The sequence below is a fragment of the Leuciscus leuciscus genome, assembly GCF_965113295.1.
Source record: "Leuciscus leuciscus genome assembly, chromosome: 23".
Lineage (NCBI taxonomy): Eukaryota > Metazoa > Chordata > Actinopteri > Cypriniformes > Leuciscidae > Leuciscus > Leuciscus leuciscus.
In genome coordinates this window covers 7,363,877-7,508,055 of record NC_138747.1, presented here as the reverse complement: position 1 = coordinate 7,508,055, position 144,179 = coordinate 7,363,877, and the positions used below count along the sequence as shown (strand labels likewise).

At 37.8% G+C, this 144,179-nt stretch overlaps 6 protein-coding genes across 10 annotated transcripts; 2 read left to right on the top strand and 4 right to left on the bottom strand.

Annotated features, from left to right (window-relative positions):
- Positions 1 to 8,655: 8,655 nt before the first annotated feature.
- Positions 8,656 to 44,826, top strand: LOC309488062 (thrombospondin type-1 domain-containing protein 7B-like). Its single transcript, XM_082156054.1, has 26 exons — positions 8,656 to 9,475; positions 13,650 to 13,898; positions 14,262 to 14,428; positions 15,523 to 15,678; positions 16,078 to 16,278; positions 19,970 to 20,161; positions 22,548 to 22,788; positions 22,882 to 22,997; positions 23,114 to 23,246; positions 24,283 to 24,386; positions 26,551 to 26,742; positions 26,826 to 27,134; positions 27,237 to 27,415; positions 29,051 to 29,205; positions 29,707 to 29,860; positions 30,595 to 30,733; positions 31,952 to 32,067; positions 32,155 to 32,269; positions 32,894 to 33,039; positions 33,903 to 34,077; positions 34,323 to 34,496; positions 34,821 to 34,916; positions 35,073 to 35,155; positions 42,426 to 42,618; positions 43,345 to 43,432; positions 43,759 to 44,826. Exons 1-26 carry the CDS (start codon positions 8,784 to 8,786, stop codon positions 43,835 to 43,837), a joined length of 4,644 nt encoding a protein of 1,547 aa, XP_082012180.1. The 5' UTR covers positions 8,656 to 8,783; the 3' UTR covers positions 43,838 to 44,826.
- Positions 44,827 to 71,823: 26,997 nt separating this feature from the next.
- spoplb (speckle type BTB/POZ protein like b) lies at positions 71,824 to 82,651 on the top strand. 2 transcript variants are annotated; one of them, XM_082155493.1, is made up of 13 exons: positions 71,824 to 72,008; positions 74,252 to 74,367; positions 75,225 to 75,354; positions 76,034 to 76,158; positions 76,251 to 76,372; positions 77,122 to 77,273; positions 77,351 to 77,478; positions 77,564 to 77,741; positions 77,932 to 77,987; positions 79,428 to 79,550; positions 79,639 to 79,781; positions 80,387 to 80,440; positions 81,620 to 82,651. In XM_082155493.1, exons 4-13 carry the CDS (start codon positions 76,081 to 76,083, stop codon positions 81,762 to 81,764), a joined length of 1,179 nt encoding a protein of 392 aa, XP_082011619.1. In that variant the 5' UTR covers positions 71,824 to 72,008; positions 74,252 to 74,367; positions 75,225 to 75,354; positions 76,034 to 76,080; the 3' UTR covers positions 81,765 to 82,651. The 2 variants fall into 2 exon arrangements, with proteins under 2 accessions (XP_082011619.1, XP_082011620.1); XM_082155494.1 differs by having other exon boundaries at positions 76,011 to 76,158.
- Positions 82,519 to 89,570, bottom strand: nxph2b (neurexophilin 2b). 2 transcript variants are annotated; one of them, XM_082155503.1, is made up of 3 exons: positions 88,738 to 89,570; positions 88,100 to 88,221; positions 82,519 to 85,747 (listed from the first exon to the last, which is right to left on the bottom strand). In XM_082155503.1, exons 2-3 carry the CDS (start codon positions 88,148 to 88,150, stop codon positions 85,013 to 85,015), a joined length of 786 nt encoding a protein of 261 aa, XP_082011629.1. In that variant the 5' UTR covers positions 88,151 to 88,221; positions 88,738 to 89,570; the 3' UTR covers positions 82,519 to 85,012. The 2 variants fall into 2 exon arrangements, with proteins under 2 accessions (XP_082011629.1, XP_082011628.1); XM_082155502.1 differs by having other exon boundaries at positions 88,100 to 89,570.
- A 713-nt stretch (positions 89,571 to 90,283) lies between these two features.
- Positions 90,284 to 98,210, bottom strand: LOC309487691 (uncharacterized protein). Its single transcript, XM_082155475.1, has 6 exons — positions 98,192 to 98,210; positions 96,438 to 96,498; positions 95,219 to 96,311; positions 94,758 to 94,836; positions 92,252 to 92,365; positions 90,284 to 91,172 (listed from the first exon to the last, which is right to left on the bottom strand). Exons 3-6 carry the CDS (start codon positions 96,264 to 96,266, stop codon positions 90,488 to 90,490), a joined length of 1,926 nt encoding a protein of 641 aa, XP_082011601.1. The 5' UTR covers positions 96,267 to 96,311; positions 96,438 to 96,498; positions 98,192 to 98,210; the 3' UTR covers positions 90,284 to 90,487.
- An 898-nt stretch (positions 98,211 to 99,108) lies between these two features.
- phka2 (phosphorylase kinase, alpha 2 (liver)) lies at positions 99,109 to 113,980 on the bottom strand. Of its 3 annotated transcripts, none has more exons than XM_082155455.1 (31): positions 113,275 to 113,980; positions 112,343 to 112,501; positions 111,634 to 111,681; positions 111,306 to 111,474; positions 110,339 to 110,421; positions 110,174 to 110,254; positions 109,999 to 110,097; positions 109,601 to 109,747; positions 109,000 to 109,053; positions 108,788 to 108,910; positions 108,587 to 108,682; positions 108,189 to 108,296; positions 107,466 to 107,544; positions 106,611 to 106,745; positions 106,361 to 106,470; positions 106,107 to 106,251; positions 105,935 to 106,013; positions 105,699 to 105,838; positions 104,791 to 104,961; positions 104,610 to 104,710; positions 104,372 to 104,505; positions 104,105 to 104,261; positions 103,113 to 103,192; positions 102,940 to 103,018; positions 102,739 to 102,868; positions 102,562 to 102,663; positions 102,361 to 102,479; positions 102,075 to 102,098; positions 101,060 to 101,287; positions 100,565 to 100,765; positions 99,109 to 99,846 (listed from the first exon to the last, which is right to left on the bottom strand). In XM_082155455.1, exons 1-31 carry the CDS (start codon positions 113,350 to 113,352, stop codon positions 99,673 to 99,675), a joined length of 3,633 nt encoding a protein of 1,210 aa, XP_082011581.1. In that variant the 5' UTR covers positions 113,353 to 113,980; the 3' UTR covers positions 99,109 to 99,672. The 3 variants fall into 3 exon arrangements, with proteins under 3 accessions (XP_082011581.1, XP_082011579.1, XP_082011580.1); XM_082155453.1 differs by lacking the exon at positions 102,075 to 102,098 and adding an exon at positions 101,738 to 101,791 and having other exon boundaries at positions 113,275 to 113,979; XM_082155454.1 differs by lacking the exons at positions 102,075 to 102,098; positions 113,275 to 113,980 and adding an exon at positions 101,738 to 101,791 and having other exon boundaries at positions 111,306 to 111,545; positions 112,343 to 112,433.
- An 811-nt stretch (positions 113,981 to 114,791) lies between these two features.
- col6a2 (collagen, type VI, alpha 2) lies at positions 114,792 to 132,200 on the bottom strand (the record flags this gene model as incomplete). Its single annotated transcript, XM_082155456.1, is given in 29 exon segments — positions 114,792 to 116,338; positions 120,540 to 120,578; positions 120,683 to 121,138; positions 121,277 to 121,429; positions 121,507 to 121,552; positions 121,631 to 121,666; positions 121,798 to 121,860; positions 122,337 to 122,435; positions 122,604 to 122,654; positions 122,766 to 122,828; positions 123,032 to 123,094; positions 123,235 to 123,297; positions 123,460 to 123,522; positions 123,605 to 123,640; positions 123,736 to 123,789; positions 123,870 to 123,932; positions 124,018 to 124,080; positions 124,160 to 124,213; positions 124,361 to 124,405; positions 124,513 to 124,539; positions 124,646 to 124,672; positions 125,016 to 125,060; positions 125,184 to 125,237; positions 125,333 to 125,398; positions 125,883 to 125,903; positions 126,041 to 126,648; positions 128,446 to 128,541; positions 132,009 to 132,089; positions 132,092 to 132,200. Coding segments are annotated over 29 exon segments (3,237 nt in total). The 3' UTR covers positions 114,792 to 115,745.
- Positions 132,201 to 144,179: the final 11,979 nt, after the last annotated feature.

Sequence of the window (144,179 nt, the reverse complement as noted above, 5' to 3'; positions counted from 1 at the left end):
AGAGAGAGAGAGAGAGAGAGAGAGAGAGAGAGAGAGAGAGAGAGAGAGAGAGAGAGAGAGAGAGAGAGAGAGACTTTCACAAAATGAGATGATTCCTGTTAAATCAGAAGTCCTTGTTCTCTATACAGGAGTTCTAGTTCACAAAAGGCTGCCAAAAGGTTGAAATGATCTAAATACTGGGATGGATAATTGCATTATCTTGAAGAACCTTTAACATCCATGAAACCTTTTCATTGCACAAAGGTTCTTGAAAAAGGCTTCTTTCGATTTTTAAAATGTTCTTCAGACAAAGAAAAATATGGTTGTTTGAAGAACTGTTCACTGAAAGGACATTGGTGAAAAAAAAAAATGAAAAAAAGTAAGAGTGTACTTATAAAAAAATATATTTGGACACTTAAAATGAAATGAATATATTTATACATGCATATATACATTTCCTTATGTGAAATTTTTAAAAATTTGAATTTTTTTTTTTGTCCATACAAGAAAAATGAGAACAAGTATGATTACATTTTTTGTTGTACTTTCACTTTAAGCCATTCTTTTAAATGAGCAAAGAGGCTTGTTGGGATTTAAATGATAAAACTATGAAAGTATTTTGACGTTTTGGTTGTCAAATGTCAGAACATGTTCATTGTTAATGTGATGACGTACACCTGCGATTACTCTGCCAGGAAAAGCTGTGTAAACTTGAAGGTAAACCCACACAATGCATTCATATCACCTTGTGTCTAGCGTTTCACAGACAAGTAAACCAAAATACACTTCAACATCATTGATTTCCAGAGCAACATCCCAAGCCTTTTGCATTTAAGACATCAAAATCCAGCAATCCTCAGCTCAAACTCCAACTGAATCGTGACAGGCCAAAAACGGCTCCATTTTCTTTGCTAAAGTGTCTGTGATAGGCAGAAAAGCACTGTAATTGAATCTGTGACCATCAGCGAGTAATTAATCTGTCATGTGCCCTATTGTTTCACCCAGAATGAATCCAAAAGCTGTGCGAGTGTCAGACTAGAACATTTCTTTGCGCTGTTGAGAGGGAGGATGCTGCCCGTCTCCAGAGACTTCTGGGTCAGGGAATGTTTTGTGTTTTAGCAACACTAATGGTCCTGACACTTTCAGACATCAGAAATTCATTATTCGATTTATTTCGGCATAAACAAGGGTTGTGTTGTTGAGTCGTGCTGTGTAGCATATGTACCAGGGTACTTGTTTGTAGCAAGACACAGCCAGTCTCCAATATACTTGACTCTCTAATTAAGCTGTGAATGTGATTTGGTTTAACATTGCATACTCTTATTTATCTGTTTTGGGAGTAGCTTGTACAAACTGTATAGCATAGTGTCTTAGCATTTAAATATCCTAAAAATGTCTGTACTCGCATTAGTTATTGGTTTACGCATATTACTAAGAGATTTTTAACTCTTCCCCGCCATTGATGGAAATTTCCGTGTTTTCACTGTTATATGGTAGGGGGCGCTATTAGGCATCTTCTGAAAGAATACTGAATCTCCTGATCAAAACACAGGCAAATAAGAAGCAGAAACAAGCGATATAATGTGTAAGCAGATGCACAGCCTATGTAAAATAATGTGATCAACATTAAACAACATATAAATCAAAACTGCCTAATGTTACTGAATGAAATGTCGACCCAGGACGAGCTATAGGACTGTGAAGCTTTGGTGGTGTTGATGGACTTGATCTCCATCTATGTTTTGATCATCGTTCTGAATCCTATCCAGACATAGTCTTTGTCAACAACGCGATTTTCTCAGCTTTTTGCTCAAAATATTTTTCTTTTTTTGAAAGAATTGCATACTTTTATTTAGCAAGGATGCATTAAATTTATAAAAAGTGACAATAAAGATATATAATTATAAAGACATTTACAAAAGATTTCTATTAAAAAAAAAAACTCATTTTTTCTATTCAAAATACTATTCATTAAGGAATCCTGAAGGATCATGTGACACAGTTGGAGTGAAGGCTCCTAAAAATTCAGCTTTGCCATCACAGGAATAAATTAAATTTGAAAATACATACTATAATAGAAAATAGGTATTTGAAATTGTAACAATATTTCACATTAGCGTTTTAAATGTATTTTTGATCAAATAAATGCAACCTTGGTGAGCTTGAGACTTTTTCAAAATTTCTAAAACATAGACCTTATAGACTTATAGACCCCAAACGTTTGACTAGTAGTGTATTTAAAATATGAATGATGTTCTTATATGTGGCTGTTTGCATCTATACGATTCATTTGAAAGGTGCTCAGAGCCTTAGTGTCACGTAATGAGAGCGCTTAAGATCTTGATTTAAAATTAGCGCTAATCATTTCTAAGAATGAGTGCGATCTAGTTTAGTTGCAGTGCATGCATGCATGGTAAACAAAACTGTGTACTGACGCACTAAAGAACTTTCCACAGCTGTTAGCTTGATATTTTTTAGGCTGGTAAAGACTTGCCAGGGTCACAGGTTAGATTGCCAGGGAATGCTTGTGTAGATGTAAATGTTGTTAACGTTGTTTTAGGACAAGAAGTGATCTGCCAAATGCATAAAATGTTTTTAAAATGAGCTCTGTTTTCAACATGAGGTGAGGAGGTGGTAAAGCAAGCAGTATAGAGCGCTTGTTTGCACCCGCAGTCTCGCTGGCGGTCTTCATAATGGAAGAATCCCACCATAGAGGGAACTCTGGGAGGCTTGTGGGTGATTAAAGCTTTTGAAAGTCTGAATAGCGGAAAATAACCTGTCTCAGGTGTGTTTGAACCAAAGCCTCTGATTGTTGCTAATGAAATATTTTCAGCTGTGGAGGCCGATGGGTTTTGCCTGAGGTTAAACCTGTGGGAATGAAAACCAATTTCAATTTTCACTCAACATTTGCATTTTGCAAGTAAATAGAAATTGATCATGTGGATTCTACTAGATAACATATCCCAGTTCAATCTGCCTTTGTGCTGCCAAAATTGAGTAAAACCACTCACGATCTTACCGACAGTGACTTTGCTTCCGATGCCCTCGGAGTGACCTCATCCTGTCTCACAGCTTTAAGCTGCTCTGACACCATGGGACAGGGTCCTGCTTGTATCTCAGTTCTGTTTCTCTTCGCCTGCCTGCTGCGTTTCAGTGATGGCCACATGAGAGACGGAGGGAGAGAGGATCAACTCCCTGTGAGACATACAAGTCAGTTTGAAAGTTGGAAGGAGCTTGTCGCGGCTGTGAGGGTGATTGTGAGTCTGTGTCTGTGTGTGTTCTTGTATATATGGTTTATGGACACAAATGTGTATAATGACATGGGAATTAAAACGTAAACCACATATACGTGTGTGTTTTATAATTAAATCTTATCATTAAGATTTATTATATTTAGAAGTATTTAAAAAAAACTATCTATAATGCAATGCAGTTCATAGATTTTTTTTTTTTAGTGTGGCTTAAGTGTTCAAATACTATATAGGGCCGCTTTAATTACTCTGGGATTTTAATTATATTTATTTATTTATTTATTATAGTCATACTTCAAAAAATATCCTTTAATGAAGAATTATGTTCTCCACAGTTTAAAAGAATAGTTGTTAATATGTTAGCATAAAACATAAGGGGCCCTATCTTGCACCCAGCGCAATTGACCTGTCCCTCGACAGACGCACGTTAACTAAGACGGTTAACTAAGAAATACACTTGCGCTCCCGGGGGCGGTTCAGCGCAAAGAGGAGGCGTGTTCCGGCGCAAACGTTCCTTCATGCTATTTTGCACGTTTAGAAAACAATTGCGCCACTAACCGAAGAAATCTAGTTTAAAGTCAGTGGCGCGTTGCGCATGTTATTCATATGCTATTTTAAGGGTGCATGCTTGGCCATAATCAATGTAGCGTGTGCACAACGCGCATACACTTTGATTCTCTCACACAGAAGCAGCAGTTTTCATTTTTGCAAATCATACATTATTACGATAGATAGATAGATAGATAGATAGATAGATAGATAGATAGATAGATAGATAGATAGATAGATAGATAGATAGATAGATAGATAGATAGATAGATAGATAGATAGATAGATAGATAGATAGATAGATAGATAGATAGATAGATTATTATAAAAGCATACATCTAGCTTACACATTTACCCAAATTATCATACGCCTCTTTAACCGAAGTTAATTTGGGTGAGTTTCTCCATCCCCAATGTCACTTCTCTGTGTTTTACGGCCCTGACGAGAACGTCGGTCTCCTCGGCTGTGAACCGCTCCTGGCGCACGCCTGGCAAATCCGCCGTTATTATAGGAATCCGCTATAGAATAAGCGCGTCTGCTCTTAAAGGGAATGTGAGATGACGCCCTGATTGGTTTATTTCACGTTACGCCCAAACCACACCTATGAATAATGAAGCTACTTCAGACCAACCCATTTTAGATTTGCGTCGGGCGCCAGAGTCATTTATCCCGCCGGTATAATAGCAACAGCGCCCAAGACCCGCCCACAAAGTTACTTGCGTTTCGCGCTTGATACTTGCGTTTCAGACTGTTAAAATAGGGCCCATGGTCTTCATGTAAATGTACAGTAAACTCACGATTTTTTTTAAATGAAATCAATACTGTTATTCAGCCATTCTAAATCTTGCAAATTGATCAAAAGACAGTAAAGAAGTTCTTGCAGGCTGACATGTCCTTAACTCAATCTGCTTGCAATCACATCATTCTCTATAGGGCACAGCTGATTGGTTCCTGCTGTATCAGCAGCCAATGGACTTGTGTGCTCAACCTTCAAATACTTGGTTAGCATTTGCCTTAGCAGTGCAGGACACTTTCAGAAACCTTCCCCAGCTCCACCTGTCTAGATCTGCTACGGGTAATTCATGTATGCTATATTGTAAAGCAGCAGCAAGTCTTATTTGCTCACAGCAGCGCGTCATGTATGTATTGGCAGTAACAAGTCCTGTTCTGCAGAAGCAACAGCAGTGTAGCAGATCTATTCCGTTAAAACCAAATATATCAAAATTGTCATACCCATTACCATGGCAAACACCCTGAGAGTTGTCATGACAGAAATGCTGTTCTTTATTAAAAGAATCCTGATGAGACCAAATCAGCATATTAGAAGGATTTCTGAAGGATTTAATTGGATCAAAAATACAGTAAAAACTTTAATATTGTGAAATATTTTTGCAATATAAAATAACTGTTTTCTATTTGAATATGTTTAAAATAATGAATGCAAATATATTCAGCCTTGGTGAGCATAAGAGACTTCTTTCAAATATATTAAAATACCAACCTCCAAAACGTAATGACTGCAGCCAAATCGATATATAATTTTCATAAGGATATGAAAAAAAATCAATGGATATAATCAATGGCAATGGCAATAAATCAATGGCAACATGGTTCCCACTAAATTCCACTAGCAGAAAAGTGTTCCTCTCCAAAAATGTCAGTTCAGACAGAGAAAAGCATAACAACAAAAAATCTCTTTCCTAGTGGTTTTTCTCACATTGCTTCATTTCAAAGTGATTATTCCCACATCTAGTTTTTAATCAGCATGCCATCCATCAGAATCCTGATTAGCTGGGAGATCTCTGTAGGACAGGCCTCTGCGGTTAAAGTCTTACCTGAACTGCCTCTGAATAAATTGATATTTGACTAAGGCGGATGAACGCACGAGCAGTAATTAGCAAGCTGTGAAGACCTACTACAGTCTAATGATCAAATCCGGCTCTGACTTCAGTCCTCATACAGTAATGATGTCATCCCGTATGACTCGCTTTCTCTTTCCCATGGTTTTTGTCTGCTTCGTTGTGCATTAGGTGCATTTGAAGGATGGTAGGTCTCTTTGGTGACCTCACCGATGGCTTGATGAAGGGAACATGGCCTTTGACATCCCCTGAGGAATGATAGCAATGATGTCAGACTTTCTGCTGGAAGCATCTGTCCCCCTCTGCCTTTTTTGTCTCTCCTCTCTCTGTTCCTATCGCTTCTCTATTCTTTCTGTCCCCTTATTTTCTAATTGGGGATAATGGAAGCAATTTTAACAAATGCTGCAACTTTTGCTGCATTTCAGTTTAAACAATTATCACTATAAAGTTGTCGGGTTAAAATGAAGTTAAAATTAATGATCTACATCCAGGATATTAACATGGCTGTGAGGTCAGAACACTAAGTGTTACACTTAGACTTTTGCTTTAAATTGACAATATTACTAACCACTTATAGAATTACTTCTATTCTATTCTATTCTATTCTATTCTATTCTATTCTATTCTATTCTATTCTATTCTATTCTATTCTATTCTATTCTAATCTATTATATTCTATTCTGTTCAATTATATTATATTATATTATATTATATTATATTATATTATATTATATTATATTATATTATATTATATTATATTATATTACAGTGCCCTCCACAATTATTGAACCCCCTGGTAAATATGATCAAAATTGGCTGCAAAAAATAAATCTGCATCGATTATCCTTGTGATCTTTCATTCAAAAAATGTGCAAAATTCTAACCTTTCATTGAAGTAAAAGAATTGAAAGTGGGGGGAAATCACATTATGAAATAAATGTTTTTCTCCAAAACACGTTGGCCACAATTATTGAAACCCTTTTATTAAATAGTTTTTGCAATCTCCTTTTGCCAAGATGAGCTCTGAGTCTTCTCCTATAATGCCTGATGAGTTTGGAGAACACCTGACAAGAGATCAGAGACCATTCCTCCACACAGAATCTCTCCAGATCCTTCAGATTCCCAGATCCATGTTGGTGCTTCTCCTCTTCAGTTCACTCCACTCATCAGGTCAGGGGACTGGGACGGTCATGGCAGAAGCTTCATTTTGTGCTCCACAACAAATTTTTGTGTTGATTTTGATGTTTGTTTTGGATCGTTGTCCTGAAGGAAGATCCAACCACGGCCCATTATAAGATTTCTAGCAGAAAGCATCAGGTTTTGATTTTTTATCTGTTGATATTTGATAGAATCCACAATGCCATGTATCTGAACAAGAAGTCCAGGACCTCCAGCAGAAAAATATGCCCACAACATTAAAGATCCAATGGTATATTAAATTGTACACATGGGGTACTTTTTATCCTTGTGTTCACCAAACCCATCTAGTGTGTTTGCTGCCAAAAAGCTCTGTTTTAGTCTCATCTGACCACAGAACCCTGTGTTGTTTGAAGATCCAGTCGTGTCTGACAATTACATTTGCTGGAATTTGTTTTTGGATGAGCGAGGAGTTTTTTTTTTAAAGCCTCCCAAACAACATGTGGGGATGTAGGGGTTGTTTGATAAATTTTTTTTTAGGCTTTCTGACCCCCAAGACTCAACTAATCTCTGCAATTCTCCATCTGTGATCCTTGAAGAGTCTTTGGCCACTCAAACTTTCATACTCGCCATGCATTAAGACAGTATAGACACACGTCCTTTTCCTGGCAGATTCATAACATCTTTAGTTGGTTATAACTTCTTAATTATTGCCCTGATGGTCAAAATTGGGATTTTCAATTCTTTAGCTACTGTCTTACAGCCACTTTCTAGTTTGTGATGCTCAACAATCTTTTGCTACGCATCAGAACTATATTCTGTGGTTTTACTCATTGTGATGGATGATTAAGGGGATTTGGCCTTTGTGTTTCCTCATATTTAAACTCCTGTGAAACACGAAGTCATAGCTGGACAGTTTCATGTTCCTAGTCACCCTGGTGTACTAAAAAAGGTAAATATTAATGGGAATATACTTCAGAGATATTTTACTCGTAAAAAATTCTAGGGGTTTCAATAATTGTGGCCAACGTGTTTTGGAGAAAAACATTTATTTCATAATGTGATTTCCCCCCACTTTCAATTCTTTTACTTCAATGAAAAGTTAGAATTTTGCACATTTTTTTAATGAAAGATCACAAGGATAATCGATGCAGATTCATTTTTTACAGCCAATTTTGATCATATTTACCAGGGGGTTCAATAATTGTGGAGGGCACTGTATATTATAATGGGGCCAGACCAAGGCTTAATTTATTTGATAAAACTCAAATTTTGTAAAAAATTAAATGAAGAAAATTCATTAGTTTAAATAGAATTCAAAAGAATATTTATTTGAAATTGAAATCTTTTGTAGCATTATAAATGTCTTTACTGTCAATTTTGATCAATTTAATGCATCCATACTGAATAAAAGTATTAATTTCTTACTGACCCCAAACTTTTGAATGGTTATTATATTACATTATATTATATTATATTATATTATATTATATTATATTATATTATATTATATTATATTATATTATATTATATTATATTATATTATATTATATTGTCTTGCATTGTATTTTATTGTATTGCATATTTTATTGTATTGCATATTTTAATGGTTAAATTCTTTTAGCATATACGTATAGCCTATATATATACAGTAATCATTGTTCTGACAGTGCTATTCTAAAATAATTAAAGATGATTATCTGTCTGAAACCACATGTACCTGTACAGTATTTCTGTGCTAAAGTGAGATGAATTGACGCTCATCGCTGTGCCTGTTTCGGGCTTTAATAGACAGTGGTTACAATAGTAATATAAATCACTTCATATCCTGTGTGTGTCTCTCTCTTATTTCCTGTAGGTGTATGGGGTGTGTGTGTGGCCAATGATTGCGGCTCTGTCGGGCTCCAGAGTCGCTCTGTGTGGTGTGTCCATTCTGAAGGCTGGAGCACTCATCAGTCCAATTGCTTTCCATCTGACCGTCCACCGCACCAGCGAGTGTGTGTGAAGATGTGTGAATGGCAAAAGGATCTGTTTGAGTGGCGCTTGTCTCCTTGGGGTCCCTGCACCCCGAGTCCTTTCCTCCCAGCCAATCGATGTGTGACCGCTCAGCGTGGAGTACAAAAGCGAGATGTGGTGTGTGTGAAGCATACTAACAGCACCAAGGTGAGCCTGCATGTGTGTGAAGCGTTTTCTTCACCTCCAGAAAGAGAGCAGGCGTGTTTGTTACCCTGCCCGATCGACTGCGTCGTCTCCGCCTTCACCCACTGGTCCACCTGCAGTCGCACCTGCGGGTCGGCCCTCCAACAGCGCACCAGGCATGTGCTGGCAACACCCCTCTATGGAGGAGCAGACTGTCCCATCCTCACCCAGACACGTCCCTGTAACCATGACAACGCCCACCCTGCCCTCTGTCCCTCTGACCAACAGGAATACAGTTACAGTTTGTGGGTGGGGCCCTGGAGCCCTTGCAGACTTAAAGGGACGGCACTTATTGGAAAGACAACGGTGGACTTCAATTTTGGGCATGATGGGAAAAAAACAGTCAAGGCTGCATACACGATCAAACGCCACACCGAGAGTATTCCCCACCAAAATCATTATGATGATAATAGCCACAAAGTATCCTGGGAAATCACCATTGGCTATCAGACTCGGCAACTGCGCTGTACAAGGAGTGATGGGAAGAATGCCATGCTAAGGTGGGCGTCCTTTATATGAACTAATGAGTTACTGAGTGAATACGTTTATAAACCCATCAATCTATTCACCCGTTCATCTATTCACCCACCCCTTTACCCATCAATCAGTCTGTCCATCCATTCTCACAGTTTGATCAGTCAGTGCACACATCCGTTTATTGTTTTGTTTTGTGAAACTCAACCCAGACAGTGTAATCCAGAACCCACAGCTACTTACTGAAAAATGGCCCTAAAATATTGATTTCAGTTTATTTTATGTAAGAAGAAATAGACCGTGAATAGGAACTAGCACAGCTATGTAGGAAATTGGCCAATTATAAAGTTGAGCTTTTTACAAAAGTACTTGTCCAGAATAAAGAGAGAGTTGTGTGATAAAAGCTTTTAAAGAATGATTGTAGATGTAGTCAGAATTGACTGCGTTCACATTGATTCATTACTGATCTGACCATAAATAAATGATACAGGCCTATTAGCACACAGTTATGCAACAATGTTATGCAATATATTTACTTTTTTTTTATCTTTTTTTTTTATCACTCTCCACAGTGAGGATATTAGAGTCTGCTATATTAAGCTCTGCTATCCTCCTAGTGCAGATGGATTACCATTTTACCACGTGATACTGTTTACATCAGAGAACAGGCTTTTATTTATAAATGCATTTCTGGTTACACTGTCAAATAACAGAATCTAAATTTTACCTTCTGTTGTGGGCGATACAGAAAAGTGAGAAGCCTTTTCACCTTTTCTTTTTTTCAAATCAGGGAATCCCAATTTTATTTGCTGCAAATATTTTCAAGTTCTATTCTGATATCATCCATCCGAGAGCATTCTGAATCTTGATCCATTGACAAAATATCTACAGCTCAAGTGGAAAAAAAGAAAAGGTGATCTGACTGAACCAATGTGAAATATTTTATGTGGGAAAAGTTTTGTTTTAACATGAGCATATGAAAGTTTAAAAATGTGCATATAAATCTGAATCTAAATATCCCACCTGAGTTTGATGATTTATGTGTTTTAATTCTCATTACCAAGGGAAATTTTAACAGTGTTCAAAATATTTATTCAATGCCAATTCTACGGTTGAACAAGCACGCTTTGCAATCAACACTTTGCAAGCAATGTTTTGTTGTCTATGCTGTGCAGCAAGCATCAATATTGTTACCAACAATAAGATGCTAATGCCAATCTTTATTTGAACCACTCGCTTAGGCAATGCATAACAAATTAACATCATTTTATGTCTGTAGATTACAAGATTTCCCTAGCGGTTTGCAAACTTTTTTCTATTGGTATTAAGCCAGACTAAACTTTGGAATAAATTGAACACCCACGGACCACCCTATCGTTCTCTCTCTCTCTCTCTCGCAGGATTCATAGTTTGCTTTAGCTTGTTTTGTATGCCAATATATTCAGCAAGAATTATCAGCAACGTTAAAGCCTTGGAGAGTTCGAGAGACAGCTTGAAAAATGTTCTGTTTATGTTGCTACCTTTTTTTTGCAATGGTAGCCAGAGGCTAAATGCATGCCAACAGCTTCAGAACAGGCAGATGGAATATTTATTTTTTAAATAAGGCAATTAACAAACACGAAACGCTTTGAAACTACCTGAACAGTGTCCTTTTCGTAATTGTAATATTTATACAATTCAATTTTTATTTTATTTTACTATCATATATATATATATATATATATATATATATATATATATATATATATATATATATATATATATATATATATATATATATATATATATATATATATATATACACAGGGCTTGACATTAACACCTGCCAACCCTCCAAATGCGGGTGGATTTCAGCAGTGGTGTGTAACGCAGTCACTCTTACAAGCCACTTTGGCGGGTTAAATTTTACTATAATATATATATATATTTCAACTTATTTTCAAGTCTTTTAAAAAGGCATCTGAAATAATAAACTGAGTGCAGTGTAGTGTTGTCAAATATCAATTTTTCGATACATATTGATACTGAAATATCTGAAAAGCTTTCAATACTCATTTTTCCATAATATATCGCTGTGTTTTCTCGTTCTATCATCTCTCTGACAGCGAGTTGGCACACAAACCCGCCTCCACTCACTCACTCGTTTAATTTGCTCCGGGTGAATATTGTTGGTGTTACAGGGATTACATTTTGGAATGGGTTTGCACGTATTGTGCATAATTTTACTCATTCCTGCAGATTTTCTGCTCACACCCAAAGTCTGCATACATAAAGCCACCTCTCAGTACTAAATTGAGTTCTTTTTCACTCCTTGTTGTGCTTAAACAATCAAATACATAAAAAATAATGTCAAAATGCCAGTCTTGGCGAGTATTCACGTAAAAACAGTCAGCCATGGTTTAAGAGAATGTAAACAGTTGAGAAAGAAAACGCATGTGTAACAGTATAATGGATCCGTGTGTCAGGTCTTAAAGTGACATCAGCCTAATACACCTGCTGCCAAAAATATCTATATGGGAGTTTTTCCCCATGGTATCAATGTCAAAATTGTGGCCAGTTAAAATGCTGAGTGGCAAATAACTTTGGAAAACCACTAGCCACAGTGGCCGGTGAGCAAAAAAGTAAATGTCAAGCCCTATTTAAATATATATACAGTCGTGCTCAGAATTAATCATACCCCTGGTAAATATGATCAAAAATGGCTGTAAAAAAGAAATCTGCATAGTTTATCCTTTTGATCTTTCATTCAAAAAATTGACAAAAATCTAACCTTTCATTTAAGTAAAATAATTGAAAGTGGGGGGGAAATCACATTATGAAATAAATGTTTTTCTCCAAAACACGTTGGCCACAATTATTGGTACCCTTTTATTAAATACCTTTTTGCAATCTCCTTTTGCCAAGATAACTGCTCTGAGTCTTCTCCTATAATGCCTGATGAGTTTGGAGAACACCTGACAAGAGATCAGAGACAATTCCTCCATACAGAATCTCTCCAGATCCTTCAGATTCACAAGTTCATGTTGGTGCTTCTTCTGTTCAGTTCACTCCTCTCATCAGGTCAGGGAACTGGGACGGTCATGGCAGAAGATTCATTTTGTGCTCCCTAACACATTTTTGTGTTGATTTTGATGTTTGTTTCGGATCGTTGTCCTGATGGAAGATCCAACCACGGCCCATTATAAGATTTCTAGCAGAAGGCGTCAGGTTTTGATTTTTATCTGTTGATATTTGATAGAACCCACGATGCCATGTATCTGAATAAGAAGTCCAGGACCTCCAGCATAAAATATGCCCACAACATTAAAGATCCAATGGTATATTCAATTGTACACATGGGGTACTTTTTATCCTTGTGTGCACCAAACCCATCGGGTGGGTTTGCTGCCAAAAAGCTATTTTTTTTTGTTTCATCTGACCACAGAACCCAGTCCCGTTTGAAGATCCAATCATGTCTGACAACTGAATATGCTGGAGTTTGTTCTTGGATGAGCGAGGAGCATTTTTCTTGAAAACCTCCCGAACAACATGTGGGGATGTAGGGGTTGTTTTATTTTTTTTAGTTTTTTATAGGCTTTCTGACCCCAAGACTCAACTAATCTCTGCAATTCTCCATCTGTGATTATTGAAGAGTCTTTGGCCACTCAAACTATCCTCCTCACCGTCCATTAAGACAATATAGACACACGTCCTCTTCCTGGCAGATTCGTAACATCTTTAGTTGATTATAACTTAATTATTGCCCTGATGGTCAAAATGGGGATTTTCAATTCTTTAGCTATTTTATTACAGCCACTTTTTATTTTATGATGCTCAACAATCTTTTGCTGCACATCAGAACTATATTCTTTGGTTTTATTCATTGTGATGGATGATTAAGGGAATTTGGCCTTTGTGTTTCCTCATATTTAAACTCCTGTGAAACAAGAAGTCATAGCTGGACAATTTCATGTTTAGTCACCCTGGTGTGCTAAAAAAAAGGTAAATATTAATGGGAATATACTTCAGAGATATTTTATCCATAAAAAATTCTAGGGGTACCAATAATTGTGGCCAGTGTGTTTTGGAGAAAAACATTTATTTCATAATGTGATTTATTTTTCTACAGCCATTTTTGATCATATTTACCAGGAGTATGATTAATTCTGAGCACGACTGTATATAAAATATGACACGATGCAATTTCTCTCTCACCTCCAGCCTCTGCGACCATGACAACAGCCCGGTAAACTTTCGTTCATGTGTGATGCCCAGAGACTGTAAAGTGTCTGATTGGTCACGGTGGAGTCCATGTTCAAAGACGTGTCGGACATCTGACCAATCACCTGGCTTCAGAAGCAGGAGCCGCAGCCTGAAGAGAGCAGCCATTGGTGGAGGAGAGCCATGCCCCGCCCTGGAAGAAAAAGCAAACTGTAACATTCTGGAAGACACACTGCCTCTGTGCCCAAGGTGAAGAGACGGCATTGGCAGAATTGTGCATCCAAATCTTTTCAAATGTTTTGATTTTCTCTAAATACTTTAGTTCTTGAAGTCTGCAAGAAATTATAATTCACCCTATCTATTTCTCATCCGTTTCATCCACATAAATTCAAATCCACACCCTTCTTACAATTGACTTGATGTGCTTCCATCTAATCAACAACTGATGAATTTCTTTTTTTCTTTTTCAATAATCTGTTTCACTTGCGTACGTCATGATATGGAAGAAAATATATTTTGCTACTTCCGTTTCATTGCAGAAGACTAAACATATATGACTCTTTAATTTGACTTGAATTGTCTTGTATGTATTTTAATTGGCTGGAAATACAGGTATGAGTGGAGGGTGACCAATTGGAATCCATGCCAGGTGACCCCTCTTTTGAGTCAGCAGGACCATCGCCATAGCAATACCAGTGTCCTGTGCGGAGGTGGGATCCGGACCCGAGAGGCATATTGTGTTACCATAACCATCCATGACAGCACAGTACCATCCCAAAGTAAGAACACTGTTTTAGAAAAAGTCTAACTATGGATTAACAGCATAGAATTATGATTTATGAATTATTGTTTCAGACAACATTTAGTTTTTAGTACCATGGTACCATCACAGTATTAGTTCAATTACAATGCACAGAACATTTCTGCCTTAGAAGAGCTAGTCATTTATGAGATTCCATTTCAGTAAGGATGTTGCCCTAAAATACCTTTTTGTTTGGGATGAGATTGCTAATAAAAAAGATCAACTAACAGTACAATAAACAAATGTGAATGAGACTCTTGAATGAGAGTCTTTTTTAACATTAAAAGCATAAGCATTAAGTGGGGGTGGAGGGAATTTCTAGATTGCTTTCATTTTATTTAATCCTTTGTATGCTGTTGAGACTCAGGGCAGAGCACTAAGGGGGAGCTTTAGTTTCCTCTGTGTTTATATTTTTTGATTTAAATGGTAATCTGTTGCCACACAATGAGAAGGACGTATTTGAATTGCATTTATTTTTGTGCAAGCTTCTGTGAGATCTGCAAAAATGTTTTGAAAATACATAGAGTATTGGGTACAACGGGGCTTTTCACAACTCCCAAAGTGTATGGTTGCAGAAAAAATTTATATGTTTGTATTGAACATTGATGGAGCAACAGATTTTGTGTGAAAATAGATCATAAAAGTGGTTTATTTTGTTTAAAAATCTTGTCAATTAATGAGGTGGCGAGGGGGGCCTTTTACCCCACATACTTTTACGTATTATTCCGTTATTGAAAAATCATTAAGAATACCTTTGTCTCAAAGATTTTGCTACTCAAATCTATAAAATTTGTACAAATATCAAATATTAGATCAAATTAGCATTCAAATCAGAATCAACTTTGCGCTGCTGCCCACGATCGCATCAAGGATCAGCTAAATTTCCACGTGCACCTTGAAAAGCCGATGTTTTGGAAAGTCCTACGGCAAGTTTTTGTGCCATCTAGTGGTCTAGAGGAAAATAAAATCAAAGACGCCTTTTACCCCGGTGCACCTTTAGCCCCATTGTACCCTACATCAATGAACGTTTATGGTGAATCTGAAACTGTCTCACTGTTTTTTCATTATTAGTCAATCGGCCTGTTGGCAGGAACTTGTGCACTGGGCCTTTACCACCATTGGCTGAGTCTTGCTTCATTCCCTGTCAGAAACATTGTCCCCTCACGCCTTGGTCACCCTGGGGACCCTGTCTCCATGACAACTGTTTCGAACCCCAGGGGAAAAGAGGTGAGAGACAAAAACATCCCATAAAACCAGATCGCACACATTAGATTCACACTCCCTGTCCTTGGTTTCTCCTCTCAGTAATGTAAAAAGTGTAAGAATCTCAGAAGTGGGCGTATTTCTGACCCTAAGCTTCGGTGTCGCCCACTCATTGAGGCGACAGTGACAGGACAGCTGTATTCCTCTATTTTGTACGCTCACTTTAAAGTATTTTTTCCATTTTTTATTTATTCTCTCCTCTTCTTTAATGCGCATATATATTTGGACAAGATGTTTGGCTGTTACGCTCCTTAGTTTGCCAGAATGTGGGAACAGTATCTGCTAAAACGTTGGCAATGAGCATGTTTCTGTTTGAGTCATCACTGATGTTTTTTTTTTTTTCCTTGTTCCTAATTCTTTCAGGTTTCAGAATGAGAACTCGTTCTGTAATTACCGAGTCTTTGGTGGAGCCCGACAGTTGCCCTCACGTCAACGAAGCGATGATCTGCGATGACCCCTTCTGCTTCCAGTGGCGAGTGACATCACAGGGGCCCTGTGTTCCACGAAATGGCTCGTGTGGCCCAGGATCCCAAGAACAGACTCTGGAGTGTTTGTCTACCACAGGTATGAAGCTCACTTCCCTAATAGTTCACCTAAAACTGTTCTTCCAAACCTGTATGACTCACTTTCTTCCATAGAATCTTTTCTTTTACATTTAATGAAACTGAAAAAACAAACAAGCAAACATAGCATAAGCAGTCCGTACAAGTCATACCCTATATTTCAATTCATTCAAATATTGAATTAAATGTTGCCAGATTTTCTTTTGTAATCTATTGTAATGTTTTGTTCTGCAGCATTTTTTTCTGTATTTTTTTAGGCAAATAAATAAAAAATGACATCACTGATGACGTCCATCACTGATGAGTCTATTCTGGTGCAATGTGTCTTAAGATTTGAATGTAATCAAATGCAAATTAGAGGATTTTCAGGAAGGAGCAAAATAAATTTTTGTCTGTTCCTCAAAGCTATTTATGGCTTCAGAAAACTAGAAACATAGCACACAAGACATTTATTTATTTATTTTTTGGAGCCTGACATCTCCCATACCTACTGTGCACTACTGTTCAAAAGTTTGAGGAAAGTAGGATTTTCTTTTTTTTTTCTTTTTTTATATTGTTACTTTTACTAAGCACAGGTGCATTTAATTGATCAAAAGGGACAGTAAAGACATTTATAATATAGAAGAAAAAATAAATGCTGTTCTATTGAACTTAATATTAATAAAAGTATCATCCTGGATTCCACAAAAATATTTTTAACACTGATAATAATAAGAAATGATTCTTTAACAGCAAATCATCCAATTAGAATGATTTCTGAAGGATCATGTGACACTGAAGACTGGAGTAATGATGCTGAAAATTCACCTTTGCATCACATATAATTACATCTTAAAATATATTAAAATAGAAAACGCTTATTTGAATTGTGATAGTATTTCCCAATATCACAAATAAATGCAGCCTTGGTGAGCATACGAGACTTTTCCTAAAACATTGAAAAATCTTACGGACCACAAACTACTGAACAGTAGTGTATTCATTTTCATTGTATGGAAAACAGCAGCCAATTCTGCAAATGATCTCCTTCCATGGTGTAAAATCATCTTGAGTAAATGGATGAAGGTAATTAAATGATGGCTTTACAGAACTATCCCTTTAATTATCTTTCAATCTCATCCTTCTTCACCTTCATCCCTGTAATTACTTTCAACCTTCTGTTATCCCCATCCTCAAACTCTTCAGCGATTAGTTATTTTTACTCACATAAGCAAATGATCAGCTGTCTTTTAATCTCCTCTCATCTCTCCCCTCCTCCCAGCGGCTATGTGGCATATTTCTTATCTGTCTTCTGTGCTTCTCACTGAGATGAGTTTAAGATCAGAACAGACAGACAGATCTGTCACAGTGTTGCACTGCAGTTTTGACACACAAATGCACAGAGACACGAGTTTCAAAAAGCCTTAGGAGTCCTCTAAGGTCTTTTATTTTAATGTCACTCATCCATGTCGAGTGCCAGTGCATGTGTTGTCCATCAGCAAGTATATGAGCGGTCTTAAGGGGTTTACTGTGTGTGAAACATGTTTGTGGCTCGCCAAATGTCAGGCATTACTGGAAATAGTGGAGTTGGAATAATATATGCGACACACGTATGCATTAAACCTGACAGCGTTATCTTCCCAGCATGCACTTAGAATGTTCTACAAAATGCAAAGTGAAGCTGAAATACCAAAGCCATTAAAGTTGAAGTGCAGTTGACTTAAAGTGATAATGTATTCTTGCTGGAGATTTGAGTTGTAATCACATTACACTTGGTTTAAGTCACCTTATCTAACTTTCCCATAACAACACTACATTACATCCCAGGTGTTCAAAGAGTTTATAAAACGTAATCTAGATTTTTACATATTCCGTCATGGTGATAAAATACAATCCCATATGGAAAGAACTATATTTTCAGATGATAAAAAACATTTCAAATGCACCAAAAAATGGCCCAAAAATATATTGTTAATATAGATATTTACATACTGTATTGTAAATATATTTTAGCTACCTATTTACTCATATTTGGACCTTTATATATACTGTATATATATATATATATATTTTTTTTTTTTTCAAAATGCAAAATAATCCGAAATATATTTTTAATCTCAAAAATATATTTCCTTAAGCAGTGCTGTTTACAAGATAAATATACATTGGACAATATTTATATATATTTTGATTACACTATGGGTGGATGGTCACCAGGGTGTTGCTATGGTTTTTAGCATTGCTATATTTTTACTATGCAATTTTAAATGGTTTCTAGGTATTGGCCCTAGCAAAGAGCCTGTTGTTAAATAGATGCTTCTCTCTGTGAATTTGTTAATGTATGATGATGATGATGCACTATTTGGCCGAGTTTTTGCTCTGGACAAAGATGGTTCAATGGTTCATTTGCAAAAGTTATCACTCCAGTTTTAGTGATCTGACTGCAAATGTAATGTTTATGAAGTAGCGTGAATTCTGCTGTCTATCAACAGTCCTGCAGTTCTGATGCTATACTATAATGCACTTTTTAATGCTCTAGGTAGATAATCACTGTGGGAAATTGCTTCTTCCAACGGTACAAATGCGGGAAAATCTTGTGTCTGCTACCGTGAAAAGAAAATGAAATAAACCCCTATAACACAAAAGAAAAGATGATGATTACAGGGGTCATAAAAATACATTTTAAGAGCTGGGCTCTTTTTAAAAATGCTCCGTTTGTGCATTTATATCTTAGGCAACGAATATGATTCAGAGAGATGTATTTTTAGGGCCTAACATCAATTGAAGAAATGTTGCCCCCTCCTGCATTTGAGATGTAATGAAGAAATGAACTGTTTGTGCCTCAATATCTGATTCTCAGAGCAGAGTCTGTATAGGTTTATTGCTTGCCTTTAATCTTTGTTCTTTTATATCACAAACAAAGAGCATCTTCTACTAGTTGATTCTGTGCTTGTGTGTATGTGTCTATTGTTCATTCCAATTTCACAAAGAAAAAGTATATATTTTGTATATCTCCAACCCCCCTCCCCCCGTTTTAAACATAGACTATACTAATTATGGTCATAATTATGATTAAAGCAAGAAAAATTCTGAATTAAGTTTATATTAATAACCCTTAAGCAGAAAACTAACAACATTTAGTGAGGTTAATGATTAAAAAAAGTGCCAATGAGTATTGTTTTAATTTTAAAAAAAGTTGAGTATTTTCCAAACTGAACTGAGTGAAGTTTAGCATTGATATTTTACTTCAGCATTCATTAGCAGATAATGATTTTCAAGCATTCTGTTAATTAAAAATGTGCCTTAATGTTGCCCAATCATGGTCTTTGAGGAAAGAATAGAGCAATCAGGATGCTATTAAACATCTTATTTGCATATTATTCTACTTTAATTAAAGAAAAGTGGTTGTTAGGTGCGAGATAAGAGGAAACGGAGAAATTCCTGTGTTTAGAACAAACCATGATAATTATTTCAATGTTCTAATTTTGTTTCTCAGCAATGAATTTAATTACATATTTTCTTGTGTTGTATTGGAATAAGATGTTAATTGAATATGCATGTTTATTGAGAAAGAATGTGTGTTATTTAAGTAAAGTGAGAAAAGATAAGCATTATAGTTGATATAAAAAAAGAAAAAAAGAAAGAGAGAGAACAGGGACATTTCTGATCTGATGCATTTAATCAAACGTTCCGCCTTCATCTTTGCATTATAGGTGAGCCGGTAGATAGTAACCAATGCCCAGGAGATCCTCCTCCAGTCGGGCAGCTATGTGAGATGCCCTGTCCTGGGGACTGTGTGCTGGGACACTGGGGTTCCTGGACATCCTGTTCCCAATCCTGCTCCAGTAAACACCAAGAGGGGAAACAAAGTCGTTCACGTCTTGTTCTGGCTCTTCCTGGGAAGCGTGAGTTCAGTCAGATTAAACATTTGGAGTGTCTATTTACACTCAGAGCAAATTGCCCACCTTGTTGGCAGAGGCAATTTACACTACAAAATTACAACAGAAACCCATCTGATAACAGGATCAATGGTGTGGACCGTATGCATTCACACTACAAGCGATTCACTGCATGTCGCCAGTGGCTCGCGGTGACGTCGCTAGTGGGCGTTCCCACTGCTGGTTGCCTAGTAATGTTTTTGATTGACATTCACGGATGTTCCTCATGTCGTAGACCACGAATCAGTTTTCTTGCCCCTACAAACAAACATTTTTAGCCAGGTTAAAACCTGACCATTCTCAGTAGTAACTGAGTTATGGTCTGGCAAAGCTTCATTAATAACTCATTTCCAAAGGGGCGTCACCAACGGACGTCGCTCAAATGCCTCTGGGCGCAATTGGATAGACTTAAAACCAATCAGAGCGATCGTCATCGTGTAAAGCCATATGCTGCGTCCCAATTCGCCTAAGTTACACTATGCCATAAAAGTATGTACTCTTTTTGTGAAGAAAAGGTATTTACTTTTGAATGTGTAGCAAAAAAGTAGGCAAGCTTTGGGACATACTACTTCTTCATCTTTATCGGACGGATCTGTCGTGTGCATCCTGTCACATAAACTGCCCTGTCAATCATCTTGTCACAGTTAAAATCCTCTATTAAATCTAATTTAATTTCCTACCGTTTCGGAGAGAAATGTAGTAGCACATTCATCTGCCAGTGGGTCTCTCATGGAGACTGTCCTCATGTGTTTGCAATTTGAATATAATAATGCATTTAAAAGTTGGTGCGCTTCACCAACGGATGTCGGTCAAATGCCTCTGGGCGCAATTGGATAGACCTAAAACCAATCAGAGCGATCGTCATCGTGTAAAGCCCGCCCCAACGTTTCTGATTGGTGCATCGATTTGGATGGATTAGAAATCGGCTTGAATGGGCTCTTTGCCAGACTACTTGCAGAGCAAATCTAAATTTGCCGGAAGTTTGTCTGGGTTTTCCCAGGCTAAAGCATTTTGGAAGGAAAAGACTAAATATAAATGGAATCAGTACATAAAATATATACTAAATATGACCGAGAAAGTCAGCACGGCGAGTACACAAGGCATATCATAAATATAGGAACGTTTCTGACTGCTAAAATGAACTTCTCCTCCAACTTCGCACTCCACTGATCACACTCCTATTGGTTGTCGCTCTTTAAAGTCGCTCATCATTTGCGTAAATTTAAACATATCTCAACTTTATCACGTCACTGGACGTCAGCTCTCTATTGCAATGATTGGGATCGTGTTGGGGTAGGTGAGCTTTGGGGACAGGGACAAGTAATGTCCCAGTAATGCGGCATCTGCTTATGATTTAAATAAAAAGTGATTTTTATTGTTATAGTGACTATTTCTATTTGAGGCCTGATAGTTTTCATTAGCCTATGATAAAAATGATGTTATGGTTATGTGTCTTGTAAAATAAAATTGTGAGTGCACTAAAAGATATATGCATGATTCAAAAGGTATATGAAGACATGTTGGAAACGTAACATTTGTTAGAATTGTTGCAGAAAAGCTTAGTAGGCTAACAGCAGCTCTCGTATACTGGGCTTTATTAAAGTCCTTTTTGAGATTCTTTCAGTTTAATTATTCACAATGCCTCTTAAAAAAAAAAAACTCTAGACTCTGATTTATTCTGAGTACAAATCTCTAATCCCCATTTCAAAACGTTGTTTTGTCTTTGTCCTGTCATTCTCAGGCATGTTTCTTTTATGCTAGTCCCCACAAATCAGCTCTTTTTCATTAATTATACATTCTTTTATGACACACTCATTAAGGACATACCCTGCATTTGACCCCTAAAACACATGGTCCTTTGTCCTTAAGAGTGTGTGTGTGTGTGTGTGTGTGTGTGTGTGTGTGTGTGTGTGTGTGTGTGTGTGTGTGTGTGTGTGTGTGTGTGTGTGTGTGTGTGTGTGTGTGTGTGTGTGTGTGTGTGTGTGTGTGTGTGTGGTACAGGTATATACCCAATTTGTTATGGGGACAAAATGTACCCAAAAACCTTGTCCTTATTGTAAAATGTAAAAATGCAGAAAGTTTTCTGTGATGGGTAGGTTTAGGGGTAGGGTTAGTAGAATATACAGTTTGTACAGTATAAAAACCATTATGTCACCGTGTCTATGGAATGTCCCCATAAAAACCCAGCATGTGTGTGGTGGTCATGGGATCATGAAATTGATCTAAAGTGACAGTAACGGCTTTCACATTGATAACAAATTCCTATTTTTTTAAAAATGCTGTTCTTTTAAACTTTCTATTCATCAAAGAATCAAAATAAAAAAGCATCCTGAGCTATTTAGTTTGGTTGTAGATGGAAAGCCATGTCCTCCGGCTCCTGAGCTGGAGCAGTGGAGAGCCTGCAGCACGCACCCATGCACAGTGCACTACTGGGATACTTCACCTTGGCATCCCTGTGTGCCAAACACCATCACAGACGAGAGTGACGGTAACAGCACAGCCCAGATGGAGAATGATACCACCTGTGGTACAGGGGTACAGATGCGCCAAGTCACGTGCAGGAGGGCTGGGAACGGACACGTACTGCCAAAACGGTAATAAAATTCCACCCAGAAAAACTTTAATCCTAAAATCTGTGTAGACTTCTTTGACGATAACCTCTATCTCGTGTCTTGACTCTACTTCAGGTGTCCTGAATCCTCCCGTCCTGACACGATACGTTCTTGCCCGTTACCTTGCAAAACTGACTGCATCATCACACCTTTTAGTGAATGGAGCGCCTGTCCCTCTTCCTGTTTATCAGGTAAGCACATATTCCACCAACCCTAACAACATGTCCTAACTAGGCACAACTTGACAAGCTAAATGTTTGACCTTTATGTATTTTTTTCTCTACTGTGATCATCTTTGCTTCTTTAGTGAATGCTACTGTCCCAAACCAGTCTCGTCATAGGATTATTATCCAGAGACCTGCTAACGGAGGTCATGAGTGCCCGGACACTCTTTTTGAGGAGAGAGAATGTGATCCACCTCCTCTGTGCCCAACTTACAGGTAAAGAGAGAAATGGTTTCATCATTTAAATGGGAAAATTTGGACGCACTAAGCAAGTTAGCTAGCAGCCAGTTAATTTGAAATTTATAGAAACAAAATTAAATTAAATGAATTGAATTACTCAAATGCTGACCGGTTTAGTGATGATTTTTCAAAAGTCATTGACTAACGTTGGCGTTGGTGTGGTGTTTTTGAAAGAAGTCTCTTATGCTCACCAAGGCATCATTTATTTGATCAAACAAATAGTACAATCTGTAATACTGTGAAATATTAATACAATTTTAAATAACTGTTTTCTGTTTGTATATATATATATAGTCTTCAGTGTCACATGATCCTTCAGAAATCATTCTAATATGCTGATTTGGTGCTCAAGAAACATTTCTTATTATTATCAATGTTGAAAACAGTTGTGCTTCTTAATGTTTTTGTGGAAAATGTGATGCAGTTTATCCAGGATTCTTTGATGTACAGAAAGTTCAAAAGAACACAGTTTATTTGAAATAGATTTTGTTTACATTATAATGTCTTTACTGTCACTTTTGATCAATATAATGTGTCCTTTCGGAATAAAAGATCTCGATCTGCACAGTACTATAAAGCTACTTATAGATCACAAAGTACAAATCTCTCGCTTCTCACGTCCGTCATAATTAACTTGATATCAACTTGTATACATAAATACCATTGAAAGTACATACCATGAACTCGAAATATGATTTATTTTCCCGAAATTGTAAACTACAATTTTCCTGATTTAAACATTTCAGCATTCATAAAATTAGGAAAAACAATGAATATAAAATGAATAAATGTTAAGTTTTCCATCTACCTTTTAAAACAAGTTGAAAGCATTTTTTAAGACAACTACACAAATATAATAAAACCATGTGCAACATGTGGTGTTTCTCAATTAAAAGGTGGTAATGTGTATCCCTACTAAATGTGCCAACAAAATACAAAATGTTTATGAAATGTAATTGGATATTAGCCAGACACTGCAACATGTTTTCTGTGCACGGATGTTTCCTGGCAGATGGCAGACCCACCGCTGGCATCAGTGCGTTCTGGTACCTGATTCGGTGAGGCAGGCTGTGGGTGGGCCCGCAGAGGCATGCGGTGTTGGCCTCGAGACAAGAGGTAAGAGACAGATTAGGATCTCTGTATAATTTAAAGTTTTATTAAGGAAGTTCTGCAAAACCGGGGTTACTGTAGGACGATAACTTATCTTAGCTATTCAGAGGGACTTTTGGGCTGCCTGAAGGTTTCTTGCTGGCAATTTTCCTCACATCCCCATCTTATAGAAAGTTGTCAAAATGTCAGAGAGGACACACAGCGTGGTATGACATCTGACATCTGTGTCTCCGAGCCGTTTTAAAATGCCCTGCTGGTGCTTCATGTAAATTTAATGGCAAGTGCTGGCCTATCAAGACTCAGCCGGGTTCCTTTCAAAGTGCGGTTTGCAGTGTACAGGACCAAATCTGCCTGTCAGTTTTAGAAAATGAGACAGGGTATTTCTAAGAAAATGTTTTATTTCCTCAAGATGCACACACTGGGCTTCAGGAAACACGAGCAGAATGATTATCTATGTAAGTCATTTGTAAAATCGTTCTTTATTGATTTGTTGCATTCGATTCAGTGGAACAATTTACATAATAATGTGTTTAGAACGTGTGTTAAGCCCCAAAACGAATTTGTACACTTTTACAGGATTGAAAGTTTTGTCTTTTTTTTTTTATTCAACCATGTCATTCAAAACCTCTTCTTTCTTCTATGGAGACCGAAAAAATAAGTTTGAAGAATATTTTTGACTGTACACTGTCTGTACAAAACAACACTGGACCCCATTGACTTTCATTGCAAGGATGAAAAACAGAAATTTTTCTAAATATCTTCGCTTATGTTTCATGGAAGAAAGAAAGAGAGACCAAATGATGATAACATTTTCATTTTATCACATTAAATGGATGTATCATTACGTTTGACACAGATGACATTTGTGTTGCTGTAAATAAATGTTAAAAATAAATATAAAAAACTTAAACTTATTTTTGTTTTCATTTAGTTTAACTTGTACTTTTGACGTACTAAAATAACTAGAACTAAAACTGAAATAAAAATGTATAAAAACTACATGGACATTTTATTTTTTTTATGACAAAAGCACACAACATAATTGCTGAAACTTTAACAAATATTAAAATGGAAAATATAAAAATAGAAACTCAATTCAAAACATCAAAGTTCCCCTGTAGTCTATCATTTTATCCCTTTAAACTGTGATCTTTGATCATCAAAATTACATATTTAAATGTTTTTCTCTGTGAAAAGATTTTTTTCATACCTTAAAATAGCTTGAATGTAACTCTACACCCTTGCTCCATTTATTATACGTACCGGTAGATATATGGATATGCATATTAGTCCCCGCCTCCACTCACTCACTCCAGCTCAGAGATCCACTCTGTCAACTTTACTGTAGTAAACGATACACAATGGCAAGTGGAAATACCGGTTTAATTCAGCCATATATGTTTGAACCAGAAACTGATTCAGAAGAAGAAGTGGAAGAGTGAACGTATACAAGTCGATGCATCAGAATGGTAATCCGTTTTATGTATTGCTCTCTACGTGGGGCACATCACGGTTATTGATATGATTAGAATTTTGCTTGACTACGTTATCACACAGCTAATAATGTACACAAACGATGTTCCCGTTCGCCATCTCAGAGTCAGCCTTCTAAAAATCAGCATTCGTATAAACGCTTTATACAATTTAGAACGTCAGTGGAGAAAGGCATATAGTTCATCATAACAATGTAATAAACGTCATTTACATAATTCACTAACTACATTGCTAAATGTACCTGATTTTTCATATCAACAGAAAAATATACTGAAATAACCTGGCTTCTCTTGAGACTCCCCTGCTTCAGAGCAGTCATATAATGATATAAAGCCCGCCCACACATTGATGGGATTGGTTACATGTTAGAGAACAACGGCGATTTCAACCTATTTATTTTCACTGCAGTTTTAAGGAGAAAATACTCAGCATTGGTGTTTAACTGATGAATTTGCACATGGCATGGCTATTAAAAACACCACATAGACATATAAACAACATTAAAAACTTGATTTTCACTACAGGGGGAGTTTAATAAAAAGTTAAATAGTATCTGAATGATACTAAAATAATGCTGGTTTGACATACAGTAGTGTCCAACATATTTCATACTACTTTTGAACAAAATAAAAAAAAGTCTATGCCTTTCTCTTTTTCCTCTTTGTCATGTTTGCAGAGGTGTCGTGTGTTGGTGCAGATGATTCTCCTGCAGATATGACAGACTGCGTGAGGTGGGCAGGAGTGATGCCCGTCCCGGTGAGGGAGTGTCGAGTGCCATGTAGAGATGAATGTAGCTTCACCTCCTGGAGCAGATTCACCCAATGTCAAGGCTGTGGAAGCTGGCGCACTCGTACCCGATCTCTGATAGGTAAACTGACTGCATTCTGATTATCACAATGTTTTCTGAAAGCACACACACCATCCAAGCTCCCCTTCCGTCCAAACTCTCAGGTCGCAGTAAGAAGCGCTGGCGATGCCAACAGGAGGAGTTGTTTCCTCTCATGGAGAAAGAAGCTTGTCCTTGTTCTGAATTTCACACCAAGCCTCAGGGTCCCTGGTCTCCTTGTTTGCTCTCACCAGCAAAGAATATTGCTGGCCATCCTTTCATCCAAGGAGTTTCCCACCAAGGCCAAAAGACAGTCCAGGACTGGCGAGCTCAGAGGAAGAACAGCGAGTGTGGGCACGGGAAGCGCTACAGAGCTCTCGCCTGTCTCGATCACCTGGGAAAACTGGTGGATCCAAATTTCTGTAGCAGCCCTGGTGATGTGCTCTTCAATATACATATATATATATATATATTGTATTTCTCAATGTATATATAAATGTATTTCTAAGTAGTAAGTGCCATGCATGCTGTTATAGGTTATGAAGAAGAAGTGTGTCATGTGCCCTGTTTTACGGACTGTAAGCTGAGTGAATGGTCAAATTGGTCCGCCTGCAGCGCCTCCTGTGGTGGGGGTGTAAAAGTTCGCTCTCAGTGGCTACGAGAGAAGCCTTTCAATGGAGGTCGACCCTGCCCAAAACTCAATTACAAAAATCAGGTGAGAATAATTTTACACTTAGATAGTTGATCTGATAACTTTAAATATCCAGAGACATTTAGCGTTAGATTTACAATTGAGATTGACTGTAGAGCTGTTCAGTCTATTTAAAATAGCCTAAAAAAATCACATGCTGTACACATGCACACACGTGTATGCTTAAATTGTATGTGTTCATATATTCATGAGTAGTGTTTCTTCATCAGTGAGCGAAAGTCCCAGAGGACAAGGCAGTGTGTGTGTAAACCTACTGTGTAATGTATTATTCATCTGGCTTTGGGGGTCTTCCCCTGCCTGCCCACTTTCAGCTGTTTCTCAGCTACATAAGACAAGACTGGAGAGGATCAAGACCTCCAGGGACTGAACCTCTTATCCCCCCATCTTTTTGCTCGTTTTCCTTTTATTTCACTCTCTTTATTTTATTTTCCATCAGGGCAGGTCAAGCAACATTAAAGTTTCATGGATCTGAACTGGAGTCAGCAAGCATTTCCTTCAGCTCAGTTTCCTTCATATAAATGAACCACTAAATAAAGAATCTACGGTGGGGGCAAACATCTTCCAGTAAAAACTAATAGAAATTCTTTCCTTTTCTTTCCCTTTTTCAATTTCCTGTTTTCCTATTCCTCTTTCCTTTCCCTATTACTTTCCGCTTCCTCTTATTTTAATTTCCTTTTCTTTCTGCATTAATACTTTTTCCTTTTCCCATTCCTTTCATTTCCTTTTCCTTTCCGCATTTTTTTAATTTCCTTTCTTTTTTCTTTCTTTCCTTTGCTTTACGTTCACTTTTCACTTTTTTCAATTTCCCTTTCCTATTCCTATTTTATTTATTTTCCAATTTCCCTTTCCTTTCCTTTCCTTTCCTCTTTCTTCATATTCTTTTCTCTATGCATTTGTTCCATTTTCTTTTCATTTCCTTTTCTTTTCTGTTTCTTTCCACATTCATTTTAATAATTTAATTTTCCTTTTCCTTTCCTTTCCGCCATTTTTTTTACATTTCCTTTCTTTTTATTTCCTTTCTTTCCTTTTTCATTTCCTTTGCTTTGCTTTACTTTACTATTTTGGTACTTTCCTTTTTTCCTTTCTTCTTCCTTGCTCTTTCCTTTCCTCTCTCCATTCATTTCCTCTTCCTTTCTTTCATATCCTTTTCTTTATGCATTTGTTTCTTTTCATTTTCCAATTCCTTTTCCTTCCCCTTCCCTTTATTTCGTATTGCCTTTGTTTTCCTTTATTTTTATTTCCTTTCTTTACTTCTCATTTTCCTTTACTTTGCTCTACTTTTTTCCCCCTTCCCATTCCACTTTCCTATTCATATTTCCTTTCCCCTTTTTATATCCTCTTCCTTTATTTTCCCCTTCCTTTCCTCTTCCTTTCCCCCATCCATTCCTCTTTCTTTCTTGTGGTTTTGCTGCTGGTAATGTTCTGCTGATATGAATATCTACAAAGGCTCAGGTGAGTACCCTTGAGATTTGTGTGTGTGTATAATATTTTGTCAATAAAAGTGTGTGTGTGCCTGCCTGTATAAATATTAGCATGTTATCTTTTTTCTGTACATACTTTGTATACACAGAGATGTACAACACACACTTGTGTGCATGCTGCCATAACTAAAATCATAGCTATCTTGTCTGTGATCAGGTGTCTGAGGTACTTCCCTGTTACTCTGACTGCAGTCAGTATGTGTGGGAAGTGGAGTCCTGGTCCATGTGCATCATTACGCCACCAAACAATCTCACGAACACTGGATCGACACAGCCTTCCTGCGGAGAGGGTTTCCGGACCTGCAAAATACAGTGAGCTTATCACGCTTAGTCTTTTAATGAGCAAATTATCTCTTTAAAAGTTTCATTAAAAAGAAGTTGTGTCTCGTACTGAGAATGTCTTTTTAAAATGTCCCCATTCTGCCACAATACAGCAGGACAATATATTGTGTTTTACCTCTGTTGGACAATGATAAAACAGATCCTGTGTGCGTCACACAGCAAAATTGTCTCATAAGTCAGCGTTCAAAACCGACGAGAGGTCACAACAGTGCCAAACAGATTCATGAGGTCATAACAAAAGATAAGTGAGGTCGTAACTCTGCCCTTCAGACTTAAGTGAGGTCAGGAGGGGATGATGGGATGCTATGGGTAATGTTATAACTGAACAACAATGTTTTCTGGTTGTTCTGTATTTGTGCTCTCACCCTGACTGAGAGGTGCCACCACAACCCTAGACCACGTCTGAATTTTAGGCTCTTTATAGTTTCATTTAAATTATAAAAATAACTTTTGTTTGTCCCTGACTGAAAGCTGCTTGAAAAGGGGTGGAGAAAACCAGGATGAGGTTGTGGATGACTCACTGTGTGCCCAGGAGGAACAGCCAATCACAGCTGAGACCTGTATACTGCCGTGCCCCGCCCACTGTGTGACATCAGAGTGGAGCCAGTGGACCAAATGTACCGTGGTCAGTTTGACTAATGGATGAATAGATGGAGGGGTTGATAAATGGATAATAAAATGTAATTTCAATAAAATGTCAGGATGGAGGGAAGCTTGTCATGATGGGATGACTAAAATGAACATTTATTACTTTAGTAAATATATTCCAGTTGGATGATGGATGGTTGAAAGTTCCCACAATAAAAATAGGTTCATTAATAAGTATATAATAATTAATTTCAAAAAATGTCAAATGGTGAGTTGATTGGAATGTGCATGTTTAGCACTTGTTGATTACCACTGAAAAACATTGTGGCATGTCCCTACATTAGCAAAAACAAGCATTTACAGTAATGCATTTTAATGGACTTCTAGGGTGCAAGTTTATCGCACCTGAATAAACAATAAAATGCACATTGTTTTGAAGGTATAGCCACATGACTTTAACATTATGATTGTTGACATGACACACATGGGGTAAACTTGCTTACTAACTTGTTATATTGAATATATCATAAAGCCTGTCATTTTTATTAAACAGTTACAACCTTTTTTACTCCAACGCCAATGACCACAACAATATTAAAAGATTAAAATAAGTAACTACAATAATTACAATTAAGATTAAACTACTTACATTTTGGAGTCCCAGAAGGTTTTGGGGTGAGTTTAAATAAAAATATAGACTTCCATTGTAAATCTATCTATCTATCTATCTATCTATCTATCTATCTATCTATCTATCTATCTATCCTAAAGGATTGTAATGCCGGTGATTTGAGGTGGAGGAGTAGAACTGTTTTGAGGTGGCCAGAAGGAGATCATACCTGCCCTGATCTAAACCAGACTCAACCCTGTATCAATATGACCTGTCTCAAATACTCCTACGTTTACTCAGGTACTGTAACAAACGTTCACACCAGTGGCGAGGCCAGACATTTTAAAGTGAGTGGATCTTGGTGAAACAGGGTGGACCTCAGTGCTTACTCTCAAACTGAAGTACATCATTTTACAATACATGAGATAAAAATATAGATGCAAATTTTGACACCTAAAAAAATAGCAGAATAAAATATGCCTAAATTGCCTAAAAAATGTGATCTGTTGAGCATCATACATAACAGTTAGTCTCGTATATCGTTGAAAAGGTCTCAACTTACAGAATACATCAAGCATAATTGTTTCAGGTAGAGACCAATACCAAGTACATGTAAACAGTTTACACATGTGGCTTTTGGGCCGCGTTTTGGTTTGTAGCTTCACCAAACATTAGTAAACCATAGTAGAAAACATATATTTATTTAGAGCAGGTGTTCTCAATTCAAACGAGCCCATATACACAACATAACACGACACTAGATCTTGAGATAATTCTCATACATTGGCATTCCATACTGCTTTGCTAAAGCTATAGGACATCTGAGATCTGATTGCGTCGTGATGATGACGATGGTGATGTGTTTTCTAACGTCATTTTTTGACAACGTTCGGAAGATCAACGAATAGAAACTATTCAGACAGTATGCGATTTCGAACAGAGCTTGGATGTCAGTTATAGTGGATAGGGACGGCGAGTAAAGACCGATCGGAGACTGATATGCTGCGGAAGCTGTGGATTGATCACTTGGATTGATTGACAGAACTAGCATTTACCATTCTCTATAGAATAGAAGCACACAACTGGAAGATCAGCGCTCATCCACCAGGATCTTATTAATTCTTGCTTTATTCTTTACATGTTTACACATGCAATTAGTTCCTATGTTCATGTATTTGAGTGATTATTGTCATGTATGCAGGATTTTTCTTCTTTCCCACAAAAAAACGATTTGGTGTCTCATTTGGATGGCTGGTCATTTGGTGACCAGCCATCAATCTGAGAGGACCAGTGCCATCCTGTTCCTAATGTAGCCTCGCCACTGGTTCACACTATCACAATTTACAGATTGTCAGAAAATTGTTCTGTGAAGTGCAGGGAGTGAAGTGTGTGTGTGTGTGTGTGTGTGTGTGTGTGTGTGTGTGTGTGTGTGTGTGTGTGTGTGTGTGTGTGTGTGTGTGTGTGTGTGTGTGTGTCTGTGTGTGTGTGTGTGTGTGTGTGTGTGTGTGTGTGTTGAAGACTGGAGTAGCTGTCAGCTCAGTGAAAACGCAGTGTGTGGCCGGGGGATTAAGACTCGACTCCTGAACTGTGTCCGCAGCGATGGGAAGCTGGTGGAACTGAGCATGTGCAAAGAGGTGACTGTTCTTTTCTCAGTGGAATTTTTTCACAATAAATGCTCAATAGGAATCCAATGTTTTGAATGTTTTTGTTATCTTTTCTAGTTGGGTCCTTCACGTGGAAAACTCTCTGCCCCCTGTGAGGTGGGCTGCCCTGTTAATTGCCTGATTACAGAGTGGTCCACCTGGTCAGAATGTTCACACACCTGTGGAAGCCAAAGTACGATCTCCAATTTATATAATAATAATAATAATATTGTTAATATAATAATAATAATAATAAAAATAAAAAAAATATTTTTTGAAGAAAACAAAGTAGTGCTTTCCTTCTCATCACTGGCCAATAAAATAAAAATAATAATAACAACAATAATAATAATAATTATAATAAAATATTATATTATTACTATTTATGAAAACATACGTGGTGCTTTCCTTTTCAAAACTAGCCAATAAAATCAACAACAACAACAATAATAATAATAATAATTGGATTTTTTTAATTTTTTATCAAAACATTAGTGGTGCTTTTCTGCTTTTTTTTCTGCTATTTTCTTGGCCAGTAAATATGAATCGAGAATCTTCGGAAAGATAGAACACACCTGTATGTTTACACCCTTGAGAGTTCAGTCATGCTTCCTTGAACTCGGCTGTTGTTTGGGGCTTAATTAAAATCTGTTATCAGTCTCATTTATCTTCATCCAAGGCTTTGCCAGTCCCATGAGTAAACTCTTCCCAGAGCGCTTATTCAATTTCAGCGTGAAAACAGTGCTCACACTGGACTTCAGGTCCTGATCCCATGTGTTTGTGTCTTGCTGTGTGTGTATGTGTGTGAATTTTCCAGGTCAAATGACACGTTCCAGGGTCGTTCTGCAGCCTGCCAGTGAGGGAGGTCGTCCCTGTCCATCTCAACTCTCCCAGACTCGCCCCTGTCCTGTTAGGCCCTGCTACAGCTGGAGACTGGGGGACTGGAGACCATGCAGGGTTGAGGTAGTATTGATGCATTGCACCTGATTGAGTTAAACTCATACAAACAACTGCTGATGCTGCTGAGACATTGTCCTTTGCAAGCACAAATGAACAGACCAAAGATGTTCACGTAGCTTAAGGCTACTGCTTTCCATCAAACTGTCAAAGTGAGCACATCATAACAGGTTTTCCCCTGAGCTCATATGAGATAAAATTATCCTCGCTACGCCATTATAAACAGCTCTGACAGAGTTCTGTCTCATTTGTTTCTTGAGCATTAAATCAGCATATTAGAATGATTTCTGAAGGATGATGCGACTGAGGAATGGAGTAATTATGCTCAAAATTCATGTTTTTTGAATGTAAATGCAAGTATTTTTATAAACAAGTATTTTTATATTTATATTTAAATATAATTGTTTTTTAAATCCCTTGTCCCATGGTTTCTCTCTAGTAGAATAAAGGCTACCAATTAAAGGTGCATTTTTATACCATGTCTCTACAAAATCACTGAAATAGGTGTCCTGGGCAATCAGACGTGTCTCTTTGAGAGTCAGAGTCAACACGCTTTTTTAGCCAATCAGAACACCAACAGATCAGAAACACTCTCTTGCTGTGAATCATTTCGCGTGTTGGACACAAGCCCGTGCGTAGGCCACATCATGGTGTTATGAGCCAATTATATTATGGCTAAATCTAGAGTGGTTTCTTTCTACCCACGCTTTCTAAATTACAGAACTCTAGAAAAAATAAACGACCTGAAGTATTTCAGCAGCACGCAGAAAAGACAAAATACATCTAAACTGCCCAGTATAGCATCATGAACATGACAGATGCTGTCAGCTCAGATCTGCTCTGTCTGTAGTCTTTCTCTCTCTTTGCAGGGGGCCGACTGTGGCGAGGGAGTAAGTCGGAGGGAAATATCCTGTGTGGTGCACTGGGGTTCTCTCTCAGGTCCTCCTCAGCCCGTTCCGGTGGATGATAACATGTGTGTAGGAAATTCACAGAGCAAAGTCAGTGAGATGGAGTTTTTGCAGCCCTGCACAATCCCATGTCCAGGTTTGCATCTCTAACACAAATACTAGCACAAATACCACACTCAAAAGTTTGGAATAAAGATTTTTTTGTTGTTGTTGTTGTTGAAAGAAGTCTCTTATCCTCAAGGCTTTGATTAAAAATACAGTCATATTGTGAAATATTTCTACAATTTAAAATAACGGTTTTCTATTTGAATATATTTTAACATTTAATTTAGAAGCTCTTTGCAACCACTCATTGGCTGCAATTTCTCTCTCGTACGTCAGGAGAATGTCACCTCACCAAGTGGTCACCGTGGAGTTCATGTCAGCTGCTGTGTTTGGACGGGCGGAGTTTTGAGACGTGGGGTCGACAGGCTCGTTCTAGAGCCGTGGTCACACAAGTCCCGGAGAACCAGGACTCCTGTCCCAGCCAGATGTATGAGACACGGCCATGCCAAGGTTTGTGGGAAGCCATAGTGGAGAAAAAAACAAAAAAACATAAGCAGTTTAATGCTTTTTTGTCATGAACATTACGCTACTTATTTATACTTATTTTGATATTGGTAAAAAAATAATCAGTCCGCCACATTCAGAAGAACAAAATAATTGACTCTTTTTGAGGTAGTTCCAAGCTGTTGTTTTTCATAGATGTTATTTCCTCTCTAACTGTTTGAGAAAATAGCTGTGAGACTGAGAAGTGATAAACAGGAAGTGTTGTTCAGCCACTGAACCAGAACCAGAAAAGCACTCTAGTGTCTAGTGTGTTTTCGTCTGTCCTTCCAGGAGGAACGTGTCTTAGTTATGAATGGATGACCGGTGAGTGGAGGCATAACCGTAGGCTTGTGTGGTGCCAGCGCTCTGACGGAGTCAACGTCACAGGTGCGCACTATCAATGCATTCATCCTCAAAATAGTATTATAAGAAATCAAATTCATGTCTTATTTCATAACCTTTTTAGTATTGGAAAGGACTTGGGAAAAACACAACCATTAATTTTCATTTTGGCTTAATGTAATCAGTGTTCCTCTACATTAGGAGGCTGCATCTCTCAGAACCAGCCATCTGTGGTACGACAGTGTCATCCTCCCTGCAACAAACCCTTCTCCTTCTGCACACAGGTAACACAGAACACTGTGAACACGCATGATCTGATTCATTATCCCGCGGCTGAACATGTCCAGGTCTTATTTCATCCCAAAACTAAAAGCAATAAAATAGTAACAGTATTTTTTATTTTTTTTTAAATGATGCACATTTTGCTCTCTTGCCTCCTCATTGTTATTGTTAACTAAAAGTAAAACTATTACAAATGTTTTTGGTTAATTAAAGCTAAAAATAAAATATAAATATTAGATAAAAAAACGTCTCGGTTACGGATGTAACCCTCGTTCCCTGAGTGGGAACGGAGACGTTACGTCGGATGACGACGATTGGGGTTTCGCTTAGAAGCCTATCACCTTCGAGTATATAAAACGAGCCAATGGCAATGAAATGCCATGGGTCTGCGGAATTTGCATAGCGTAACTCCGCCCGCCGCAGGGGGTATATAAGGAAGTACGCTGGCAGAATGCAGATATGTCTTCGCTGAGGAGTCGAGACTGGACCCAGGCGTTTTTCAGCGGTACAGCGGAAGTGGCAGGAAGACGTAACGTCTCCGTTCCCACTCAGGGAACGAGGGTTACATCCGTAACCGAGACGTTCCCTTTCGTGGTCACTCCGAGTTACGTCGGATGACGACGATTGGGGTTCCAGTCTAATCACGCCACCTCGGTTGTCTTCCAGTGCCCTGCTTAAGTCTGAGCTCCCTGTTGTGTGACTAGCACGAACGAACACAGGGTCCTACTTAACACAGGGATACCAAGGAACACTGGGAAGCATATCTCCAGAGAGAGAGATATGCAATCATGCCCAGCCATTGATGGGGGGGACTTAGAATACACATATGACCCGGAGGGATGCATATGGAATAACGCTGGGGTGTCCAGCCCCAGGTGGAATATTTAAACCCCAGGGGAGGCAAGGTGGCTTGCCAAGGGAAAGACACATGCTCACGAAGAGACTTACAGTGGAATACACATGTGGGGGTCGCCCAGAGGGGGGACCATACACATGGAGGCACCTAGTCAAGCGCAAAAGCTGCGTTATGGCAAAATGGCATAAGTCAGGCGTTGACGTACCAGTGCTGGAGGAACTCAGAGCTTATCAGACTCACCTGAGAAGAAAGTCGCACGTATCCCGCCCGTGGAGAGGAATGGCGAGCAAGCGAAGACACCTGAGCAGAATCTAGCACCGGCTGGTTGAAGCGAGTACATGAGAAGAAACTGGCTCTACTCGGAGATTATAGAATCTCGCGAATGTGTTGGGTGTCGCCCAGCCTGCAGCTCTACAAATGTCTGTTAGCGAGGCGCCATGCGCTAGAGCCCAAGAGGAAGCCACACTACGAGTGGAGTGGGCTTTCACACCAAGGGGGCATTGACGACCTTGCTGCTGGTATGCCAAAGCAATGGTATCCACTATCCAGTGAGATAGCCTTTGCTTTGAGAGAGCCTTTCCCTTCAGCTTCCCACCATAACAGACAAAGAGCTGGTCTGAGGTCCTGAAACACCGCGTTCTGTCTACGTAAGCACGAAGGGTGCGTACTGGACAGAGCAGTGCCAAGGCTGGGTCTGCCTCCTCCAAGGGCAGCACTTGCAGGTTCACTACTTGGTCTCGAAAGGGTGTGGTAGGAACCTTGGGCACGTATCCAAGCCGGGGTCTCAGGATCACGTGAGAGTTAGCCGGCCCGAATTCCAGGCACGCTTCGTCAACCGAAAATGCCTGCAGGTCCCCTACCCTCTTGATGGAGGCCAATGCAACCAGGAGCGCTGTCTTCATAGACAGGAACTTAAGCTCCACTGATTGCAAAGGCTCAAATGGAGCACTCTGCAGGGCAGTTAGAACCACTGAGAGGTCCCAAGAGGGTACGAGGGGAGGACGAGGAGGATTCAGTCTTCTCGCTCCTCTCAGGAACCTGACGATCAGGTCGTGCTTCCCCAGAGACTTACCATCAACTGCTTCGTGATGTGCGGCAATGGCGGCAACATACACCTTCAGGGTGGAGGGAGACAGCCTTCGCTCCAACCCTTCTTGCAGGAAGGAAAGCACGACACTGATGGGGCATTTCGTGGGTTCTTGATGTTTAGAAGAACACCAGTTGACGAAGAGGTTCCACTTCAACGCATAGAGATGTCTCGTGGACGATGCTCTAGCGGAAGTGATGGTAGCCACCACCGCAGGTGGTAGGGTACTCAAACTTGCCTCGTCCCGTCCAGGAGCCACACATGGAGGTTCCAGAGATCGGGACGAGGGTGCCAAAGGGTGCCCCGTCCCTGAGAAAGGAGGTCCTTCCTCAGAGGAATTGGCCAGGGAGGTGCTGTCGCGAGGAGTACTAGTTCGGAGAACCAGGTCCGGTTGTGCCAATACGGGGCAACCAAAATGACCTGCTCCTCGTCCTCCCTGATCTTGCGCAAGGTCTGCGCAAGAAGGCTCACTGGGGGAAACGCATACTTGCGTAGGCCCCGCGGCCAGCTGTGCGCCAGTGCATCCGTGCCGAGCGTGCCCTCGGTCAGGGAATAATACAGGTCGCAGTGGGACGAGTCGTGGGAGGCAAACAGATCTACCTGTGCGTCCCCGAACTGATCCCAAATCAGCTGGACCGACTGGGGATGGAGTCTCCATTCTCCAGCGAGAGGCCGAAGCCGAGACAGCTCGTCGGCCGCCTGGTTCAAGTCTCCCGGGATATAAATGGCTCGAAGCGACCTCAGATGCTTCTGACTCCATATGAGGAGGTGGCGAGCGAGTTGCGACATACGGCGGGAGCGTAGACCACCTTGATGGTTGATGTACGCTACTGTCGCGGTATTGTCTGATCGGACTAGTACGTGCTGACCCCTGAGCAGCGCATGGAAGCGGTGCAGGGCGAGACCTACAGCCAGCAACTCGAGGCAATTGACATGCCAAAGGCGCTGGGGTCCTGTCCAGGAGCCCGCGGCAGCATGACCATTGCACATGGCGCCCCAGCCCGTGTTGGAGGCATCTGTTGATACAACAACATGCCGGGAAACTCGTTCTAAGGGCACTCCGGCCCGTAGAAAACTGAGGTTCGACCACGGGGTGAAGGTCTGACGGCAGGCTGGAGTCACTGGGACTTGGAGCGTGCCGTGTTGCCATGCCCACCTCGGGACTCGATCGCGAAGCCAAAGCTGAAGCGGTCTCATATGAAGCAATCCCAGCGGCGTTACTGCGGCTGCGGATGCCATATGACCCAGGAGCCTCTGAAAAAGTTTCAGTGGAACCGCACTCTTGTCCTCGAACTGACGAAGACAAGTCAGCAGTGACTGCGCGCGCTCGCTCGTAAGCTGCGCGCACATGACGACCGAGTCGATCTCCATACCGAGAAAAGAGATCCTCTGCACGGGGCAGAGTTTGCTCTTCTCCCAGTTGACCCGAAGGCCCAGACGGACTAAGTGCCGGAGCACTAGGTCCCTGTGTTCGCAAACCTGGTCTCGAGAGTGAGCTAGGTTTAGCCAGTCGTCGAGATAGTTCAGGATGCGAACCCCGTGTTCCCGGAGGGGAACAAGGGCTGCCTCGACGACCTTCGTAAAGACGCGAGGAGACAGGGCTAGCCCGAAAGGGAGAACTGCGTACTGGTATGCCAGCCCCTCGAAAGCAAACCGTAGAAACGGTCTGTGTCGAGGTAAAATGGAGACATGGAAGTAGGCGTCCTTCAGGTCGATCGCTGCAAACCAATCCTGCGGTCGCACACACTGGAGGATGTGTTTGGCCGTTAGCATCTTGAACGGCAGCCTGTGAAGGGAGCGGTTCAAGACGCGCAGGTCGAGGATTGGCCGTAACCCACCGGACTTCTTGGGTACAATGAAGTAAGGGCTGTAGAAGCCGGACTTCATCTCGGCTGGAGGGACAACCTCGATCGCACCCTTCGCCAGTAGGGTAGCGACCTCCGCTCTCATGACAGGGGCATTGCCACCGACCATAGTGAAGCGGACTCCGCTGAAGCGGGGAGGAGATCGCGCGAACTGAATCGCGTAGCCGAGCCTGATGGTTCTCGCGACCCAGCGGGACAGTCTGGGAAGCTCTAGCCAGGCCTCCAGAGAGTGCACCAGCGGGGTCATACGAACCACAGACGTACCGTCGGTGGGGCAGCGAGGCGGAATGACCGGCACCGGCGAGGGTGGCATAGCGGCCCTGTGTGGGGGCACGGTCATTAGCCGCGTCCTGCCAGAGGAGGCCAGGGGAGGGCGCGCGTCCCACGGGGGCGTGCTCTGGCAGGGGTCTGGCGACAGAGGGGGATGAGAGGAGCGTGGCCCGTGGGCGGCGCGTGCTGTCATCCCGCACCTCTGGAACAGAGGAGGGCGGCGGTGGCGGGACCCGAGGGTGTCGCGCACTGCGGCTCTCGGGCTCTGTTGGCTCAGGATTGGGGGACTCAATTCTGTCTTTAACCACATTAGGGTACTGCTCGTCGTGGGACGAGCAGCGGGGAGTGGAGAACAAAAGATTCTCCCCCGGCCCTCCACCCTCCCTGTACAGAAAAGAGTGCCAAACCTGAGCTGCCCGTCTCAGGAGCGCCGCTTAGCCTGGCGTTTAGCAGGCTGCGGGGCTGGAGAGGGCTGTGGCGCCTTCCTACGGCTTCCTCCACGACGCGGCCCAGATGAAGGCTGCTGCTGGGGCCGTGCGGGAGGGGCGGGAGCCGCGGGAGGGCGCCCTCGGCGGCGAGCAGGCTGAGGATTCTGTGCCGACGGCTGAGCAGCAGAGCGTCGGGGCAGAATGTGCTTAATCGCCTCAGTCTGCTTCTGAGCAGTCGAGAACTGTTGGGCAAAGTCCTCGACTGCACCGCCGAAAAGGCCGGCCTGGGATATGGGAGCGTCAAGCAGACGAGTCCGCTCGGGCTCACGCATATCAGCCAGGTTCAGCCAGAGATGTCTCTCCTGGACCACAGCTGTGGACATCACCAAACCCAGGGAGCGCGCGGTCACCTTCGTCGCCCGGAGAGCGAGGTCGGTGGCGGCGCGCAGCTCATCGGAGAGCCCTGGGTCTGTCCTACCCTCGTGCATGTCACGAAGCATCTTGGCCTGGTAGACCTGTAAGATGGCCATGGCATGCAAAGAGGCAGCTGCCTGTCCCGCCGCTCTGTAAGATTTCGCCACCATGGTAGACGAGAATCTACAGGCTTTGGACGGGTGCTTAGGATCACCACGTGATGAAGCGCTTGCCGGACACAGCTGCATCGCGACAGAACGTTCAACCGTGGGAATCCCAGTGTACCCACAAGCATCAGCTCTATCGAGGGGAGGAAAGGCGGAGAAAGCCGACGAACGATCGCGGGAAGACATGGGAGCCTTCCAGGACCGCGTGACTTCCTCATGCACTTCCGGGAAGAACGGTATTGGGGTTGGGCGGCGACGAGTGTCAGCGGCCGCTCCCAAAAACCAATCATCCAGCCGCGAGCGCACCGGATCGGGTGGCGGGGACCACTCCAGCCCAATGGCCGCGGCTGCCCGGGAAAGCATGGCAGTCAGCTCGGGATCAGACTCGGGCAATGCTGACACGCCCGAAGGCGGCAACACAGCCGAATCCTCACTTCCCGAGGACTCACGCCCACCTTGTGATGCCGCGATCGACATCGTATCCTCTTCTGGAGCGCCAAACGAAACGCGCGGGGCCTCCGTAGAGGGACCAGCGGTCTCAGTTTGAACACTCGCGGGTACCGATGCTGAAGAGGGGTGTGCGGACCGTGGACGTGTCGGCGGTATGTCCCGCACAGTCACCCTCAGGTCACCCTGGCCACCAGCCGAAGTACAGCCTCTCGGGGAGACCGTAGATCGGGGTGTGGATGAGGGGACTCTCGCTCTGACGAGCTCATTGAGTCTCGACCGCAGCATGGAGATGGTCAATTTTCCCGCAATGGGAACATGAGTCATCCACAAACGCTGCTTCAGCGTGAGCAACGCCCAAACACGCTAAGCAGCGATTGTCCCCATCAGAAAAGAATATGTCGCGACCGCAACCAGAAGTGCACGGGCGAGGCATCTTTAAAAAGACGTGCCGCGTGCAATGCTCTTTTTGTGAGAGGAAAAACTCCGCGGATGTTGAAGCGAACAGGGAGAAACACACTATCTGTCAGATCACTGAACAGATCAGCAGGGTAGTGAGCACTCGCTGAAATCGCCGTCACACCAACACCGGAGAGTTCGCTCGTCTCGAAGGGATGAGAAGAATAACTCAGAATATTTGGCTTGCAGGAGTGGAGAAGTTCTCGGCTCCGAAGCGAAAACATATCTGCATTCTGCCAGCGTACTTCCTTATATACCCCCTGCGGCGGGCGGAGTTACGCTATGCAAATTCCGCAGACCCATGGCATTTCATTGCCATTGGCTCGTTTTATATACTCGAAGGTGATAGGCTTCTAAGCGAAACCCCAATCGTCGTCATCCGACGTAACTCGGAGTGACCACGAAAGGGAACTGAAATATTGAAAATGTTGTCAGCAATTAACTGAAATACAAAAATGTCTAAAACTGAAATAAAAATTAATCAAAGCTATATAAAGATATTTTAACAATTAGTAAAAATGACAAAAGTACAACAGAATTATTAACAAAATTATTACAACTTAAACTAAAATGAAAACTTAAATTATAAAAACAATTCAAAATATTGCCTTATTTGCTTAGATGCATTGCTGTAATTCAAAAATGCAATACAGTTTTGAATATTTTTTCATCACAATAATGGAAATTTGGGGGTGGTTTTAATATGTATATTAATAATAATAATAATAATTGTTATTATTATAAGTACAAAAACTATAAGAATGTATATATATTATTACTGTTTGTGTTAATTTAACAAATACGATGGATAATTTAATAATTGTTTATATTTAAAATATAAAAATAAATTAAAACTATATTTTATTATTATTGTCATTATATTTTAATCATAAGGTTATGGTTATGGATAACATGGTTAACAATTTAATATCTTTTTTTTTTTTTGGTGAATTACAGTAGGGACAGAGATTCACCCTATTGGTAACACAGCTGCTGTTACACGGTAGCTTTGGATCTTCATTAAAGCAGTGAATGATATTCTTTTAAATGAGCTTTGACAGATGCTGAGTTTACTAAGTGTGGTATCATTTGACTTACGGCAGTGTTTCACTCTGTTATGATGAGATGTAAAACCCTTTATTATCATATATCACAACTTAATTTCACCCTCTAATGCCATGCAATTAACAACTGTACGTCTCCATAAGAACGAAGCACATTTCAATATCCAGCCCACTCACTCAGATGTTTTAAGAGAGTCTCTCTGTCTTTCTGTCAGAATGGAGTTTGTGGTTGTGAGAAGGGCTTCACAGAGGTCATGACCTCTCATGGGTTCCTTGACTACTGTACCAGAACCCCAGGGTTGGACCATAAGAAGGCAGATGTGAAAACCACCGCAGGACGTCTTAGACCAGAGCACACTCGGAACAAGAACCTCATCAAGGACTGGGCACTACAGCCTCTTGGACCAGGTACTAACAACATCCTTATGCTTGATTCAGTGATGATGTATTCTTGTAGGCAGAAGTTAGCATCACCCCGGTAACCTCGACTGAAACCCAATAGGATTTTTCCATTGGCTTTTGAATTATTGCAGAAAATAAGCTCAGTGACCAACAAAACATTTTTGGTTCTCAAGCATTTTGTTCTTGATGATTATCTCTTTACAAATGAACACATCTTTATGAATTTTGAAGCTTAAATACAATTGCCAGAAGTAAAAAGCTAAATGTAGGCGATAAACTCTTTAGGAACATTTTCCCAAAAAATTTGAGTATATGAGTTTACCTGTTCGGTGTGTTGCCGTTTAATGTCTCAACAACCTCTGTAGTTCCATTTAGACACTTGTTAGCACTTTTTCAAGACAAGTAAATGCTTTAAAAAATAAATAAAAATATTACTTATGTATTTTAAGTCATAGATATAAATATCAGATCTTTAAAAATATAAAGTCATAAATATCTTAAACTTGTGTTAACCACAGATCCTATTTCAGGCATTTAACCAATAACTCATTCAAAAAAACTATTTAAACGGAAGTGCTAAAATTCTAACTGGTTTCCAGGTTTTGGCCTAGAAAAATACGTCATCCCTGCAGCACTCTATTGGATGAATTGTTTGATTGACAGCTGGTGGTCGAGAGCCAGTTTTCTCAACCAGAAATCTTTGTAAATGCTAATGTTTATTTTGACTGACAGATGGGCGCGTCAAGTTGTGGGTATATGGGCTGATGGCAGCTGGGTTTGTTGTGATCCTCCTCCTCATCATGATGTCCTTCCTACTGTGGTGAGGCTGATTTGTACATGGCTGTGCTAGTTTAATGTGCTTCATATCACTCTATGGTATTTCTTCTCACATAATAAAACAGTCAGGGTCCTAATCACCCTCCCGTCAGTTTAGTTTCAGATAATGACTGCCTGAATGAGCATTATCCCATAAACATGATTTTAACACAAATCATTCATGACTCCCTCATTGGTAAATATCATAGATGAAACATGTTTGTTCTGCACTCTGGTGGTGATAGTTTAAACTGCAATAAATCATGATGCAAATTGTTTCTTAGGTGGTTTAGTGAGTTTATACATATTTAAACATGTTTTGCGTTTCAGTAAGAACCCAGAGGACAGTCCCAGCAGCAGTCCGCAGAAAGCACTGGCTCTGGCATATGATGGGGACTTGGATATGTGAGTCCACCATGCGTATGCAATGCTAAAAAAAATGCTCAAAACGGACATCTGGCATCATTCAGGCCACAGCATGAACATTTACAAGCTGAGCGTGACAAAAAGCCAGACCAGAGATGGTGTTGACTGGAAAACTGATGTTTAAACAGCACAAAAACTAAACGGGAGGCTCTCGGGAGAACTTGGAAAATGTCATACAGCCGAAACAGGATGTGACATCATGTCTACAGTACCATTGCGTGAGTGTGTGTATGTTTGTCTGTGTGAAGATCTGTGCGTGCATGTGTGTATGTGTTAATCAGAGAGATTGTTTAAATCCCATTATGAGGAGATCGTTCTGTACGTTAAAGGAATTGTTCACTCATAAAGGATTTTTTTTTTTTTTTTTTGCACTCATGTCATTCCAAACCCGTATTAATATCTATCTTCTGTGAAACACAAAAAGAGAATTTCTAAAGAATATCTTGGCCACTCTTTTTTTTAATACAATCAGTCGTATGAACTACTTTTATGAATCTTTTGTGTCTACTATTTTAAATGCTTGAAAGCTTTGTTCCCATTCAGTGCATGAAAACGAGCAACCAGAGCATTCTTAAAAAACATTTAATTAAAATTCCTTACGTTCCACAGAAGAAAGTCAGTCATATGAGTTTGAAACTACAGAATTTTCATTTTTGGGTGAACTATCCCTTTAAAGATCACCCTTAAAAAGGGATGTTTTCTGATGCACTACATTAGTGCCATCTTAAGTGCCATATTTATTCATTTATTTATGTTTTAAAACCTATATAGCCTTTCAAAATTGCCTCCATATTTGAATAATTTAGGTTTTAAACAACAATGTTTTGATTTCACCATGATCTGCTTTGAAGGATTTAAAATGCTTTGTTATCCCTGATAAGGTTGTGATGTTCTTTTGTAATGTGTATACTGTAATGTGAATATTTTCTATCTGTGTCTTTGAGTGGTTTATAAATAAATCTGAATCTCAGAGAGGAGTGTTATATTTAAATAAGCACTGTTTCATGCTGTAGGACTTTCATATTTCTGCTGCGTTTCACTATCTGGTTGCGCTCTTTTAGATTCCTCTCTGTCTTTGCGGTTCTGGAACAGTGCTGCTGTCATTTCTGATCAGTATCAATACACTGAGCCAACATCTACGGGTCAAGCCCAGATTGTCATATTCCTCTCATGAATTGTAATTAGAATGTGAATTAGTTATAACAGATGAGATCAAATGAGGAAAACGCAGGTGCTACACAGCTGCATGTATTCACAAGGGCCTGTAGATGGCAGTGCTATGATAGAAATCCAAATTATCTGAGGTTTTTGGTTCTTGTATGCTGATTTGACAATCTATAAGCATACAATACAATATCAAGGACATCCTAAGAGAGCATCTGAGTTTTAAGCATTAGTAGCCACATATATATATATATAATTCCAGAAGTTTGAAGAACTGGATGTTCTTCAATAAAAAACATGTATTGACAAGATTTTTTTTTTTTTTTTACCATTTTAATTAAGTTAGATTGTTTTAATATAATATTAATAACAATAATATATCAATTTAAATAAGTTTATTTCATCCTGTTTCCCCTTTGGTGGTTTGCTGAGGACCTCTGGTTGAGAACCACTGTTCTAGATCCCATTTTGAGATCTAATGGTTCAAGATTTCTCTATTTTTTTTAAGATATCAAGATTTAAAAAACAAAAAAGATAAAAGTTACTGCTTAATTTAAACATACATAAGCTTACAGTTTTCAGATTAGCTTATAAACAATTTATAAAGTCTTACAGAGTTATACCAATAAAGGTATAATATTGTTTAAAACCTATGTGATTTTCATGGAACAAAAGAATGATTTGAAGTTTAGCAGAATATTTGAGTTGCTTCCATGCAATGATTTCTCAATCTCGCTCGTGCTTGTTCATACTCACACATACCAGACATGCCGTGACAGATTTGACAAATCTAAATGGTTGTTTAAAGTTTAAATAAACCACAAGCACCTTAATCATTTTTAAGCGAACTGTTCATGTAAGGGCGCTTATGCTCATCATAACTCATATAGGCTATCTTGAGCTGTAGAGGGTGAACATACAGAGCCAAATCTTTTTAGCTTCTGCATGTGGTTAAATACTCGAATGCTGGCATAAATGCATGACAAAAAATTCAATCAGCAAAAGTGAATTATTAAGAGAGTTTTTGTTCACGCGCAAGGCATTTGAGTGAGTTTTCTTCACTCCTCGCTTTGCATCAGGTCACTGATAAGGTTTTCCAACAGCCCAGATTTCGAAATTGGATTCATTGATTTACGACTGGAGGTAAACGACTTTTTACTACTCTCAAAGGAAAATATTGTAGGTTATTTGGACCTTGAATTATTTTCTGTCTAGCTAAATTCAGCCAAAGATGATCAAATTACCCATTATAGGCAAATGGGCGGCCCACCGCAGCAGTCTTTTTGCATCAAAATGTATTTTGTCTCTCGCAATCTGGTTACTGATGAAGGACGACAGTAATTTTACATGTCCGTTTTTGCAACACTGGATCAGCCTTTTTTGTAGATATGTGGTTGTTTAAGACAGAGTTTACTCATTTAATTTAGTTTTCGGTCAAACAGAAGACCTCTCATCTCCTCATTCCTCCACTCTCGTACCTTCTTCTCCCCTCCCCTGCTTTTCGCTCCTCTATCAGTGAAGAAGTGCATTAGAGAGCTCTCGTTCTCGCTCGTGTCTCTGTGTGCCTTATCAGATGAGATAAGCTTGAGTGCTGAGGTTCTAATAGGGTTTCAGCCCAGTGGGATTCTCCTCACGTGCCTAGAGAACAACAAACACATACATCACTGCACCCCGAGATCAGCTCCACTCCACTCCACTCCACGACAACACGGACGCTGCCCAAATCAACCACATTCTTAATCATCAAGATCCCAGTTTAGTGAAAGCACATGAGATTGCCAAGAGTTCGCACTTAAAGGTACAGTCCCCCCTCCCAAAAAAAATGTATATCATAATTTACTCACCTCATATATGGTTTTCTTTCTTAAACACACCTTATTCGAATATACATAAACATGAATGTAAACTAGATTATAAAAACTTGGACTATATTGCATAAGGCTGCATGATTTGGGGGAATAAATAGAATTGTGTTTTTTTCTGATAAAAACTGCAATTTCGATTTAAAATGTAACTTAAAAAACAAGGTTTGCTGTGTGCTTGTTTGTAGGGCGGCACAATTTGGCCAAAAATGTTATATAAATAATAATAATATATAAATATTAAATCAAGAAATATTGCAATTGTAATACTTAAAAGAATTATTAAGTACAACTGTAGAATTACAATAAAAAAAATTTTTATTGCATGTCTGTAGTAAATAGGCTACCTGAATTTTCATTTGTGGGTGAATAATTCCTTTAAATTGTGTTTAGGCTTTTAAAACGTAATAAAAAAAAAATAAAAAAAATTACTTTTTTTGGTTACAAATTATCTAAAATCTATTTTTGAGCAAGTACATAACCAGCCAGTGTTCAAAACTATCTCCTTACAAGGTGAATTGTAAGATTCACAATTCCCGGTTTCCGCGGGAAAGAGTACGAGCTTGCCGTCGTTCATCTTTGCGTCATTACGTCACGACTGTATACATAAAGAAGGAGTATAGCTATATCGCATGTGAGGATGATGCAGGTGGCGGATAATTTACATAGACAGTATATAAACTGGACACAGCGACCCCATAGGTTTCAACGGAGAAAAGTGAAGCAAATTAGAAGCACTCATTTCCTGATTGCCGAGCGAACTGCGCAGACTCAAACTGAGCTTGACGACGTAGACGTGACGTGAGCAGCCTGTCTGACAGTTGTAAGTCTTCTAGGAGATGTGCCAAGAGAAATATGAATCATTCCCTTCCGAAACTTGCAGAGACGGAGAGCGTGAGTAGGAGCTGTCCATGAACTAGGAGCAGGAGCAACTTTATGACTCTCTATGGGCTTCTCCCTTGACTTTATCGGACTTTAAGCCTCCACGTCCCCCCGATTGACTGCGAGCTTCTCCTCCTGTCTATACGGTAATTTCCAGAGAGTCACGTGGTTATGACGCAATCGTTAGCCTATTTTTACCAAAACTGCTTCTACGGGGCCATAATGTAAGATACAAGGTAATGGAGCCTTTTATTCATTGTCGTGTTTCTTTAGAAATAAACAATGGACAAATGGAGTCTTTAAACACCTCAGATGTAAAGTTATTCGCTGTCAAAGTGACGGCAAAATGAATGGGAGTCAATGGAATGCTAACAGCAGGTGATGGCTTGTTAGCCAATGGCGGGCCCCGGGGGTGGTACAGAATTCGAGAGCTCGATTACCCCCCTGATAATTTAGCCTTTTCTCACAGCAACTGATGGCGGACTGTAATTCAGAAAGGTCCAAAAGACAATCATCAGTGACAACATTAGATTCATCCACGCTGAGGAGCCGTGCCGATGCACAACCCACGTAAAGAAGATAATTCCGCAAATAACTGCAATTGCAGGTTTCAAACAGAGATGGCGACAAAGAGGAAAACCTTACTGACTGCGGCTTTAAAGTCGGCATGAAATCAAATTTGACAAATCTTCTTTTTATATGTAATATTGTAGTGTTTATTATAAATGATTTATCTGTGCACTTCATTATTTTTTTAAAAATTCATTTACCCTTATAATCTTTAATCAAATACATTACCCTTCCCTCCCCCCTCGAAACGACCTCTCTTCTCTTTCGGTCACGTGCCATGGCGAAAGGGTGCGGCCAGAGCCGATGAGGGTGCGGCTATCGGTGTCTGTCTCGTTTTGAGTCAAGTCAAGTTATCAGTCAAGTTCCCCCTCGAGAGCATCTCGAAGTGTCCGAATGGTAGGCTATCTATCTTATCTAAATCTAGTTATTTACTTATCGGACACGTCGAGATGCTCTCGATGGTGAACTTGACTGATAACTTGACTTGACTCATCTTGGTTCGCGGGAGGCTCATATAAATATGGGCTGATTCCTGCCTGCAAATTTAGCTGCTCGTCCTCGTTCTCGTCGCCGGGCTCCTCAATAAAAAATCCTTCATGGGAGGGTAACGGTGGGGAGTCCAGTGGAGAGAAATCCTACACAACTGAATGTAAACTGGCATTCAAATCTGCCTCCATTTTGTTTGCAACGCCCAACCTTCAACGATCCAATCAATTCCCGAAGGACGAAATCAAGCCCCGCCCTACATTTTTTTTCTAATTTCAGAAGCCGTTTCACTCGGATATACGTCACAACAAGGAAAAAATGACAATCTCAACTTCCGTTTCATGCCGACTTTAAGCTAATCATTTGCCAATTAAACAGATAGTCCCGCCCCCAAACTCATGCTATTGGCTAACTCAGTGTTGCTGTGTTGGACTGGACAGAATGCACACACAAACAATGTTTTGAAGAAGCTATAGCGGGGAAAAGTGTTTTACATCCAAAACGTTGACAGGATTACAAAGTCTCCTCATGCTTTCCATAATAAAACACAAAAAGTCTGCCTCAGCAACAACAAGCTTTGTCAGGCACTTTCCAGAGGGCAGCTCACCTTCCAAATATTAGTAATATAGTAAACTATTATAAAACACAAACACTAAGGCCAGTAATGAGAAAGATAAAAGAAAGTGGCAGTGAAGAAAAAGAGTGTTGGAGGAGATAACTCCCGTCTCTTCATTACTCCGTTCCCTCTTCCATTAAAAGCTTTTTCTAGCTCCTCTGCCCCCGGCTGAAGACTCTAAAGAGAAAGTGTAATTGTGCATGGGAAATTAAGTCTGCGACTTGCGACACTGTTTAAAATATTGAGTCCCCAAGGGTAAGGAAGTCTGCTATAAAATGACAACTAGTGTTGAGGAAGTTACTTTAAAACTGTAGCTTGTCAAGCATCAAGCTCCACATGACTTATTAGAGTAGTTCACTCAAATTAAAATTCTGTCATTATTTACTTAACCTTATTTTGTTGCATTACTGGCTTTCTTCCATGGATGGGTATTATGGCATCTGTTTTAAATATAATGAAATTGAATGAGGACTCTAAATGACAAGAAAACACCCTAATAGTATCGTAAAAGTGGTCCATATGGCTCGTGAACTACTGTACCATGTACGTTTTTTGAAGTCTTAGAATAATCTTGAAATCTGCTGTATAGATCTCCGAGAAGTAGGGCTCATGAGAGAAATAGCAATGCCCCATTCGCAAATGATTTTACTTGTCGCATACTTGTTTATTTACTCATTTTTTAAAAACAATTTACTTGATTTTATCACTGGAATTGACGCGTGCAAAATCTAAATCGCTGTCCATCATTTTGCGAGCAATTATTGATAAATATTGGTAATATTTCCATTTTAAACCATGAAGGCGAGCCAGTGGATATCACACAAGCAATGTGCAAACTTTGCTCTAGAGTTATGGTGGTGAAGAAGTCTCAAACCCCAGTTAATTAATCCGGTCGCTAAGTAATACTTATGACATCATCACTTCTGTCATGAGTTGACTCGAGAAAACCCTAATGAAAAAAAAAGTATACTTTATTGTATTTGAAATATATTCCCTTTTTCAATAGTGCATTGCAAATATACTAACAAAAATTTTACTATCTCTAGATATATTAAAAGTTTATTAGCATCATGCTTTTACCTATTTTCACAATACAACTTTTAATACACTACTTAATAATTCTACTTTAGTATATTTTATAAAAATATACTTGAAGTGAAAATTCTGTTTATTTTTTAAAAGTCTATTTATTTGCACTTTATTAAAAATATATTTTAGGTATATTTTAACTGTGTGCTGGAAATGATCATTGCATTGAAACTATTTCAAAATACATTATAGTATACAATAGTATTTTGTACAACGTATAGCTAAGTTTTATTTGTCTAATAATGTTGTTATTGAAGACAAAGTATGCAATTTGTGGTATTTGGAATAAGCCAAAGGTATTAATGAGCCTATACTTTTTACTCAACTATATCACACCACGATAGCCTCGTGGGCAAGTCCACCGACATGTGCTTCGGGAGACCCCAGTTTGAGTCCTGGCTCGTGGACCTTTCCTGGTCCCGCCACTCCCTCCCACCTCACTTCCTGTCTAGGTACTGTCCTATCATAATAAAATAAAATATATAAAAATATATAAATGCACTTATGGTATATTGCTTATTTGTTTCGAAGACACTCGTAATGAATTTGTAATGTACTTGTAACACAAATAAAGTACACTGTGATATCACTAATCAAGCATGTAATTAGTCCCTACACAGGCATATACTTAAAGTATTCTAAGTATACTTGAAGTTGATCCAATTTAGTAAACAAAAGTACACTAAATACACTTAAAGTTATGCTTTACTACAATTTAAGTACAACTAAAATATACTTAGTACAAAATGAGTTGTTTCAAAATAGCACACTTCAAGTTAAAGGTACAATATGTAGTTGTTTTGCTTTAAAAATAGCAAAAATCACTATATCTATGTTATATTTTTTTTTTAGTTGTGTACTTACATTATCCCGACTGTTTCCAACAACTTTCAAACCAGGAGAAATTTGTAATTTAATTCGAAGACACGGACCGTTTCTTTATTTCCATTTTTTCGCCGTCAATGGCGCCATATCCACGTTCTCCCTGGCTGGTTTCCGCTCGTACTGCCATAGTAACCAGAGCCCTCTGATAGTAACCAAGGCGACAGACGTGGACAACTGTGTAGTTCGTAATGTCTATCTGTACGCTGTTGTTGTTTCGTTCAAACATTCTGGACCATGGCAAGCAGACTTTGGATAAAAAAGGAGAACTAAAACAAGAATCAATATCAGCGCGGTGTTTTCGAGATGCCGAGAGCTCCCATAGACAGTGTATAAACGAGAGCTCCACGTCCGAGACTTCGACCGCTCTTACATGTACTTTTTCTAAACAGGTGAGCACATTTACATAAAACGAATCAATGTTATATAGTTCAACAATGATAAAATGTTAGAATATGATCTGTATGCTATTCTAATGTTGATCTAGCTAGCTTACTGCTAGTCTCATACAGACAAACTAACACATAGAATAACATAAATTTCAACACATTCAAATGCAGTTTAGTGTGATAGTGTAATGTTAGACCAAGTGAAACAGAGCTGCGTTACCTCACAAGTTTAATTTGTACAATAAACTGACCTGTGAGTAGTAATTCTGCACTTGCGTGTAGTTCGGTAGAATGAAATGTCCATATTCCTTTTATATCCGCGGGAGTCGCGTCGCGTGTGGAGCTGATAGCTGTCTCTTAGCAATCCCGACCTGCTTCATATCACAGTCATGATAAAAACATCGATGTATTTACTCATCCATAAACATTATTAGATCGGTCGGCTTGACGTTGACGACAAGATCCATAATTCTTAGCAAACGTTGCGTCATCAAACTACGCCTTTGTTATTGTAAGAGGTTAGCGACCCCTAGCGGCGAAAAAATTACATATTGTACGTTTAACTAACACACTTGAAGTATACTGATAATTAGTCTGGCTGCAAGTATACTTAGAACCAGGGAAGGATCAAGATTTTTTTTCTGATTCAGATCTATCAGCTGATCCATGTCACAATATCAGTCTGAATGATTCATTCATGAATCAGTCTGATACGGTTCCTTGAGTTTACTCGAGAAACGGATCAGTGAACAAATCATTCTTTTGATCTTTTCAATGAAATGGATTTATCAACTGCTCAAAGCTAGTCTGAATGATGAATTATTTTACACATTAAACTCATCCATTCCTTGAGTTCAACTTCCATTGTTATTCTCTCATGAATCATTCTTTTGTGTGAAATCTTTTCAAATAATCAATTGATCAAACGGTCTGAATGATTCATTCACAAATTGGACTCACTCAACTCACTGACTTGAATATGCAACAGCAGTTAACACCTGGAAGGGAAAATTGTAGTATGACTTGGAATATACTTTTGTGACACTTTATATAATAACTATTACACCCCCATGTTATTTTGGTAAGTAAACTATCATTTGACTGAAGTCTGACTGATTGATTGGACCTTTGTCCAAGCCATTGGTTGGCTTATTTAAACACAAAGCCAGCTTTTTTTCCACAGTTGAAAAAAAGGAAGTACATCATTAATTTTTTTTCCTGTAGCAGTGTGACTCATGAAGCATGAATAAGAAACCTCTTTTCTTGATGACAGATTGTTTTAAAACGGCTGTGTTTTCTCCTCCAATCAAATCTCACATTTGTTCACTGCGGTAATTTTAATCAGTTAGTCTGGTGCACAGGCTAACATTTTCCCCTTGGGATCAATAATTGTATTGATGACAGTCCCGATAGAGGCAGTTCAAGCAACCCGTCTCTGCAGAGCACATCGATTTAATTTTCTGCAATCCATTTGAATCAGGTGGCTGCCAAACGCCATTGTGTTTCACCTCACACCGAACAGGCATTATCAATCACACACAGAGAATGACCTGTCCGATCAGGCCAGAGTTATGTGCAGTCGGTCTTTCTCAGGGACATTGTCCCTGGCTTTCGCTCTTGAGATATGAGGTTCACTCGGGTGCTTTACACAAATGCCGACAGGTTGCAGTGCAGCTGTTGTGTGTAAGCCATAGGCAGAAGTGTTCAATCTCTTGATATCAGACATATGCAAAAGTGATGGTTGCAGAAGCTATTTTTTTGTTTTGTGGTAGCTACATGTGCTAATTAGATTTAACTGGAGGTTAGGGTATTTGTTGAATTGTAATAACATCACCCTACTTTATCAGTAGCCCACTTATATTGAAATTGTTATATAGCACATACTTAACCAAAAGTACTGTTTCGGTACCGTGGTGCAGTGATAGTATCCAATGATGATACAGTGGTACTTTATATACTATGGTACATACTGAATGATTTCACACCAGTGTTATTTTAGTATCATTATTGATATACTATTATAGTATTTATTAATATTTTGAATTCGCTTTTATTTTTAGATTTTCAGTTCTCTATCAGTCAATCACGTTCGACGTTGTGGGATCTCACTTAGGAGCCCTATATCCATGTAAAATGTATTTAAAAAAGTATTAAGAAGTGGTAGAAATGCAGCTACAATGATCTATTGAATTTGACCGCTATTCGCATTTCCAACACATGGCAATAGAATAGTCTATAAAAACTTTGATGCAGGTTTTCTGAAACGTATGCATGGCATAATTGGCTTAATTTGGCTGTTGGAATAGTGTTAGTACTAGTATTTTAAATGGGTCGCATTTAATAAGCATCTTTAATGGTTTTATGAAAAAAAAAATGTTTATATTGCACAAGACGTGGACAAAATCCCCCAAATGAAACTTGTACACTCGCTTGAGGTGGATCATTTAGCCTATTATTTGACAAACATAAACTGTAATGGAAACATATTTACAGAAGAAAATCCTAGTGAATTTATTAGGAATGTAGGATGAAAGTATGTGACTGAAAAAATAATAAATAACTGGAATAGCCTAATTATCGCATCTGAAATGTTGCTGATCACTGTGAAAATGTGAGTTCTAAAATTCCAAAGCCAGATTGTAGAGTCGAATCGGTCGAATACAAACTTAAACTGTTGAAGAGTCATCTTTTTTGACACTTTTGAAATTTAAGATCTGCAGTGCAAATTCATAATGATGGATGCTGTCATTTCCAGTTTTAAAATGATGATTTTGTTCTATTGAACAGAAGGGATGGAAACGCAGGTTTAGTCGCATATTGTTTTTGCTAAAGCCAATTCTGATTAGCTGCATAAATAAAATTTGCAACTTAGATGGGAACCCAGCTAACTTTCACGACCTCGGAATTGACAAATTAAGCACTGCATTCAAGTAGTAACAAAACAAGCCAATGGAAATTGGCAAGTGAGATTTGCATGGCAAGCCACTCCCCTGGAAATACAGGAACTCACTCATTCAGCATTTTGCTTCGGAGCAGAGCAGTTGTTTATCAGCACTCTGCCAACATGCCTTCATTGACAAGAGAAGACGATCTGTGTTGGAGAGACTGCTCATTCAGCGGTGTGTTTTGCCATAAAGAGTTAAGTGCCACGATCACACCCCTGGGCGCATTAACAAATAAAAGAGCAGTTTCCCTAAAAAAGAAAGCATGGTGACATTGCATCTTTTTAAAGATGGCATTCCACCCGTGTGTTTCTGGATGTGGTCGTTTCCTGGCCCTGTCTGACAGCCATGATCACTGCCTCACATGTCTGGGCCGTAAGCACGCTGAGGCAGCGTTCGTTGATGACTCGTGTTCTCACTGCAGGAATATGATCATCGCGATGAGAACGAGACTCCAATATTTTGAAAAAGGTGAAGTTCCCTGTGCCATTCCCCGTTCTGGTTTCTCTGCCCCGCAGAGGACACTTTGGTTAATGCACAGGGAGATTATAGTTGGGCCTCACACTCCTCACTAACATTGCAGGCTGTGGAGTTTCCTGATGAGATTGCAGGTCCTTCTCATGGGGAACCCAGCATTTCGCCTCTGAACCCCTGAATTAATTTGGCGGAACAACATCCCTGATCCCTGGGGGATGGAGACATATAGTGCCATTGCGCTTCGGGCAACCCGAGTTCGAGTACCATCTCAAGCACTTTCCCTGATCACATCCCTCTCTCTCTCTCTCCCATTCGCATCCTGTCCATTTTCTGTCCTATCATAATAAAAGTAAAAAAGCTTCATCCACACACAGAATAGAATAAGCATCTTTTAAACCACTACATCAACATCTCTCATCATGAGGGTGGGGGAACAGATTCCGACAGCTGGATTTTTGCCGTCGGATTCTGTTTCTTACACAATGAGCTTCTAATATTTACAAAACTGACTTCAACTAGTCGGCACAGATAGCCTTGTATCCAGTGCACTGACATATAGTGCAATTACGCTTCTGGCGACCCGAGTTCAAGTCCCAGCTTGTTGACTTTTCCTGATTCCATCCCTCTCTATTTCTCCCACTTCCTTTATATATTTTGTCCTATCATTATGAAAGGCAAAAACACCAAAATAATCTTTAAACTGATGTTGGTTGAGCTTCATCCACACACAGAATCGAATCAGCATCTTTTAAGCCACTTCATCAACATCTCTCATCATGGGGGTGGGGGGAACGGATTCCGATAGCTGGATTTTTACCGTCAGATTCTGTTCCCCCCATTTTTCTTACAAAATGAGGTTCTAATATTTACAAAACTAACTTTTGCTAGTCGGCACAGATAGCCTTGTGGGCAGTGCACTGACATATAGTGCCATTATGCTTGGGAGACCAGAGTTCGAGTCCCAGCTTGGGACTTTTCCTGATTCCATCCCTCTCTATCCCTCCCACTTCCTTTATATATTTAATCCTATCATTATAAAAATCAAAAACACCAAAGAAATTTTTTTTAAACTGATGTTGATTAAGCTTCATCCACACACAGAATAGAATCAGCATATTTTAAGCCACTACAGCAACATCTCTCATCATGGGGGTGGGGGAACGGATTCCGACAGCTGGACTTTGCCGTCGGATTTTGTTCCCCCCATTTTTCTTACAAAATTAGGTTCTAATATTTACAAAACTGACATTGGCTAGTTGGCTAGGTATATAATAGTTTAGTTTTTTTGTGTCCTAGTTTTTCAATTCATTCACCTGTGTCCTGTTAATTACCTGATTAAGCTCCCTTGTTTGCTACATGTATTTAGTCTCTGTGTTCTCCCTCAGTCTTCGTCCATTCTCGTTAATGTTTGTGTGGTTTTCTCCTGGTTCCTGAGTGTTTATGATTAAAGACTGTTTCCTAGAATTATTCCTCGTCGTGCGATTTACTATTATACCACTGTTACGTAACAGTTTCATTGTTGTAGTTTTTCATTTTTAAATATGTCTATCTAGTTCTTAAGTTCTAGGTTATTTAGTTTTAGTTATTGTAGTACTTTAACTTAAACTAAATTAAAATGAGAACTGTTGCATTGGCACATAGCTGAAATTAAATAAGTTAAGTTTTCCATCTAATATTTATATTTTGTTTCAGATTGTATATTGTATTTGTGGTTGCACTCTATTTTACAGTACGTTACGTGTATTTACAGTGTACTTACCTAAGAAATTACTGGTAAGGTAACTACATAAGTTAAGATTAGATTTAGGGGTAGGTTCAGGGTTAGTACCTAGTTATTACAGTTATTGCAAGTACATAGTATGTACATGAGGAACAGCACTGTAAAATAAAGTGCTACCGTTTTTGTTCTACTTTTAGTTAACAATAACAACACCGTTTCATGGCACTGTATTTTTTATTAATGAAATGAAATTAATTAATAAATTTTCACTAATTGGAAAAAAATAGTCTGTTGGGCAACATCACTTAAATTTTATGAATCCATTTGTGTCTGTTAAATCGGGACAAAACAAACATTTAAAGATATCCTAAACTATTTGCAACATATTTTCAACAAAACAAATTATTTATTCATACAAAGTATCTACTTTCCTAAATATGATTTTTCATATTTCTCTAATCGTTTTTGGTTTAACTTCAGACATGATGAAGCAGTCTACTGATCCTTATGGACATCACAGCCCTTAGGAACAGAGAGAACTCAGATGCAGCACTCAATGCCACGTGAAGTGTTTCACGTATAAAATTTATTGCTGAACTGCCTCTTTGTCAATAATACCTGCCAATGTGAATGTCAAGGCGACGCATGAGAATCCATTAGACACGGCAGCAGCAGTCTGACCTGTGGCATCGCATTCAGTCACTGTACCCTACTGTCATTTCTTTTGGGTCTCCAAAGAGATATTCGGAATGGAGTGTTAACCCTGGATCATAAAACACAAGAGACTGCCAGAGGCCGTTTTGACATCAGCCTCTGATAAAGCTCCTCAGACACGTGTAGCTATTGTGAAAAACCACAATCTGCTGTGAAATAAAGGTTTTGGTAATTTTGTACACAATAGAGGTGTGTTATTCTAACGAAACCTTTTTAAGAACGTGTTCAGGTCATTTGTCACCCCAAAATTACAAAACATAATTAAAAACATAATGAAACCTGTTTTAGTACCTACAAAATGCTCAATTAACACACTGTCAATCCAGCCTGGTCTCATTCTAAATACATAGGTATTAATACTTAACTTTCAATGACACAAAATATACTTTTAGCTGTATAGAAATTGTATAGTTTTAGCTGTATCGAAATTGTGAATTTTCACTACTATCTAAAATTTTGGTGTCATAACTGCCTGTTTTTGTGTCATGGCTGAAAAACATTTTTGGCCTGTAAATTTTCTCAAGTCAAATTGGCAGGTGTGGCAAAAAAAAAAAAAAAAATGTACACCAAAATTTTAGATAGTAGTGAAAATTCACAATCCTCTATTCCAATTTCGATACAGCTAAAACTATTAGCTTAACTAATATGAATTTAATAGCCTGCATTTTTAAAGGGGACATCTCATGAAAATTTGACTTTTTTCGTGTTTAAGTGCTATAATTGGGTCCCCGGTGCATTTACCAACCCAAAAAATGTGAAAAGTGAAAACTTTTGATTCGAAAAGAAATGGATCAAATGAAATGAGCTGATATATATCAGCTCATTTTAAATTGTGTATTACAGTAATAAGAATCTAATGACAATCAACATTGAGAATAAATGGTGTAAGAAATACCAGACACATTAGTCTGTAATTGTCATTGAAAATAATGTCCCAATGCATTTTTTTCCCCCATTTAATTTGCTTAATTTACTTTATCCTTTGATTTTGGGGTGAAATATGGCCTGGACAGGTTGTCGTGTGATTCACCTTAAAATGCTTCAGTTCTGGTGTTGGGAGTTTGAAGTGAGAGCTGTAGCCTAATCTTAATTAAAGGGCTTGATGGCAAAAGGCAGGGCTGAAAATCCTGCAAAAACAGATTCGTTCACAAGGAGAGAGCGAGGGATGGAGAGGGAGAAGAGAGAGAGACAATAGGTTTATAAATCCCATGCCGGATTGATCTTCCAGCTTGTGGTGTTGGGAGTTCTGTAATTATGGCTGAACTGAGTCCTTGACCCAGTTTTGCAGTCTTATCTCTCTCCCTCTTTCTCGTTTTCTTTCTTTCTTTCTATCTGTCTTTCTCTCACTTCGTCTCTACTCCATATTTTTCCTCTCACTCATGCCATCTTTCTCCTGCTTGCTAAACTGCTGAAGAAGTGCATGCAAGTAGAAACGGCCGTGTAGATGCTGTTATGTGAGACGGAGATGGCCGAGTGCCCGGGGTGTTTAAACTGTGAGAGCTCGCTCCAGCGGGGAGAATTACTCTTCTTTTTCTCTCAACACCACATTTGGCACCTGAGGCCCGCCCTGGCAAAGCACCTCATCATCCTCCCCAACCCAGACACAATTCAGCATGGTGCTGCAATTCGCTCAGTAATGTGGGACCTCAACCATGGCTGGCTGCAGGGAACTGTTGGCCATCTAATATTTCATTTGATCCATTTCTTCCTGGAGATAAGAGTCAATAGTCTTGCTCAGGGCAATGTTTGGTGGTAAAGATGTTCTCTTTTAATACTACACAGCAAATGTGCCGAGACAGAAGACTCAGCTCATCCTTATTCCAGCCAAAGCAGGCCGGGCTAAAGGGGCGAAATGGTTGAGTTTAACTGTCAACCTCATTTCACGTGTCATACTGGATCATTTTTATGGCATTGCAGAGTTTATGATTCGAAAAGCTTTATAAAAGACCAAGGTGTCCAACTGTCTTCGTATTTAATTTTTGATGATTGCATATGTAACCAGTCCTACTCGACCTGCTCCAAGCAGGATTCGAAGCGGGGTCTCCGGCGTGGGAGGCAGGCACGCAAACAAGGACGCTGAACACCACAGCCACTAGCGTGCGTCTTGAGGCCAGGGGAGTGAGGTTTACATGCACAGCTCTTACTGGCCTACGACAGTTACACTCACCCCACTAAACCTCACTCCCAGGACACAGCACCAGATGTAACCAGTCCTACTTGACCCGCTCCGAGCGGGATTAGAACTGGGGTCTCTGGCATGGGAGGCGGGCTTGGTAACAAGGACGCTAAAGACTGCAGCCGCTAGCATCAGTCGCTAGCAACTCTTGGTGCCAGGCGTGTGAGGTTTATACGCACTGGGCTACATCCGTTAGACATAGTACCAGTTGTAAGGGTGATTCTCATGAAAACATGTCCAGGTCACGTTTCTCCCCCAATTCGAATGAAAAAAATATATATACTATAATAAATAGCATAAAAATGTGTATATTAGATATCATATCTAAATATACTTTTAAACTGTAGTGTATATACTGAATATATACTATATATATATAATAATTTTTTTGTTGTTGTTATGACCATTGTCTTATTGGCCCTGGTCTTATTTATCTTTTTTAAGCATAATATAATTTATTATGTCTTTTCTTATGATTTTGGGATGTAAATCACCCTGGACATGTTTTTGATGACACCTGTAAACACTATTCAGTTATTTATAAAACATATATGTATTTTTTACACAAGAGCATTCTAACTAACAGATTCAGCAGAGTTTCTGCATTCAAGTTGCCAAAGTAATCAACAGGCGAAGACTGCTCGGCTCCAGGACCCATACATCACTGTCACCCCACCACTCCTTTTCATGACAGCCATTCTAAAGCACTACCACGGCTTCTCAACCAGGATGCTAATCACATCTACATCCTCCCTCTACACATCCTGAAAAAATGGTGATGAATGCTGTTAACATGGAACTGCAGTTGAGGACTGGTGTCTAAACCTTTTTTGTTTAGTCCCTCTATCAGGCTTGTTTGCTTATAATGATTTTATCTCACAAAAAAAATCATTTGTTTCTATAGAACCCTTATCCAGCTGCAAAATGAGAACCAGTTGTAATAAATGGTATTTCCTATCGTCTTACCTCATGTCTTGCATAATGTTGGCTGGGTCCATGCTGACTCTTATGATAAATTGCTTGCGGTGTTCCACACTTGTAAGTTGCTTTGTATAAAATCATATGCAAAATGAATAAATGTAAATACTTGCCCTTCTCTCTTCATCCATAGGGTCTGATGACAGCATAAATGTTGTTTAAACAGCATTGGCAAGAAAAACAACTTGCGTTTTCCTCTGTGTGGACACTGACAGCACCATTTATTCTCTTCTGATCATGCTGATACGAAGTCTGATGCTACTGCTGTTTTTAAGGCATCATGCAAAATTCCTTTGCACGGAAAAAGCACCTTGGAGTGCAAGTCTGTCTGGAGAGATAAAGATGCTTAGGCTGTGGGAGAGATATTTTCTAAGTCAGTTACATAGACTGTTGGTTTTAATTATCTTTTTCAGGAACAGGCTGAAGACTCAGAAGATGAAATCCAAACACTTTAATAGCAACACTCATGAATCAAGTAACAGACAGGGAAACTCACATTAACACGATGTAAGTATTACGGTGACCGGACAAGGAGTGCAGGAGAAGGAACAACTTAAGTAGTGAACATAACGAGGATAATTACTAAACATAGCTAACGCACATGAACTAATAATGACGTTAACCAAGGAAACGGATGAGTAGCGGGAAACTGATCAAAGAAACATGTGACAGATGAAAACAAACTCAAAGTCCATGAACAAAACTAAACTGAACGTGACATAAAGCCCCTCCCGCTAAGGCGTTACCTTGCACCGTAGATGATTGTTGACAGATGGAAAGATGGCGGAGGTTTAGGACGTGGTGAAGGGCTGGTGAAAGGAACAGGCGGACAGACAGATGACGACGACCAGGGAGGAGCAGGAGATAGCATCCATGGTGGAGAAGACGGGAGGTGGCCAGTTGGATGCGACCAAGAGCTCAGCCATTCCGGTAGCCCAAGGCGGAGTCGACGGCGGGAGGAGCCATGATGGTGATGACATCTGGGGAACGACCGATGGCGAAGGAGCCTTGGGAGGTGGAGCCCACCGCGCAGACGGAAGTCCGGGGAAGTGATGGAGCCTCTGCGACAACCCCCAGAGATGGAAGTGGGGATCCGGAAGGCTGAGGACGAGCTGGTGTGAACGAGGGTGGAGGTGGAGCCTGAGGGAGGACAGAGCTTGCCGAAGTCGAAAGGGTGGAGTGCCTAAGAGCAGCGGACGGCCCGCAAGTCCGCAGCGGAGGCGTGGTGATGTCCGACCCAGGTGGAGCCGACGGTCCAAGGGAGCCCGGTGAGGCCGAATGGCTGATGGGCAACGCTGGAGTCGAGGGGGGAAGGATCGCAGGCGCAGGAGCCGGGTCGACGGGTCGAGGTGGGACAGAGCGCAGCGAGGCTGAAGGAGGAGCCATGGGCTCATCACACCCAGGAGGAGTAGGCTCCCAGCAGGTCCACCGTGTAACCACGCCACTAAGAGGACGATGAGGTGACACAGAGGGACTGATGGGGGGTGATGATGACTGGGTGGCAGGCTTGGCTGAGGACTGAAAATGGAGAGTGGCACAAAAAACAACAAAAAATAGAGCATTCCTGATGGCAATTTTTAGAGGTGGTGGGAGAGGGAGGCTGGGTGAGGATAACAGGACTGATGAAGAAGATTCAGATGGTTTCAAGGGACACAGGGAATTAGACTCTCCACACTCAAAGAAACTGTCCAACAGGTCCAGCCGGTGCTCGCTCTCAGTGGCGGGAGGGCGGGCGTGGCTCGCTTCTGTCCTCTCGAACTCGATGAGGATTCCCACAGTGATGGGACTGGTCAGACTCTCCGTGGTGCTTCAACTCCAGGGCGATGGTGTGCTCTGCCCTCCCATTCTCGGGCACAGGCTCAATCGTGGCTGCAGGCGGAAGTCTCCAGTCTGCGGGTGGCTCAGGCATCTTCAATCGGGGTGGTGACGGGCTGGGCTCTGGGTCTGGCCGGGTTGTGGATCGGGGCAGACACCTCACAACGGCTTCCACAACGGTGGAAGTTCCAGAACAGGGTCTTTAGGGTATCGTCGTCGAGCGGGCTGGTAACTCTCCTGAGCCACTGAAATAAACGGAGCTCTTATATCCATTTTGGAGGTCCGGTCATCTGTAACGGTGTGGAGTGGAAGACTCAGAAGATGAAATCCAAACACTTTAATAGCAACACTCAAGAATCAGGTAACAGACAGGGAAACTCACATTAACACGATGTAGGTATTACGGTGACCGGACAAGGAGTGCAGGAGAAGGAACAACTTAAATAGTGAACATAAGGAGGATAATTACTAAACACAGCTGACGCACATGAACCAATGACAGTAACCAAGGAGACAGATGAGTAGCGGGAAACTGATCAAATAAACATATGACAGATGAAAACACACTCAAAGTCCATGGACAAAACTAAACTGAACATGACAGACGTACTAACCATTGTGGTCACTTTATGGACGTTTATTTCTTTATTGGCATATTTCTCTTTATTGATTATTTAGATCTAGATCTATAGAGTTATGACAGATAAACAGATGTAAACAGATTTTCACTGTATTGTCATGTTGGTAAGAAAGAATCTGCTACAAAAATACTCTAATTGTTAGATAAATGTTTTTTACTTTTACAAATTAATAATCACAACTTAAGAGCACTTTTGAAGATGATCTAATTATTTCTATTTCAGTGGCAGGCTTGTTTTGATAGGAAAGTGTCTCATGCATCAGACCGGCAATGTTCAAGTTTATTTAAATAATTTATTAATTATTATTAAGCTTCTTGAGAAAATACACTGTAATTCCAAATCAATCAGAGCATCAAGGAAATGCCACTTAATTAATCTTTCCGCTTCATTAGATTTTCCAATCATAATTAAATGATTAGTAGATATGAACTTTGTATTCTAGCATTCCACTTTTGCATTTCTCCTATATGATCTCATGCGATTGGAGGGCAATTGAGAACAACAGGCTTGAGTGTTTCCTGAAATAATATTAGATGAAATTCATAAATGTGAGTGTGTTTTGTGTGCATGCGCACAAATGGAGTAAGTGTCATGTTCTTTTAATATTTCAGGGAATATTGCAGGGAATCTCACCAGCCTGGTGCTTTGCAGCCCCCTGCGAACAATTCTTCTCTCTACTCAGAGACACCCTAAGCTTTTCCTGTTCCTCTTGCAGGGTTTCATGTGCACCGGAGTATGCCCTGCAGCCGCGTGTCTTAATGTCACAGGAAAATTAAAAAACCTTCGCCAAAGGCCTGAATCTTAATATAGACCCTTGCTAAATCCAATACATTGGAGATTATGACCAGGTGACAGGGTCAGTAAGTACTGATTAAAATTGAGGTCAGTAAAAGGTAGCCTTTGAAAAAGAGTGAAGAAGGAGAACAAAATACTGAGGAGCTCCTTCAACAAATGCTTAAGGCTGCTCTTGTGTGAAGTGCTGTGGTGTAGCTTGTATTTCATTTCCTTTTCACGTAACCCAGACATGTAATAATTGCTCAGACATGTTTTGACGTCCTCTCTTATCATGTTGTAAAAAAAATAATTTTGATATTGCTAAAATATTGTAGGAAATTAATCATTAGGCTAATTGATTGGTATAGTAAAGCTAGGCTCTAGCTTTTCCAGCCAGGACAAATATCGGATGATGTATGTTTATATGTCTCAAGGGCTCAATAAGCAAAACACACAAATTTAAACATTTTAACAGTGGTCAAATTAGGCATTGCTTGCAAATTTCCATATTGATATTGACATTGTCAATAAGGATTGCTGTTAGCATATAGGTTAAACTTTTTAGTGTAAAGATTAGTGTAACGATTACCTGTGTAAAGTCACTGATGGCTAACGACCTTCCATAAAGAGACAATCCACAAACACACAAGGGTGCAGTTTCCTCCCAGATATATCCTACTGCTTTTGTTGAAAAAAAGAAGTCTGAATGAGTTTACAGTGGTCTGCAAATAAAAGAACAAGGTGAAGAAAACAGATTACTATAGGATTGCAGATTGCAGATTTGTAATAACATTAATAGACAGCATTACTTATAATGATTTACAGATTATTGCATTCAATATTTGGAAAAACAGAACACTAACAACACTTAATTTCATAGAAACAATAATTGTAGTATTTTGATGAATGATTCATATTAACAGTAAATATTTTAGAGAGTTGAATTATTACCTGTTATAAATATATTTTTATGCCAAACAGCAATGTTTAACCCTCTACTGCATGAATTTTGATGACACATGATAAAAATTATTTCACATCATTTCCTGGCTCATTTGGGAACATTTTATTGATTTATTGAAAAATGTCCCTCCCCCAACCCCCCCACCCCAAAATATTTTTTTGTTGCCTGAGGGCAACGTTATGCAACAATGGTAAAGAATCATAGAGAAAATGATCATTATACAATTCTCAGAGAGCAATACAAAAATAAAAAAAATTATTAAAAAATGTCAAGAAATCATTTAAGTAAAAAGGGAAAAACACTTAAATAACTCTGACTGGCAATCCAATGGACGAGTCTGGGTTTGGCAGGAAAACGGTACTTGCCTGACTGCATTGTGCCAAGTGTAAAGTTTTGTAGAGGGGGGATTATGGCTTGGGGTTGTTTGGTGGAGGGGGGATTATGGTGTGGGGTTGTTTGGTGGAGGGGGGATTATGGTGTGGGGTTGTTTTTCAGGGGTTGGGCTTTGCCCCTTAGGTCCAGTGAAAGGAACTCCTAATGCTTTAGCATACCAAGACAATTTGGACAATTTCATGCTCCCAACTTTGTGGGAACAGTTTGTAGATGGCCCCTTTCTGTTCTAACATGACTGTGGATGCTGCACATTAGTGTCACTTTGGTGACTTTGGGTGTTCCTGTGCACCCAGGAACCCTACATCTTCCCTACTTGTAACACATTATTTGCCATTGTGAGGTATTGTCCAAGACATCCTTGAAAAGTACCCCTTATCGCATAACGTTGCCCTGAGGCAACAAAAAGAAAAACTGAATTTGTGAACATGCAAAATAAAAAGAAATTCACAAAACCTGCCAAAAGGCTTCTCTACACCTTCATACACACACACATATTTTTTATGTACAGTTCATGTCATTTTAAATATGATTACTAAAGCAAATAATCTTGCTTTCATCTCACACCATGTGCTCCTGTGACCATGTGTCAGAAAAGGACGTCCCGCCTTCAAATGGTGCTTGATAGTGACTCCCAAACCTTATTGGACTGTTCTTTGATACTTTTTCAAACATTCTAATTGGTTGCAATCATTTAAAGTAAAATGTACTGAACACAGGGCTTAAGAAAACTTTCCGTTGCCTGGGGGCAACGCTATGCAGTAGAGGGTTAATAGACACTATAGTAACAGGTAAGTTAATGAGGAGATAACCATGAATGTAGGCCTACCTGTGGTTATAGCCTAATCCAATCACAGTTAGACTAGCCTACTATGGAATTAGCCTATATTATTAATTGTTTTGGAGACTAACCAACAAATTGGAAAACATATCACTTAAGAAAAAATTTGTGACTATTGTTTGATGACTAATTGTTTAGACCCTCAAATTAGCCTTGTTTGTTGCCGAAGTAGTTTTCACCTCAGATCACAGGGTGGCTCGTATAAAACAGCTTTTCATCCGCTCCCTTCCTCACGAGCCCATGAAAACATGCGTTTCGCTCAGTGGTTTCTCATTCCAAAAACACAAATTTAGATACAAGTACAAAAAGAGCTTTAAACCGCGCTGTCAACGGCGGAGATGAAAGGGAGTAAAGCGTCGGAAACCTGTCAAACCGTTGACATTCCCGCGTTATCTGCACAGCGCGAGCTGCTGGAAGCGCGGGAAGCGCGTGTCTGCTGACCGATTCGCCGCCTCGCGCTCCCCTCCTTTCTGTCCTTTCTTCTGACAAGCAGTGGGAGAGAACGTAGGAACAGACAGACGATGATGTGTTTTTCGTCTTTTTTTTTTTTTTCGAAGGCGAAATAAGGATAATTTCTTGGAAACCCAAGACAAACAATGTGGTTTTGTGCGGCGCTCTGTGTCTGTACATTTTCTCAGAGGCCTTATCATTAAGGCTAATGTTGATTAACTTCTAACAGCTCTCTTTCTCTCTCTTAAGCTGTGTGTTTGAAATTTGGCAATACATTCCTCCTAATTAAACCAATGTCTTCTCAAGCTTTTGTGCTTTTGTTGATAATTATGTGTTTTTGAAATTGCCAGCCTGACAGAAGTCTATGAAATATCTCTGTGCAGACAGGCTTCAGAATGCTGCAATCTGCTAGTTCTCTCTCTCTCTCTCGCATGGAATATGTACACAGCTGGCATATGCTGAAGACTGGTGAAGCATTAAACCAACCTTTATAAAATATTATATCACTGCACACATTCCTGGTACTTTTCACCTCAATAAATTTTCAATGGTCACATAAAGGTGCCGGCAGCACAGGTCATCACCTGAATGAGTGCTCCGACATAAAATGAAATGGTGTACATGCAGGGCTTCCTATTAATAATCCTTGGGGAGATTTTTTGCTGACCTATACACACATGCAAACATGCACAACATGCAAACTGTTCAAATACAAAGACATACACAAACCCTCATGCAAATAGGCTATAAAAACTACAGCATTTCAAACATGCGCAATCTTTCATCAGGCATATGTACCTGTCTACTATCGATCAAAAGTTTGGAATACATTTTTTTTTTAACGTTTTTGAAAGAAGTCTCTTATGCTCACCAATGCTGCATTAGCATGATAAAAAAATATAGTAAAACTAATATTGTGAAATATTATTGCAATTAAAATGTATTCCTGTGATGGCAAATCTGAATTTTCAGCATAATTACACCAGTCTTCAGTGTCACATGATTTGGTGCTCAAGAAACATTTCTTATTATCAATGTTGAAAACAGTTTTTGCTAGAGAGAGTATATAATATTATTGTGGAAACCGTGATACCATTAAAAATATACATTATTACATTTTAAAATATATTAAAATATAAAAAGTTATTTTGAATTGTAATAGACCTAATACTTCATGATATTACTGTTTTTACTATGTGTTTGGTCAAATAAATGCAGCCTTTGTGCATATAAAAGAGATCTTTCAAAAACATGAAAAAATATTATTCCAAACTTTTAACCGGCAGTGTATAGTACATAAAAGTAGTTGTACATAGAATGTGCATTTTGAGCAGAAAAGTGTATTTTTATGTTTGCATGCATACAAGTCCAATTATATAACCATTATGCCACCATTACATCTCCAGCAAGGAACACTGTCTTGGTGGGCGATGTAAGTCTAGCGATCTTTCAAGTTAATCTAAGAGTTCTGTTTTTGTCATATATAATATTTCAGCATTTATCTCTCGTGTGTGTTTTTTATTTATTTATTTTCAGTTTATGGCCTCTTGATCATGTTGTGAAACCTGGAAACTAAAGTAGAGATGACATGAATCTTTCTCTACAAAAATGGCCTGTGTGGTTTGACTTTGTGGAATCCCTCTTGTAGACCGGGTGTTAATCACTTTTCTCTCTCCATCCTTTCCCCCCTATCTCTCTCCATCCTTCTCTCTGTTGCCAAAGGTTTTAAAACTCATTACTATTACCCAGATTAGAATTCAGAACTCAAACAATGAAGTTAATTACGACAGATGATTACTGCTGTAAGAGCTCTGGAGTTCTTAAGACATTAGTTGCCAGGGGGGTACTTTGTAGGAGCGTGCTGCAACTGAAACCAGCTCAGCTAAATCTAAGCTGAACTATTTTGTTTTTTGTCAAAACAGGGGAAAAAAAGAGTTCATAATTAAAAATGACATTTTATTCATCATAAAAAAAGAAGTCTGGAGAAAAGGGCTTATAGGGGGTACTCTGCATTTGATCCAGAAATTGCTAATATGTGACCCTGGACCACAAAACCAGTCACATGGGTAAATTTTTTGCAATTGAGATTTATACATCACATGAAAGCTGAATAATTAAGCTTTCCATTGATGTATGGTTTGTTAGGATAGGACAATATTTGGCCGAGATACGATTAATTTAATAATCTGGAATCTGAGGGTGCAAAAAAATTGAAACATTGAGAAAATCGCCTTTAAAGTTGTCCATTTATGTTCGCGACTGTGCTGCATTCACTCACAAAAATAAATGTTTTATGTATTTAAGGTAAGAAATTTACAAAATATCGATCATTTTGACCCATACAACCCATACAGTTGGCTTTAGCCACAAATATACCCATGCTACTTGTGACTGGTTTTGTGATCCAGGGTCACATATGTCTGAAATCTACTTTACATTGTTTTTAGATTGCATTAATCAACTGCAGTTTTCACATGGACAAATGAAGAAAAAAAATATATACATATTTCACCAATTTGTTAAAATCAATATTTGGAATAGCAGTAGAAATGCTTGCTTCCGCATGCACCACTGATAATAACAAAAACAGTTCAGAAATCCATGTCTGCAAAGTCAAAATGCTTTGTTTTATAGCATTTCAGCTTTTCATTCTGATGAAACTGGCTAACACTAGTTTCTCGGTGTGTGAACATCAGTACTTTTATCATCAGTACTTTTATCATTTTATCAAAAGTGTCAATTATGGTTCAAACTTTTAAACTCTAATATTAACAACACTGATGCTGAAAAGCGTGATCAAGCATCTTTCCTTTCAGTCTCTATGTGTCCCACTACCTGACATAGGGAATTTATGTCTCATAATTGGGAAAGTGCTTTACAAAAAATTCAAAGTAAAATAATATAGTGACATTTCAGGTGCAAAACGTTTTGCTGCATATATCATAACCATATTATTAACTGATAGCGATAATAAAACTAACCTACTTTAACTACTACATTCTGCTTTATACTTTTCAAGAACATAAACAGAATTTTAACAATAATTTACTTTCACGGTACATTTTATTATTGTTCTATGTTGTCTTTTTATATATACAGCCTATTATAAAGTCACAATGAAATTGAAGTATAGCAACAGATCTTTTCTTCCATATTGTGACATTCATTCAAATGTAATGGATTATCGTAAAAGAAAAAATGCACTTGCATTGCACTTAAAAACGGAGGCAGATGAATGTGACCCTGCAGGGTGGGGTTTGTTTACACGACAACAATGTACTAAAAACGGGAACGTTTTTCCTTTGCACTTTTAAAAAGTTTTGTACACGTATAGCCTACAGTTGAAAACGTTGTCAAAACGATCCCCGTTCACACAGATCCACAAAAACACTGTATTATGCATTCCAGGCCAGTAGTTGGCAATGTCACTTTCTAAAGAAGCAGTAAGCACCTAGACTAAACACGTAATACGCATTCACAAGTAAGCATTTTTGCAGTTTACACGGACACAATAACGGTAACGGTTTCAAAAGTTTGAGTTTTCAGGCCCACAAAACACCACTGTCGTAAAATAAACAGGCAAATGCAAAAAAAAAGTTTTAGTTGAAAACCACTAAATGATTGTAAAAGTCCCTAACATGTCTCCAGGGAGAAGTCTGTCATTTCAGCGGAAAATTGAGTTATGATATTTTGATTAAAAATTACAAGTTAAAAAAGTAAAAACTTGCTTCCATTAATTATTCACTATAAAATCAATAATATGCATTAAGAAAATAGACAGGGTGAGGTTTCATTTCATATTGAATTAACTAATGTAAAATGATTTATACATGCAAAAAACATTTATATATTTATAGAGTTAACTAATAAAAGACATAGTATTATTTTTTTGTTGTTGTTAAAATTAGTTTAAAAAAAATGTGTTTAAACCAAGATCAGCATAACTCAAAGACTTTGTAGTTGTTTATTTAAAAAACCCTTTGTATTTTTCAATATAATGATTGGCAGGGCTGATGTACAATCCAGATCTACATTTAATTATAAAAGCCTTTTATTAAACTTTCATCTGTGTTTGATAATAGAATATTTTTCCACACAAATACCAGTTCATCCACTCTCATCTTTTTCATTTAGTTGATAATCCTCTTACTTTCAAACACAGATAGTGCCATGCAGCAGGTCACAGGGCATTGAGACTCTGGTTTTGTCATGGTAATGAAGCAAGTGAGACAGCTTTCAATTCACAGACGATGAGCTCACATCAGAAATAATAGCGTTTTTTTTTTCTTTAAATCATTCAAATTGGCAAGTAACTTTTTCATCTGTTATTATTTCCATGTATATGATGTGAAAGATATACAGTATATCTCCCCTGGCTTAAAAGAACTGCCTTTCATATTTCATTGAGTGATAGCCTGGATTTGTTGAGGATCATTACCATTACAACAGCCCCTGCAAAAGATACTGTTATCTTCTCTTGTGATATCAAATGATGATATATTGTGAGGCATCTCATTCAGTCTCACAGATGTGATACCGATCAGCGTGGCAAGAGTATATAATGATGAAGTAGGATAAAAGATAATTTGAGTCAGCCTCAGTGACACTTCAGTCCCATTTGGTTATGTGGTGAAGGGGGAACTGGATAAGTCATGCCTTTTCCCAGTCATATATTCTAGGCCTATACATCCCTAAAAGAGTAACTTGATTTTGTCATAGAAATCCCAATATTTTTTTTTTTTAGGTAAAGAGAATGTAATGCCATGCACATAAATACAGGCTACTTAGACCACATGGTGTATATTATATATTTAATGATATGTCACATATAATGTATGTAATGAAGTACCTATCAATATATTATAGATTCACTCTATTATATCTATATCTTCATCATGTACATTTTTCGCCCCCAGCCCCCCCACTTCATGGAAACTGCTAGTTCCTCTGCATCTGAGAGTAACTTCGCAGTGCATCATAAAATGTACTAATGTAGGTGCATGTTTTATCTAAGTAATGGCAGCCAAGCTCATTAAAACAACCACGATAATCACTCTATCAGTAGTAGCCATTAGAATTTAGTGTACGATGCTAACTAACTGTGCTTGTTATTAGAACAGATGGTTTGAGAGGAAGTTATGTGCGCATGCGCAGTGCGCCTGCACAGAGCTGAAGCGCAGGCAGCGCTATGAGAGACAGGGAGAGAAAAACACCCCTTATCTGTAGAGAAAGGCTCAAAAGTTCACTCGTTTCGCACAAAATTCTTTCTACGACTCACTCAGGTCACATATCGTACCGTGTTTCTATGTCTGTGATGCGGAGTGTCTAAGAGGTTTGTAAAATTATTTTTTTCTTATGTTTAACCACCGCTCTGCGCACTGACACAAAGACAGATGCTTACTCGATCTACACCATTATGTGCGGTTTTGGGACAAACAAATCAGATACGTGCGGGGTTTTGTAGAATGATCTTTCTTGGTTTCGGCCTTAAAGCAACATTGTTGGCTGGGCTTTGTTATGGTTCTGTCTCTTGTTTGGGCCGTGCATGAAATGTAGGCCAAACGAGACGAGCCGTGGTCGGCTAACTTGGTTTCCTTGACTCTTTTTCTCTTCGTTTTCCGCATCAGTTGCACAGCGAGCGGATATAACAGAAAGACGTCAAGTGTTCGGCGCTCATATGTATGTACAAACTTGTTTGAACGCGGTAAGAAACGCGGTTATCGATTTATAACTAAAACTTGGGGCGGATGGGGCTGAATTTGTAGCGCATTTAGCGATGTCCGATTCGCGAACGAACGATTCGTTATTTAGAGTCGAATCTTTGATTTGGTTAACAAAACCTGTTTGAAAGATTCGTTCACGATTCACAACCGTTCCGAGCGGTTCTCAACAACTCATTCGTAATAATCATATTAAAGGGATAGTTCACCCAGAAATGAAAATTCTGTCATTTACTCACCCTCGTGTTGTGCCAAACCCATACGACTTTCGTTCATCTTCGTAACAAAAAGCGAAGATATTTTTAATGAAATCTGAGCACTATCTGTCCGTCCATTGACGGCTACTCAACTACCACTTTGACGCTTACAAAAAACCCAAAAACAAAGCTCATAAAGGAATTGTAAAATCCATAAGAACTGAGTGGTTTATAAACATTTATCAGTGCACACAAAAGATCTGGTAAACAGAAGCTCAAGCATGTTCGCTTGACATGCTAGAACAAATGAGGTTCATTCTCGTGTCACACAGCACGTTTGAGATTCTGCAAGAGGTTTGGTTGAGTTTCTGTTTCTGTTCGCTAATCAATATTTATATGTGAATAAAAAGCCTAAATTCAATCTTTTCATCATATAAAGCGATAATGTCTCTTAAGACAATTTGGACTAAACTGCTCAGTTCATATGGATAAGTTTTAAGATCTCTATATCAACTTTTTGAAGCAACAAATTCAAAGTGGTAGTTGCGTAGACTGTTAATGGAGGGACATAAATCACTCTGATTTCATAAAAAATATGTCCATTTGTGTTCCAAAGATGAACGTAAGTCTTACAGGTTTGGAACGACATGAGGGTGAGTAATTAATGACAGAATTTTCATTTTTGACTAACCCTTAAACAATCGAGAACCGACTCTTTTGAACTTGCCGATTTCCAGGGATTTAGATTGACAACTCAACGACTTTATTAAATCTAGAAACATCTCTTTAAGATAGCCTGTTCATTGTTGTTATATTATTTTATATACACTTTTAAATAAAGTAAATTTTATATAGCATACTTCTAGAAAAAAAAAAGTAAAATAAAGCTTCTAAATCGAGCCTTTCTCGCTAACGATGTCTAGAGCGGTAGCTGAAGGCTGGTACAACAATGATAATCCTGAGTACATTTTTTAGATAATTTTCTTCGGCTAATAAACACAAGTTGTTCCTGTTTGTTTGAAGTTTTTAGGTTTCAAAATCTATCAGCAGTTATATTAGTGTAAAAAAACAACAATTTCTTTCAGTATGATATGTGCATCTCATTGGACTGCCATTATGTCTGTTGTCATTTTTTCAGTCATCCATTGTTGACCATAAGGGCAGTGCAATGTTTTAAAAAAAGTACTTTTCAGAAAGGGTACTATATGGTTATCCGGACCACACCTACACCTACACCACGTGTGGTCCGGATAAATGATTTACGTGTGGTCACGTGTGGTCCGGATAACCGTATAGTACCTCAGAAAGTTCTTTCCTCAACTTTATTTTCTGTATATGTCTTTAATTTCATGTTTTCTTCATCTGTTTTACAATTGGCTTGTGTGTGTTCCTGTTCTCTGCATCAATTATCAAACATCATAATGCCCTTTGCATTTATTGCTGCATTTTATGGGGTTTGCGCGTTTCACTTGTTGACAAAACGTTCCCAAACACAACTCGTTTTTTTTATTTAGTTCTAGATCGTCTCGTTCACCCGACTCAAATCTGCCCGTATCAGAGTTATGATGTCAATAGTCTGTGAGCTGCAAAGCAATTGGGACCGAACTTGATGCAGTGCCAGTGTAGATGTGGTGTTAAAATCCAGTTATTCCTGCCAGGGTTCATTGAGTCTTTGCTGAGAGTGGCATCCCACTGAACCGCCCTCATCTGCCAAGCTTTCTGCTCTGGAAGGCTCGCAAAACTCCCACAAGTGAGATTCAGCATTCTTACTGAGGTGAGTGTGCGGTTGATTGTGATTTGTAGATGAGTCAGTGAAGACTTGATTGTAGAGAATGGTGAATTCTGATTTGTCATGTACAGCTGGCATGTTGATGGGTTTCATCCAATAGTTAGCCTAAGCTCAGTTGACAACATTTGTAACATAATGCTGATTACCACAGTAAATAATCTATAAATAACTATATTTATAGATTATGTATCATAACTACTTCCAATGGAAGTAAACAGAGCCTGGAAATAAATGATAAAATGCATAGTGTTTATAGCCCTCAAGATATTATAGGCCTACATACTAGTGATACTGTTGCTTACTGACCTTGTTTGTGTACTAGTTATATCCAAATTAGTTGTTTTGTCATGATGATGTAAGGCCAGCCATAATCTGTTCACCATGACTGGTGAAGAAAAACAGCCAGAAATATGTCCATCTTTATTGACACCTGTTCATATTCTGGCAACATTCACAAATTTTACTTAGGGGACTAAAAACTAGCAGACTAGTCCCACCGCCAATAAATGTATGTACATGTATACAAAGAATACATGTTTTTATAGAAGAATTAAAAGTTTTAACAAAAATATTAGCTTTTACATTTTGGTTTAACCCTCAGGATGCAGGCATTGCTTGCATTTCTTTCTCTATCTGCGATTTTTGCAAACTAATGGACAAGTTGGGTTCTGTTTGAATCAACATTATGCAACGATTGATTTTTTTTTCGATTGATTTTGTACTGAGTATTCTGGAAGTACTGTGTGTCCTTTTGTTTTTCATTTCAAGTTAAATGCTATACAATTTAGCTGATTCTCATGACATGGATGCATGTGAAGTTAATTCTGTGTCTGTGTGTTTAGGATGGCTTTTTTAGAGGCTGAGGTCAGTATGCACTGCTAGTCATTGTTTCCAATCACTCAGACGGCTGTGTCTCTGAGCTTGAGCCCAGGGATGACATGGAAACACAACCTGCTGATCTCTGAACACAAGGTATTATTTGACTATACATTCTCAATGACTTAAACATAAAATTCAGCTTTGCATCACTGTAATTAATTATGTTTTAAAATAGAGCGTAGTTATTTTAAATTGTAATAATACTTAATAACTTGTTGATCAAATAACTGCAGCCTTGGTGAGCATAAGAGACAAAAAAAAATAAAAATAAAATACAGACGGCAAACTTTTGATGACAAGTAGTGACTTTTCTAAGTCTAAGTTTTTCTTGTCAAATGATAAAATGGTCAAAAAACCCAATAGACTTGCATTGTTTGAGAGACACGAACCACATATCCAAGATCCCTCTAGCAACCACCTCAAAAAACTAGAAATCACAAATCAACCAAATCGCTTTGGATAAAAGCATCTGCTAAATTTATAATTGTAAATGTGGTGGGGAGGTTTTTTTTATTGGCAAGCATCTTTTTATGAAAATGCAAAAATCTAGTTTCTCAATAGAATACAAAGTAAATTATGATTGAATGCTTTTTATTTTAGCAAGCACTATATATAAACTTTGACCTAATAGTGTACCTCAGTTGTGATTTATTTATAGACATTTGAGAGAGCTGTCTTGTGATTGTAACCAGTTCTCGTATTGGGAACTCATATCGACTCATTGACTTGTTTTGACTACAGTTGTGCAGTTTTGTCTTGATTTTGTGTGTAGGCCGAGCAGTGAGCTAAATAAGGGGCGTGGAAGGGTGAAAGCTGGCCATGTCACGGGTTCCCACCCCCCCTCCCCCAGGGGAAATGACCTCTGGACCTGTGGCGGAGAGCTGGTGTTATACACAGGTGAGAGAGACTGAGCGAATGGAAAGTGAACCGTTTTGAGTTGAGAACGCAACTCCTAAATGTCCCTTTGTGTTTTTTATTTTTATCGACAGGTAAAAGTCGTGAAGTTTTCTTACATGTGGACGATTAACAACTTCAGCTTCTGTCGGGAGGAGATGGGAGAAGTTGTGAGGAGCTCGACCTTCTCCTCAGGCCCTAACGATAAGATGAAATGGTATGTTTCATTGTGTTCTGAATGTTGTCGACAGCTCTCAAGTGGCCTCTTAATTCTTCTCTCTTTCCAAATATCATTGTCTGAAACCACTGTGGCCTGTTTTGATTTAGTTTGGGTTTACTCTGAGCCGGCTGGGACAAATTTTGGGATTGCAAAAGATTTATTTTGTCACCGACAGTTGATTAATTGCTTTTATGATGAATCCTAGTCTACGATGACTGCTTCTATGTCCCTCTACCTTCCTTTACACAACAACGTGCTAAAAACTGAAACGTTTTTCATTTTTGCGTACAGACGACAACGTCGTCAAAACAATCTCCATTCAAACGGATCCTCGAAAACGATTAAAAACGCTGTATTCTGCTGCCAGGCCAGTATTTGGCAGTGTCACTTTGTAAAGAAAAACGATGTGCTTATAGACTGAACACGTAATGCGCATGCACATGACGCCCCCGTTTTGAACAAATTTGCGTTTTTGTAGTTTACACGGAGACAGTAACGGTATCGCTTTCAAAAACTTGAAACCCATTTTCAAGAGTCCCAAAATGCTGTTGTTTTGTAAATGAACGGCCAAAATGCCGTTTTTTCAGTTTTTTTAAAGCTGTCGTGTAAACGGCTCCTTGGTTACCAAATTACAGAATTATGTATAGGTGGTTGTTCAGATTCAGAAGCAATGTTGTCCATGCTGTTGAATTGGTTTTTACATATATACAAAAAAATTAACACACTTTTTCAATTTCTTTCTGTAGGTGTTTGCGAGTGAACCCAAAGGGTCTTGATGATGAGAGTAAAGATTATCTCTCTCTGTACTTATTGCTTGTCAGTTGCCCAAAAAGTGAAGTGAGAGCAAAGTTCAAGTTTTCTTTACTGAACGCCAAAAGAGAAGAAACTAAAGCCATGGGTAAGAGTTTTCTGGATGCTCAGAGGATTGAATTTGGTTATGTGGAGTAACTAAATTGTTTTCTCCTCACACTTCAGAAAGCCAAAGAGCCTACCGCTTCGTCCAGGGAAAGGACTGGGGCTTCAAGAAGTTCATCAGGAGAGATTTCTTGCTGGATGAAGCTAACGGACTTCTTCCTGATGACAAGCTCACTCTGTTCTGTGAGGTAAAGTAACATGTACCGTTTCATGTATACTAAATGCTTTGGTGTAATAATGTCCTTGCTTCAAGCCAATGACTCATTTGTTTAGGTGAGTGTGGTCCAGGACTCTGTAAACATCTCTGGCCAGTCAAACACAAACATGCTGAAGGTTCCGGAGTGTCAGCTTTCCGATGACCTGGGTAACCTGTGGGAAGGCTCTAGGTTCACAGACTGCAGCTTGTTCGTAGGAGGGCAAGAGTTCAAAGCGCACAAATCCATACTGGCAGGTGAGCTTAGTCATCCAAACACAGCATTGACAGACGCTTGGGGTAGACCCAGATTTTGCCTTGCTAAAAAGACTAGCTGCACAGACAATAGAGAATGTTCAGTGAAATGATAGAGGCACATGCTGAATTTGGCAGTACTTAACCCACATATGATTCACTTAAAACTGATGATTCATGTTTCCTTTGACAGCGAGGTCGCCAGTATTCAATGCCATGTTTGAACACAAAATGGAGGAGAGTAAAAAAGTAAGTAAAAAGATGCTCACTACCTGTCAAAAATTTGGATGCACATAATCTCTATTCTTTAGAATTACTATTTTACCACATTTTATAATAATAGTAGTCAAACTATTGTACATATTGTTCTATTGTACAATAATAGTACATCACTATTACATACTGATTTATACAGTTGTTATACAGTTGTAATCAAAATTATTCAACCCCCATTGCAAATCAGGTTTATTGGCAACATTTACACACTTTCAGCTGTTTGCATTGAACAAATCAAACAAAAGTAATTGAAATAGCTCAAGACAACAAATATTTCAAATGGTTTCCCCAAATTCAATTGAGTATGCAACTTTTAATGACTTCTGCAGTCTCAAAATTAATCATCCCCCTGAAAAGAATCACTCACAGCACAAATCTGTAAAACAGGTGTTGTCTCAAGCACACCTGATCAAGGGCTTCATTAGTTGCACCAGGTGTGCTTGAGCTAGAACAAATGAAATATCTGAACTGGCTAGGTTTGTTGATTGTCTCGTTTGACTGCATGTTAGAAGTATGGCTAAGACAAAAGATGTTCAGAGAAGATATCCAGGGTTCCTAAGATATGTGGAAAATTTATTTGTTTTGTGTAATTTCCAGGTCTGAAAACGTATATAAAAAAGATATCAGAGTATGGAAAATTATTTGTTTTTCCAGACTATTGGCCCCTATTCAGTTTTCTACAATTAAGAATACAAAAAATAAAATAAAAACTTAACATGTTCTTCAATGTTTAATATATGTTTAAATATGGTCTGAAACATCATTTGGAAGGAGGTCTGGAAATTTGAGTCTGGAAAAGTATGGAATTTTGAAATGGAAAATGTGTGGGAACCCTTGATATCAAGTTCAAAGTTAAAGAAACAGTGGTTACGCCACCTGGACGGGGCAGGTTAGGGTTAACTTTGCATCCTCTGGCACTGGAAACCTGCAGCGTTTGGAAGGCAAGATGGATTCATTTAAGTATCAGGAAATCGTAGGAGAAAACGTCATGCCATCCGTGAGGAAGCTGAAGCTTGGGCATCATTGGACGTTCCAACAAGACAAGTTGGAGAAGGCAGTTTAAGTCATTAAAAGTTGTATTTTCAGTTTAATTTGGGGAAACCACTTGAAATATTTGTTGTGTTGAGCTATTTCAATTACTTTTGTTTAAAGTACAAAAGTTTAAAGTTTGGGTTAAATAATTTGATAACAACTGTATATAATATTTAATAGAATTTTAAACTTATTTTAGATAAAAAAATGTGTTTAACATATTTAAATAAATAAAGACTATGTATATAAAAAAGAATAATTTATTGCATGTGTAGATTCTTTGTAATTCTAAACCAGATTTTTTGTTCATTAGTAAATTAAGTAAAATAGTCTTTAGTAAATTAGTAATTTAGTTCATTTTTTTTTTCAACCCTATTGCAGAACCGTGTGGACATCAGTGATGTGGAACCGGATGTATTTAGGGAAATGATGGTATTTATTTACACTGGTAAAGCTCCTAACCTGGAGAAAATGGCCGACAACCTGTTAGCTGCTGCAGACAAGGTAAGGTGCTTTCGGCTCTGGAGGACAGGCACTTTTGTTTTGTGTTCATGCTATCTGCTACCTGCTCTCTGTTTCTCTTTCTCTTTAGTATGCTTTGGAAAGATTAAAGGTATTATGTGAGGAGGCTCTCTGTAACAGTCTGTCTGTAGAGAATGTAGCCGACATCCTCATTCTGGCTGACCTGCACAGCGCAGAGCAGCTGAAAGCACAAGCCATAGACTTCATTAATAGGCAAGTACAAACACTCCGTTCATAATCATTTAATCGTTAAAAAATCCTTTGTACACTTTACTATTCATGTTTACTGAACACTTAAACTTTACTGTATTTACTTATCAAATATTTGCACATTTAACGGTCCTAAAATGATGCATGATGGGAGAATTTAGAGCGGAAATGCAATACTTTTAAAAATAATCCTCATCAATGTTAAAGGGTTTAAAAAAGTGTGATGGCCGGTAGACTATCTAAAATGGACCAAAATATTTAACACTTTAAATATATGAAATAAAATTAATGAGGATAAAAAGAAAAATATTATTATTATTATTATATTCCTTCAAAAACTTTTTTGGGCTTATTATTAATATTTATATTTTCCTTCAAAGAAGCCTTCAGAGAAATCATACATTTCATTCTGTGGTCCCAATTTCACTTTGAATAAATGACTGATTAAAAGCAAAGCTGACAGCTAGGCCTACATCAACTGCAATTATTTCTATGACAGTAAATCACCTGCTAAATCCTTTTTTTTTTCTTTTTTCTAATGGTGACAGCCGTAGCTGCAGTGCATTCTGGGAGCTCTGTGTGAATTCTGCTCTGTGCTTTTTCTTTAGATGCAGTGTTCTTAGACAGCTGGGCTGTAAAGATGGGAAGAACTGGAATAGCAAGTATGTGTGCCAACACGTTACCATCTCCCAGAGTCCTTTGCAAATAAAAAGCACCCAACACATCTGTATATAGCAGGATTTGCACTTTAATGTGGTTAAGATACCTGTAAAAACCAAATGATTCACAACCTTTTTCTTGAGTTACCTTGCACAAAAACGCATGACAGCTCTTATTGTATTGCACTTTTGAAAGGAGTAATCTGGGTTCAGTGATATCGAAGCGCTGTCAACAGCATCTGTGGCATACTTTTTTTTTTATTACCATACAAAATACCCACAGGAATAACTTTGGTAACCCATAACCAGAAGTTCAACCACTTGTAACAGTAATCTCACCACTCAGACAACATTACAGCTTAAATAATAAAAACTAAAGCAGTAAGCCATAGGGAGCTAGTCTATTACAGTGAATTCAGCATTTCCCCCACAAAAAATATTTTAATGAAAAACATTTAATGTTTTATTTTCAGGTATGCATTTATTTATTTGACGCAACTGTTCGCAAGATTGGTGTCAGTAAGATTTATGTTTTCAGTTAAGATTTATGTTTTTGAAAAAAGTCTCTCATCATTTCTTTTGGAAAAAAATTAAAATACATTAAAACAATTTTAAAATAACTTTTGTATTTTAATGTTTTAAAATATAATTTATTCCTGTGATGCAGATCTGAATTTCAAGCATCATTACTCCAGTCTTCAGTGTCACACAATCCTTTAGAAATAATTTTAATATGCTGATAAAAAAAAAAAATAAAAAAAACTGTTTTAAACTGTTGTACTGATTAATTTCAGGACAAAAATTCTGGATTCTTTGAATAGAAAGTTAAAGGAACAAAATGAAATCTTCTGTCTTTGCCGTCACTTTTTATTAATTTAATGCATCCTTTGCAAAAAAAAAACAACCTTTTAATGTCCTTAAAAAAAAAAAATGACCTCAAACTTTATATGAAGTAAATATACATATTGTTTTTAATGTATTTATATTCTTCTGATCATTTTGCACCATTACTGTACTGTAGATGTGCGCATGCCACAGATGCTGTGGATAGAGCTTAACTTGTTTTGAACCCAGAACATTCCTTTTAATTAGCATGATTTCACTGAATTAATAAAAATCCCAGATTATTTTGACTCATTTCATCAGTGTATGATGAATGTTTTTGTTTTTGCTCTTTTGCAGTCATGCTGCAGACATAATGGAGACTGCGGGTTGGAAAGCGATGATTCAGTCCCACCCTCATTTAGTGGCCGAGGCGTTCCGCGCTCTCGCATCAGCCCAGTGCACCCCTTTTGGTCTGCCAAGGAAACGGCTAAAACAGTCCTGACCTTTGCCCTCAGACTGCTTAGAACAAAACGCATGAAGAGGCGGAACTACCCCACCGAGCCCTACTTCCCTCCTCCTTTTTGCCCCCCCTCTTCACTCGCCCGTCACCCTTACCAGAGACACGATGGAGGAGCTAGTTCAAACCGCAGTGCTCAAGAAGAAAATGGACTTCGCCATGTTGTTCACTTTGGGCGTCATTTGAGAAATGGCCTTAAAGGATCCGCCCCTCCACTCCTTTGTGTCTCTATGTGTAGCTACGTGCCTGCTGCGACTGATCCCAGACCTGTCTGAATTGCACTAGCTCCCACATAATGCAGTAGTTTTAACATGGTGGTGTTTAGGACCTTGTATGTTACATGTTCATGATGGGGGGAGGGTTGCGTTAGCCCTTCTTATGAACTCGTGGTCTGACGTTTCAAAAAACCAAGTATACACTCACTAAACGCATACCCATGCACACGCATCAAGTGCAAAGATCGTCTCCACTGACACTTTTTAAGTGATGATGTTTCCTATATTGCTGGCAGAATGTCGCATTGTATGTTTATCATCATTAAAATTGGCGTAAGTATTAACTGAGGTCGTGCTGTAGAATACTTGGTGAAATGTGATGCAATTCACATTATGAGTATTACATGAAAACGGCTAAAGATGTCGATATTTTGCACCAACCTAAACTATTGGTAAATATGAAAATTTGTTTACCGTGCTGTTTACAGAAATTGTTTTCCCTTTTTCGCACAGTTAGTTCTGACTTTAGTTGAAGTTTTTTTCCCATGGTTTAACGTACTCTATGGATCAGGAGAGTTCTTTGTGTTGGAAAAAGTGTATTGTGGTTCAAATTAACTTTGATTTATTGCTTTGGAAATAAAATGGAGAAAAAATAGATCCAATGTGGGTTTTTTTTTTTTACAAAGCACAGGTTTTAAAGTCAACATTAATTCTAAATTGAGCTAATTTCTCAATTCATGTCCATGGTCTTATTTTCCTGTCCTGTTCCTTATTCATATTCTTTTACCAACCGGTCAGGTAGAGATCAGTTTTCATTACCGATAATAAAACAATTCCAAATAACAAAAGAATCATGTTGACTTTAAAATTTTAATTGTGCTTTTTAATAATTCATTTTTAATACATTGTTCAGCCAAATGTTGAGGTTTTTTTTGTTTTGTTTTTTGGTGATTGAATTAATCTGCCCTGCATGAAAAACTTGTGAATGTGAAAAACGTTTTCAAATATATCACTCTGATAACTTTAGATATTCTTCACTCTTTAATTTATATATACTTTTAATTTTATTTGCATGTTTTTTTGTTTTTTTTTGGTTCTTTTAACCAGTCAATCACATGATGCTATTGAAATTAATTTGTTAACCATGTAAAACCTCAGGCCCCTCTTTTAATTTTTTTTTTGTCCATTAGAATTGAAAGAGTCGAATGAGATATAATGCAAATGGAGGACTAAGCTGTAAAACGTCAGATGATCATATTGAAAAAATGATCAATTATTTTAGGAGTTTGTCCGTATTGTAGTATTTGTAAAATAATTATAGATTAGAGTAAATCAGTAACTTTGAAACCCACCTATCAAACACAGTAGAGATGTATTTTCTTTAGCATGTTGTAAACAGTCCATATTCTCTTTGGTCTGTGGCTTCAAAAGTCATTTGAATGAACTCTTCCCTTCTTTTAGTCTTTAAACATCTGGAGACAACTTAAGCTGAGATCAAAGCCAGCGTGCCTCAAATCCTGAAAGGCCCTGTTCATCAGGCCACGCGATTACAAAAACTCACACTGACATTGCGTATATATTTTTTTCAGATCTGAGTCTGCATATATACATGATCAGACCTTTGCAAATTAAAACTTTTTTCTGCTGATGTGAAAGTCATCTTTTTTTTTTCAAATGGCAGAATTTAAAGACATTACACTGTCGGAAGTGGCTGTTCCGTACTGAGATTCTCCTCTGGTAGCACAGGAGGGATGGCTAAGGCTTTTAAAAAGATTTTGTAGAAAATGTAGTACAGATTTGACTTCCAATGCTTTGTTTGACAACCACAATTTTTCTTTGTTCACAGCATCTGTGCAAGGATTTCTGTCCAACCGAATATCTGCCGACAGTCTTGGGGGTTCATCAGGTTCAGAAATTGAACATGCGCACAAAAAAAAACGTGCGTACGCCTCTCTTATAGATGTGAAATTTATAGTTCGCAAATGATCTTGAAATTGTGCGCAGCTGAATTGTTTCAGATCCTAATTAATGTCATTAACATAAAAATACGAGGACCAGTCAACGTCCAAATCATTTACTTGAGAATGGCGAGCAGTAAAATTTGCGTTAGATTTCCAAATACCTGCAGTGATTGGACTCTGCCACAAGGAAAAGTGCGTATGTCTGCTTAGACCCAGACGTGACGCTAAGCACTTTTCCACGATAGAGACCGTTTTTATAAATATGAACATTGCCTTGGATTTTTGCGTACACTCACTTTAAGTTCCAATCTGTTCGTACGCACGTTTTATAAATGAGGCCCTTGGAGTCAATAAGGAAAATACACAAGGGAGAGTTTCTGGAAACTCAAATCTCGTCTTTTCTTTAATAATGAAACAAAATACAAAAGAACTGAGGATACAGTGGAACACATGGCTTCAACATTAATCTTAGTTATTGACTCTCTGTGAGCACAAAAACATGTTGGCATGAAAAGGAGGGCATCACAAATGGCAACACAAGATGTTTTATATTTTTTGTTTTGTTCTTGAATCCCAGCTTGTGGTGATTGGGACATTTTTGTATCTTTTAAAACTTCACACTTATGACGTCACAACAGTCACTGATAAAGGGTTAGGGGTCACTGTGGAAACCGTAGATGTGCTGGTCTTGTCCAAGCTTAAGTGTAAAGCACACAAATCAGCCTTCAGGAAATCAGGTCTTAAGCCTGGGTTAAGCTTGGGTTAGTTCACCCAAAAAAGAAAATTCTGTCATAATTTAAGCTAATTTTGTTCTTAACCTGTTTGACTGACTTTCTTCTGTGGAACAGAAAAATAAATTGTGAAAATGATAAACAATTTCTGTTTTGGGTGAACTATTCCTGTCATCAAGGACAAGTCAGGTGGAATAGAAAGAGTGGTTCCTCGTCTGACCTTGCTTCCATTTATCCGGTTCTTTGTGGAACAGGGCAAGGAAACTACAGGTTAGAGAGGCTGTAATACTTATATGACACCTCAGTTACCTCAAATCTAGGCTGTGCTATCCAACAGAGGTATAGGGAGTGTCACTGTGGTAGTTGTAGTCTGGGCAGACCTTCTGTACTAGCTTGTAGTCTGCACTGAAGAAGTCAATGTAGATGCAGATGACCTTGAAGGGCTTGGAGCAAAGCCAGGAAACATGGCTTTGGGTCTGCTCCTGGAGGCATACCCTGTTCGGGAAGTCGCTGCAAACAGACGTCCTCTTGCTGCGGTCCGTCTTCTCGTATTCCACTCGACAATTGAAGGCCTTATTGTCTTTAGGTACCTCTATGGTTTCCTGTTGAGTGATCTCAAAATCGACAGCCTTGGAGGGCGGGACCAGACTGACGGACACATTACCCAGGCCGGTGGAATTGTGGCGGAAATATACGCTGAAGGTTCCGTTGCCGTGGTCAACAATCTTCCCAGTAATGAGAAGGTTGAGCTTGACCGTTTTGATGTTTGAATGGAAGTCGCCCCAACCAAACATTTTCTTAAACTTGCCTGTTTTCACATAGGGACGACGTTTGGCCCTCGAGAGGGTTCCTTCGGTATCAGTGTGGTTGGATAACCAAGCCCAAAGATCCAGTGCCCCAGGGTCCGGAGCAGCTTCACGGCTCTGGCTGTTAGATTGGGATGTGTGGGAGAAAAGCCGCAGGGATTTGAGAATCCCTGAACGAGAGCCGTAAGAAGAGACACTTGCCTCCTTATCACTCTCTCCCCAACCCAGAGGACTGAGCTCCGTGCCACATGTCACCTTCAAAGACAAAACCAGGAAGAGGACTGTTAACCATAACGGTTGTAGATATGTATATTGAGAAAAAATAAAGATTCCAATTCAAACCAGTGGTTTATCTTAATGTATATATGAAATGACATTCACAACCCACTCTATTTCCATAAGGTGACCTATTTCTGTGGGTCTTTATCCATTGAGAATGAATTGGCATTTCAGGCACCATTTGGGATTTCTTAGTTTGCTAGTGGAACCCTTTGGAGAACTGCTAGGAAACCTTTTGAAGGTGCTTCCAATATCCTAGTGTGTACTCAAAGGAATTTTCCCTTATGATGGGGTTGCTGGAGGAACCAATTGTAGTGTTTAGAGTTCTTATGGGAACTGGTTTCCATTTTGAAGATTCCTAAAGGAAACTGCCCTTTTCGAAAGGGTGACTTGAGGTTCTCCAGAGGGTTCTGCCAGTGTATCAATCTGAGGAACCCCAAATAATGCCTCATGCATCTTTACACGAAAAGTGATCATTTCATACCACACTATAAAAAAGAAAATATACTTAAGTGACCATTATGTCAAACCAGGAAAATGCTCTAGGAAATCTGGTGGAGGATTGGGGATCAAAAAAGCTTTTTAGGGTACTTCAAATATCCAGACCAGAAATGTGTATTAAGAACGAAATTTGGATTTCAAGTTGCATGTAAGCAAAAAAAAATAAAAATAATTCTATTTAGATTCAGTGAACATTAGGTTATTAAGATTTTAAGAGTTCCTAAAATACCATAAACTGATGTGCATGTCCACATTCACACCTCGGATGCAAAACTATACATGAATATCTAGTATAACATGAATAAAATTACAGCTAGTACGTAAAGATGCATCAGTACATAAAGAATGAGAAACTGAAAGCTGCATCTGCCTTGTTTAAATGATGCAAACAGGATGTAACATCTTCAGAGAATGAAACTGTTCACTGCAATGTGAGTTTACTACTGACATAATAAACTCCCTCACACACCCAGCTAAACTGGTTCTTAAAAAACAACCATGACTCCTGCTAGCTCTTTTAGTCTATAGTTTCATATTAGTAATACAGCCAATCAGTGTGTTTACTTTTTTCGTATTGAAGGTACGGTTAAATATGAATGAACAGAAAACTGCACAGAAAAGACCAAAGGAGGAAGATCAGGTAAATCTCCTTCTCTCTATCTCTCTATCTTTCAGCAAAGCTCAAAAGACTCTCTCACACATACTTTCAAAAGCATAATTTGATAGAATGAAAGTGTATATATGTCCCAAAAGGCTGTTTATCTCCCCAAGTATATATTCAGCTTTCTCCAGCATTTCTCTTTCATGTTCAGAGATAAAGAACCAAAGCGGGAAGATATTTAGGAGACACAGATAATCTGTTCTATACACCTCAAAATTCAAACCCATGATGGTGAATGAGAAATACCTTCTGTGCATTAAAAATTCTCTTTTTGTCTACTTCAATAGAGTGCAAATTCATGATCAACAAAAAAACGACTGACATTCGCTGCCGAAAAGGAAAGACGAGATGGAAAGTGTTTAAAAAAATGAACTGGTTAATTTATCATAAATCTTTGTGGAAAGAAAGACCTCATTTACAATAAAAAAAAATAATTTGGAATTAGAGATTAGACTTGTACTTAGTAATAGTAAATACATTTTATTACAGTTCAAAGATGAAAAATAAATAAAGAGAAATAAACGTGATAAAATCTGGCTTAGTGATGGCAATGAAAGAGAAGTCTCTTGAGAGAGGACTTAAGGCTAAGCCATCACACAGGTTGTCATTTCTTCTTAAACTGGCTTAAACCGGTTTCTAAATTAAACTCTGAATAGGCTTTGTGAAGTCAATTCATTTGCATTCAAATTAATCTTTGAAAAAAAAACAAAAAAAACATTTACACACACACATTTTGTTCTCCTTTGAGAAATAAAATAAAACGAATGGATAAAGGGCCCTGCGGAAACTGGATTATTTGAAGTTTTATACAGGAAATTAGACAAACAGCCACAGCATATTCTAAAGGCATATTTGGATTATCCAAACTGTTTGACTCTTTCCAATAAAACCATACAATAATAAAAAATAAAAATAAATTTATTTATTTTTAAATTCATACCTACCTGTTTTCTCAAAACAAAACAAAAATATTTCAAAAACATAGCTCAACAACTGACAGTTATAGAGATAAAAGTTGCAGTGATAATAATAATGATAATAATACACAATGTCTTTTTCCACCTCTCACCAGTAGACCCTGAGAGAATAAAAAGGTTCATTGACTTTGGCAAAACAAATTCTGCAAATCTTTGCTTTAATTAAAATAATTGAAATAAAACTCATACCATGTGTAAGCAGAGCATAAGCAGGGCAGAGTAACACTGGCACATCTTCATGTATTTTATGAGTCCAGATCTGGGTTAATAAAGATCAGATCCACTCGTGGCAGGGTCTCGAGTCAGTATGCCTAAAAACACAACAAAAAACATCATGCTTAAAGATATGAGGAAATTTGTGTTGAGAACAAACAACAGATAACAAGAAATGGTCAAAGTTTACACTACATCACGTAACGGTGTAGTTATTTTAGCATGTCATTAAGACATAACAGGTTAAAATGAATATGAATGCATAAAAGAAAGCACACATTATAACCGGTCAAGTTTACTGGTTGAAGTATAACCATTTTAATCGCCTTATAACTTTTTTGCAGATCTCGTGGTGTGAAAAATAAACTCACAATGTAGTCTCTCAAATAAAATGAGGTCATAAAACATGTTTAATAGAATTACAATGTTTAAATTAGATTTAAATGATGACACCGCAGGAAATAACTACTGAGCAATATTAATGAACAAGCAGTTATTTTGAGAAGATGGTTGTGGTTATTCTTATTGCAATTTTATTACATGAAATAGGTGCAAAGAAAAATAAAGTGTTAGCAAATAATATTCAATATTATTCATGTTTTAGTATAACTCACCCTTCTACTGTAGAGTTGGACCCATACATCTCTGTGCGGTGAGCATCCTTACAGTGTCGATCACAGATTGCATAAAGAGAGGATGAAAGACAAGCATCGCTCCTCGACAGTCCAAACTCAAAGTGACCCGCAATAAAAACTTTTTTTGCATTTGATTAAAACAATATAATCTTCTTCTTTACTCGGCGTGGCTTATGTCCAGCAGCTTTAAATCCTCTTAGCTCTGCTCATCTGGCTGCATGCCTTTCCTCTGCAACACTCACATATCCTAACACGATTATGTGTGGATGTGATTGTCCATCCAAAAGGAAAACAAATAATAAAACTGCTCTCTAAGCAGTCCCCTGGGTAAAAGTCCGGGTTTGCTGCATTCTTGCCCGCTCGCTCTTCCTAAACTGCTGTTGTGTGATGGATCAGTGCGCTTTTGGGTTGTGACAGTGGAGTCACTGAGCCCAACCCCTCAACATCAGCACCAATAACGGCACACATCATAGTTGCAAGCTTTTTTATGTGTGTAAACCCATTTAAAACCACTAAGTGTAAAGTCAGTGTTAAGAAGTACTTTGTTGGTTCATAAAACAGCAGAAGACTTGCCTTGTGGGCAGAGATTATATTGTTGTGATAAAAGTGCTACTCAGAAGCATTTCGGCTCATTTTTCGTCATGGCACTGCAAAAAAAAAGATTATATTAAGATTTTTATATATATATATATATATATATATATATAGGGGAGACTGGGGTAGTTTAAATTTCAGTGAATATTTCTCAGGGTGGCTTTAGTTTTGATAATCAGTTTCCGTATAGACAAATACCTGATAGTCTTCTTGGTAATAAAAAGCTATTAAACATTTAACCCAGAATAAAAATGGACGTACGTTTACCTTACTCCACATAGTGTGCTACTGGATCATGTCGTCACACTATATAGGCTAAGTTAATTACAATAATTTAAAAATATATATGAAAGACAAAACACCAAAAATGCACAAATCTGGAAATTACCAGTTAAATTACTTTTTTGTGCGGTTTTGTTTTATTCAACAGCTATTACAAAAATATTAAACTGGAATTTACATTTAAGAAGGTATAACTGCTAGTGAAAACACACATTTGTATAATTTAACCCTTGACAAAAGGTTATATACCTTCTATCTATATTTACATTCAATTATGCATACATATACATTGTATATATATATACACACAATTTACCCTTATACATATATTAACAATTCAAATGAACCCAATACAGAAAACAAAACTAAATCGCTGGGTCTGAAGGATGGAGATATATATATATATATATCCATTTAAAACTACTGCGTGATAAAACCGTTTTGGTTGATTCACAAAAAAATAGAGAAATAGGAAGTCCTGCATTTTTGCACAAACATGTTAGATGTCAAAACATCAAATTAAACAATTACAATTAAATTGGTTCAAGAAACTAAAATGACAAAAAAAAAATGCAAGTTTGCTTGGAAACAGCTCCGCTCTGTGGTTATTACAGCGACTGCACTGTGGAATTAACATCAGACGCACAGATGTGTTAACGCGAGATTTATTTACTCATGCATATGGCAATGCTAGAACACAAATAAAGGAACAATAAAATAAATATTAGCAGATTTTTTTTCAGAGATGACATCTAATAATTTAAACAAGTAACAGAAGAAACTGAACTTGATAGCAGCAATGCAAGTCTTCAATTTTACAAAACAACTACCAGAACTAATCTCCCATAGACACTCATTTGCAGGACTCTTTAATAATCTGGTTCTGATTTTTGACCATTGTGGCTAACATGGACTTGAAGTTTGGCTTCCGTACGGCAGGTTTTGTATCACCAGGGGTAGAGACTTTCTTCTGGTTCCCCCGTTTAATCTTGGGCTTCACGCTGAAGAGATCTGTGGGCGTCCTGAACCCTTCCGAATCCTCAAACAACTCTTTCTGCTGCTCATGCTGGAAACGTTTCTGGGCTTCACGAATCTCTCCACGTTTCTGCTGCTGCCGAGGGCTTTTCCTTTGTTCCACGGTTTCCACAGCAACAGTTTCAGGCGTGTCATCAAACTTCAGCACCCGCCGTGTGCCGTCTATGCCATCAGACGCTTCTTGCTTTTTCGATTTGCCCTGGACAAAAGTCCTCCTCTGTTTGCTGGAGGCATCTGAGTTCTGCTTGTGATCTGCATTTAATCTTGAGATCTGGTCATCTACAGTCAGTTTGTCGTCCTGTGTCACGCTGACACTTAGGTCGAGTGGATTAAGCTGCTGAGATAATGTGTCATTTATGGAAGTCTTTCTCTTCACCGAAGATTTCCTCCCTCCAACGGGTGGCCAGAACACAGGTCGAGGCCTCTTACGATGACGTGGCTTTGCTTTGGTGATGGACAGGTCGGTCTGAATGCGGGTCGGATACTTGCAGCGACGTAGACTCCTGAACATATGCACACAAAATGACTTTACTTACCACTGAAATAATTTTACTGGGGAATTTACTGGGAACATTTGAATGTTACTAAGTCACATTGTGCTTACATAAAATGTTGGGAGATGAATCGAGTTTGCATTATGTGCACTTTTAATGTGCATACAGGTTCACTTGATTATCACATTGGCTAATTAGAATGATTTCAGATGGATCATTTCCATCTTCCATTTTACATTATTTTTTTGTAATTATTTTAATATAATATTTCACAATATTACTGTTTTTCCTGTATAAATGTAACAAATAAATGCAGTCTTGGTGAGCATAAAACACTTCTTTCAAAGACATTTAAAAAAAAGGTACCTACCCCAAACTTTTGAACGGTAGTGTATATACTGTATTAATTTATTCAAAAAATAAATTTAATTTAATTGAAAAATTCTAAATAATACTACTAAAAATAATCAAAAATCATATTGGACCACAAAACCAGTCACATGGGTAAATTTTTTTAAATTGAGATTTATATATCGCATGCAAGCTGAATAAATAAGCTTTCCATTGATGTATGGTTTGTTAGGATAGGACAATATTTGGCCGAGATACAATTATTTAATAATCTGAAATCTGAGGGTGCAAAAAAATCGAAACATTGAGAAAATCGCCTTTAAAGTTGTCCATTTATGTTCGCGACTGTGCTGCATTCACTCACAAAAAGAAATGTTTTATATATTTACGGTAGGAAATTTACAAAATATCTTCATGGAACATGATCTTTACTTAATATCCTAACGATTTTTGGCATAAATAAAATTTAAAAAACGATAATTTTGATCCATACAATGTATTGTTGACTTTTGCCACAAATATACCCGTGCTACTTATGACTGGTTTTGTGATCCAGGGTCACATATTATAAATATTATATTACAATAAGTGGGCTGGGGTTAGAAAAACCCATAATGAATGGGAAATAGTTTGCAAGCCCAACATCGCTGAGGTGGAACACAATGAGATCTCAGCTCAAGATCAGGGGCAGTTTGAGTTTCAGTGATTCTGATAATAAATGACTCATATTGACTCACCTCCGCTGAAACACATGAGGTCTGGAGCAGTTCACTTGAGTTCTGTTGAAGACTGCAGAATCTGAGCCTTGTGCTGACAGCTTCCTGATGTGACTCAGGCTTTTCCACAATAATCTGAAGATCAACATTCACACAATTCACATTAAACCTAAGTAACGGGATGATTAAAGGGATAATTCACCACTTGCAAGGTGGCCTTTTAGTAAAACCTGGCAGTCTATGCAGTATGTAGGAGCCATTTTTTGCCTTGTTTGAAAGTTAATTGTGTTAGTCTTTGTTTTCTTGAGATGTGCACGGTCTGCAGAACAGGAGAAGCTTTAAGGCCTGGGTGTGTCTACTGGACTGTGACCTGCTGGGAGCACATGTGGCCTGTTGCGTGAAGCCGGTTTCAGTAGCTACCCAGGTAAGTTTGCGATTAGTTTGAGCAAGCTCCGTTTTTTCGGGCTCAAGAAGGTGGATTGGTTATTAGCAGGCTTCATCGGCATGGAAAATTACACTACACGGTTAACCTGCTCCGTTTTATTCTGGGTTAGAGATCGCAGACCAAAACTGGACCAATCAGCTGCGAGTAAAGTGGCATGTATTTATGCAATAAAGCCACTCCCCCTGTATCTGCTCCAAATTAAAGCAGTTTAGAGTGAAAGAATTTAATTTAGTTCTTTTTCTGCCAATTAATTATTTTATTTATATATTATATGGATTGTAATTATGTATAATTCATATATGCATATACTTATTACAATAATTTACAATTAATATTAAACTTTGCTTTTAAAATAATACAACTAGGTATAAATGCAAGCTTTAAAATATAAGCTTTTAAACAGATTAAGCTTAGATGTATTCTTTTGTGAAACTATAAGGCCTATTTGTTTGATACACTTGCACTGATATAGTCTGATATCTTCCTTCAGCTGCCTTCCCAAACTTTTGCTGCAGCGGCAGTGTTTATTCCTGCCATGTAAATACATTTTTTCACGATCTCTTATTCTTCTGCAGAGAAGTGAATTGTGCCGGCTCTCTCGCAAGAAGAAAATCAAACTGACACTCTCCACGTTCGGTGTGATTGGCTGTTTGCCTTCAAAGTTAATTGCAAACCCTGAATTAAAACTGAGTTGGTAGAGAATGTTTATATCAAGTGTTGAACCTGATCTAAACCAGGTTGGATTTATATGGATTTTACAGCTCTTAACCTACTCCGAAACTCAGAGTTTGTTCAAATAGCTTCATGCAACAGGCCTCTGGTCTTTAGACTTTGCCTTCTGTTTTTTGTTTTTTTGCAAAGGGAAACTTTAACAATCTTGTCTTTTAAGATATTGAATGACTTGAGACATTTCTTGACCACTCTTTGTAATGTAAAGCCGCGTTTCCACCGAAATTACCCGGAACAATTTGTCCCAGGAACTTTTTTCCCAGGAACTTTTTTAGCCCCAGACCGGTTGCTTTCTGCGTTTACACTGCGGTCTAAAGTACCGGGAAGGTAAACTGCGCGCAACTGCTCCTCCCAGTCTGCGACGGACAGTAATCAGTTTTGAGCACCACATTTATAATAAGTATGGAGGAGATTCAAACTGTGCTGCAGTTATGTATTGGTTTACTAACGAGGTAATTAACAAAACAAAATAGACGAGCACTGATACTAAAGCGTGTTCAGAAAGCTTGTATGCGTATAAAATTAGACAACGTATGAGATGCCTGGGACGAACACGCAAAAATTTCCTCTTTCGCAAATACGCTTAAAAAAAGCCTGAACCCCGTCTATCAATCATAAATAGTGACACTCTTGTAAAGAGTTGTTTGTTACTAACCTCAAAGCGCTATTTCAATCCTGTTATAGTAAATTTGTAACATGGTTTGGAGTGCCTTGCAATCGATGACAATGTGTAAGTTAAACATAATGACTTAATAATAAAAGCTGTGGCAGAAAAGAGACGAGCACTGATAAAAGCGTGTTCAGTAAGCTCGTAATGCTAACGTTAGATATAAAATTTGTTATCAGCTATTGCGGACATTGACCGTGAGATGGCTGGGACGAACGTGCAGAAAGTTTCCTCTTCCACAAATACCCTTAATAAAGCCTGAAACTCGTCGCCAGTCCACCATTTTAATTAAATTCCATATTTGCAGACAGACAACTCTTACTGCATGAAGCCACGACACGAACCGCAATAGATTTTTTAAAAAGGGAGGTTAAAAATAAATAAATGCTGCGTGGAGTCATCCAACCAAAATGCAGCGTGAACACAACCAATCAGCTTGTGCAGCGCACAAGTCCCACCCCTGAAAGTTCCTGAACTTTGAAAAAGTACTACCTCATGAGCAGGGACTATCGGAGGGGGAAATATTTACCCTAGTTCCTGGGGAAAGTTCCTGCGGTGGAAACGCAGCTTAAATAGTCTTTCGCTGTCTGCTTGTTGAGTCTTTTAGATGTTAAAATCTCATAGTCGTTGTTCTGGGGGGAGTATTTTTTTATATCAGTGTGATGTTCATTTAAAACATAACATACCCCTTCTCCCGATGACGGGGTCTCTGAGGGTCCCACTTCTTAAGCAGAACCCACTCATCACAAGATAAAGACGCTGGATCTAATACACAAAGAAAAAACATGTTTGGTAACACGATAACAGGCACTTTATATTACTCATTAAAGTGATTGTTCGCCCAAAAATGAAAATTCTGTCATCATTTACTCACCCTCAAGTTGTTCCAAACCTGTATGAGTTTCTTTCTTCTGAATGTTGGTAACCAGACAGTTGACTGTAGCCATTGACTTCCATAGTATTTTTATTTTTTTCCTGCTATGGAAGTCAATGGGTGATTACCAACATTCTTCAAAATATCTTCTTTTGTGTTCAACAGAAGAAACTAATATAGGTTTGGAACAACCTGAGGCTGAGTAAATGATAAAAAAAATTAAAAATTTGGGGTGAACTATCCCTTTAATCTCAACACATCCGAAATGCTTACTCCTATCTCTGCTTTTCTTTTTTGGGGTCGGCTGTCTTCTCATCTTGGCGAAAAGACTCTCGCATTCTTTGCATCTTACGGTATCAACAGGATGACAGGGCGAGTTGGGACCCGATTCCACCATGAGATCAGTACTGGATTCGTCCAATACAGACTCTTCTCGAGATTGAGCAGAGCTTCTCGGCCTCAGCTCAGAGTCAGAGGTGTTAGCCATCAACCTTAGCTTTCTTAGCGTGTCCTCAGCCATTGCACCTGGAGCCAGGGCGATCTTCTGAACGACTCCATATTGTGGTTTCACAATGGAAAGCGGCCTCTCATCTTCTTTACTCGATCGGCATGATGCACCAGCTCTACATATACTGTTTGATTGGCTAGAGTCTGTGTCATTTAACACCACAGAGATGCTCTCGTAGCCCTTCTCATGTTCTCGCTGTTGCTGTCGACCTCTCAGGGCTTTTTTGTGCCGCAGTTTCATACCGACAGATTTCTTTGTTTCTTCAACACTGTCTGATTGGCTAGAGTCGGTGTCATTTAACACCACAGACATGCTCTCGGAGACCTCATGTTCTCGCTGTTGCTGTCGACCTCTCGGGGCTGTTTTGCGCCGCAGTTTCATACCGACAGATTTATTTATTTCTTCAACACGGTCTGATTGGCTAGAGTCAGAGCCCCTCAACACCACAGAGATGCTCTCGGAGACCTTCTCATGTTTTCGCTGTTGCTGTCGACCTCTCTGGGCTGTTTTGCGCTGCAGTTTCATACCGACAGATTTCTTCATTTCTTCAAGACTGTCTGATTGGCTAGAGTCAGAGTCCCTCAACACAACAGAAATGCTCTCTGATAACTTCTCATGTTCTCGCTGTTGCTGTCGACCTCTCTGGGCTGTTTTGCGCCGCAGTTTCATACCGACAGATTTCTTTATTTCTTCAAGACTGTCTGATTGGCTAGAGTCAGAGTCCCTCAACACCACAGAGATGCTCTCTGATAACTTCTCATGTTCTCGCTGTTGCTGTCGACCTCTCGGGGCTGTTTTGCGCCGCAGTTTCATAGCGACAGATTTGATAGTGACCTCACTGAGAACTAAGATATTCACCTGTGATAAAGTAAAATCAAATAACAATTTAACAAACAACAACATATACTGACATAAAACATTACATGACTTAAGTATAAAACCTCTTCCAGGTAATAGTTTCTGACTGATTAGGGTGATTTCTACCTCACTGTAGCATCCTGACTCTTGTCTTTGAGGAAAGTTAGTGAGGATGTTGTAGCATGCCCTGAAAACATTAATGGTCATCAGTGACTTTTAGTCCAGTCATTTTATGAAAAAAGGTTGAACAAATTGCAACAGAAGCAAACTCAACTGATTTTGTATCCTCAATATGTCCTGAGTAAGGGGAAAAAAAGCCCTGAAGATTCCCATTAGGGGAAAGTTTAGAAAAAGACCCAAATATACCCTATTCATATGCCTATTCATTCTTTTTCTTACTTGAATAGGGTAAACATTTTAACCTTTAGATATCACCATGAAAATGTCTGAGTTGATTACTTGCATCAAGACAAACAAAAAATGTATTACAAGTTTTTTTTTATTGTTTGTTAACATGTTATGTTAATTATGTAATGAGCATTAATACATAGAGGCAGGAAGAAGTACTTTAGAAACCAGCCTTTATTCATTTTTAAGAGATGGGGTTTGGGGCTGGGTCCCTGGGACTGTTTCTAGGCGACGAGTCTGAGGGAAGAACAGGAGTCAATGGTAAGGAGAATGCAGAAGACAAAAGGTAGGCAAAATAAAAAGTGAATCCCCAGAAACAGTCCCACTGACCCAGCCCCAAACCCCATCTCTGCAATAATAATTAATAAAGGCTGGTTTCTAAAGTACTTCTTCCTGCCTCTATGTATTAATGCTCATGGGAAGCCTAAATGGGTTCCATTCAGACCTTAACATTAAGTATTTTACTGTTATATGTCAACAAGACATTTTCACCTGGCTATACCCAATTTTTAGATCTATTGTGGTATTTATGCAAATTAGCACATACGTAATTAGATTATGCACCGTTTGTCCATGTTAACAAACACTTTCAAAAAAACTTGTAATACATTTTTTGTTTGTCTTGATGTAAGTAACTCAGTAATTTTCATGGTGATATCTAAAGGTTATTTTTTTAACCTATTCAAGTAAGAAAAAGAATGAATAGTCGTATGAATAGGGTATACTTGGGTCTTTTTCGAAACTCAGGACATATTGAGGGTACAAAATCAGTTGAGTTTGCTTCTGTTGCAATTTGTTCAAGGTTGACCCCCATTTTGGCTTAAAATGACTGGACTATTTATGACTAACTAGTCACCAAAGTTTTGGCTGACTGCAAATCCAAACAACATAAAAGTAACTTAGCTGCTAGCACTTTAGCATAATACTGACACAATATACAAGCTACTTGACACAATAACGTTATACAAGCTACTAAATATAAAACCTTTTACAGGTAACTTAATAGTTTATGACTGATTAGGGTGATTTGATTTCTACCTCAATGACCAAAGTTTTGGCTGACTAACGTAAAGTTAGCTGCTACAAATCCAAACAACATAAAAGTAATGTTAGCACATTTGATTGACTAATGCCCCAATACTTTGTTGGGAAAATCTTATTAACGTTACATTGTGTACTGTATGTACATAGTTTTGGTACTGTATGTACAGTAACAATGTACTTAACACACTAAATCGCCTCACTTCACAAATAAAAGATTGTTATTTGTACTCTGTTCGCGTTTTGGTTTACTTGATTGTCTCGTGAAGTTTTGGTACAAGTTGAATAAAGACTAGAATAAAACAACTAATACATTTCTTACTCTCTCTCGAAATGTCGATAGTCCGTTAGTTCTAACATGTCAAGCGACGTCTAAATGGACTGATCCGAAGCAAAAACGCAGCTTTTTTTTTCTTTTTCTTTTTGTTTACCTCAGAACTGTTGTGCTGTTCGCGCGCGATCACTCGAGTCTCGCGCGAACTGTCATCATCATCATCAACCGGAAACTGCAGTTCAGCCAGATCGTCCTCAAGAGGGCGCTGCAGTCTGAATCTTTTTTAAATTATGATGCTTGAGAAAGTAGTTCAAAAATAAAATCACAAGAAGGTAATCCATTCACATACTGCTTAGCTTTTAAAGATAATATTTTTTTTAAATAACTGTAAATGTATACTCTTAACTTAGAATATTCCTAATTACTTCTAAAAAGTGTCCGACGGTACATAGCATAGATTATAACCAGACAAATCCACAACATACAACCAGGAAGTCATGGTTAATTACTTAGATAATTCAGTTTCATTTGTCTGTTGTCATACAAGTGCCTAATGGCGGCTAAAATACAGTACCTTCCTTCAAAAGTAGTAATTCTACATAAACATTATTAAATCGGCCAAAACTCACACATAGGCCTACCTGACATCTATACTGACATTGTCCATGAAGAAAACTTAAAATGCCCCTTTTGCTTTTCAAATGTCACAGATCAAAACGTACAACAAAACCTAAAACATTTTTCGCTAATGAAATTATTTGATCCATCATATTTCTCTTGATTTTCTCCATTAACTGTCCCCCTATAAAATAAATAAGATTTGTGATATAAACCTATGTATTAACCAGTTTTCAGTTCACTAAATCTTCAAATGCCTAATTTGCCAGTTTACCTGTAAAAAAAAAAAAAAAGAAAAAGCTTGAATTGCACTCATAAAATGAGTTAGAAGAACGTTGCATTTTCATGAAAAGTACAGACTATAATTTCATTTTTCACATGAATCTCTGAGGTATTGCATTTTGTAATGCCTGAATGTTTACTGTATGATTATTTGAATAAGAAGAACCAGTTAAATGACAGATTACATAGTACTTTTATAATGTAATAAGTTATAAGATATTGTTAGGAGGAAAACACAAGTCTCAAAGCTTACAGTAATATAACACAATGTTTTCTTTAACTAGAGACATAGTACAGATCACCAGAACTGGCCTATAGACATTCAATTTAAGCTCCAATTTAATTAAAATAAAACACATTTCTATGAACATAAAATTATAAACTTTACTTTAAATAATTATAATAATACTTTAAAATGAGTTAGCCGACCAACCAAAAAAGATACTTAAAATGTCCAGATTTAATTATTAATTATTTAATATATTAATTATTTTAGGGTTATTTGCATTTTACAGTTCTTAAAAAGAATTGTATACTTCAAACACAGAACAGCACAGTGGTCCATTTCCTACAGTCTGTTAGTTTCAAAACATATCCTGTGATATTTTAGTTGCTTCCCTGTTGATGCTTGTCCTTTGCTACCGAACTGAGGTCAACTGATTTTTCTCACAGTTAGATTAAATGAAACCATTCAAAGATCAGTCCAGAAGGTCACAGATTTTCTGGGAACTGCAGTCTTTACTGCATTAGACAGCTGCTGCTTGGCAGGAAGTCTTGAACATAAGTGACCACAGCCTTGGAAAGATAAGTCATCGTACCATAGCTGCCGCTAGGAGCACTGTCATAAAAGAAGTTGCAGATTCCTGTGGCAGGATCTTTCTCCAAGAAATACTCATTGGCTCCGTTGGATCTCTGCAATAAAAACACATATGCAACTGTGACCTGATTGTGCAAAGCTGGAATCTAGACAAAAGAAGGCCACTTTGATGTAAGTGTGATACATCTAAAACATATGAGTTTTGATTTGTTTAACTTTTTTCATCAGTAAATAATTTCCATAATTCTATTTGTGTTATTTCAGTTTTTAAGACATTAAGAGGGACCTATTATGCCATTTTTCAAAGTCTTGATTTTGTTTTTGGGGACTTCCAGAATAGGTTTTCATGGTTGAATGTAAAAAAAAAAAAAACATAATTTTTCCACATAGTTTACATTGTTCCAGCACCTCTCTTCCCATTCTGTCAGTAATTCTAGTTCCTGTCTCTATGAAGCCCATCCTTCCGAAAAGCATAATTTACTCTGATCTGGTTGGCTGGACCGTGATTGTTCAACTGCTTTGAGTGCGTTTTCGGAAATGTCGCGCCCCTAAACATAACCGCAAGTTTCAACACACTACAAGCAAATGAAACAGGCCACGCCCCCCTTTTTTGCGTATGCTTTGGGTTGGAATTATTTAAATGAGGAATATTGTGACGTGAACGCTCCCAGAAGAAAACTCAAGACTACAATCCTGGCGTTTGAGGGAGTTCAGAAACGGTGCGCACTGCTATAGAGAATAACAAACCATGCAGCATATAATGAGCATCTTATGATTACACATAACAGCATATAAAAAAAAGTATGATGATACCTGATCCTGCTGAAAGAGATCATTGGCCATGTGGACAATGCGGTCGATGTGAATAATTCCACCAATACTGGGAATCTCCATGTCGGCCACAAGCATCAGCACCATAATGGCCTCCACCAGCAGCTGTCTGTACTCAGGCTGTGGGACATGATTCAGTACAGACTCCACGTGCACTGCAAACTTAATCTCTCCCTCTGTCATCTACAATGATACACACAGACAACAGACAACGTACACATGGTTATGGGCATTTCAAGAAAAATTCCAGATTCGTTTTTCAATATAATATAGTATAGCAATATAAAATATAAAATAAATATATGAAGACTGTTCAAAGGTTTGGGGTTGGTTTGATTTTTTAAGTGTTTATGAAATAAGTCTCTTACGCTCAACCAAATCTGCATTTATTTGATCACGTAAAAACGGTAACATTATTGAACGGTAGTTAAGAGGCTCGGTACATTATAGTGTGTATGTGTGTGCAGGCGTATGCACCTCACTGGTGGTGGAGGAAGGCAAGACGTATCCGGCAATAGAGAGGCCGTGACATTTCTGGAGAATCTTCCAAACTTTCTGGTAGAAGCCCATGGGCACCCTGTTGATGGCCCCGTCTAATCTGCGTCTCCTCAGCCACTGGCCCTGGCGCTCCTCCCACTGCAGGTGTGAGTCACCAGTATCGGTCGGAGACAGGATCCCACTGGGAGTGGAGGGGCTGCTGCATCGCTACAGACACGCATACATTTCCATCATCAAAGATATGTACAAAGGCAGTGCTAACAATGAGGGGCGTCGGTTTAAAAGAGACAGCTCTTATGGTTTAGTAAGCAAGAACTAGGACAAATAGCTATAGCTAAGGATGTCATAATGTCAGCCCATGCTAGGTGAGTGAAATGACCACAACAAGACAAGACTGAATTGTGACACATATTACAAATGTTAAATGTCTGTTATGGCTGCAAGTTTGTCCCATTTCAACTCAGATAACTAATCTGAAGCACTGGAAAAAAACTGATCAAGAACCAATGAGTTGAATTAACCCCTACAAGATAAATTAATCTTTAATCTTTTAAACGGCCATTTTTTGTATTTATTTTTAAAGAAAGAAAGAAAAGTATTTAACAGTGGAGAGCGGGAGTTAACGGAGAGGTTTTTTTGTTGTTTTTTTTTAGTTACCGTGGAACGCGGGGATGTGAAATTACTGCTGATGGAATGACTGCTGGTAAAGATCTATGAGGATAAAAGCAGAACATACAAACATTTATAATGAACATAAGAATGGAGAGTATTTCAGACGAATGAACATTTGAGGCATCATACAGAGAGGCTTACAGTCAAAAAAGATGCTTCAAGATGTGTATGATATGGGCAAACTGAACATTACTAAGAATTTGCATGGTTCGACAAATGTGCTGTGACATCTAGACAGAATGGTCTCTGCACACAAAAAAAAAACTAATCTAAAGTATTTGCACAGCATGCCTGAAAAAACAATTTTACAAACTCAACCCACGCTTATGGGTCTGGAGTCATCGAGCTGAAAACAAAATAATATAAATGTTATTTAATGCAAGTCAAGTCAAGTCACATGTATTTGTATAGCGCTTTTCAAAATACACATCGTTTCAAAGCAGCTTTACAGAAAATGAGTCCACATTACAATTTATAGTGATCTGTTATCAGAGGGAACTGTCTAATGTACACTAGTAAAGAAATCTGTTTATAACATCTTAAATGGCAGGGTAAATATATCATCATTTATGAAACATTAAAACACTTGAGAAATGATTTCACTCAACCTGTTTGATTTCAGTCTTGAGTTTTCTGATGCCCGTTCGCTCTGTCTTGGTGGCCCCCGTGTGTCCGAGTTCATGGATGGAGATGGCAGGACTTGTAGCTGAAGACTGAATAGGACGCACTTTCACACGATACAGGGAAATCATTAAGGAACAGACCAGCAGAAATATTAGCATGCAAAACTAAGGTTGAATAATACTCACTGCTCCTCTCTACACCAAACTCTTTCCCGCTCAGGATGTGGTGTAAGAGGTTCTTCATGTCAAATGGACTGAGGCTCATCAGGCTCTCTGACGCCTCCTCACCTGTAGAGGACAGATTAATTCCAGTGAATTTAAAGTAAGCGAATGAAAAGATTTGCATTGTCTGATTGGTTGTACCTGAGCAGTGTAGACTGCGTGCAAGTTCTGTAGCCATCACTTGCATGATGAGCCCGATGCGCAGACGCAACATATCTCCGAATAGAGATGGCTGAGAGCGCACATACATGGCCAGATACGCCATGATCTCCTGAATTCAGAAGTTTAATAAGTGAATTGAAAAAAAAGCAACACTACATCAGGGCTTGAAATTAGTGCTACCTGTGTGAGTACTGCAATGCTGATGTCTTGTCCACTGGCCTCATAGATCAGGCTAATCAGTTCCTCAGGAGGAAGAGGACTACAAATAAGAGAATTGGTTAAGTAACAGGATAATATTAAAACGATTTAAAAATCAACATCTAAAATGACTATAGGCAACTAAAGTCACTCACACTGTGATGACCTTCTCTCTGGGCTCGGGAGGAAGACCCACTGTTAGCTGTTTATGATGGGAGATCAGATCTGTACAGGCCTGTGTGCATATAAACAAACAACAAAAAACTATTAGAGGCTAAATTGTTGGTCATGGTGGAAATAATGCCACTGAAGGTCAAATAATTTTTTTACTTTGTTAAGATTATTTATGTTTTATAAATCTAATAATTTATATTTTATGTATTTTCATAGTTTAGGATTAAAATTTGAGTCTGAAAAAGTAGTAAAAACACATGATGAATAAATGAGGGAAAAAAGTTTCCAAGATAGTTTTAATGTGACATTCACTACTGTTCAAAATTTTGGAAATATTTTTTTTAGAGCAAGAACGAAAATAATACTTTTATTCAGCGAGGAGGCATTAAATTGTTCGAAAATGACAGCAAAGACAATTATAATATAATAAAAGATTCCGATTCCAATAAAAGCAGTTATTTTGAACTTTCTATTCATCAAGGAATCCTGAAAAAAATTGTATCATGGTTTCCATAACAATTTTAGGCAGCACAACTGTTTTGAGCATGATAATAATAATTATTATTCTCGAGCAGCATATCAGCATATTAGAATGATTTCTGAAGGATCATGTGACACTGAAGAATGGAGTAATGATGCTGAAAATTCAGCTTTGCCATCACATGAATAAATTACATTATAAAAATGTATAAAAATATATTAAATTGTAAGAATATTTCACAATATTACTGTATTTTTGATTAAATAAATGCAGCCTTGATGAGCATAAGAGACTTCTTTATTAATTTTTTTTTTTAAATCTTACCAAACCCAAACTTTTCAATGATAGTGTAAAAAAATTATATATATATATATATATATATATATATATATAGATATATATATATAGATATATAGATATATATAGATATAGATATGAAACATAAAAGTGCCTGTAGTTGACAAAAATACATTGATTAACATTGGGTCTCACTTCAGCAAGGACTTCCACCCTCTTCTTCAGGATGCCTGAGATGTAGCGGATGAGGCCCCATTCCTTACACGCTCCGGCCCGAACATAAAGCTCCTCGAGAAGAGAGCGAACCGACGCATCACCTTGTCCTGACAGATTTACCACCCAATCCGGACCCCTAAACACACACAAAGAGAATGATTTAATAATTGATTTAAATTAAAATGGCTGTGTTAAATAACAAAATATTAGAATGGATATACAGTTGATTTGTATGTATGGTCTTACTTCATAGCATAGAGGACATAGAGGATATCTGCCTGGTCCTGAAGGGTTGGACAATGCTTTAGCTGATTGACCAGATAGACAAAGTCTGTGTTCCCATGAGAATCACGTGGCAAGTTCAGGTCAACGCTATCAGCCTAGAGTGTTTGCAGATAAAACCACATACACATCAAAACTATGTGTCATACAAGTGTATTCATTTAATGATCCTCACTTTATGCTTGCTAGAGTGTGGACTTGCCTTGGTGTGATGAGAAACATTGTGCTGAGCAACATCTAGCAGGTTCAGAGACTTCCTGTGTTTGCTCATGATAGGGGCAACAGGCAAATACATGGAAGGCTCTGAAAAACACATCATATAAGGAGATGGCTAGTCTTCCACTAAAAGAAAGCATGGAATCAACAAGATCTTGAGGGCTTACTGGGCATGTTGTGGCCCTGAACCTGGGCCATGAAAGACAGGATGTCCCTGGTGGTGTGTTCAGCACTGAAGACATGGTGCTGCCCCCTCTGGATGGGAGGTAGATGGCATTTTGTGGCAGTGCTGTGCAACAGATCTGTGAGATACTGGTCAAACATGTCTACTGAACCTCCTGCAAGATATAAAAGATAAATAAATAAATAAAATACTAGAAAATAAATAAATAAAATACTAGAAAATAAATAAAATAAAATGTTAATTTAGGCATCACAACATTATAATGTACAGTATGAAAAAGGAATATTCACTTTGAGATTTGCTATAGGTTACATTTATCAGTGTTAAATTATTAAATTATTGTTAAAAATATTTTTTGTGATTATCTAAGTGAGCTTATAGGTAAAATGTAAAAATAAATGTTTTAAAATGCTCTAAAATCAGTGGATAACTGATATGCAGTATTATTTTAGTATTATTTGTATACTATTATACTATTTATTAATATTTTGAATTAATATAAATTTTTTTGTTATGTGCTTTTGTCATTTTGATTAGTTTTTGTTTTTATTTTTCTATTTAGCTTTTAAGCTGTAGTTTTATTCATTTTAGAACTTCAACTTATTTATTTCAGTTCAAAGCAACAATTCAGATTTTTTATTAAGTTTAGTTCATTTATATTTTATTTTATTTTATTTCAGCTTTAATAGTTTTATTTAACAATGGAACCTTTTCACAGACTGAAATGACGCATTTCCACAGTTAACAACATTGCAAATGTGTTCAAGTTTTTTTACAAAAAAGGAATTCAGCTTGCTTCGCGAGTCTTTCTAATACAATGGAAAAGGTATGTATATATTTTTGGGGGACAGATTCTTTACAAACCAGCTGTGTGTGAGTCGGTAGGGATACCTGAGGGCCCAAAACTCTCTTCCTCTTCCTCTTCCTCCTCATCCTCCTCTAGCAGCTCCTCTTCAGAGTCCGCATCCAAGAAGGTGAGTTGGGTGTGGAAGGAGGTGGTGAGGAACGAGGAGAGGTTTGCCATCTGCACCCTAAAGAGCACAGGGATTTGAAATGAACAACATCTGTTCCTTAAACCTCATACTATACAAATCTCTTTTTATTATTATTGTCACAAACTGTCTGACCTTGCTCCCGCAAAGTAGCCATCTTGAAGCTTCCGCAAGGTGGACAGAATGCAGGGGTCAACACTGTCACCATCTTCAACTGACCCAATAATAGAAACAAAGAAACTGTTAATATTATTTTTTGCAGATTGTGACAATATGTTCTGAGGATACCAACAAGAAGTAGTTCTACCCAGCATGCTGTGTGTGATGGGGAACGTGAGGGTCGGTCTTCCAGTCATCCGCCAGCAGGAAGAGAGGTAAGCAAGCTCTGTCCGCAACATCTCTACAATCATCTGGTTATCCAAGGCCAAGTAGAAGTGATGCTGGTCAATGAACTATGAGAAAAAAAACAAAGTTGTATTTCTTTTATTAGACTTTATGACTGTTGCGGTAGGTCTTCTACTAATAATAGAGTTCCTGCCATGTGAGATAATTCATATTTACCTGTGGAGTGAATGTGTAAGTACCATTTCTGATCACATAAAACTTTGAAGTTCCCAGGACACCGATGTGCCTGTATGGTCGCCCGCTCAGATTCAGTTTTTTATAGTTACCTATGCAACGGAGAAAGGAAATGGTTTTAATTTAATTTTGTATCCTAGAACCCTTAAATACCTTCTTCTTAAAGCAATTCTACAGATGCAGCCGTTTATCTAGCTTTGTCCTGTTAGTCATGGTAGATCTGAACACTTACCCAGTTTCACATAAATGTGGCTCAGGATGCGAGCTGGCATGACCCGGATGGGCGAAACCTCAGAGACAGTCTGAACCTCAATCCCATGATCCCTCAGAAGCTGCTGGATCTGCACTGACTCAGCAACTACACTCACTAAACAGAACAAGTAGAGCTGCTAGCAAAAGGTCATTTTTCTCTGTTCAGTAAATTATAGCGTCAAGATTCTAGTAATGAACCGAATCTGCTTCAGCTCACAGCAACCAGCTGGGTCATTCCTACTATGTGGCAGATTTTCATATCCCCTAATATAAAATATTAATAAAATATTAAACTCGCACATTTTATAGATGGAAATCATATCATAAAGTTATACTATTATATCACAATCATTACATATTATATAGTTTATTATGTTATAAATGTTTTACATGAAAAACAACAGGCTAAATGTTCGATGAATTCTCTAATGTGTTGTGATATTTGTTGTTTTGTCTCACTCAAACAAAGTGATCATTGTTTCCTTTGTTAGATATCACAGAAATTGGTATGATAATATAGTAATTGTAAAAGTTAATTCTCATTTGAGCTGTCACTCCCTTACTGAGCAACTTTTTCCCTTTATATCTTTATTTCCTTCGTATCCTGTAGCACTTTAAATCTTTCTAATTTTGTTGTAATACTAAGTAATACAATATAAAAAAAATATATATATATATGGCATATACTATTACCCTAAATTACAGCCGTTTAAAAGGTTATAACAGGTACAAAACTTATACACAATTTAAGACACTGTACAAATTGGTCTGTGTCTTGATAAGTACTGCATAACTGTCAATATTCCTTATAAAATAAGAAATAATATTTACAAACCTTGCACAACAACATCTGGCTTGAATTCTTTAGAAAATCGTCTATTAAGAGGATCAATCTCTCCAGGGGCCAGAAACCCCTGATAAAAAGAAATAATTGGTCAAATAATTGTAAAAGGAGCAGAATAGATAAAACATTAAGGATTGCACAAGAAACACTGACATTAATATCTAGTTCAGATGGCGCAGACTCATAGATCCATTACATGTAATCTGCAAGTAATCACACCATTACCACATGGCAAGCTGATTGACCTTTGCTGGTTCTGCCGCCAAATGAGATTGCTCGCTCAACATTTAAATAGTCTGGTTTAGTGTTTGATGTAAGCTGGTCCTGCAGCACACTATCAGAGTTCCTCTGACACCCTCCACTTCCCCCAGCTCCACCTGTCTAGATCTGCCTGGGATTTACGTATGTCTATTGATGCAGCAGCATCATATCTTCCATGCTCACAGTAGCGTGTCTGTATATCTAATGGTAGTAACAAGTCTGTCCTTGCTCTGCAGCAGCAGCATGCATAGCAGGTCTAGTCCACCGAGACCAAATATATTAACATTGCCATATTCATTTCCATGCCAAAACTACTCAGAGTGTTGTCATGACTGATGTTTCGCATGTGTGAAAGGTAGTACTTCAACAGTTGACATGATATCTCATACATTTTCAGATTACATATAACATGTTTCATATGAAAACGGATCCTGTCAGTCCAGGCTTTATTACCTCAACCAGCAGACTGCCCAGGATATACAGTGACTGGCCCCACATATGCGGGAGCTGTCCAGAGGCCACACGCTCCACAGAGCGAGGATTCCTATACTCCTCCTCAATCTGAACAGGAAACAAACACACAGATGAGCAACAGATTAAAACATTTTACCCAGAATTTTTTTTTGTCACATTTACTGACCAGACTGAAAACACACATTTGAACTACTTTTCAGATTTTAGGCACAATTGCATCTTTACACAGTAAAAAAATGAGTATTTTGACATAATACATATGTATGACAGCTCAGTATGATAAATGATAATTTGTTGCAGATGAAAATCAGACATTTATGAAATGTGCATGGTCCTGATATGAGTAACTAAACTAGTTCTAAAAAGTTGAAACTCACTTTGTCAGCAGGTACAGCGTAGAGTTCAGGCACCAGACGAATCCCGTGTTTGCCCCTGATCAAAACTTCATCAAGAGCCTCTCTGTATTCCTGCACCTATGAGGAATGACACAGCCGTCAATCATTACTACGCAGTAAGTGGCCATAATTCTCATTCATAATTCTTACTAAAGATGGTTTTACAGGATAGCCTGTTCATACCTGTTCATGGTCCTCATTAAAGATGCCATCAAGAATAAGGTAAGTCCAAAACACTGGCCACTCACATTCGATGTTCTCAAAGAGCTTCAGCTCAGCTGGATCATAGTGAAGTCGAGTGGGGTCCTATCACAACCATAAAAATATAGAATGCATGCAGTCACATTAATAGAGAACTAGCCACAAAATACTTATTTTGTGTAAAATCTGCTTACCTCTTTCGGGGTCCTGTATCCATCTCGGATAAAACGGCAACAGCCGTAACGTCCCTAAAATTATTAAAATATGCTTAAGCTTGTAATTAATAAATAGAAACCACAGTTGAAAACTACAGAGCCTTTAAGGGGAAATGGTGATGGGAAAAAAAATCATATCATATTTCAAAGCTTTTGTGTTCCCTCGCAAAACTTTTGCATTCTCTCATGAAAGTTCTGCGTTCTTTCACAAAAGTATTGCGTTCCCCTGATAAACGTTGCACTTGCTCGCAAAAGCACTGTTTCTCCGGGGAAAACAATCGCATTGAAATAGAATTTTGGGTAATTCCATCTCAAGTGATCAAAAAATTTATAAAATGGTTGCTTGATCATTTTTAATTTCCCCCCACCAGAGATAATCCATTTTAAAGAATGGCACTCTCTCGCACATTCTCGCTCCCCAAAAAAATGGTAAAATGTTCTGCATGTACACTATACTTACTAAGGTACCCCTCAGAAAAACATTACAACACTTTCTTCGATAAAAATGGTCCATTATTACATTTTATTCGACACTTAAGATGGATTGTCCCGCATAGCCTTTTCCCTAACACCACAGTACCTGCAGCTTGGTGATGATTTCACCCTTGGTGATGTTGGCCAGATCTGCATCCTCCACTGCAAATGCAGGAAAGGAGATCACAGAGAGCAGACCAGCATCTATCTCTTTAGAGGTGGAAGCTCGAGGCAGCATGGAGCACAAGATAGACTAGAAACACAATGAGAAACAAGATGTTTGACTCAGGAAATCTTATTGATTGGACAAACATAATTTTAAATGTGAATCATTCTTAATAATAAACCTGGGCTGCATCTCCCAAAGCCTAAGTAGATCATAGAGACCATTAGTGCCAAAGGCTTCTATGATCTACTTTGACATATGATGCACTTGGGAGACGCAGCTCTGTTCTGTAAAATAATAACTAAGTAATAAGCAGGTACAAACTCTAATTAGTTTACCTGACAGTGTTCTACTTCATCTGGGAGAACATGAATGACTGATCTTGGGCCTCCGTGAGCTCCAAACAAGTCAAGCTCATCAATAGCCTCCAAAGCTGCCTGAAAACATGAACAGCAAACTAAATCAACTTCTGAATGAACATAGAGACTAAACTAGAACAGATGGCTCTCCTACCTTAGCCATTCCGACAGAGCTGCCGTTTAGTTCAGGGATTCCCTGATTGGTCTTGTCTCCTCTCTCCCACATCCCATAATCCTGCAGAGGAAAATGAACAGGGCTGTGATCCCAGTTCAGCTCTGTTATACAGTATAACCTCTTGTTAAACCAGTGAGAACTTACAGCCACTTTGTATGCTGCCTCGATGTAGAACACCAGGTTCTGGATAAACGCCACCTCGTCCAAGTTAGATATGATACGCAGACCTGCGATATGATTTCAACAACAATGAAAATGGTTGCTGAAAACAAGAAACTCTACAGCACAACAAAAAGCACAACACAACCATCAAAGGATAAATTTAAGACCCCATGGCAAATCAGCTTTGAGGCAAATCTATAAAGAATCCGTGGAATATTTTCACATTTTCTGCCTTAGTTTTTAGGGGATATCTGCAAAATTCTGTGCTCACTATGATTTGCAGCTGTAATTAGTAAACAAAGGTGTGAAAGATGTGGAGAATTTGCGAATGATAGCCGTTTAAATTCTGCGTAGATTCCGTAGTTTTTGCACAAACAGATTTTTGAGAGCCTGGCTACAAGTACTCATAAAAAATGAGTATTTATAACATATAAAAAAATTCAAATTATAGTGATTTTCTCAAAAACACGATTACTATACATATTTTTGTCCAATCAAATGTTCTCTAGAATGAAAATGCGAGTAAAGATGTATATGACATGCAAAAAGCAAGTAGCAAATCCTTTGATACATCCCACCCTGGATTTCATGTTTCATTAGGAACACAGAAAAGAAAATTGTGCTGGTCAAGAAATTTCAATAGGTCTTTAAAGGCATAGTTCATCTAAAAATTAAAATTCTGTCATAATTTTCTCACTCATGTCATTTCAAACCTCTTTGTCTAGAAAGCAGATATTTTGAGCAATACTGGAAACCAAGCAGTTTTGGTGACTATTGAATTCCATTGTATGGACCAAAAACACTGAGACATTCAAAATCGTCTTTTGTGTTCCACAGATGATAGAAAGTCATAGAGGTTTGGAATGACATGAGGGTGAGTAAATGTTTGAATGAATGAATTTTCATTTTTGAGTGAACTTTCTTTTTAAGGATCAATTGTTGTTCTCACCTGAGGCGGTCATCTGAGCCAGGATGAGCAGGTACAGTGAGGTGGCATCGACCTGAAGGTGCCCCCACTCATCATCTCCAACCACTGTGGCACAGGTGGGTGTGTGATATTTGGCATGCAGGCAGTCCTTTGTGCTCTGTGTGTGTTTGAACTTCTCTACCTTTTCCACCTGCCGTAATATGCACGTGCTTAGCCAGGCCAGAGACGTGAGTGTTCATATGTGTGCAGAAAATCAATGAACTAATGTATAAAATAAAGAATAAAAACTAACTCAAATGAATGGGTTTAGAATAACAAATGAGTAAGACCACAGAGTTAAATGCCATACCTGTCTCATCATACACTGCAGCAACCCCTGCATTAGCTTAACCACACTCTGAAAAACATGTTTTATTAATAATGCAAGTAGTGACTTTATCTGGAAGGAATGAGCAGCACAATATTTTGAATGCATTTATATTTATATTTACAAAAAATTGCAAGACAATTTATTTATATATATATATATATATATATATATATATGAAGAGTTCAGATGCAAAAGCCTCTAAGTGCCATCTGAAATTTTCTTCTAGAGTGATCATTTTTATAAAGCTTGTATATTTAAGTTAAGTATTTTCACTTAAATGACAATTAATAGGTAATTTGCATTGCGATTTAAGTGAAATTATTGAACTTAAATATACGAGCTTGATAAAAATGATCATTCTAGAAGAAAATTTCAGATGGCACTTAGAGGCTTTTGCATCTGAACTGTTCATATATATATATATATAATATTTAACGGTTTTACTTCTGTAAAAAACATTTAAAAAATGTTTGGCTTCCTTGTAAACATTAAATAATCTTACTGACCCCAAACTTTTGAAAATGAATCAGTCATAATAAGACTTTAAGTCCACATTATAAGGTGTTACAGTCTTTGGTATGTACAGTCTAGTGGTAGCAATCATCCAACCACCTGTTATACAGTAGTCATCGGCAATCTACTACTAACAGTGCTGCAACAGGTGGTCATGTTTTGAAGTTCTAGTCACCTGCTCAAGCTCGTAGGCTTTGGCTTTGTCCTCATCGCGGTCTGCATTTTTGCGGTAAGCCATGCCAAGCCCCCACACTGCCAAGATGCTGTAAACATTATCTCGGACCCAGGCATCCTTCTGCTGCTCGCTAGCTGGCAGTAGACCTGTCACTGGATTCTATATGGAGAGGTCAAACCCATCTTTATTAGTTCACACCATATAATTAAAATATAAGTCTGATTTGTTATGCTAATTCTCAGAGCATTTATATATTTTATACATGGTATTTTAAACACTAGATGCCTGCTGTGAAAATGTTAAATCATATAATAAATAATCAAACATAGTTATGGTGATCACTTATTGTTACTTATGCAGTTCATTGTGTTGTGCATAAAGCATCAGCTCAGCTTTTAAAAGAATTCTAACATGCTACAGATAAAACAAAAAAATTCCCTCACTCACAAGTTATTTAAAGGTGACCTTTGTTCAAGCCTTATTTATTTTTAGATTCCTCCTGTCAGAATGGCCCCAATGGTACAGAAGAATCTCAACCACAAGAAACTAGAAATGCCTGTGTTTTTATTTGAACTAGATTTTGATTCTCAAAAATTGTTTTACCAATCTTTTAATAATTCAGTTTTACATAATGGACAATATAGTTCAGAACGCAGTACAGCAGACCAGAATAGAAGAATAGATCAGAATATATTAAATAATGTATAATATAGATTAGAACAGTAAAGTAAAATAAAATACATTAGTGCATAATATAGCAAAACAGAATATAGAACATAATATAGAACAAAACAGTAGAATGTATTAAAAAAAACAGAAAAGAATATAGTAGAATAGAATAGCACGATATACAATATAACACACTAGAGAGAGAGAGAAAAACAGACTGGAATAGAATAGAATAGAATTCACAAATCATGTTTTGAACAAACCTGGTGACATAATATTGTTTCATGGACAAGTCTGGCAAATCCATCCAACCTCACTCCTGAATTACTGCGGCTCCTCATGCTGTCATCTATTGTTGTTGTTGACAATTATGATCTATTTATGAGCCTGACATGGAATTTCAGAAGATATCTTCCTGAATAACCTTCTGCTTCCCAGTCGATTACAGGAGGAGGAGAGCATGCAACCAGATCTTTACTGTATTAGTGATTCATGATTAGCCAAGTCATGTTCGCAGTGTTGTCTATCCATTTACTCCATACTAAAAACGATTAAAATACACAGGCTCACCACACAAACAGGCTTTTCAAAGTCATTAAACGCCCTTTTGCCATTTTAAGGATCTGTATTAAAGCTCTGCATGTTCGTTAAGTATTTCACATCCCGCATGAATGTTGACAGCAAACGGGAGCCCGCCCACATGATGACGTACGGCGGTTTGAGTGACAGGAAAACCGTGCAGTTTAATAATCCTTCGCCAGCATCCAGGGACGGACGGAAGATTTCTAGTTATTTTAAACAAACATTGCAATTCATAGGAGTTTTCTAATCATCCACACCTATTCCTCTTGCTAAGCACTACCAAGAAGTTAATTAAAATGTCATGTTTTAGGGTTTAAAATGGAAAAATCCGTTTAGGTTCTCCTTTTGACATTGACATTGGGCTCTGCCTACGGTATGCGCTCTGGACCAAACGCGATTTGTTTTCATGTAGAAGCTCGTCTTCTGATTGGTTCATGATGACATGCGTCATAATCTGAAAACCGCGCCCACCGATGGGGGGGAAACAGTCCAACCCTTTACATTGTTGTACAATCTGTCAGTCACACAGCAGCTTTTATGCATTGTTCTGTCTTTTGTTAGAAGCAAGAAATGACAAGGAAGCAGCTTCACGCAATACAAAATCAATGGAGAGGGTTGGATTGACCCCCCCGCCGAACCGATGTGGGCGTGGCCTAAATGCGCTCTTTCTCTATAGAGCCCTATATTGAGTGCATATTGACACTAAAAGCCAACAATAAATATTCTCTCTAGTTTTGAGAGGCCAGTGTGATGTTATCCTGCGCCAAGTACAAATATTTACTGATTCAATCAAAATGGTTCAATTATATAAAAGTATACATACTTTTATCTTGACAACAAGTGTCATACATTTCAGGTCTGTACATTTTCTTCAACTTTCAGAGACTTTGTAAACCAGTGACTAGACTCATGGACTAATCCAAAGTCCAAAAAACAAAAAAACAAAATCCATGTGTTTTTAGTGCTGATAAGTCCCTCAGCCACTGATTTCTCGGTATGTTGTTCAGTAAAGACAACAACTACATACTGCTGCTTATATATTATATAGAATGGAATATAATTTATAATAGAACAGAAAAGAATATAGTAATGTAGAATAGAACAGCATGATAATATACTATGGTAGAACAGAATAGAATTTAAACAAAGTGACACTGACATAATATTGTATCTTGAACAAAAACCACAGACGCCTCAGTTGTGTTACCACAGCTTGATTTATTGTACTAAAATTTAAGTTTGACAGCAATTATGGAAATATTCATTCAAGTGTTCAACAGCATGTCAAATTGTGGTTCTTGGAATTAAATGACTGATTGCAGTGCTAATAGTCTTATAATTGTTCTTTACATTTAAAATGTAGGTGAAGAAACATTCTATATTTCACTTTAAGCAAATATTTAATCTAAAACACTGGACTCCTAAGCATGTGTTGGATCAAGAGTGCATGTGTTTTGGTAGGTGGCATTAATTTATTTTAGCTACTGCAGGCCCTTTTCAAGTCAATGGCTTAAAAATGTAACAATGTTTTTAGACATAAAGGTAAGTGATACAGAATGAATGTGGCAAGTGTATTTGTCGACTTCTTGTACCCCTGGGTTAGAGCACTTTTTACCAATGTGCACCTGATAATGATATACAGGAAAATTACTCCAGTCCTACTCTGGTTTAGCACCTTGTGTTGAGGAATATATAAAACAAAAATTAAGCTAGAGGCTTTTCAGCATGAAAATACAGAAAAAAAAAGAAAAAAAATACAATTGCAATTTTATCAAAATACACATTCAGCACATAATCTTTGGAGTGTTACTAGTAACTTGACCTCTTGGTTTTACTGCAGTGTCTTCCTGTCCCCAAAACCCGTTTCCACTGGTGCATCATTGAGTTCAGGCAGATGACAGAGTTGCCTTCTTTCTAAGGTCTTCCTAAGTTGTCAGTTCAGCTATAATGATATGCATTTTTACCTATTTTGCCACAATATAAGTGCTTAAACTGCATAGATTTAGTGTCCCAGACAGCAACATAGTGTCGGCCCAGATCCGACACTATGTTGCCGTCTGGGGTGGATAAAATGCATCCGTTCTACTCTGAGCATCGTGCTGAACCCTATGACACACCAATCCCCCCCTTCACTAAAAACCCACCCTATCCCTCAGCAGATCCACCGAACGAATCGCTCAAAAAAGCTGGCTTTGTTCAAACGGCCAAAATCTTCACCCCTGAAAATGGCCGTCTGGTCTCCTAGCGAAAGCTTTGCCAGGATTTCCTTGTCGACATCGCTGCCCATGGCAATCACCGTGGGAACGCCCTCTACCCTGCGCATTGAGCTAATGCCTTCCTCCAGGTTCTTGTTGTTGGTGACCCCGTCAGTGATGAAGACGAAAGACAGCTCGGCATTTCGTCTAGCCAATCGGGAGCCCACAATGTTGTCGACGGCGTAGATAATACCACTTCCCACATTGGAAGTAGAATCCAGGTACCTCATGTTGGCCAGGCCATCAGCGATGACCGTGAAGTTGTTGGTAAGTTTGAAGGCCAGTTGGTGTTGGGCTTCATCGCCAAACTGCAGAAGAGCCACCCTGGCGTTACGTACATCGTCATCTCCCTGGGCTAGGGACAGGCGGTTAGCGACATTTTCCACGAACTCGCGCGCATTGCGGAAATTCTCCTGACCCATGCGCTCTGAGCCATCCAGCATAAAGATGATATCAACTGGCCGCTGGATGCAGTTGGCTACGGCTGGCTCTATAAAATACAAAAACAGCAATGATTATCTAGGTTGTCATGCTTTGGATTTAGGTGGTACTTCAAGCTTGAATTGGACCAATAAAAAATTCTTTAATAAACCTTCGAAGCGTTCGAAATCAAATACTTCGCTATTATATAGTATGCGAAAAACAGTACGGCAATGGAGTAGTATGTCCGAATACATAGTATTCAAAAAAACAGTAGGCGAAAAGTACCCGGATGACCTACTACTTCCACCAAGATTTTGAAGTGCACTTTCGATGAACACTTTACTATCCCATGAGGCCGCGGGAGAGGATTTATGATTGGCAGTGAAGTGACGTGACTGGTAGGTCACGTGACAGTAACAACATGTCGGATGTAGTATGTCCAAATTTAATTCATACTACCCATATTTATACTATACAGAATGCACTTTTGTAAATTCAAATTCAAATGTAGTACCTACTCAGTATGTGATTTTGAATGCACCGATTGTTTTATTAATTGTGCAGAACAAAATGTTATATTGAGATAAAGTTCATTTAAAAGTAAATAAACCTAGAAATAATTTCATTGCTAAAGATATTTATTTGTTACAAATAATTCAAGTTGCATTTCTTGCAGTCTGAGAGCATGCCATTTTTTCATTGCACATTTCTGATATACAGTGTCATATACAGTATATATATAATACTTGATATATACATAATTGTATTACCAAGAAAAAACTAATTATTTACCATAATGGCAGACTGAAAAAATATTCTCACTGAATTGTGCATAGTCCATTTAGCTCAGAAATCTTTTTTTTTACTCAGATGTACATGGCTAATTCACATTGATGTGTATTTTCAACCTGTATAAATATCACTGAGATAATCAGCAATCATGCAATAAATGTCACATAAATTAACGTTTATATAAGGAGGCTACAAAAAGTATGACTGAACTGCCATTGTACAGTACATACATGCTTTTAGAATTATATACTCTCTAAAGATTTATGTTGCCTGAAAATCAGATTAACTCTTGGAGGCAATTATTTAGGAAATATACTTAATACATTTAAAAAGAAACTTTGTTAAAACAAATTTTTTAAGAATAAAACTGAATGCTATAACAATGGTAAAGCAATTTAGAAAAAAAATAATTCTCAATTGATCATCATACAAATTATTTGTGTACAATATAGTGGGCATTTGAAGGTCAACAATGGTAAAGCAGTAGTAAAAAGCTTCCAACCTATGAGAAGCTACTGAACTCTTAATGTGCAAAGTGCAAAACTGAAATGAATTTAGAATCAAAATGAATTGTTCATTAATGTACAGATGCTTTAAAGGAATAGATCAACCAAAAATGAAAATTCTGTCATCATTACATGTTACTTCAAACCTTTATGACCTTCTTTTCATGTACTACTTTTAAAATACTTTTATGGAGTTGTTATTTTCCTTTCTAGAGCTTTACAGCCCCTGGTCACTATATGTTTTCGTTGTATGGAAGAAAGAAAGTCATACAGGTTTGGAACAACATGAGATTAAGTAAATGATGACAGAATTTTCTTTTTTATTGTTTAGAAAAAGAAAGAAAAAAACATTAAAAAATCCCTTCAAATCCTTGAAACCCTGAGGATTCAAGCTAACCAGGGTAAGATAATGATAGCATGCTATGCAAGCAAAGTGTTGAAAAATCTGTTTGTCTATTCTCTTCATTTGCACATTTGAATGCAAACAATTATTACAGAGCAGCAGGCATCAATGTCAAGAGGCAAAGGTTGCCATTTCACATTTTTGTAGCAGGGAATTGTTTTTAGCAGAGGTTAGCAAAGAATTCAGTTTTTGTTAACTGGCCATGATGCTAACATGCTAGTTTCTTGCAAACTGCATCTTTAAGAGAGGTATCAGCAACTGCATTCGATTACTTTTAACGCAAAAACTACATTCATGCATAGACCAGCTAGCTTTTTACTTAACTGTTATTATTATTAAGCACAATTCTACAGCGAGGCCAAGTGCTTCCTACTGTATCCTTTTAGTCAAGCTACCAATGAAATTTTTGGGGGAAATGCCCAATCCCATGCTTCCTAACACAAGCCAAGAGCTTTGTTTGGGTCTCCCATGTCAGAATAGATCAATCTAAACGAGTCAATGAACAGATCGGTCCATCTCTGTTTGTCAGGTTCAGGGGTCTGTTTAGCCATCTGGGCTGCATAAGCCAATGTAGCTACAGCCTTGGTGTAGGTATCAGGGTGTTTGGCCTCTTGTAGATTGTTCATTAAGTCTGAGATGCTTAGTACAGTGGTTGGGATGGGACTGTCCTTCCACTCCTCTGCAAGGGCATCATCTGCAAGTGAGTGTTGAAACAATAGTTTTAGGGGCCTAGCAACTGGCTCCCTCTAGATGCTGTTTTGATTGATTTGAGTTTTTATTTTGATAACTTTTGCGCTGATCATTGTGCGTTTAGCTGACACGCTCAAAAGGAAATGTCACTCAATGACTGTTTACACACAACTAAAATGTTCAGATAACTTTTTACCTCAGTGCGGGGGATTCCTTGAGCCTCTGTTATCCTTTAATGTCTTTTTAAATGATTTGTTGATGTTTTCCATGTGACCTTTTTTTTATTATTATTGATTTCATATATGATTTTAGTAGCCTGGTAGTAGTTTGATATATGTCATTCATGCAGTACATGACAAAAAAAAATCCAAATTAACTGGTCAAACTGCTCATTTATACAGTATATAAATCTGACTACAGTAGGCATTGCACATTTGTACTTGTTTTTGAACAAGAGCTTGCCAGGACTGCATTTATTTGATCAAAAATACAGTACAAACAGTAGTATTATTAAAATTCAAAATAACTGTTTTGCATTTTTTATATATTTTAAAATGTAATTTATTCCATTGATGGCAAAGCTGAATTTCCAGCATCATTACTCCTGTCTTCAGTTTCACATGATCCTTCAGAAATCATTCTAATATGCTGATTTGGTGCTCAAGAAACATTTCTTATTATTATAAATTCTGAAAACAGTTGTGCTGCTGCTTGATATGTTTGTGGAAACCGTGATTTCTGAGGAGTCTTTGATGAAGAGAAAGTTCAAAAGCACAGCTTTTATTTCAAATAGAACTCTGTTGTAACTTTATAATGTAACATTATAACGTCTTTACTGTAATTTTTGATCAATTTAATGCATCCTTGCAAAATAAAAGTACTAATTTCTTCCTAAAAAAGAGAAAACTTACTAACCCCACATTTTTTTGCATTTGTATAACAGCAACTTTGTACTTAACATTATATATAGAATCAAAACAAGGTGAAAAAGTTCCCACTGCCATGTTTAGTTTATGCAAACGGTGCTACAGTGACATTCCCCCTGTGCGACTGGGCTGGTTATCACACATAACAATATATATAACATATACATTTGAGATGCATAACCTAACAAATGTATATCATTTGTTATGTGCACTGGATCGTTAATGTATAAAAGTAACCTTCATGAATATGTTGATCATTTACTCAATGTGCATTTTATTATTTTGCAGAGAAAACATTATTAATATGGCTTCAATAGGCCAAATACAACCTGAGTTTTTTTTTTTTTTATATTAGCATAATATTATGCCTGACAATAATTGGCCATGAATAATATTGTATGCAGTGTTGTTATTGGTAACTAAAACAATAAAAAATCGTTTTTTGGTATAAATATTAGATGAAAAAATGTATCTTAAAATGACAGTTAAAAATTTTGCCTTGGCAACTAATTTAAATAAATATGATATAATAAATATGAAGTACTAAAAAAATACTAAACCGGAAACTGATATAAGAAACTGATATAAAAATAAATGAAAAATAAATAAATAAAAATGACAACAGCACAAAAAAATTACAAAAACTGAAATAAAAAAAAACAAAAAAATATATATATAAAAACAAAAACTAATTCAAAATATTAATAAATACTATAATAGTACAATTATGCAAAAATAACACATTGTATGTATAGAGTACTTCGCTTCTATTTAAATCCATCCAAAGTCTGTGAAAAAGGCAATTCAAAAACAATAAGGTAAAGAAGAAAATGAATAAAATGTAGGTATTTTTGGGAAACATTGGGCTGAAACAAAAACATTCAGAATGTGTTTTAAAGAATTAGGAGCCTTCATCTTTTGGGAATGGACAAATTAGGAAGGAACACTTACCACTTTTACATGGAAGATCTGGACAAACGATCACTGGATCTAATACAAAAAAGAAAAGAAAAGAAAAGAAAGCTCTATTATTATAATCTTGGATATGAAGACATAAAAACTTGACTACAGTCAGGCCAGGTCACGAGACTTACCTGGGCAGAGTACGTTCTCGATCCTATCGATGAAATCTTCAGCGACCAGGTCGGCGAAACGCCTCATGCCCATGACCCTTCCATCTTTTCTGCAAGCGATGGACTTCAGGCTTTCATTCTCTTCCGGCTGGTCGAACATGTCACCAACACCGATGGCATTCACGTCAATGCTGGTGTCCGTGCAGAGGTAATTGAGCAGTTTGTCATCATCACGGGGGTCATACCGGCCGTCTGTGATCACAACCACTGTGACGTTAGCCTTCGCACGACGGCTGTCGCGAATCAGGTTATCGTAGGCGAACTTCAGGGCGGAAGGCGTCCACGTTCCTCCAGCGATCCACTCGAGCTTCTTCACAGCATCTTTGAAGGCGGACAAAGAGTCGATCTTGGAGTCGTTGAGGCGAATAGCTTGGAATGTTCCGTTGTGACTGTACTGGACAACGCCGACTCGAGTTCCTTAGAAATTTACCAAATACAAATTTAGTTTGATTCAATTTAACCACTTCTGCATTGTTACTAAATGTATTTAAAAGCTGATTCGGATTGTAATTTTGCCATTAACAGACAAACAGAAACACAATGATGTCTTTTTACCTGTTTCAGAACTGGGATCTTTTGCCATTGAGCCCAGTCTGTTGATGGTATTGATCACGAAGTTCTTCTCCAGGGTGAAGTTGGTCAACCCTACACTCTCAGAGCTGTCAATCACAAACACAATATCCAGGGCACCACATCTCTTTTCACAATCTGAAACGAACAAGAAAATTGTGTGACAAAAGGAAATATACTGTAGCATCTCTACTGAAAAGTCATAAGAATCTTACCACAGCATCCACAGGTCTCTCTGATGTAATTCATGACATCACATTCCTGAGAAAATGGATTCAACATTCATCCCTAACATAATTATGTGCTATTTGATTAGAAAAATTGAATGTTAATGCTTACAGTAAGGCCAGGGTCTCCCTCTGGTCCAGAGTCACCCTGTTAAGGACATCATTTAAAAAAAAATAATATTATGTTCACATAAATTGTACTGATGTTGCCATTTAGGCTCTGAATAGATAAAATATTCCATCCTTTAAATATCAATATGCACTAAAAAGTAAGCTTACATCTCTTCCTCCATCTCCTCTAGGCCCTCTTTGTCCAGGCTCTCCTGAGGGTCCGGGCTCTCCCTGAAACACAATGAAGAAATATTATCATTTTTATTATTATTATTATTATTAATATATATTAAGAAAGTAAAATTGGTTGGAAAAGGAATTTCGTGTTGACTTTAAAGTCACCATGAAATCAAAATGGACAATTCTTATTTTTTTATTGGAATATTGCAGTTTAAAAAAATTATTTATCCGTGCACATCATTATTTAAAAAAATAATAGTGTGCCCTCATAATCTTTAATCAAAATAATTTTCGGCGTGAGGGCGGGCCAACCTGTGACTCACATAAAAATGACCAATAGCAAACCACAACCATCCAATCAGTACCCAATGGACAAAATCAAGACCCACCCAACATTTTTCTTGTGCGAGAAGCCGTTTCTCTCGAATAAACGTTACAATAAAGAAGAAAAGACAGTCACAACTTCCGTTTCATGCCAACTATTTCTGAACAGCTAACGTGCAGGTAAAATGAGTCAATTTGCTTACCGGCTCTCCTGGAGTTCCGTTTGGACCTGGGTCGCCCTTTGGTCCGCAGTCTCCTCTATTTCCCCTGGGTCCAGGTGTACCTTTATCACCCCTGTCACCCTGTAGAACAAATATATATTATAATATATTAATATATGGCAGAAATAATGTTGACATGGTGTGGAAAAACTGTTTGTATTTTACAAAATGTTAAACTCTAATGTGATCTAAAGCTCTGTGAACTGAAATAACTTTCAATATAAGTACAAATTTGACTAACTACAGTACCGTAGTTCCTCTTGGTCCAGGATAGCTGAATCCAGGTCTGCCAGTATCACCCTATGGCAAGAGAAGCAACATTTTGTTTTTACAATAGACAAGCAAGCATTGTAACATTACCATTATAAAACGATTAGACTTTTTTTGTGTGTGTGTGTGTGTGTGATGTACCTTTGGTCCTGGGGGGCCAGGATCACCTCTAGGGCCAGAATCACCTGGGTCACCAAGGGAACCCTATAATGGAGATAACATGTTCATTACCAATTCTAGCTAAATAAGTTAATCAGCTGACTCGGCAGTGACACAACAAGGCAGTTGCCTTTGGTTTCTGACACTTTCAGTCAATGTGTACGGTGAGGAAAATATGACTTGACATGTTTTTATTTAACAAGAGAAATTATGTATTTCTCTCTTCTAATTTTTTCAAATTTTTTTACATTTCTGCCTGCTTCTCCAGAAGTTCCTGGTGGGCCTCTTGGTCCTGGAAGTCCATTATCACCCTAGAAGTTAGAAACAAAACCAAAAACAAATATATTTGTTTAATCATGTCCACCTTAAAACTGATAAAAAAATTATTATTATTATTTTTTTATTTTTTTTTCAGTATTTAAGCAGCCAAATCACAAAATCACCAAATTACCTTGGTTCCTTTGCTGCCAACTTCCCCAGCAAGACCCCTGGGTCCCTCAGGACCTGATTCACCCTGTCAAACGTTATAAATATTTAAATGAATCATCTAGGATATTGATCAAATAATTTTTACATTAAAATAATATTGTCTCCCCTCATGTAATCTGAGTTTTCAACAGGAAAAGAGCTACTTACTAAAATTTTTTCATTATTTTCAGTGAACCCAAACACTGACCTTGTCTCCTTTTGGCCCATTAGGTCCAGTGCTGCCTTTAGATCCAAATTCTCCTCTTCTTCCCTAAAAATGCAATGGTAAACATTACAATTCTGACACAGGTCAACCTACTGTAAGTTTTACATGTCCAAAAACTATTCCTCACAGGGTCGCCTTTAGGTCCAAGTCCTCCAGGTATCCCCTATAAAACAAAATAAAATTTCCTATAACATCATATCAAAACTGATTTAGAGAGTTAAAATTACAATAAAAACATTAATCAAAACAAATACTTACAGGAGATCCTTTCTGGCCAGGAAATCCAGGCGATCCAGGGCTTCCTCCCTCTCCCTATAGGGGGTGTCAGAGAGTACATTACAAAATGTTTGATAGGCAATATTAATGTAATCTCTGTGGTTAGGAGATCTTACTTTGGGTCCAGGATCTCCAGCCAGGCCGGGTGGACCTGGTCTTCCTGGACGACCTGGATCACCCTGAGAACAAAGTGAGAAACCATCACACTTCCAACTAAAACGCCTAAATATTGGCTTTTAAGTTTCTCTGTAATTTATCAGGTACCTTTTCTCCCGGAATCCCTGGAGGACCAGATTCTCCAACACCTCCATGATAGCCATCAGGACCCTGTGAAAGACAGGCACCTTGACATTAAGCACCTTGTATAACTTAAGTAACAGGTATTCAAAAGAAAAGACTCACATACCTTGTCACCCGGGTCACCTTTGCAGCCAGGAGCGCCAATCCTGCCAATTTTACCCTGTTAAAAAAACAACAGACATTTTTATTTATTCATTTATTTAAATTTGTATTATTTAGATGTATATTTTGACAGTCTAATGACCCGTCCGCAGTGCGTGCCCATCCGCTACGCCACTGAGTCTACCCCACATACACCATAACTAACCTTCTGCCCATCCGTTCCATTGCGGCCAGATATTCCTGCAACACCCTATTAGAATAAAAATGTTTTGTAAATATTTCAAAATACATGCTGCATGGAAGATTCTGAATTCAGAGAAAATATAAAGTGATAAGTAAATGTTATGAGAAACTTACCTTTTTCCCTTGTGTTCCAATTTCTCCCTACAAACAGATCGTTTCCATATAAACAAAAGTAAGTTTTTGGTACATTATCAATATGCCAACCACATTTATCAGATCCAACAGATAACATTGAGAAAAATCGTACCTTTTCTCCTCTGATACCAGGCTCTCCCTAAATGAGAAAAGAAACAGTAGGGTGGTTACAACTAGTAAATTGAACATTTCAAGTGCGATAATGCTAATATATACATCATATATTTTAATGACAGCTACATAGATGTACACAACATTTGAACTGAACTGAGTATTTAACGCAATATATAACACCAAAAAAACACTAATGATATATTGTCAAGGCTTCCTTCCTTTCTGGTAATTAGCTAAGCAAATATGGTTATCAGTTAATGGCAATAATGTCAAAATAGCCAAATATGTGCAGATTAATTGGTCTGACTGAATATATATTGGTCTATGACTAGACATTTCATTGCACATGAGGAATGTGAAGAACTTACTTTAGATCCAGGATGTCCAATAGGTCCCTCAATACCTGGATCTCCCTGTAGGTTTTGACATGAGTTAATACAAATAGCATTCACTGAATACAAATTATGTTTAGTATAGTGTTTGATTGAAGTGCATTATTTTACCACATGCTTTCATGAGAACTGGTTTGTACTCACAGGACGTCCACGTTGACCTTTAAGACCAGGGTCACCGTTATCTCCTTTAGCTCCCTGTAATAATCAAGGCACCATGATCAAGTCTTAAACAGCGGTGAAATTACTTGTTTACTTAAGATTTTTTTACTATAGTTCTTTGAGATACTCACTTTCTGTCCCCTGTGTCCTGATGGACCTGGAGGGCCAGAAGTCTCCAAACATTTTGCAGAGTAGCACTGGAAAATGATGATGAATTTGAGTTAGAAATCATAAAACAATGTTAAGAATTTTTTTTTTTTTTTTAAGATGTTTAGTCAGTTATTTGATAAAGCTATGAGGAGGACAATAAAAGCCCAGATTCTTTAAACAAATTCTATTATATTTTCTGGAAAAATTACAGAAAACCTTCGTAGACCTATCAGCCACTCTTAAAAATAAAAGTTCTTTATTGGCATTGGTGGTACCATGAAGAGCCTTTAACATTCATGGAATCTTTCCATTGCACAAAAAGGTTCTATATAGTGGAAAAAGGTTCTTTAGACCATTCAAATGTTTGAAAAAATATGGTTTTTTAAGAACGAACTCAAAAATGGTTCCTCTGGCATCGCTGTCAAAACCCCTTATTTGGAAACCCCTCTGAGGAAAGTGATGCAACATGTTGGCACTCAATAAATTTTTTTTTTTAATCAAAAGATGTCAGTACACTGATAGGGATCTCACCTCTTGATAAGCCAGATGAAGCTGTAAGAGAGAACAAGACCAAAGGAAGATTATTAAAATACTACATCTCTTATTTCTTATTTTATCATTAAATGTATCTGAAAATTATCCAGTATCATAATTTCAGATTATTATGCCACTGAAAGGCATTGCATTACCATTGTGTCATAAATGCGGTTGATTGTTGATGTCATTAAGACAGGCAGCCTTCCTTTGAAATCAACCGCCATGAATTTATCACGATAAACTCCTGCCGGCGAGTTAGCGATCTCCCTGAGTCCCGCCTCCTCCAGGTTCCTAGACGATGCGACAGCGAAGATCTTAATGAACTTATCGCGTGCTTGTTCCGACGCCACTTTGATCCCACCACATGGGCTTCCTGTCACGTGACCATCCGTGATGACCACCGCAAAGCGCTTGGCATTGGGTTTGGATGGAAAATCGACGAGTTGTTGGGTCATGTTGGTGATGGCACAGTCAATATAAGTGCCCTTGCCCAGGTATTTGATCGGTTTGAGCGACCTGATGAATTCATCCTTACTGGTGACACGGCTGATGATCTCCTGCAGCTGGGAGAAGTGAAGGCCTCCAACAGACCAGCTGATCTGAACTGAATCTCTGTAGTTAAAGTCTTCTAGTTTCCTAGCAAAGCGTTCGGTAAACTCTTTGATGCTTTCTACCAAGCTGCCAGGTGGGTTCTCCTGCAGAGCTATGGTCTCAGATGTGTCGATGACAAAGTACAGGTCGATTGGGCACTCGATTGGTTCTGGAGGGACAGAACACACACACAGCAACACAAGTCACTAAAACTACATGAAATAATATTAAATAACTGTTATACTTGTTAAAATAATACTACTGTTAGAGCTGCATGATTCTGGATAATTTGAGAATCACGTAAAAAAAGAAATTATTCGAAATGTTTCACGATTCTGAACAGACAACTTTAACAAAATAACGTAATGTACTAGAGGTTCTGACAAAATGTTAATTGAATCACTTACAATGAATGATTCATTGACCCTCTCATAACTTTCATACATGCACTGCGTTAGATTAAACTGGGAAGGGTCATAGCACTTGCATATTGTTGTCCTATTGTTAGTTTATTAACTGCTTCTATTGTTCTCATTTGTAAGTCGCTTTGGATAAAAGCGTCTGATAAATGAATAAATGTAAATGTAACTACCTTACTTGTTTCATTACTAGATGAACAGCATTTTTTAACAAATCTCATGAGGTGAATTATTCAATGACAAATACATTTCACCTGTCACTACCTAGTGACATAACGATACAATTGTTTTTTAAAGCACCAAGTTACTTTCAAAAGGTGATATGCTCTATTTTGATCGGTTCTGTAGACATCAGTGTTTATATCCGAACAATAAAAAAAATTATCCCAGTACTTAAGTGATCATTTGAATTCATGTAACACAAAAATAACGTGTGTGGTTGAAAAGGAAGCTGTTTCGTACCTATACTGTATATAACAACTGCTCTCTCTGACTCGGATTTCAATGCTGTGATTTTGTCAAAGGTTTAATAGACACAGGCAAATTGTTATCATTTCGGAATAAGATCGCATGGGTGTTTGAATCTAGATTGCGATCTTTTTGCGATCAGCTCTAACTACCGTTCAAAAGGATGAGGTCAGTATTTATTTAATTTTTTAAGAAATTAAACTTTCTTATTTGAGAAAGGATGCATTATATTGGTCACATGTAACAGTAAAAACATTAATAATGTAAAAAAAAAAAAATATTTAAAATAAATGGTGTTATTTAAACTTTCTATTCATCAAAGAATCCTGAAAAATATTTGGTAACAATTTATTTTAAGGTGACGTAGTTACACGTTACTACATGTTCTTACTTTAGTAATAACAGTAAATTATGCATTTTTACAAGTAACTAGACCTAAACCAAACCCTAACTGTAATTTAATTGTAAGTTCATGTAGCCAAGTTAATTAATATTACTCAGTACTCTTTGCAAGTACATTGTACTTGAGTAAGTACAATGTAACTACGTCACCTTAAAATAAAGTGTAATCAAATATATTTTTTGAAAAAAATTAATACTTTTATTTAGCATTGACAGTAAATGTTTTTGTAATGTTTTTGACAAAAAAACGGTCTTGCACTCACCAAAGCTGCATGTGTTTGATAACAAATACAGCAAAAACTAAATAAAAATATTTTAAAAATTCAAAATAACTGTTTTCTATCTTAATATATTTTTAAATGTAATTTATTCCCGTGATGGCAAAGCTGATATTATCACTGTTGAAAACAGTTTCTTAATATTTTTGTGGAACCTGTGATATATTTTTCCTAGGATTCTTTGAAAAAATTCAGATGCAAAAAAAAAAAAAAAAAAAAACAGCATTTATTTTGAAATTCAAATGATTTCAAATCTAACAAACATTATAAATGCCACTTTTGATCAATTAATATGCACATCCATACTGTTAAATAAAACATATGTGAAATGAGCAATGAAATAATACATTCATATTATAATAAAGCAGATTAATCGGTCACAAGCAAGCATTTACTCACTTGCGCAAGAAGAGCCGTCTGTAGTCTGGCCCTGTGTGGGAACGCCCACAAACAAGAGGAGGAGGATCGGCAGTCTCATCATCCTCATTCTCCTTCCTAAACAGACATTTATAAAGCGGACTTTTACAAGAGGGCAAAAAATATGTTTCTGCAGTGCCATAAGTTGGGGAATGTGACCGTTTTACCACTTTAAATTAAAGTAGGCTACTCTGATGCACATTCATGAAATTATGAACTAACAATCTATATAAATTCACTATATACATTTTATCTAAACTATATAAGTTCAGTTTCGCATAGTGTATCTTTTGCATCAGTCCAGTTGCACTATCCTATTTCTGATAAGGGCATATAAACAGCTAAACTACACCAAATGATTTTATTAAGAAATTCTTAAGAAATTAATTTTATAATATATAATTGGATTTGTGTCAAATATATTAGAGAAGTGCCCTTGAAAATGCTCAAACAGAGTTAAGTGACAAATGGAAACATGAGTTGGACACACCCGAGAAGATGAATTGAAAATTGAAAGACAGGAGGAAATTCAAGAGGCAATGGCATTCTGGGAAATGAAGTGTTCTTCCACAACATTCAAAGTTTGTCTTGACAAACTTCCCTTTTCCTTGTTTAAAATTAGTATTGAAACTTTATGAATTTATTATTATTATCTACTTCCATAAATTCAAATGTTAGTCCTTGTTCCTGTTTGCTTCCTCAATTCAAATCAAATTCAATTCAGAAAATTCCATTTGGAAATGAGCTATCGTACTTTTCGAGGTACAAGCCAGTTTGCTTACAATATGTATTTACTTAAAATCAACTGTCTTTAGAATAAGAGCTTGTACATGTTTCTGAATGTTTTAAAATGGCAATAGAGCTGTTCAGTTTGCAGTCCTAAAACCCAGAAGAGAATCAGCATTTTGAGTCATGAGTTTTAGGTTATGAGTAAAATAAGGATTGTGGCTAACATTCCCTGAAGAGACTTTCATGTTTTGTTCTACAACATATATTACACACGTTTTTAAAATGGAAGTTGCTAAAAAATTGCTAAATAATGACTACAACTCCAAGTTGTGAGTTTACATGCTTGACAAATCAGACAACCATTATAGAACTTATTTAGTGACTTGTTAGCAACTTTAAAACTTTTGAGGTATGACTGTGTGTGATATATGTTTTAAAACTAGGGCTGTCAAAAGATTAATCGCGATTAATCGCATCCAAAATAAAAGTTTGTGTTTACATAATATATGTGTGTGTACTGTGTATAATTATTTTGTATATATAAATATACACACATGCATGTATATATTTAAGAAATATTTACATACATATACTGTATATATTTATATATAATTTAAATTCTATATAAAGATTTTTTTTTATATATAAATAACACATTTTTCTTAAATATATACATGCATGTGTGTGTATTTATATATACAAATTTAATTATACACAGTACACACACATATATTATTTAAACACAAACTTTTATTTTGGATGCGATTAATCGCGATTAATCTTTTGACAGCCCTATTTAAAACAAAACATGATAGTGTCTTCAAATAGTTTTTAGTATATTTTTGATATGCATAATATGCATATTTTGCAATAGACATAAAATATATTGTTTCTATATATAATCAACATCTTTAAATCAACAGTTGTATATTTCTGCATTGTTTTTAATTCGACTATGTCATTTGCAATGCTTCATGGGTTTGTAGTTCTTTCTCTTATTAAAGCCGTTCTCAGTCTTATATCTTTGGTGTTTTTGTCTGATTTTTTTGTTGTTGCTTCAAATCAAAGTTGTGATTCACCTCGTTGCTGGTTGGTTTGGTTCATAGCTTATAACTCTATTATAAACTATTAAAAACGCTGTATTTTGCTGCAAGGCCAGTAGTTGGCGATGTCACTTTGTAAAGAAAAACTACAAGCCTATAGACTGATCACATCATTATGCATGTGTTCACAAATTTTTTGCATGTTTTTTTTTTTTTTTTTGCAAAATTTTGCATTATTCATATTTTGCATTATGCATGTTTTAACAAATTTGTGTTTTTGTAAATTACATGGAGACAATAATGTTATTGTTTAAAACTTGCACTAAGAATCCTGTTTTCAAAAGTTAGCATTTACAAGCCCCCATAACACCATTGTTGAGTGAATGAAAGGCCAAAAACACATAAAAAGTTTTCCGTTTTTATTTGAAAATGGTGCCGTGCCCCTCAATTAAGTCAAAAATTTCCACAAATAAATCTTACAAATAAAATCCCCATGGGGAAAATACTTCCAGTGGGCGGGCACTGTTGCAATCTATTAGCTTAAGCTTTAAATAAGGGAGTGGCTTAGGCAACCGAAAGTAGTTTCTTTCAACCGAAATTGTCTCCATAGACTCAATAATAATTATCCTAGGTTATTTGTACTTTTTACTCTGTATTTTCAATGGAATGCATTTCAATGCATTTGTGTGTGAATTATTGACCAGGCTGCTGCTAAAGCGCCAAACAGACTAGATTAAATAGCCTAATTAAATTAAATTAAAAGATTAAATAAAAGATTAATTTTATATCGATTTCTGGGGTGGATTTTCAGATATCAATTAATAGAATTAATCAATCCAAACAATTGTACAGTTACAGTATCAAATGTCTCAAATAAGACAAAAATGACTCCAAGTGACTTTCAAAGCCCCCATTTGTCCCCTGAAGTAAGACAATTTTTGTCTCAGATGAAAGAGTTATTTGCTAGTGTTCTGAACAGATAATCTGTTGAAAACTAATCTGAGTTCATATTCATTCTGGACCATATTTGTCAGATGCCAATTCAGAATAACTACTAAAAAGGCATCTTCCATTAAAACTACTATGTTAAATGTTTAAATGTTAAATGTTTTACAAACAATTATCTAATCTAGGCCTTCGCATTTGTTCAAATGAGCCGATATGCATGGTCTAAAATAAAATAGGCAACAAAACAGAAATATGGCCTATAGCCAATGTTATTCCTGCTTACATCCAAATAGCACAGGTGATTATGACATGATGAATCATCAAGTATTGTAAATATGTATGATTCATATATTGCAAATGCATTACATTTACATTAGGTTTTCAAGGTCAGTTTGTTAATCATACTGATCACACCATAACTTTCAGGTATTTCAGGCCCACTTGACAATTTGACATATTATGTGAAATATAGGCTAGTCATAATATAAACACATGCATCTTCCCATCATCTAAAATACGTTTTAAAATCAATTAAACAGAATAACAGCACACATATGTTATCTATAGGACGATCTACGAAATTAAATAACTTGAATAAGCGTATGCAACTCACACAGGGTTATGGAATCAATAATACAGCATGCACTAAATTGTTTTTCAGCAAATATAAGAACCATAGAGAATTTATGTGAGAATTTACAGTTCGCTGAATAACTGAACAATGTGCAGCAAAGTGATAGCATAAGTGCCTGAGCATTACTTCCACTCATCAGAGACAGAAACGCACTGCCAAAGTTACAGAAAAGTTAGTCTTTACTTACCCACCAAAGATCAGAAAATCTGAAGAACTTTTCGAGTGCTGGTTTATGTTTAGGGTTATCAAGCATACATTCCGAACTGGGTAAAGCAAAAATCAGAATAAAGTCCAAAATAAGGGAGTGAGCGAGAAGCCAAGCTCCAGGAGAAGTTCCCTTTGCGCTTCTCCCTCCTTGAACAGAAGTCTAGTCCCTCCTTCATCAGCGCTAGAGGACCGAGCATCTGTGCAGGGCCTATTCTGTCCGCATGGCGGCGCTGTGCATCCACACTGATGGACTGTACACCCACTCCTCACGATTTTTTATGGATATCTGGTGATAAGATGAGGGGGTTTTGTGGATCACCCACATGTTTACAAAGACCGTAGTAAGGACATCTCATTGAATTATATATTTTTTGTTAAGAAGTAGGATATGTAGCCTATTGTATTAATGGATTCGCAGGAACTCTCATATGGCAATTTTCTTCTGTGGAAGTGCTTTAATGAAACGCACATGGCAGAAGCGATATCTGTCGGCAGAATGACCATAGTTCATTTTCAAAGGAAACATTATGACATTATGCGTCTTTTGAGTTCTATTTGCAGAGAATGCTTATGGGAAAAACACAGCCAGGTGTTTGGCTATTAATAAAGACTTTAAATACTCTGTTCTCAAGTTTAATTGAATAACACACACACACCAATATATATAATAAAATGTTGTCGTCTATATAGCAATATTATCTCTGCCGGTATTCCAAATACCAATTATTTGGTGTACTTAATACTTTATGCTGGTTGAAAGTCTCTTCACATCCTGATAGCAACTGCTAAGTTAATTGGTTTAAATGTAGCCTATGTATATATCATCTGTAACCTTAAAATGTTTATCCAATCATTGCATGCGGTCCGAATGCAATGATTCGATGTCCTGCCTGCCTGTCAACGGCGTATGTATTTTCATGTTTTTGAAATGTATTTTCAAACGTCTCTCACGGCGCTTTTGTTTGCTCTGGCTGTACGCATTCATGTTTTTTGGATGAGGCCCATACCTTTAACATGTGAAAGTTAACGTGAAAACGTGAATGATGACCATGTGAATTATATATCAAATTTCTTTCATAATACAGTGATGAGAATGAGATGATTTTGCATTACAGTAAGGAAAAAGCTACTTCAAAATAATGAATGTGTCATGAAAATAATGTCAGATTGGCAAGAATTTTTAATTTTCATGCAAGATATACTTTTTATTTTTTTGTTATTATAGGGAGAAATATGACTTGGACATGCTCTTAAGAGGCTACATGAGCTTTGCCAAGGTGTTTTTTTTTTAGTTTTTTTTTTTAATTCTGTGACCATAGTTACAGCCATAGGCATTTCCAAATTCAATTACATAGCCAAGCATAAGAAGGTATTTCCAATTGTAGGCATCTGACAGAGCATGTGCCATGCAGTCCAGTGAGTCACATACACCAAAAGATATCTATATAAACATTCATATTCCAGTAAACTTTCCCATAAACATGAGTAAGTGCACACCCAGTAAATAACTCACTTCTGCTCAATGTGTGTAAACACAGAACTGCTGATAATACAAAAAATAAGCACACAAAACTACTATAATCCTCAAAAGCATACATTCATATGATGCCACACGAGAAGAGGAAATTACTGATCGTCTGCCATGTGTCCTGTACGGCTGGGTAGAGAGACGGGGGGTGGCTGGATTTGGGATTTCCCCTGTGTGGAGAGAGAAAGGCGACCAAGAGAGTGAGAGAGAAAAGAGAAAGAAAAGAAGATCTTCCACATCCTTTCCAAAGTTCCACGGAATTTCATATCACTTGCACAAATATCCCCTTTGACCCAGGTTGCAAAAGACAGTAAAGCAGCACAGACAACTTTATGCAGGAGGAAGAGAGATGGAAACTAACAGAAAAAAATGATTTTTATTTTGAGTGAGTGGTTCTTGCACATGCAAATCTCACCACCATAATGCCCGTGGTTTCTTTGATGTCAAAAGAAGTTCCTATAGGCGGATCTTTTGTGACGTCATTGTTTATGTTTGTCGCGTTGCATCATGGGAATCGTGTGGCAGGAAACACCGCTAGATACCTCTAGATACCTGTAATTTGATTGTTTTGCACGTTTGGAGGAGGATTTAGAGAAGAGGATGGTTCGCTCTTGCTGTGTGGTCGAGTACGGCTCGTTGGGGGCCTGATAAAAAGTTTTTTCGAATTCCCTCCGAAAAGGATCGCGAAAAACGAAAGAAATGGTTGCGTGCAATTAGGCGATTGAACCTGGACGCTCCGAAGAAAGCCTGGATTCCTGCAGCTAACGTTACTGATCGAGTTTGTGAGGCTCATTTTGTTCATGGTAGGCCTAAGTCTTAGTGACTATATTTATAGAAGATTGAATAAAAAAAATAATAAAACTGAGTCAAATCAACCGAGTCATATGTTTTCGCGTTCTGATTCAGGTGTCCCAAACCGCGATCCACAGCACCCAGACTATGTTCCTCACATCAAAATGGGCTATTCTGGATCGCAAAACTCAAAAGCAAAAGAAAAGGCTGTTCTAACCTCTGCTTTTAGCACGATCACTGCTTTCTGTTTGGCAGAAAAGATCGGCCCAACTTTTCGAAAAAACAAAATAATCATAGGCCTCCAGACTTTTGAAAGCCTTTAATCTTTCATGAGTGAAGGGTCCAGGGGTTTCTATTAAATAAGAATAAATGTCTCCCCAGCAGATTGGTGGCCAAGACACGGGCAAGTCGGACCAACGTTTTTTGTCATCCCAGATCTCATATGGGCTTTGAATAACTTTGATTTTGTCACCAATATAAATTTTGAGCTTCTCTCCAAACCTCCTCCGGTCTTCAGATGTTAAAGTGCTTATATATTGTGGATTTCGCCCGCTAACTCTCTTGAAAATGCTCGTCGCGTCTTTACTGCCCGCAATACTGTTTGTTTTGTTGCCACACAACCACTCGCGCATGCGTACAAAGATGTCAACAAAGATCCTCCTATAGCTTGATCCCTGCCTTCAGTGTAAATCAATCAGAAAAAAAAAGATTTTACCTCTTTTCAAGAAGCTGCATGATTTGAGGTATATCATTTGATGCAGCACAAGTTATACACTGAAGTTTGTTCCAATCGCCACACTCTTAAAAATTAAGGTTCCAAAAGCCGGTTTTCACAGCAATGCCATAAGATAACCATTTTTGGTTTCCCAAAGAACCTTTTTTTCTTGAAGAACATTTTAATCATCTAAAGAACCTTTTTCCACTGCAAAGAACCTTTTTGTGCAATGAAAAGATTGTCTGAATGTTAAAGTTTCTTCATGGAAGTTGGAACCATCAATAAAGAACCTTCCTTTTTAAGTATGATCCTAAGTAGCAAACATCACTAATTAAAGCACAGTTAATTGGTTATATTACTAAAGTGCAATATTTAAAGTGGTGGTTGATTATGATTTCACTTTTCTAACTTTAGGCTACGTCTACACTAATCCGGATACATTTGAAAACGGCGTTTTCGTTTATAAACGCTCTCCGTCCGCACTGGCGTTTTTCAGGCGTTTTCGGACGTTTCAGTGTGGATGAGAAACTTTTGAAAAACGCCTGAAAACGCTAAATTCACCTTACTGCGCATGCGTAAACCCCTACAAAAGATCACTGATATGATTCAAATGGAAAAATAAAGTTATCGCGCAATTCTTCTGACAGGATAATTTTATTTAGTAAAATATCTCACCATTCACTGATGCGGTCCAGGGCGCACGCAGTCACCAAACGCGACTGCTTTCATGTATTGCCGCAGGACAGCAAATGTGAGTAAATTCTGTCATCTTGAAGGACTGTGATATGAAGAGTGTGCAATGTAGAATATTTTTTAGCAACAGTGTAAAAGTGAATACCACAAAACAGGCACAATACTGGTATAAACGTGAATATCTATTGGTACAATATGCGTCACATCATGACTACATTTACGTCATCGTTTTTAAATACCACCGGTTTTCTACATGTTGTCACTTCTTCTTGAGTCTCTCCATCTTTGTCTGACCCCAGTTTGAACATAAAAGGCTAAAAGTTTTTGAAATTTTCAGTGCTCCGCCCTCGCAGCTCATTTGCATTTAAAGGGACACACAAAAACGGTGCAAAAACTAGAATGTGGTTTTTGCTAACCCTCAACAAAGTGACAATTTTAACATGCTATATAAACATTTTGAGCTAAAACTTCACATACACACTCTGGGGACATCAAATACTTATTTCACATCTTGTAAAAAAGGGCATTTAGCACCCCTTTAAATACCTCATCAAATGTAAAAGTGTTTATGATTGTTGCTATGGTGGAAAAAGCATAACATTTTCTTACATAATTTGTGTAATTTTTCCTAATTTTGTTTGTGTGTCAAATGCAAATGTACAAAGAAGCCTCCTTTTTTTTGTTTTGGGTGGAATAAAACAGGGCAATTTAAACAAATTCAAAAGGAGCTGTTTTATAAGGCATTTAAGCAAAATAAACATGAAACTGATGCCAGGAGTTAGAGGAGGATTGGACTGTGGTTCTAACTTAGTATATCGGCTATTTGTTAAGTCAGAGTATCAAACAGTAACACACTCGATTCACACACACACACACACACACACACACACACACACACACACACACACGCGCACACACACACACACACACACACACACACACACACACACACACACACACACACACACACACACACACACACACACACACACGCTTAAAACACATATTTTTCCATGGCCACACTCATAAACTCACAGATGTGTATGCACTCTCTCTCTCTCTCTCACACACCCACCCACTTACGCTTTCACACACACACACACACACACACACACACACACACACACACACACACACACACACACACACACACACACACACACACACACACACACACACACACACACACACACACACACACACACACACACACACACACAAAAGAATAACAACAACTTCCAGCTGGATTTCATCCTTTTTTGCTACCTTTTCACTTACACTTCGTGTGTGGCATGTTTGTATGCATGCTTAAATGCACTGTATATCAAGTGCAAACACAGTCAAATCTGTTTCAGTCACATCTGACCTTGAGCTCTACATACTTCAGTCCAGACCACTAGCAGATGAAAGCAATTAGGACTTTATCTCCTTTTTCTTATTTTAATGTCTGTCTGGGTGGTATTAGAATCTCTATCACCCTGTTTTTCAGTACTGTCTTGTATCCAAATATATGAATGTTTCTCAATTCTGCTTGTGCAGCTTGCAACAATTTTAGCTGTTGCATGCTTATACTGTAATATGCTCTAAAAGCATGTACTTTGTTAATAATCTGAAAGTACCTTTCAGTAACCCAGCTAACAGGAAATGCTCACAGAATTTTGGCTGACGTTTTGGCAAGGTTCTCTCGAAGTTATGAACAGTAACTATAATAGAACGTTTGTTCAAAGTTATCTGGTCTTAAATAATGTTTTTGAAATGTTATAGCACAAAACATTATTTAAACATTGTTTATTAAATGTTTTTTTATGAAACGATGATTATGATCTGGTTGGATGTTCGTCAAACATTTTTTTAAATGTTATTAGTTTCAGAATGTTTAAGGAAAATTCAAAAGTTACGTTCTCATAATGTTTGCAAAATGATAAAAGGCAATGTTCGTATAACCAAGCCAAAAAAAACAAAACAAAAAAAAAACCTTTTCAAGGAACATTCAGAAAAAAACGTTATCATACCGTTTATGTAACGGATTTATGTTACGTATCTTCCTGATAATTAGACACATTTATTTCCAAATTCTCATTAATGTAAACAGAAGTTTAATTTTTAGTACACATGATGTTAGGATTTGTTGTATTGAATTTACGTTCATTTTAACTTTAAAAAATCATGTCAATTAATATCTTCATTGCTATATCGTAGTGGATACAAATTTAAAAATCACAAGGCAAAAATTCTCAATGAAAATTTAAAAATATTTTTCTAGTGGGAAAATCAAATCAAATCAAAATGTATTTATATAGCACAATTCAAACATCAAAGCAATTCAATGTGCTTTACAAAGAAAAATAATAAAGAAACAAATAAAAACATCATAATAATCGTACAAGATACACAGACACAAGAAAAAAAGGGATAAAAACGCATAAGAAACTGTAAGGCTGAACAGTATAGCAAGGTTTAAGAGCTCAATCATAAGCACGTGAAAAAAATAAATGTTTTTAATTTAGATTTAAAAATCAACACATTTGGGGCGCATCTAACATCTTCTGGTAATTTGTTCCAGTCGTGTACAGCAGAGACGCTAAACGCAGCTTCTCCATGTTTTGTTCTAACTCTTCGCTCCACTAGCTGACCTGAGTTCATTGATCTAAGAGTCCTGCTTGGTTTATATTTTTCAAACATTTCCGAAATGTATTCAGGTCCTAAGCCATTCAGCGCTTTATAAACTAAAAGCATTACTTTAAAAACTATTCTATAACTGATTGGGAGCCAATGTAAAGTTTTAAGAACTGGAGTGATGTGCTCTATTTTCTTAGTCCCGGTTAATAATCTAGCAGAAGCATTCTGAATGAGCTGGAGCTGCTTTAAAGTCTTTTTCGGAAGTCCGGTTAATAGGCCATTACAGTAATCAACCCTACTTGAAATAAAAGCATGGATGAGTTTCTCTAGGTATTTTTGAGGCACCAAGCCTTTGATTCTCGAAATATTTTTCAAATGATAGAAAGCTGTTTTGGTGACCGCTCTGATATGGCTGTTAAATGTAAAATCTGAATCTATTATAACACCAAGATTACGCACTTGATCCCTTGTTTTAAAGGCCCGAGAATCTAATTCTTTAATAATACTTGTTCTTTTATTTTTGTTGCCAAACACATTAACCTCAGTTTTATCTTGGTTTAGTTGTAAAAAAAATGGATTCATCCAGGTTTTTATTTGGTCTATACAGTGGCATAAAGAATCTATTGAACTGTTATCATCAGAATTAAGAGCCATATATATTTGAGTGTCATCAGCGTAACTATGGTAATTAATGTTATTGTTATGTAGAATCTGGCCTAAAGGTAACATATAGAGATTAAACAGAAGCGGTCCAAGAACTGATCCCTGTGGAACTCCGCATGTCATGCCCACCCTATCAGATTCAAAGTTTCCGATGGTAACAAAGTAATTCCGACCATACAGGTACGATCTGAACCAATCAAGGACTGTCCCAGAGACTCCTACCCAGTTTTCCAGCCTATCTATAAGAGTTCTATGATCTACAGTGTCAAATGCTGCACTGAGATCTAATAGAACCAGAACTGTTATTTTACCAGAATCAGTATTCAGCCGTACATCGTTTGAAACTTTAATTAGGGCAGTTTCAGTACTATGTTGTGGTCGAAAACCTGACTGAAATTTATCTAAAAGACCACTTGAAGACACAAACTCATTTAGTTGAATAAAAACAGCCTTCTCAATAATCTTGGCTATAAAAGGGAGATTTGAAATAGGTCTACACACTAAAAAAAAATGGTTCTTCAGCGGTTCTTCAGGGGTTCTTTGCGGTGGTTAAGGTGCTATATAGCACCACTACCATTTAAAGAACCTGTTAAGCCCAGTTTGGTTCTTCAGCGGTTCTTTAGCGGTTCTTTGGGGTGGTTAAGGTGCTATATGGCACCTCTTATGGTTCTACATAGCACCATTTGACAAAGGTAGGTGCTATATGGCACTTAAAGTGGTTCCCCTATGATTACAAGCCAATGAACCACTTTTAGTGCTATTTAGCACCATTTTTGTTTAGTTGTTCATTATAGAAGCATCCATTGTTCTCTTTTTTAATATGGGTTTAATGGCAGCTGTTTTCAAGGACGTAGGAAAAATGCCTGATTGCAAAGAACTATTAACAATTTGGTGCAGATCTACTGCTATAGAGCTAAATATTGTTTTAAAAAAATCTGAAGGCAGTATGTCTAAACAGCACGTGGAAGATTTAAAATGCCTAACTATTTCTTCTAGGAGTTTTTGATCGATTACATTAAAATGTGACATAGTAACCAAGTTATGTCTTGGTGGTTGTAGTGATGGTAGAGAATCAGTGTTAGACTGTGTAGTACTAATAATCCATCTAATATTTATAATTTTTTCACTAAAATAACATGCAAATTCATCACATTTCCTAGCGGATGTAAATTCTGGTGCTATTTGCTGTATTGGATTTATAAGCTTGTCAACCATGACAAATAGAGTGCGGGTATTATTAATACTATTATTGATCATTTCCGATATGTGTTGCTGTCTGGCTCTGCGTAACTCATTATTGAAATTGCCAAGGCTTTGTTTATAGATGTCATAGTGAATTTGTAGTTTAGTTTTCCGCCACTTGTGTTCTGCTTTCCTACATTCTCTTTTAAGGGTGTTTACCACCATGGTGGTTCTCCATGGTGATTTCTGTTTGCTCATATTTCTCTTTACCTTAACCGGTGCAACACGATCTATGACATTCAATACTTTAGCATTAAAATTATCCAAGAGAGCATCAACTGACTCAGCACTTATTGTAGGGGATCTGGCTATAGCTTCTATGAACTGAGCGCTGGTATTCTCAGTAATGTACCTTTTCTTAATAGAAACAGAGTTTACTGGCAAATTCAGGGTAGTAAATGATTCAAAAAAGACACAAAAATGATCAGACAGGGCAAGATCTTTAACCATAACAGATGAAATATCAAGACCTTTAGAGATAACCAGATCTAAAATGTGACCATGAGTATGTGTACGCTCTTTCACATGTTGAATAAGATCAAAAGTGTCTAAAAGTGCAAAAAGTTCTTTGGCATTATTATCTGTACTATTATCAATATGAATGTTAAAATCCCCTGTAATGATAAACAGCTTAGAATCAACCGATATAATAGAGAGTAATTCAGCAAAATCATCAATAAAATTAGCAGAGTATCGTGGTGGTCTATAAATCGTTAAAAATAGAATTTTGGGAGTGCCCTTCAATGTAAAACAAAGATATTCAAACGAAGAAAAATAACCTAATTTGTTTTCTTTACACTGATATGTATCTTTAAATAAGGCAGCAAAATAGTGGAAAATATTAGCATGCATGCATGCATAATGCTCACGTCTAAAATCCATCTCAAATAGTATATAATTTAAGACTTTGGGCATCCTGTTTTACATGTAATATGATTTAGGAAGAATTAATTAATCTTGCATTACTGTTTAGTTTGCAAATTGGCATGCAGGGTCTTCAGTCTGACACAGCCATTTTAAATCATGTGCATAAGATTAGCCAGAGATTTCAAATGTGCAGAACTGAGGCAATATTGATGAACACAGCTTTGGGAGACAGCCTGGACTCTGGACCATTATCTGATTAGCTGAAATGTTTCTCTGGAAAAATTCTGATGTCAAGCACCTGTGTGAAGTGACATGCACTGTGGAGTTAGCAGAGAGGAAACATCATTTCAGCTCAACTTCTGCAGAAAAAAACAGGCAGTGCCTGTGAAACAGCGACGTTTTGTGTTTTTTCCATGTTTCTTGGCGACGCTTGCATATTTCCTTAAAAAGGAGAGAAAGGAACAGAGGAAAAAAAGGGATGGAAGGGGTCTAAATGAGGGGGGACTGAGTCTGTTTTGTCTCAGAGGCGCTGGATGACTAACACTGCAAGAATGATTCCATACTTCCCTCCAGTTACAAGCTCACAAACGAAAAACTACAAGACCCTGCTGAAAAACTCTGCTAGAATAACCTATACATGATCACATTTACTGTTTTGTAAACCATGCTATTAATAGAAGCCCATTTCACATAAGTAAAAAAAAAACATTATGAGATACTAAGTCATCATTATGAGATACTAAGCCATAATTATGAGATAAAAAGTCAAAAATGTAAAAAAAACTAGTATAAAAATGAGATAGTCAAACATTTTGATATACTAAGTCATAATTATGAGGAAAAAAATATGACTTGTCATTATGATAAAAAAGTGACATTCTTTACAAAAAGTTCAAAATTATGACAAAAAGTCATATGAATAAAAAAATCAATTCAACTCAATTGACACAAAAAAACTATAAATATAAAAAACTATGACATACTAAGTCATTATGAGATAAAAAGTCGAAATTCTTTCAAAAAGTTTGAAATTATGAGATAAAAATGCAATATTAATTATTAAAATGATTGTTTATAAAGTCAAAATTACACAAGTCATAATTGTGACAAAGACTAAATTATGAGATAAAAAGTCATAATTGCGACAAAAGTAATCAATGACATAAAAGTCAGAATGATAACATCATAATTATGGCATAAAAAGTCAATTATGCTGAATTCAAATTATGATAAAAACATAATTATGTTATGATAAAAACTCATAATTATGTTTTATGCTATTATGATTTTTTTTTATGTCCATACAACTCTGTAAAAACTGGCCTCCTATCTGTCATTCTGAAGAACTCTTTCTTCTGAAATGTAAAGTTCCTGCTGAAAATAAAAGGATCGAAAAATGGCATGTTCGTGCAACTGATTAATGATGAGCTTTCAGAATATGTGTGTGTGTCGTCGTTCCTCTCATCACAGAATCACGGAGCCCTATGTTTGAATCCAGAGTTCCTCTGAAATCTTGGAATTAGCCGCAGAACCAATTTCCCTATTCAAACGAAACCACAGGTTAAGAAAAACAGAAGCACAACAAGAAAGAATATCCTGCACCCGTACTAACTACGCAGATCTGTTTTTAATAAAAGCAACGCGAAGCAGGCTATTCATAGTTTACTATGACATTTAGCTTAAGATAACATTTAGTCTGCTGTTCAAAACCAGATATGTGATATTGCAATTGGCATACAGCACAATTCACAATAATTCCAAGTTTATAGCCAGCATAAACTGTTACGTAACGCTCTCTCCTTCTCACTAACCAGTGACTCTTGCTGGATAGAGCTTCAGAACAGTGGATCCCTTTGAGAACATCGACTTGCCCTCAATTGGGAAAGATTGCCTCAATGGGAACATAATGTAAAACATATTCACAGAATATTCCTTATTTAAGCAGGCAGTGTGTGTTGACGGTTCCACTGAGTCATCTACTTGTGTATTGTAAACACAGTGTGGTTTGTTAGTCGGTTGGGTTGCGCTCACATTAAGGCCAGGTTAAACAGAGACGGGTCGAATTTGTAAACCGTCGTTTGATGAGGTGTTTTAACTGATATTTTGGTTGATGCAGGGGCAAATCTTTTAGGAAGACATATTCATTACTCATTTTATGATGTTTGACCAAGGCTGAGCGATTGTCAGTCGCAGCCTCCAATTATGAAGTCTCTGGAGAATCAGAGGGAGTCGATGCAAACGCTCACGTTTCTCAGCGGGTGGTCGTTGGCTTTGGCATTGACCAATGAACTTCTTCTCACACCATAGAACAAGTCCAGCGCAGATCTGATATTTCATATATAAAAGCTGCTGACTGTATATCTATGGTTACTGTTCACCAATAGGGTGGTGAAAAATTCAGAATTTAAAACAACTTCTCCTTCAGTTTACAAGTGTGAATTTGAATTGAATTGGCTACAGCCTACAGGAAGTGGACTTGCAATAACAGGAAGCATAATTTTATGAAAAGAAATAAAGTGCATTAGTGCCCGCCAAATCTTACAGAGACCTTGGTTCCAGAAGTACTTTTCCCCCCAAAAATTGGGAAAAACCAAACCGACCAGCTACAAGGTGATTCACTACAAACTTTGAATTGAAGCAAAAAAACTATTTAAAGAATCTTTAAAAAAAATATTTTGGTGAGATTTGCGGTTAAATGAATTTCTTTAAATTTTAACTCTGTTTGCTTCCTCAATTCAAAAATCCAGGTATTGAATTGTTATTTAAAATGCATTCTTATTACAGTTCTGATTGGCAAACGACCCTTGTAACATGTTCACCTTCGCTTAAATCAGACACATTTCTTTGAGTTACTCCATGCAAGTTACTCCATGATTAGCATTTTAATTCAATTAAAAGTCAGCTTGTGAGCTTAATTCCATCATTAATCAGTAAGGCAGGCTGATTTTCCAGTGAAAAGTTCAGTCTGTTAAATGATTAATTACTCAGAATAGATCACAATGTAATGACTCCATTATGATCCATGCCTATAATAAT

What these genes read in the sequence shown, in the direction of transcription:
- LOC309488062 (XM_082156054.1), top strand. Translation starts at nt 8,784, where the DNA reads ATGTGTGAATGGCAAAAGGATCTGTTTGAGTGGCGCTTGTCTCCTTGG. An exon ending in AAATTTCTGTAGCAGCCCTG is followed by an intron (nt 27,135 to 27,236) that starts GTGATGTGCTCT and finishes ATGCTGTTATAG; the next exon opens with GTTATGAAGAAGAAGTGTGT. An exon ending in CTGCACAATCCCATGTCCAG is followed by an intron (nt 34,078 to 34,322) that starts GTTTGCATCTCT and finishes CTCGTACGTCAG; the next exon opens with GAGAATGTCACCTCACCAAG.
- spoplb (XM_082155493.1), top strand. Translation starts at nt 76,081, where the DNA reads ATGTCACGGGTTCCCACCCCCCCTCCCCCAGGGGAAATGACCTCTGGA. An exon ending in AGAAGAAACTAAAGCCATGG is followed by an intron (nt 77,274 to 77,350) that starts GTAAGAGTTTTC and finishes CTCACACTTCAG; the next exon opens with AAAGCCAAAGAGCCTACCGC. An exon ending in GCCATAGACTTCATTAATAG is followed by an intron (nt 79,782 to 80,386) that starts GCAAGTACAAAC and finishes CTTTTTCTTTAG; the next exon opens with ATGCAGTGTTCTTAGACAGC.
- nxph2b (XM_082155502.1), bottom strand. Translation starts at nt 88,150, where the DNA reads ATGAAGATGTGCCAGTGTTACTCTGCCCTGCTTATGCTCTGCTTACAC. An exon ending in TTATGCTCTGCTTACACATG is followed by an intron (nt 85,748 to 88,099) that starts GTATGAGTTTTA and finishes TTGTCTTTGAAG; the next exon opens with GTGACATGTGGCACGGAGCT.
- LOC309487691 (XM_082155475.1), bottom strand. Translation starts at nt 96,266, where the DNA reads ATGAAACTGCGGCGCAAAACAGCCCCGAGAGGTCGACAGCAACAGCGA. An exon ending in AAAGAAAAGCAGAGATAGGA is followed by an intron (nt 94,837 to 95,218) that starts GTAAGCATTTCG and finishes TTTGTGTATTAG; the next exon opens with ATCCAGCGTCTTTATCTTGT. An exon ending in CCCCGTCATCGGGAGAAGGG is followed by an intron (nt 92,366 to 94,757) that starts GTATGTTATGTT and finishes GTTGATCTTCAG; the next exon opens with ATTATTGTGGAAAAGCCTGA.
- phka2 (XM_082155453.1), bottom strand. Translation starts at nt 113,352, where the DNA reads ATGAGGAGCCGCAGTAATTCAGGAGTGAGGTTGGATGGATTTGCCAGA. An exon ending in GGCTCAGATGACCGCCTCAG is followed by an intron (nt 110,422 to 111,305) that starts GTGAGAACAACA and finishes ATCATATCGCAG; the next exon opens with GTCTGCGTATCATATCTAAC. An exon ending in TGGGCAGTCTGCTGGTTGAG is followed by an intron (nt 107,545 to 108,188) that starts GTAATAAAGCCT and finishes TCTTTTTATCAG; the next exon opens with GGGTTTCTGGCCCCTGGAGA.